Source organism: Hemiscyllium ocellatum, chromosome 6 (assembly GCF_020745735.1).
Source record: "Hemiscyllium ocellatum isolate sHemOce1 chromosome 6, sHemOce1.pat.X.cur, whole genome shotgun sequence".
Lineage (NCBI taxonomy): Eukaryota > Metazoa > Chordata > Chondrichthyes > Orectolobiformes > Hemiscylliidae > Hemiscyllium > Hemiscyllium ocellatum.
Genome location: NC_083406.1, coordinates 104,790,014 through 104,934,192, shown reverse-complemented (window position 1 = coordinate 104,934,192; position 144,179 = coordinate 104,790,014). Strand labels below are relative to the sequence as shown.

The 144,179-nt window shown below is 40.7% G+C and overlaps 1 protein-coding gene across 2 annotated transcripts; it reads left to right on the top strand.

Annotated features, from left to right (window-relative positions):
* Positions 1-56,836: 56,836 nt before the first annotated feature.
* Positions 56,837-124,096, top strand: ube3a (ubiquitin protein ligase E3A). Of its 2 annotated transcripts, XM_060826242.1 has the most exons (12): positions 56,837-57,334; positions 59,701-59,814; positions 75,954-75,998; positions 86,130-86,443; positions 97,234-98,480; positions 107,770-107,914; positions 110,317-110,522; positions 111,032-111,196; positions 112,367-112,522; positions 112,627-112,700; positions 120,751-120,894; positions 121,938-124,096. In XM_060826242.1, coding segments are annotated over exons 3-12 (2,574 nt in total). In that variant the 5' UTR covers positions 56,837-57,334; positions 59,701-59,814; positions 75,954-75,996; the 3' UTR covers positions 122,059-124,096. The 2 variants fall into 2 exon arrangements, with proteins under 2 accessions (XP_060682225.1, XP_060682224.1); XM_060826241.1 differs by lacking the exon at positions 59,701-59,814.
* The last annotated feature ends 20,083 nt before the right edge of the window (positions 124,097-144,179 follow it).

Here is a 144,179-nt window from a genome sequence, read left to right as displayed (position 1 = left end):
TTAAGAATCAATCACTGTGGCTGGGTAAGGATGATGCACTTCCTTCCAGAAAGAATGTTGAAGAATTACTTTCATTTTTAGAACAGCTCCTGGGTCAGGATTTTACAAACCACTCCCAATGTACACCCAGTCAAAAGTGGGCTGGGAAGTGTAAAAACAGGTGGGGTGATAACAGTGCTTGCTGCTTCCCCTGCACCATTGGCATATGATCAGCAAGGACTGATTTGATTTGATTTGATTCATTATTGCCACGTGTACTGAGATACAGTGAAAAGTATAGCTTTGCATGCTAACCAGACAAACCTTACCTTACATATAAACATCAGTGTAATAGAACAGGATGCAGAATATAGTGTTGCAGCTGCAAAGAAGATGCAGAGAAAGATCAACTCTAATATATGAGAGATCCATTCAAAAGTCTGATAACAGTGGAGAAGAAGCTGTTCTTAAATCTGTCAGTAAGTGTTTTCAAACTTTTGTATCATCTGCCTGAGGGATGAGGACACCTTCTAAGTGCAACTAGGGATGTGCAGTATGTGCTGGACCAGCCTGCAACACTCACATTCTGGGTGCATTGGAGACAGTGCAGAAGCGATTTACAAGAATGGCTCCAGGAATGAGCAATGTCAGTGATGAGGAATGACTGAAGAAGACAGGCATGTTCTCTGTTGGAGAGAAGAAGGGTAGAAGGAAATCTGATACCAGCTTTCAAAATCTTGAGTGAGCTGGATAGAGTAGATCAAGAGAAATTCTGTGAGAAATGAGTTCTGTCACACAGGCTTGTTCTTAGTCAGACTCCAGAGTAGGTCACTTGACCCTCTTCACCTTACCCTAAGTTAAAGACACAGTCCCAAAACATGACAATCATATAGAACCTCAAACATGAGCAAAATATATTCTACATACCTGAATCAAACACAGAACATGTGGGATGTGACTTTGCTTCAGAACTCAAAATGTTACCTCTATTTTTTTTTCCACAGATGCTGACAGACCTACAGAGTTTCTCCAGCATTTTCTGTGTTTGTTGAAGAGCTCCTGATTCCTGAAGAAGGGCTCATGCCCGAAACGTCAACTCTCCTGCTCCTTGGATGCTGCCTGACCTGCTGCACTTTTCCAGCAACACATTTTCAGCTCATAACTCTAACACTCAGCCTCAAAACCCTCCATATGATTGGTCAATCCACAGGAGGAAGCAGGATTGGAACATCAGAAAAGGTTTTACTGTCTTTGAATCTGCTGTGAATTGTATTTCAAGCAATTTGATTCATAGAATATGAAATGTAACAAAGATTTGGCCACACAATTTACTTCTCACACTGTCTTAGATCTTGCTGGGGAGCACATCATTCCCCAGTAACATAGAGCCAGCAAGTGAACTGGTTCTTGTTCAATTAACATATGTCATACATCTCACTTGTGTCATAAAATTCTTTTTTTCTCACAGAAATTCCTCAAAAGGTATTACCATCAAAATCAATTTGTTTGGGAAAAGAGGTGAGATAGAGGAAGAACACTGAGAAAAGTGAGACTATAACTTCAATGCATCACATGTTGAACAATTTTAAGAAGGAAATACTTTTTTTAATGCATTGCATTTGATTTTATATTTGCATTGGATGCAAGCTATGTCAGCATATTTAAGTCAACTTACAAACTTTTCTTCTTCAAAGTAAAATTAGTGTTTGTGTGTTTTTTTCAAAAAATAAAAGTGCAGCATCCGTTTTAATAGAAAAATCCGAATCCCAGATGTACTGTCTTTTATCATATATCCCGTTGGCACTCAAAGCAATCAGTGCAATCAAATCAAAGAAAATAATCCAGCGAATTACTTCCAGCTCATATACAAGATTGTCCTGACAGGAAAAATAATACCAGCCATGCAACAATTGACCAGATGAAAGAATCCTTAATTTCACAGGACATTATTAAGCACTTCCACCTCAGAAAGTATATTAAAAACATACTGTCCCTGGCAAGCTATCATAACATAAATCACTGATGAGCCTCAGTGAAATCACACCACAGAATAAAACAGATAATTTCTACTGCAAATTTTCTCCTGACTCTTTTCTTGCTTGAGTTTTCAGAAGCTGGGTAGACATCCCAAATGAAATACGAAGGGGAGAGAAATAATTTCTCAGAATCCCATTGTCGTGAATGTTATTGATTCTTATATGAAATGCTAGGATCACCAGAGCTTTCATGATTACTCAGCTTATGCTAGGGTACACGATAGTCATTAAAAATTCATCTTTCAAAAAGATCGATAAAAGGAAAGGAGCACTGAATGTAGAGCACCAGCATCTGGTTGACATAGTAACTAAGGACTGCTACTGATGAAGCTTTAGGTCCTTCAGTCTGACATTCCTGGAAAGAAATTTCCCTTTGTTAACAGCACCATCTGCTGCCCACTCACCTAACTAATTACTATTGCCTAATTGCAAATGAACACAAAAGGCTTACAGTATTTACAATTTGTTTTATGTTTGCTGTTGTGATGCCTTTGCTATCTGTATATCAAAGGGTTAGGATAATGTAGACCATAGCCAATTCACCAAAACTAGAATATTCAAAATAGCAGCACGCAATCTGGTGTTAAAATGTCATAAAGTTGATGCTACCTACCCATTCTAATCCACCTCCAACCCATTCACTTCCCGGTTCGAAGGGTGTGTCCATTGTTTAAATACATTACAAAGACTGGGTTCTTTAAATTTTATTAGGTTTTCATACTTAATACCTGAGGTCCAGGTTACCTAGGGTGGAAAGGAGGTGAAAGGCCTCAGGTGTTTCCACTGTAGCAAAGAGGGACACATAAAGTCACAATGCTGGTCATTAAAGAAAGGTACTGTGGGAAACGATGTGGTAAAAGAAGCTAAGCCAGTGGCATTAGTGAAGGTAGTAAAGGAGACCCCAAGAAGAGCCAAGGAGCTGCAGGAGAGTGCACAGCCTGAGCAGGGGCTGGGTATGGTGTTAGTACCTGATCTCTACAAAGAATTTACCTTTGTGGATAAAATTTACTCAGAAAGAACAGGGGGAGTAGGACAACAAGTTATAACTTTGGGAGATACAAGATCTAACCAGTCACTGATAATAAGGGATGAGCAAATACGCACTCTTTCTGATTTGTTACCCAAGTGTGGTATTCTGTGGGATAGATGGACAGAAATGTGCATTCCCCTATGTAAGGTCAGGTTGGAGTGCTAACTCAAGACTGAGGAAGTTACGGTGGGAGTGATTGACAGATTCTAGATTAGATTAGAGTGGTGCTGGAAAAGCACAGCAGGCCAAGCAGGCATCCGAGGAGTAGGAAAATCGATGTTTCGGGCAAAAGCCCTTCGTCAGGACTGAAGGCAGGGAGCCTCCAGGATGGAGAGATAAATGAAAGGGGGTGGAACTGGGGAGAAAGTAGCATAGAATACAATAGGTGGATGGGGGTGGGGATGAAGGTAATAGGTCAGGAGGGTGGGGGAAGGTAGCAGAGAGTACAATGAGTGAATGGGGGTGGGGATGAAGGTGATAGGTCAGATCTCTCCACCTTGGAGACTCACTGCCTTCAGTCTGATGAAGGGCTTTTGCCTAAAACATCAATTTTCCTGTTCCTCGGATGCTGCCTGACCTGCTGTGCTTTTCCAGCAGCACTCTAATCTAGACTCTGATTTCCAGCATCTGCAGTCCTCACCTTTGCCTAGTTGATTTTAACCTTACTGCGAATCCTCTTGCAAGGATGCCTACCTTGAAGAGTTCTCCTTCTCTTTCCACAAGAATCTCAGTGAGGTTCTCTCTCTCACTACGACCCCAGGCCATCTCCTCTGCCCTGAAGTTCTTCACACCATCCTCATGACCTGTCCTACCTACCAATCTTCCTTCCCACCTATCCAGTCCACCCACCTCTCTGAGCTATCACCTTCATTCCCACCCTTATCCGCCCACTGTACTCATTGCTACCTTTCCCCACCCACCTCTCTGAGCTATCACCTTCATCCCCACCCCCATCCACCTATTGTACTCTGTGCTACCTTCTCCCCAGCCCCAACCCCCTCCCATTTATCCCTCCACCCTGGAGGCTCCTGCCTTCATTCCTGATGAAGGGCTTTTGCCCAAAATGTCGATTTTCCTATTTCTCGGATGCTGCCTGACCTGCTGTGTTTTTCCAACACCACTCTAATCTAGACTCTGATTTCCAGCATCTGCAGTCCTCACTTTTGCTTAGTTGACTTTAACTTTACCGGGAGTGGCAGTTCTAGGAATTCAGTTTGTTCTTGGGAATGACTTGGCAGGATCCAAGGTGGGAGTGGCACTCCTTGTTGTTATCTCTCCACCCTGCAGGCACTCTGCCTCTATTCCTGATGAAGGGCTTTTGCCCAAAACGTCGATTTTCCTATTTCTCGGATGCTGCCTGACCTGCTGTGCTTTTCCAGCACCACTCTAATCTAGACTCTGGTTTCCAGCAGTCCTGTTTTTACCTTGTTGTGGAGAAGCCCAAAGAAGACCAAGAAATTGAGGATTTAAAACAGAAATATCCTGGTATTTTCCCAGACTGTGTAGTAACCAGATCCTACTGTCATAAGTCGCAGCATGAGATAAAAACCAAACTAGATCAGCAGGGGGATGGGAACCTGTGGTGTGGTTTCAGCACACAGGAGGATGAGTGTAGGGAGGGCATGGACAGGATTTCACAGTCATAAGAATGTGATGGCAAACAGCAAGTTAGCTTAAGTGTGTCTGCTTCAATGCCAGAAGTATCCGAAATAAGGTAGGTGACCTTGCAGCGTGGATGGGTACCTGGGGCTTCGATTTTTGGCCATTTCGGAGACATGGACAGAACAGGGTCAGGAATGGATGTTGCAGGTTCCAGGATTTAGATATTTCATTAAAAACAGGTAAAGTGGTAAAAGAGGGCATGCCCTTGTTAGTCAAGGACAGTATAATGGCGGCTGAAAGAACTTTTGATGAGAAGTCGTCTACTGAGGTAGTATGGGCTGAGATTAGTAACAGAGTGGTGCTGGAAAAGGCTATTCAATAGACAATAGACAATAGATGCAGGAGTAGGCCATTCAGCCCTTCGAGCCTGCACCACCATTCAATATGATCATGGCTGATCATTCCTAATTAGTATCCTCTTCCTGCCTTATCTCCATAACCCTTGATTCCACTATCTTTGAGAGCTCTATCCAACTCTTTCCTGATGAAGGGTTTTTACGTGCAACGTTGATTTTCCTGCTGCCTGACCTGCTGTGCTTTTCCAGCACCACTCTGATCTAAACTCTGGTTTCCAGCAACTGCAGTCCTCACTTTTGCCTGAGATTAGAAACAAGAGAGGAGAGGTCACACTGCTGGGAGGTTTTTATTGGCCTCCGCAGAGTTCCAGAGATGTGGAGGAGAGGATCGGCGAAACGTTTCTGGGTAGGAGTGAAAGGAACAGAGTGGTCATTATGGGAGACTTTAACTTCCCCAACATTGACTGGGAATCCTATAACTCTAGTACATCGGATGGATCTGTTTTTGTCCAATGTGTACAGGAGGATTTCCTGACACAGTATGTCGAAGGGCCGACAAGAGGGGAAGCCACAATGGATCTGGTGCTTGGTAATGAACCAGGCCAGGTGTTTGATTTAGTGGTAGATGAGCACTTTGGAGAGAGTGATCATAATTCGGTTACGTTTAGTTTAGCGATGAAAAGGGATAGGTACATGCCACAGGTCAAGAGTCATAGATGAGGGAACGGCAATTATAATGCGATTAGGCAAGACTTAGAATGCACATAATGGAGTAGTAAAATGCAGGGGATGGGAGCAATCAAAATGTGAAGCTGGTTTAAGGAACAGATATTGCGTGTCCTTAATAGGTATGTCCCTGTCAGGCAGGGAGGAAGTGATAAGGTAAGGGAGCCGTGATTAACTAAAGAAATTGCATCTCTTGTTAAGCGGAAGAAAGAGGCTTATGTGATGTTGAGATGAGATGATTCAGATGAGGTGATGGAGAATTATAGATTAGTTGGGAAGGATTTAAAGAGGTTATGAAGACCAAGGAGAGGACATGAGACATTTGCCCTGTCTGCCAATGTAGTTAACTCAGCCACATTAGGGACATTTAAACAATCCTTGGATAAGCACATGGATGATGACGGGATAGTATAGGGGGATGGGCTTAGGTTAGTTCACAGGTCGGCACAACATTGAGGGCTGAAAGACCTGTTCTGCGCTGTATTGTTCTATGTTCTATATTCAAAAGAGAAAGATGAAGGAGTTCAGGTTCAGTTAGCAGATACCCTGTTGGATGTAATGGTGCAGGAAAAACCTGAACAGGCAGAGGGTCAGACAGAAGTGTTTAGTCCTGAAAGGCTAACGGACTTGCAACAGCAATACAAAATGATAAAAGATACATATGTGGACGCAAACTACGAAAAGGAGGCAGAGAATATTCTGGAAGGTTATTATCTGAAATACAGAATCCTAAGATGGCAATGGAGACCACAGGTTAGTGCAGTGGAGAAATGGGCTGAAGTGCATCAGGTTTTGTTGCCGGTAGCACACAGACAGGAGCTGTTACGGGTAGCACATGAATTACTTGTAGGAGGTCACCTAGGGACATGAACGACTCAGGCTAAGTTACAAAAACATTTTTATTGGCCTGGAATGCACAAAGATGTGGTTAACTTTTGCCATATGTGTCATACATGTCAAATGGTAGGTAGGCCAGGGGTGGTAATAAAACCCACAATTCCCACATTTGAAGAATGTTTCAAGCAGATTATAATTGATTGTGTAGGTTCCATCCAAAGAACTAGGAGAGAGAAAGAACTGGAGAAACCAATGTCAGTTACTGCCCCACAGAGTGTGGAATCCAATCCAGATGGTGTGGATTTTGATGTACCTCAGCATAGATTAAAAAATGAAATGTTTGGGATAGGCTAGTAAGCTATCTGTCTCCGGAACAGAGGACGCTATTAAAAGATTTTTTACTGCAGTTTAACGACATATGTAAGAGTCAGATGGGGAGGCCTAATGCTATTGTACATGAAGTAGACGTAGGGAATACTGCTCTGATATCCCTATCAGCTTAATCCTTTCAAAGCCAGACAGCTCCAGATGGAGGTGGATGCCATGCTCAAAGAGGGTTTCATCGAACCAAGCAGGGCGAGTGGAACTAGCCAATCGTCTTAGTTCCTAATCTGGAAGGGTGTCAACAATTCTGTGTGGATTATCAGAAGATCAATGCCATTACAAAATCAGACTCATATCTAATTCCTAGATTGGAAGACTGTATCAAGAAAATTGGACAAGCCAGTTACATCAATAAGTTGGATTTACTGCATGGTTATTGGAAGGTACCTTTATCAGAGGCGGTGAAAGAAATTTCTGTGTTTGCAACCCCAGTTTTAAAGTGATGCTCTTTGGAATGAAGATGCAGGAAGGTCTCTAATGGAAGTCCACGCCCACTCATCCCCCACCCCCCCCCACCCCCCCCCCCCCCCCCCCCCCCCCACCCCATCAACCTATCTTCCACTCCCAGCACCTTCTCTTGCCACTGCAAGAAGTGTAAAACCTGCGCTCACACCTCCTCACCTCACCTCCATCCAAGGCCCCAAAGGATCCTTCCACATCTGGCAGAGATTTTCCTGCATCTCCAAACACCTGGTCTACTGTATCCATTCCTCGCGATGTAGTCTCCTTTACACTGGGGTGACAGGACGCCAACTCATGGAACATTTCAGAGAATATCTCCAGGACACATGCACCAAACAATCCCACCGCCCCGTGGTCGAACATTTCAATTCCCCCCCAACTCCGCCAAGGACATGCAAGTCCTGGGCCTCCTCCACTGCCGGATCATAGCCACCTGATGACTTGAGGAAGAAAACATCATCTTTCACCTTGGGGCCCTCCAAACACATGGAATCATTGTCAATTTCACCAGTATCCTCATCTTCCCTCCCCCTACTTTATCCCAGATCCAACTGTCCAACTCAGCATTGCCCTCGTGAATTTTTCTACCTGTCCATCGTCCTTCCCGCCTATCCACTCCTCCCTCCACTCTAACCTTTCACCATCACCTGCCACCTTCATCTACCTATCATATTGCCAACTACCTTCTCCCAAGCCCCATCCCCCTATCATTTATCTCTCAGTCCCCTTGAGCACCCCCCACATTCTTAATGAAGAGCTTATACATGAAAAGTCTACTCTCCTGCTCCTTGGATGCTGCCTGACCTGCTGTGCTTTCCAGCACCACACTTTTTGACTCAAATAGGAGATATGGTCTGCTCACCTCAGATGATTTTTCTGAAGGGATGTCTCTGTGCTATTGAATCCACTATGATGAAGGAGTATACTATTTATGATTTTGCTTGACCATTAAGTTCTTATTCCCATCCTTGGAATCTGACCAGAGGATTTTACCAGAATTGCTGATACCATTTGCCATTTGCCTATATAGTATATACCACAGATAGTTGGTTCTGTTGACTCGGATATCTTTAAGTTTATTTACAATGTTAACTATTAACAAGGCTATGGTATCACAAACATTGTGTGGGCCCTGTGCTTGCAGAACAATTACATAAACATAAATGACTGATCCCATTACACAGAGAAAGAGAGTGATTGAAGGCTTTATACTGGAAAGGCACATGTTGTGATGCCACGCAATTGTCTTAAAGGTACAGGCCTGTAGTTCTGTAATCTGTGTCATAACTCAATATCCCTCTTGTTCCCTTTTCTGATAATATATACAAGGATGCATACAGGTAACTTTTTTCTATACATTTGGTTAATGCCTTGATGGATGTACGACACAATCTGTTCTAGTGATTATACAGTTATCACTCCTTGGGTGTGTAATGTTGCAAGCGGCATGCTATCTGATCTGAATTATTTGCCATAGATATACGGTGGTTGTCTGGCATGATATCTTCAGTATTCATGTTGTCACCCTGTCTGACAGGGAGTCAATGATGCGCAGTTCAAGTATGTCATCTATTTATCAGCAGGACTTAACTGCTGCTCAGTACAATAACTAGAGAAATTCAATGTGCAGAGGAATTTAGGTGTTCAGGAGCGTGTGTCACAAATGTTGGCAGGCAGATGCAGCACTAACCGAAAAGACTAATTGAATAGCATCCTCTACTACAAGCGGAATTGAACATAAAAGTAAGACCTAGAAGCTGATTTAGGCCATTCAGCCCAAGCCTGCTCTGCTGTTCAATCATGACTGATAACCCTTTGCTTCTTGCCTTCTCCCTGTAACCCTTAATCACCTTACATAGAATCCCTACAATGTGGAAAGACATCATTCCGCCCATTGAGTTCACACTGACCCTCCAAACAGCATCCCACCCAGACCCACCTCCTATCCTAATCCTAATCCTCCATCACCCATGGACAATCCACCTGGCCCACACTGTGGACAATCTAGCATGGCTGATCCACCTAACCCGCACATCTTTGGGCAGTGGGAGGAAACCAGAGCACTCAGATGAAACCCATGCCAACACTGAGAATGTGCAATCTCCACACAGACAGTCACTCGAGAGTGGCACCAAATCTGGGTCACTGACACAATGAGGCAGCAGTCGAGAGTGTGGTGCTGGAAAAGCACAGCAGGTGAGGCAGCCTCCCAGGTGCAGGAGAATCGGCGTTTCGGGAAAGAGCCCTTCATCTGGAATGAGGCCGGTGAGCTGAGGGGGGAGAGATCTAAATGGGAGGGGTGTGCTGGGGGAAGGTAGCTGAGAGTGTAATAGGTAATTGGAGATGAGAGTAATGGTGATAGGTTGGATAGGAGGGTAGGACGGATCGATGGGAAGGAAGAGGGACAGGTGGGAGATAATAAGGGTGGTGCTGAGTTGGAAGTTGAAACTGGGATAAGGTGGGGGGAGAGGAAATGAGGAAACTAGTGAAGTCCACATTGATGTCATATGGTTGGAGGGTCCCAAGGCGGAAGATGAGGCATTCTTCCTCCAGGAGTTGGGTAGTTTGGTTGCGGCGATGGAGGAGGCCAAGGGCCTGCATGTCCTTGGCGGAGTGGGAGAGGGAGTTGAAGTGTTCAGCCACGGGGCGGTGGGGTTGGTTGGTGTAGGTGTCCTGGAGATGTTTTCTGAAGCACACTGCAAGTAGGCGTCCCGTCTCCCCAGTGTAGACGAGACCCCATTAGGAGCAACGGTTACAGTAAATGACATTGGTGGATGTGCATGTAAAACACTGATGGATGTGGAAGGCTCCTTTGGGTCCTTAGATAGAGGTGAGGACGGAGGTGTGGGCACAGGTTTTGCAATTCCTCTAGTGGCAGGGGAAGGCGCCGGAAGGACAGAGTGGGTTGATGGGGTGCTTGGACCTGACAAGGGAGTTGCAGGGGGAATGGTCTTTATGGAAAGCGGATAGGGGTGGGAGGGAAACATATCTCTGGTGTTGGGGTCTGTTTGTAGGCGGCAGAAGTGGCGTAGGATGATGCAAACTATGTGGAGATTTTGGGGTGGAAGGTGAGGACCAGGGGGTTCTGTCCTTGTTGCGATTGGAAGGATGGGGTTCAAGGGCGGTGGTGCAGGAAGTGGATGAGATGTGCTGGAGGGCATCATTGACCATGTGGGAGAGGAAATTGCGGTTTTTGAAGAAGGACGCCATCTTCCATCTTGGAACCCTCTAACCCCACGGCATTAATGTGAACTTCACAAGTTTCCTCATCTCCCCTCCCCCCACCTTATCCCGATCTGCTCTTCTAACTTGGCATTGCCCTCATGACCTGTCCTACCTGTCCATCTTCCTTCCCACCTATCTGTTCCACCCTCCTTTCTGACCTATCACATTCACCCCCACCTCTATCTACCTATCGCACTCGCAGCTACTTGCCCCCACCACCTCCCCCCTTCCCCACCACTCCCTCCCATTTATCTTTCTACTGCCTCGGCTCACAAACCTCATTCCTGATGAAGGCTCTTGCCCGAAACAACAATTCTCCTGCTTCTCAGATGCTGCCTGACCTGTTGTGCTTTTCCAGCACCACACTCTCGACTCTGATTTCCAGCATCTGCAGTCCTCACTTTCCACTGTGAGGCAGCAGTGCTAACCACTGATCCATTACACCACCTTTTCTAATCAAGAACCTATCTATCTCTACCTTAAGTGCATTCAATGATTTGACCTCCACAACCCTCTGCAGCAATGAATTCCACAGAATCACCACCCTCTGGCTGAAGAAATTCCTCCTCATTTCGGTTCTAAAGGGTTGTCCCTTCACTTGGATGCTATGCCCTTGGGTCCTGGTCTTTTCTACTAGTGAAAACATCTCCATGTCTACTCTATCCAGGTCTCTTAATATACCTAAGATAAATTTCAATTAGGTCCCCCTTTAACCTTCTAAACTCCATCAAGTACAGACCCAGAGTGCTCAACTACTCTTCTTATGCCAAACCCTTCATCCCCGCGATCATTCTTGTAAATCTTTGGACCCCCTTCCTTTGATATGGGGACCAAAATGGCTCACAATACTCCAAATGCAGTCGGACCAGAGCCTTATACAGCCTCAGCAGGCCACCTTTGCTTTTTTTTTCTAGCCCACTAAAACGAATGCTAAAATTTCATTTGCCTTCATAACTGCTAACTGCACCTGCAAATTAACTTGAAGAGAATCCTAACTGGAGGTTGAGAGGGAGAGGTTGGAAAGGCTGGGACAGTTTTCACTGGAGATTAAGAGGTTGAGAGGGGAGCTTATAGAAGTTTATCAAATAATGCAGGATATAGATAAAGTGAGTGGCAGATGTCTTTTCCATATGCTGGGGTATTTCAAGACTAGGGGGCACATTTTTAAGGTGAGAGGAGAAAGATTTAAAAGAGACATGAGGGGCAGTTTTGTTTACACAGAGAGTGACTCATGTGTGGAATGAACTTCCAGAGGAATGCAGGTCCAGTTAGAACATTTAAAAGTTATTTAGGTAGGTACATAAATAATTTTTTTAAAAGTGCAGGCAGGTGGGATTAGTTTAGTCTGGGAACATGTACAGCATGGACTGATTGGACTGAAGGGTCTGTTTCCATGCTGTATGACTCGATGACTCTCTAACTCCTAAGTTCCTTTGTGCTTCAGCTTTCCGAAACCTTTCCTGTTTTGAAAATGGTCTGTGCCTTTGTTGTTCCTACCAAAATGCATAACTCAATACTGTCCCAAATTGTATTCCACCTGCCATTTATTTGCCCAATCTCCTAGCCTGTCCAAATTCTTCAGCAGCCTCCCCACCTCCTCAATACTACCTACCCCTCCACCTATTTTGTGCAAGGAGGTTATACGTGACATTAGAGAGACATCTTGAATACTATTTTGGTCTCCTAATTTGAGGAAGGTTGTAAATTCATTGGAGGTCTACCAGATTGATGACTGGATTGGGCCGTTTGTATTGTGATAAATTGGTCTGGATGGACTTGTTTCTTGTAGAAGTTAGAAGAGTGAGGGATGATTTATTGTAGTCTATAAGATTCCGAATGGTCTTGACAAGTTGGACATGGAAAGGACAGTGTCTCTTGTGGGTCAACTCCAGAACTAGGGATTGCCTAGTTTTAAAATCAGGGTTGCCCTTTCAAGACAGACCTTTGGAGATGTTTTGTTCTCTCAGTACATTGTACAAATTTGAGATAGGACCATTGAATGTTTTTTTAAGACAGCGACAGAGGTGGATGGATTCTTGTTAGACATGGGAATTAAAGATTATTAGGGTAGATGAGAATGTGAAATTTGAAACATAAACAGATCAGCTGTGATTTTATTAAATGGCAAAGCGAGCTTAACGAGCTGAATTCTGCTCTTCTTATTTCATATGTTACATTTGACCTCGGCCGGACACATGCAAAGTAAATTTCCATGCGCTCATGCATTCACACAGAAACCTCAGTCTCCTATGTGCTGTTCTGGTTCAAGTTGGTATAGCTGCTTACGTGATTGTTGATAAAGCTCTTCTATCATTTTCTACCTTCTTTCCAAAATTGTGGCATGAGCATGTGGTTCAGTGATGAGTGTATTAGAAGGAGGAACGGTGTGGATCTGTTTCTCAATCATGAGGGCTTTGGGTGAGGCCATGCAATTGCTTACACAAGTAGCATGTAGACTTCACATAGCTATCTGGAGAGTCGTGATAAATCCCTTCACATTTAAAGCTCATCGATGGTACAATGTGTGTGCTATCAAGCCAGATCGAGTAAGGGTAGTGAGGAGAGGAGGTAATGTGTTGAACATCCTATTTCCTACACAACAGACTGATCATAGGCATTATTTGTTGAGGTTAACTGAATAAGCTGAATATGACAATCAACATGTCAATAACCGTTGCACTCATTATGTGTCATACAACAGGGAATTTAGTGAAATAGTCACTGGAACATAATTGTGCCCTATGGATGGTTAGACAGGAGGGGCAACTTGCAGTACAGCTGCGAAAGAGTTTGAAGGGGCAGGAAAGTTTCGCTGGAGACAAAGATTGCACAGTCATAAAGAGCTAGTGAATGGGGGTCAAGGGGGTCAGAGGCAAAGGTAAGAATGGTCAACCCCCAGCCACAAATTGTTCTCACACCGGGGCAAATGGAAGTTATCTCACCCCAATCTCATTTTCACCCTGGATTCTGCTGCCAGGAAGTCAGGTAGATACTGGAGAGCTGGTGAGTTGAAGCCCCATAGTGGCCATTAAATGACCACTTGTGAGGGGTGGGTTATTGATGGTGGGTTAAGAACTTAATTGCTAAGGGGTGAGGAGGGGCGATATCTCTCCAGGGTTATCCTTAGGCCACCCTCCCCTAGCTTATCTCTCCATGCTTCCAGCTCACTGCCTTTATTCCTGATGAAGGGCTTTTGCTCGAAACGTCGATTTCGCTGCTCGTTGGATGCTGCCTGAACTGCTGTGCTCTTCCAGCACCACTAATCCAGAATTAGGATTCGCTCTTCCTACTCCCTTCCTTTTGAAAAGGAAAATTGAATTCATATGTCCCAAACCATGCACTCAAATCCAGCAATAGCACTCAACACCCAACCCCTGGTTGGTGCAGACCCTTCACCCCCTGAACCCTTCCCAGTCCAATCTACACAAATATATCTTGATCTGACTGCACCATTACCAGCTCAACCTGACCTGACTATCCTCCTGAAGGAGAAAGTGAGGATTGCAAATGCTGGAGATCAGAGCTGAAAATGTGTTGCTGGAAAAGCACAGCAGGTCAGGCAGCATCCAAGGAGCAGGAGAATCAACGTTTCGGGCATAAGCCCTTCATCAGGAATAAGGAAAGTCAGTATCCTCCTGACACAGCTACCTCTACCCAATTATCCCAAGAAAAAACTGCACATCACAACAGACAACAAGTAACCCTACTCCAACTTGATTAACCCCAGTCAATCATGCCTTCTGGCTCTAGTAGCCCTCAATAAAATCATCCCAACCCTACCGGACTACTTCTCCACAATGATGACCTCCCTGCATGAGCCAGTAACCCCTGGACCTAACCTGACTAAACTCCTGACCATCCACTTTACCCAACAACCAACCCCACTACCAGGCTATCTCTCCACCCAGCCTGCTGACTGAACTAATACTTGAACTGACTTACTCCCAACCAACCCAAATAGGAGAGGTCATGGGGACGCAATGGCAGAGTAGTATTATCACTAGACGATTAATCCAGAAACTTAGATGGTGTTCTGGGGACCTGGATTCGAATCCCACTGGAACAATTGGTGGAATTTGAAGTCAATTTTTAAAAAAATCTGGAATTCAAACTCTATTGATGACAGGAAAACATTGTTGATTGTCAGAAAAACACTTCTGGTTCACTCATATCTCTCAGGAAGAAAATCTGTCAGTCTCACCTGGTCCGGCCTACATGAGATTCCAGACTCTCAGCAATGTGGTTGACTTTCAACTGCCCTCTGAAATAGCCTAGCATACCACTCAGTTATATCAATTACTACAAAATCTCAACAAAGAAATGAAACCAGGTGGATCACATGGCATCAACCTAGGTGCCCGGAAAAGACAATGGCAGAAGCAGCATCCTGACATAGTCATACTCACAGAATCAGACCTGACAGACAATGTCCTCGACATCACCATCACCACTCCTGGATATATCCTGGCCCCGCCAGCACAATAGGATGCAGTTGGGAGGGAGTCACCTTGGGAGACCTCAACATTGACTCTTGACCCCATGAAGTCTCATGGCATCAGTTTAAACATGGGCAAGGAAATGTGTATCACATATTATCATGTAACGTCTGCACTGAGCTGATGAATCAGTACTCCTCCATGTTGAAAAACACTTGGAAGCACTGAAGGTGGAAAGGGTGCAAAATGTACTCTGGGTGGATGATTTAAAGCCTCACTAGCAACTTGGTCGTAGTATGACTGTTCGAGCTGGTCGGGTTCTGAAGGACATAGCTGCTAGATTGGGTCTGCTGCTGGCGGTGAGCAAACCAACAAGAGGGGAAAACATGCTTGACTTCAACCTTACCAATCTGCCAGCCACAGATGATCTGTTCATACAGATGGGCGGCACGGTGGCACAGTGGGCGGCACGGTGGCACAGTGGTTAGCACTGCTGCCTCACAGCACCTGAGACCCGGGTTCAATTCCCGACTCAGGCGACTGACTGTGTGGAGTTTGCACATTCTCCCCGTGTCAGCGTGGGTTTCCTCCGGGTGCTCCAGTTTCCTCCCACAGTCCAAAGATGTGCGGGTCAGGTGAATTGGCCATGTTAAATTGCCCGTAGTGTTAGGTAAGGGGTAAATGTAGGGGTATGGGTGGGTTTCGCTTCGGTGGGTCGGTGTGGACTTGTTGGGCCGAAGGGCCTGTTTCCACACTGTAAGTCTAATCTAGTCTAATCTAGTCTACATCGGTGTGAGTGACCACTGCATAGTCCTTGTGGAGATGAAGTCCTGTCTTCACATTGAGAGTACCCTCCATTATATTGTGCATCACTATCACCGTGCTAAATGGGACAGACTTCAAACAGTTCTAGCAAGGTTGGGCATCCATCAACAGCAACAGAATTGTACTCCAACACAACATGCAGCCTCATGGTCTGGTGTATCCCTCACTCAACTGTAACCATCAAGCCAAGGGATCAACCCTGATTCAATGGAGAGTTCAGAGGCCATTCCAGGATCAGCTCCAGACATACCTAAAAATGAGGTGCCATTCTGGTTAAGCTACCAAACAGGACTACTTGCATGTCAAACAGCACAAGTGACAGACATAGCTCAGTGATCCCACAGTCAGCGGATCAGACTTGAGCTCTGCAGTCCTTTGGCATCCAGTGTTGAATGATGGTAAATAATTAAACTCACTGGAAGAGGAAACTCCATAAATATTTCCACCCTCAGTGATAGCAGAGCCCAATACATCCATGCAAATAATAAGGCTGAAGCGTTTGCAGCAAACGTCAGCCAAAAGTGCCAAATGGATGATCCATCTTGGCCTCCTCCAGTGGTCCCCTGCATCACAGATACCAGGCTTCAACCAATTTGATTCACTCCACATGATATCAAGAAATGATTGGAGCCACTGTATACTGCATAGCCTATGTGCTGTGTACCTATTCCAGCAATAGTACAGATGACCTGTGCTCCAGAACTTATTACTCCCCTCACCAATTAAGTAACAACACTGGCAACTACCCAACACTGTGGGAAATTGACCACATATGTCCTGTACCAAAATAGAAAAACAAATCCAACTTGGACAATTGCCACCCCCATCAGTCAGTAAAGTAATGGAAGGTGTCATCAACAGTGCCATCAAGCAGCACCTGCTCAGCAATAACCTGCTCAGTATCACCCAGTTTGTATTCCACCAAGGCCACGCAGCTCCAGACCTCATTAGAGCATTGGTTCAAACATGAACAAAAGAGCTGAATTACAGAGGTGATGTGTGAGTGACAGCCCTTGACATCAAGACCACGTTTGAGCAAGTGCGTGGCATCAAGGAACCCTAGCACAGCTGGAATCAATGGGCATTAGGCAGCAAACTCTCCATTGGTTGGAGTTATATCTGGCACACAGGAAGATGGTTGGGTTTTTTGAAGGTCAGTCATCTCAGTACACCAAGTCTGCAGGCGTTCCTCAGGATAGTATCCTTAGCCCAACCATCTTCAGCCTTCCTTCCATCACAAGGTCAGAAGTGGGTAAGTTCTCCAATGATAGCATAATATTGAGAAGCATTCACAACTCCTCAGATATGAAGCAGTCCATGTTCAAATCCAACAAGACCTGGATGACATTCCGGCTTGGGCTGACAAGTGGCAAGTAACATTCATGCAACACACATGCCAGGTAATTTAGGGTGGTATAGTGGCTCAGTGGTTCGCACTGCTGCCTCACAGTGCCAGGGACCCGAGTTCAATTCCAACCTCAGGTGACTGTCTATGCGGAGTTTGCAAATTCTCCCCGTGTCTGTGTGGTTTCCTCTGGGTGCTCCGGTTTCCTCCCACAGTCCAAAGATGTGCAAGTCACGTGAATTGGCCATGCTAAATTGCACATAGTTGTGAGGTATATTAGTGGGGGTAAATATGGGGAATGGTCTGGGTCGGTTACTCTTCAGAGGGTAAGTATGGACTTGTTGGGTCGAAGGGTCTGTTCCCATGCTGTAGGAAATCTAATCTGATGTTCATCTCCAATAAGAAACAATCTAATCAACGCACCTTTACATTCAATGATGTTACCATCACTGAACCTCCAAATCTCAACATTCTGGGGATTATCATTGACCAGAAACTCAATTGGACTGGCCACATAAACACAGTAGCTACAATAGCAGGTCAGAGGTTAGGAATACTGCAGTGAGTAACTTGCTTCCTGACTCCCCAATGCCTGTCCACCATCTACAAGGCACAAGTCAGGTGTGTGATGGAATACTCTCCACTTGCCTGAATGGGTGCAGCTGGACAATGTTCAGGAAGCTTGACACCATCAAGGGCAAAGCAACTTGCTTGATTGGCACTACATCCTAATGCATCCACTCCCTCCACCACCAACATTCAGTAGCAGCAAAGTATACTGTCTACAAGATCCAACAAGAAGTTCATCAAAGATCCTTAGACAGCATATTCCAAACCCACAACTACTTCCACCTAGAAAGACAGGGGCAGCAGGTACATGGGAAGACCACCACCTTCAAGTTCCTCTCCAAGCCACTCACCATCCTGACTTGGAAATATATTGCCATTCCTTCATTGTTGCTGGGTTAAAATCCTAGAATTCCCTTCCTAAGGGCATTGTGGGTCAACCTACAGCACATGGACTGCAACAGTTCAAGAAGGCAGCTCAACACTAACTTCTCAAGGGCAACTAGGTCTATGTAATAAATGCTGGTCCAGCCCTTGTCCTGTGAGTGAACATATTAAAAGATTCCCCACTCCGGCACCTACCGCCACCCCCTAACATGATTACATCCTGACCTAACTTAGCTACTCTCCCAAGCACCTAATACCACCAACCAAATAACTCGCTGATTTCTTCCTGATCCAAACATCCTTCTACCAACCTGATCCATCTCCTTCCTTCAGCCCGACCCAACTACTCCACCGACCACTAATATGACAGCCCCGGTCCAACTACCCACTAAGTTGACCAATCCTCTATGCAACTAAACCCCTCCCAACTAGACTACACTCTACCAAACAAGCAGACAAACAAGAATCAGAAGTGGACCACTCAGCCCTTCAAGATGGTTTCGGCTAATACCATCGTAAACTCAAATCTACATTCCCACCTGTCAACCATTTACCCTGTTACTGAACAATGCCTTAAAAATCTTCAAAGATTTAGCTTCCACAAGGTTTGAGGAAGAAAAGTCCAAAGACTCTGGATACTATGTGCAAAAAAAGCTTCATCTTTGGTTTAAATAGGCAACTCCTTATTTGTGCTGAAAATGTGTCATTGGAAAAGTGCAGCAGGTCAGGCAGCATCCAAGGAATAGGAAATTCGACGTTTCCTGAAGAAGGGCTTATGCCCGAAACGCCGAATTTCCTGTTCCTTGGATGCTGCCTGACCTGCTGCGCTTTTCCAGCAACACATTTTCAGGTCTGATCTCCAGCATCTGCAGACCTCACTAACTCCTTATTTGTGAACTGTAAGCTCTAGATCTTTAATCTCCCATAAAAGGAAATATTGTCTCCACATCTAACCTCGCAAGACCCCTTGTGTTTCAAGCAAGTCACCTCTTAACACTTTTAAACTTCAGCAGATGTCAGCTTAGCTTATCCAATTTTTGGTCATAAGACAACCAGCCCATTTGAGGTGCTAGTCAAATGAACATTCCTTAAATGGCTTCCTATGCATTTATATTCTTTCTTAAATAAGGTGACCAATATTGTGCACAATATTCTAGATGTGGTCTCGCCAGTGCCCTGGATAATTGAAGCATAAACTCCTCATATTTGTACATAATTCCCCCTACAATAAATAACAACATTTTATTAGTTTTCCTAATAACTTGCTGTACCTGTATATGAGCCTTTTGAGATTTATGCACAAGGACACTGCATCTTATCTCAGAGCTCTATTGCCATTTATCATATGATTTACATAGAACATAGAACATAGAAAAACACAGCGCAGTACAGGCCCTTCGGCCCGCGATGTTGCGCCGACCAAAGCCTACCTAACCTACACTAGCCCAATAACCTCCATATGCTTATCCAATGCCCGCTTAAATGACCATAAAGAGGGAGAGTCCACCACTGCTACTGGCAGGGCATCCCATGAACTCACAACCCGCTGAGTAAAGAATCTACCCCTAACATCTGTCCTATACCTACCACCCCTTAATTTAAAGCTGTGTCCCCTAGTAACACCTGACTCCATTAGCGGAAAAAGGTTCTCACTGTCAACCCTATCTTAACCCCTAATCATCTTGTATACCTCTATCAAATCTCCCCTAAACCTTCTTTTCTCCAATGAGAACAGCCCCAAGTGCCTCAGCCTTTCCTCATACGATCTTCCTACCATGCCAGGCAACATCCTGGTAAACCTCCTCTGCACTCGTTCCAATGCCTCCACGTCCTTCCTATAGTATGGCGACCAAAACTGCACACAATACTCCAGATGAGGCCGCACCAGAGTCTTATACGACTGCAACATGACCTCAGGACTCCGGAACTCAATTCCTCTACCAATAAAGCCCAGTACACCATATGCCTTCTTCACAGCACTATTTATCTGGGTGGCAACTTTCAGAGATCTGTGTACATGGACACCAAGATCCCTCTGCTCATCCACACTACCAAGTAGCCTACCATTAGCCCAGTAATCTATCTTCTTGTTACTCCTACCAAAGTGAATGACTTCACACTTAGCTACATTGAACTCCATTTGCCACCTTTCTGCCCAGCTCTGCAACGTATCTATATCCCGCTGTAACCTGCCACATCATTCTTCGCTGTCCACAACTCCACCGACTTTCGTGTCATCCGCAAACTTGCTCACCCAGCTTTCAAGCCCCTCCTCTAGGTCATTTATAAAAATGACAAACAGCAATGGCCCCAAAACAGATCCTTGTGGAACACCGCTAGTAACTGCATATTTTTATTCTTCCAGCCAATCAGGACAATTTTCATAATATTTTGTTTGTCAAATCTTTGCCCACATATTTCGTCAATCTATTTTTTTTCCTTATGTCCTTTTAACAACTTACTCTCAGACATGTCATTGCCTATTCAGCCAATGGTAACCAAACCTCTGTTCCTTCATCCAATCATTTAGAGAGGTCATGGTTGAGAACATAGCACTGATCCTTGAGACATTCCATTTGTTACATCTTCCCAACCTTAAAATTATCTATTTATGCCTGCTCTCCATTTCCTGTGAGGCAGGCAATCTTCTCCCCATGCCAATATGCTACACACTACACCAGGAGCTTTAATTCTTCACAACAACCTATATTCTGGTGCTTGATTGAATGCCTTCTAGAAAGCTAAGCACAGGACATCCACAGGTCCTCCTTTTTCCATAGCATTTTAAGAACTTCAATAAACTAGTTAAACATGATTTTCCCTCTTACAAACCCATGTTGACTCTGCCTGATAACACCCTGGGCTTCTCTAAGTGTCTTTCTGTAACTCGTTTAATAACAACTTCCAACATGTTCCCTCTGACAGATGTTAAACTAATGTGCCTGTGATATCTTGCTTTCAGTCTACCTTTTCAAATAAAGGGGTGATATTTATTATCTTCAAATCCAATGGGTCCTTCCCCAAATCCAGGGAATTTTAGAAAATTAAAATCAACAATGTCACGAGCCACGTCTTTTCCAATTTTGGGATAAAGTCCATCAGGACCCAGGACCCTTATACAAGAGGGTGGTTTGTGTGTGGAATGAACCTCCTAAGGAAGTGGTAGATGTGGGTACAATCACAACATTTAAAAGACATTTGGATAAGTGCATGCATAGGAACGGTTTGGAAGGATATGGACCTGGGAAGGCAAATGGGACTAGTTTAGTTTGGGATTATGCTCGGCATGGACTGGTTGGACCAAAAGGTCTGTTTCTGTGCTGTATGACTCAATGACTCAATGACTCTACAACTCAACCAATTTTGCTCAGTATCACATCTCTGTTGATTGGATTTTTCTGAATTCCTTCCTCTCTTCCATTTCCTCCTTTATTGCTGCTTCAAAGATGTTACTTATATTCTCTTATAGACAAAGAAGAAAGTAGAAAGAAAATTTACAGCCCAGCAACAGGCCTGAGCCAATCCAAATCCACTGTCTAAACCTGTCGCCCAATTTCTGAGCATCTGTATCCCTCTGCTCTCCACCTACTCATGCATCTGTACAGACGCATCTTAAATGAATCTACCGTGCCTGCCTCTACCACCTCTGCTGGCAACATGTTCCAGATGCCCACCACCCTCTGTGTGAAGTACTTGCTGTGTGTATCCCCTTTAAACTTTCCACCTCTCACCTTGAAACTGTGACCTCTCGTTATTGAATCCTTCACCCTGGGAAAAAGCTTGTCTCTATCCACCCTGTCTATACCCTTCATGATTTTGTAGACCTCAGTCAGGTCCCAAATCAATCTCCTTTTTTCTAATGAAAACAAACCTAACCTACTCAACCTCTCTTCATAGCTAGCACCTTCCATACCAGGCAACATCCTCGTAAACCTTCTCTGCACCGTCTCCAAAGCGTCCACATACTTTTGATAATGTGGCGACCAGAACTGTACACAGTATTCTAAACGCGGTTGAACCAATGCCTTGTATAATTTTAACATAACTTGCCAGCTCTTATACTCAATACCCCATCCGATGAAAGCAAGCATACTATATGCCTTCTTGACCACTCTATCCACCTGTGCAGCAAACTTCAGGGTACAATGGACCTGCACTCCCAGATCTCTCTGCCCATCAACTTTTCCCAAGGCTCTTCCCTTCACTGGATAATTTGCTCTAGAATTAAACTTGCCTAAATGCATTACCTTACATTTGTCTGGATTGAAATCCATCTGCCACTTTTCTGCCCAACTCTCCAGTCTATCTATGTTCTCATGTATTCTCTGACAGTCCCTTATGTTTTCTGCTACTCCACCAATCTTTGTGTCATCTGTAAACTTGCTGAAGATACCAACAGTGCCTTCCTCCAGATCATTTATAAATAACAGTGGCCCCAACACTGACCCTTGTGGAACACCAATGGTCACCTTTCTCTATTTCAGCAACCTGCAATAGATCCCATCTGGTCCTGGGGATTTGTCCACCTTAATAACCTCGAGCCTACCCAACACATCTTCCCTACTCATGTCAACGTGATCCAGACTAATCTCAAGCTTCATCATGCCCCTCTCCTCAGTGAACACTGATGCAAAGTAATCATTCAGAATCTCACCCATTCTCTCAGGTTTGACACACAGCCTTCCTTCAATCTCCTTTAGTGGACCAATCCTTTCCCTAGTTACCCGCTTGCTTCTTATATAAGAATAAAATGCTTTGGGATTCTCCTTAATTCTACTCACTAAAGCTATTTCATTACCCTTTTTAGCCCACTTGATTCCTCATTTAAGACTTGTCCTCCTCTTCCGATATTCCTCCAGGGACCGTTTTTACGCTTCCCTTTGCCTGTTGGCTAGTACTACAATTTCACCTGTCATCCATGGTTCATGGATCTTGCCCTTCCTATTTTTTGCCTTCAATGGGACATGCCTATCCTGCACTATCTTTAGTCTATCTTTGAAAGCCTCCCCACAAATAGCTGTACCCAATCCACATTTCTGAGCTCCTGCCTAATTTTCATATAATTGGCCCAGTTTAGCACGCTTCCCTTAGGACCACTCTCATCTTTATCCAAGAGTATTTTAATACTTACAAAATTGTGGTCACTGTTGCCAAAGAAATCCCCCGTTGCAATTTTTACCACCTGTCCTGGCTCGTTCCTCAGTACCAGGTCTAATATGGCCCCTTCCCCCATTGGACTATTGATGTATACTCTAGAAAACTCATCTGGACGCTTCTTACAAATTCTACCCCGTCCATATCTTTAACACTAAGTATATCCTTGTCAATGTTGGGAAAATTAAAATCTCCCATCACCAATACCCGATTGCCTCTACATCTTTCCATAATCTATTTACCTATTTGATCTTCTAACTCACGCTCACTGTTGGGAGGCCTGTAATACACAACAATGTAACTGCACCCTTTTTATTTCTCAGCTCCACCCATAATGCCTCACTGCCCAAGACATCCATAGTGTTCTCCTTTAGCACAGCTGTGATATCATCCCTGACCAGCAATGCAACTCCACCCCCCCTTTTACCTCCCACCCTGTCCTGTCTGAAGTGTGTATACCCTGGAACATTTAGTTGTCAGTCATCATACCCTTCCTTCAACCAAGTCTCTATGATTGCAATAACATCATACTCCCAGGCACCAATCCAAGCCCGAAGTTCTTCTGCCTTACACACTATACTCCTTGCATTAAAGTAGATGCATTTCAGGCCACCAGTTCTTTTGCGCTCACCTGCTCTCTGCCTACTCTTCCCTTTATTAATGCTACCTTCATAATTCTTACAGTCTCCAGTCTCCACCTTGCTGCCTACTTGTTTTCTCTTCTTGTTCCCAGTCCCCTGCCACATTAGTTTAAAACCTCCCCAACAGCAAGTGGGCGGCACGGTGGCACAGTGGTTAGCACTGCTGTCTCACAGCGCCTGAGACCCGGGTTCAATTCCCGACTCAGGCGACTGACTGTGTGGAGTTTGCACGTTCTCCCCGTGTCTGCGTGGGTTTCCTCCGGGTGCTCCGGTTTCCTCCCACAGTCCAAAGATGTGCGGGTCAGGTGAATTGGCCATGCTAAATTGCCCGTAGTGTTAGGTAAGGGGTAAATGTAGGGGTATGGGTGGGTTGCGCTTCGGCAGGTCGGTGTGGACTTGTTGGGCCGAAGGGCCTGTTTCCACACTGTAAGTAATCTAATCTAAGAGCAAAAACTCCCCCAAGGACATTGGTTCCCGTCTGGTTCAGATGTAGACCTTCCATTTTGCAATAGTCCCACCTTCCCCAGAACCAGTCCTAATGTCCAATCCCTCTCTGCTACACCATCCCTCAAGCCACATATTCATCCTGCCTACTTTTTCACTTCTACGCTGGTTAGCACATGGCATTGATAGTAATCCCAAGATCACTACCTTTGAGGTCCTCCTCTTTAACTTCTCTCCTAGCTCCCTGAATTCTTCTTTCAGGACCTCATCTCATTTTCTACTTATATCATTAGTACCTGTATGCACCAAGACAACTGGCTGTTCACCCTCCCCTTTTAGAATGCTCTGCAGCCGATCGGTGACATCCCTGACCTGAGCACCTGGGATGTAACATACCATCCGGGCATCCCATGTTTGGCCACAGAACCACCTATCTACTCCCCACACAATAGAATCCCCTATGACTATGGCCCTATGAGTCTTTTTCCTGCCCTTCTGAACAGCAGTGCCCGCCACGGTGCCATGATCTTGACAACTGCTGCCCTCCCCTGGTGAGCCATCTCCCCCTACAGTATCCAAAATGGTATACCTGTTTTGGAGGGAGATGACCACAGAGGACACCTGCACTGCCTTCCTACTCTTTTTCTGTCTTTTGGTCACCTATTCACTGTCTCCCTCAGCAATCCTAACCTGCAGTGTGACTAATTCACTAATCATGCTATCCACCACCTCCTCAGTATCGCAGATGCTGCACAATGAGTCCATCCGTAGCTCCAGAGCTGTCATGTGGTCAAACAACAGCTGTAACTGGACACACTTCTTGCAAATGTAAGAGACAGGAACATCAGACACATTCCTGAGCTCCCACATCAAGCAAGAGGCACATGCCATGGGTCTGAGGTCCCTGACATTGTAAGCTTAGCTTTATATGAACTAACTAAAACCAAACAATGCACTTGAATAAATGAGAAAGAAAGATAAAGAAAAAAAAAGCCTTTCTTCTGGTTATAGGTGAGGAGGGAGGAGGGGTGGCAGGAGAGAGATGCTACACGTGTAGTATCTCGGGTTTAGCGACTGCCCAAATATAAATTAAGCCCTTGCCTTCCCAGCAGCCCTTGCTTCACCTCACCTTCTCTCCTCAACGCCCTGTCAAAATGGAGACTTTTGTAGAATATTTTTCAACTTTTCATTTTTGTTATTAATTTTCCAGATTTTTTTTCTGTAGGAGTAATGTTCACTTTGTTACATTTTATTTTTCAAGTTTTTTAATAGAAATCTTTATTTTTATTTCTGGCTCACTTTCCTTCATCCTCTTATTTTCCTGTTATTAACTCGTTAGTCACATTTTGCTTTTTTTTATATTTTGTTCAATCTTCTGACCTGCTACCTGTCTTTGCAAAGATGTATGCTATTTCTTTAATTTTGATACTATGTTTAACATTTCTATTTCATCACAAATGGCAGATCTTTACTTTGGAATTTTTCTTACTCATTAAAATGTATCTATTCTGTGCATTCTGAAATATCATTTAAACTGTCTGCCTGTGCAAATCTATTGACTTATTCATTAGCATAGTTTACAAATGCTGCTTTCATGCCCTCACATTTGTCCTTATCTAAGTTTTAAAAAATAGTCTCAATCATATGATGATCACCACTGCCTAAGGGTGCCTTCACTGTGAGATCATTACTTAATCCTATATCATTGCATAGTGCCACATCTAATAGAACCTACAGTCTAGTCTGCCCCAGAAAAGTTATCCAATAAGCTGTTCATCTGAGCTACATTTGCACATCTACCTTTTCCTGTCTCTAACTAGATTAAAATTTCCTATGATTAACTCCATCCTTTTCTGACAAGCTTCCATTTTCCTTTCTTTACTCTCCATACATCTGTCTGAGTACTGTTAGGGTGCCTGGATACCTTTCCCACAAGTGACTTTTTTGCCTTTAATATTCATCTCTACCCAAAAAGTTTCCACATCCTGGTTTTCTGAACCTAGGTTATTCCTTTCTATTGTTCTGCTGCCATCACCAATACCTTTTCCCAGCTTCCGGTCTTTTCTAAGTATCCTGTGCCATTCAATACTCCTTCACAGAATGTTCAGTTTTATTCTTTTGTTTTTTTCAGAACCTTTAGTCTTACTTGTTGATTTACTCTCAGATTTGTACCCTCCATCCCTATCATGGTCCATATTGATACCTTCCCCTTTAACCTTGGCCATACTCTTTGATTTACTGCATCTTTCCAAGTTTGAATCCTTGTCCCCACAATTTTGATCAAGATCCTTTGTCCTTCTGAGTTATATATTCTAAAAAACCTCAGCTTCAGTGCATTTCAAATAAAGTTTGTCCCAACAGTACTGAACCCACTTTCCGCAGTACGATACTAGTGATCCATGCAGTTGAACTGACTTCTCTTCCATCAGTCTTTGAGCCAGGCATTCATCTCTCTGAAGAAGGATCACTGAGCTCTGTTTCTCTCTCCACAAATAATGCCAAACCTATTGAGTTTCTCCAGCCAGTTCTGTTTTTGATTTGTCTCTCTAATCTGATATGCCGCTTGCCAGTTTGCACGTGGCCCAAGTAGTAATCCAGAGATTATGATCTTTGAGAACTTGCTTCTTAATTTGGTGCCTTGCTCCTCATACACACTATTCAGAGTTTTTCTTTTATCCTGCTTCTGTCATTGGAACCTACACAGATCGTGATGACCTGATCCTCTTCCTCGAATTGCAAGCTCCTCTACAGCCCTTGGTACATGTACTGATATCTGACACCAGGCAGGCAACAATGGCTTCATAGTCATAGAGTCATAGAGATGTACAGCATGGAAACAGACCCTTCGGTCCAACCCGTTCATGCCAACCAGATATCCCAACCCAATCTAGTCCCACCTGCCAGCTCTTGGCTCATATCCTTCCAAACCCTTCCTATTCATCTACCCATCCAAATGCCTTTTAAATGTTACAATTGTATAAGCCTCCACCACTTCCTCTGGCAACTCATTCCATACACGTACCATCCTCTGTGAAAAAGTTGCCCCTTAGGTCTAATTTATATCTTTCCCCTCTCACCCTAAACCTATACCCTCTAGTTCTGGACTCTTCCAACCCAGGGAAGAGACCTTGTCTATTTATCCTATCCATGCCCCTTGTGATTTTATAAACCTCTATAAGGCCACCACTCAGCCTTTGACGCTCCAGGGAAAACAGTCCTAGCGTATTCAACCTCTCCCCTAGCTCAAAACCTCCAACCCTGGCAACATCCTTGTAAATCCTTTCTGAACTCTTTCAAGTTTCACAACATCGTTCCGATAGAAAGGAGACGAGAATTGCATGCAATATTCCAAAAGTGGCCTAACCAATGTCTTGTACAGCCACAATTATGACCTCCCAACTCCTGTACTCAATAAAAGCAAATTACTGCGGATGCTGGAATGGGTTAGTTAGACTCGAAACATTAGCTCTTTTCTCTCCTTACAGATGCTGCCAGACCTGCTGAGATTTTCCTGCATTTTCTCTTTTGGTTCTTATACTCAATACTCTGACCAATAAAAGTAAGCATACCAAATGTCTTCTTCACTATCCTATCTACCTGCAACTCCTCTTTCAAGGAGCTATGAATATGTACTCCATGGTCTCTTTCTTCAGCAACACTCCGAGGACCATACCATTAAGTGTGTAATTAATTCCAGATTTTAATGAAACTCAAAATCCCCCATCCGCCTGGATATTATTCAAACCTGGGTCCCCAAAGTTTTCCTGGTTCCTAGACTACAAGTCAAATTTAAGTACAGTGTGGGATCATGTTCAAATAACAACTGAGATCAGTGAGAGACGAAAATAGCCTCTTCATTCTGCAACTGCAATAGCTCACTTGAGGCGGCAATAGAATCCCAAAATACAGTTCTTATATATATTAAAATTCTATACTATGAAGTGGCATTTATTTTATCTACAGTATACAAATGTCTGAGGGGCTTCCGCTCTGGGAGACAGGAGATGGGTTAAAACATGTGCTAAGTGCTGGCTGCCACTTTTGATAAGATTAAGAATATCTGTCCAGTCTGCTTGCTTAATTAAGAGTTGTTAGTCCTTTTTGTGTTTAAGTTAGCAAATACTTGTAAAATATACTTGGCCTATATGCTCTAAATAAGTTAGAAATTGTACCTGTACTTTAAAAAAAGAATAAAGGATACTAAGCTGATTACCGCCTGTGGTATTTGTTTGTTGTGAGTTGTGAGGTTTGTTTACTATTTGCTGGTGTGAGTTTCATTCATTCATGCAATTTCACATAAGTGCTATTTTGACAGTTAGTTTAGTCTATCTTGCAATAGTAAAATTGCAACTGCTATTGAACTGCAGTTTTATGAATAAATGAATGTTATATTATATTAAATAATAGGCTAGTAAAGGGTTATGAATGAATGAACAGAAAGCTGGTATTAATGAATATAATGAGCTAGTGAGTGAGTTAATAAAAAAAACTTATTACACAATATCTCACAACAGCCAGCCTTTCTGGTATCTCCACTTTATCAATTTTAATCCAAGAAATGTCTCAACTATGCCCTCATTGACTATGACTCGAGCACAAACTTGTTCATACAGATGATGGTTTGTGTATGGAATGAGCTGCCAGGGGAAGTGGTGGAGGCTGGTACAATTACAACATTTAAAAGGAATCTGGATGGGTGTATAAATAGGAAGTGTTCAGAGGGATATGGACCAAGTGCTGGCAAATAGGACTATTTTAATTTAGGATATCTGGTCGGCATGGATGAGTTGGACAAAAGGGTCTGTTTCCGTCCTGTACACTTCTATGACACTATGACTATATAAGTGCAACAGGTAACCAGGAAGGCTGGAAAACCATTAATGAAATGTTGGCCCTTATTTTAAGAGGATTGGAGTGTAAGAGTACGGCAGTCCTACTGTAACCACACCTGTAATGAGACCACACCTAGAGTATTGTGAGACGTTTTGGTCTCCTTACTTAAGGAAAGATATTATATAAAGGGGCACCAAGCTAAGACTGAGATGAGGAAGAATTTCTTTTCTGAGGGTTTTGTGTCTTTCGAACTCCTTGCCACAAAGCGCTGTGGGAGTAGGGTCCTTGTGTGTATTTAAGGCAGAGATGGATAGGTAGTTGGATTGGAGAATCAGAGGTAATGGGCAAAGGGCAGGAAATTGGCTGTGAGGTGTGTTGGATCATCCATGATCCTTTTGAATGGCGGAGCAGGCTGAGGGGGCCAAATGGCCTACTTCTGTTCCTATTTCTTATCATCCAAATGTTCATATGGTGCTCAGATAATAACTGGATTTGAGTTTCTTAAGGATTCGGCTGATCTTTTTCACTGTGATATATTTCAAATAACTCAGTGATTACACAAATCACTATCTTTCTCAAGTTTGAAACTACATGTCCGTTTTTTTTATCGCATTCATTTCACTTAGCATGAATGAAAACTACCACAAAGATTGTGAGGGAAAAAAGTCTGTAAAACTCCTTTCATTGCATCTTGAGATCTGTGGTCTGTAGCTGAACATGAATAACTTTTTGCTGCCCTCAGTTTAAAGCAATGTGTTCATACATTTAGCACAATAAAGAATGTAGTCGATTAGACCCATTTTAAAACATGAATGTTCAAGCCTATAACCTTTAGTCTGTGTTTCCTTAAATAAACTAAAGAAATAGCAGGAAATACAAGTAAACACAAACCAATCTTTCTGAAAGTGAAATCAAGGGGAGAAATTATAGGTTAGTTTTTTGACTTCTTTGTGTCGTCTACTGGCTGGAACAAGACTTAGTCACTTTTGACATTCAGACCTTATTAAAATATTGCCGGTTGGCTGCAGGTAAAAATGAAGGCAGTTTGTTGGCTATAGCTCTCTGTAAATTCAACTGGCTGAGTCAGTCATTTTCAAGGGAGAAGATGTTATTGAGGCCATGGGGAATAAGGAGCAAATTAGAAGGGTTTAAAATTGATAATTGGAGGAGGTTTTACATAGCTTGTCATTACAGAGCTCGTCTGGTGAATATTCATTGCACTTTCTCAATGGCAATAATATCTTTCATGAGGTAAAAAACTGCACACTTTGCACCAGATGCTCTGTAACCAAGCTTGCACATTGGGAGGAAGAAAACAGAGAGAGAATATAAAGAATTACACTCTAAAGAATTCATAGAATTTATGGGTCCCAGATACATGTGCATAATCATCAAAGATTGAGAGCACAGTTAATAAAGCATACGGTATATCCTGGTCTTGATCAATAGTGACATGGAGGAGAACAGCAAAGAGGGCACGCTGCACTTATGTAAGACACTAGTCAGCCTCAACTGTAAAATGGTATCTAGTTCTGGGCACCTCCCTTTTGGGAAGGATGTGAAGGTATTGAAGACTGTGCAGAAGATGTTTACAAGAACAATTCCATGGATGAGGAATGTTGTTCTTCTTGGAGAAGAGATGGCTGACAAGAGATCTGATTGAAGTAATCAGAATCATGAGAGGTCTAAACAAAATAAATAGGTGTACCCACTCATGAAAGGACTGAGCATAGATGTTGGCATCTAATTCTATTAACATGATCCTAACCACCTAGCAGTTAAAAGTAACAATAACATCAAACAAGTGAACTACTTAGTTAACTATATTGAAATGTTTATGAAATTAATCAGCCAGAATGTTGTTGGGTATTATGTTCTGGAAATGGTAGAAATAAAACTCTAACTAAAAAGTGTGCAGCTGGACTCTGTCGAAAAGCATTTAATTACCAGAGTATGACAACAAATTTAAAGTAATGGAATCCAGGAGATGGGGGAGATATTAAGTGAGTATTTTATGTCAGTGTTTACTGTGGAGAAGGGTATGGAAGATCGAGAACATGGGTAAATAAATAGCGACATCTTTAAAAATATCTATATTACAGAAGAGGAGGTGCTGGACGTCTTAAAACGCACAAAGGTGCTTAAATTCCCCAGGACATGATCAGATGTGTCCTAGAACTCTGTGGGATGCTAAGAAAGTGATTTGTGGGCCATTTGTTAGATATTTGTATCATCGATAGTCACAGGTAAGGTACCAGATGACTGGAGGTTGGCTAAATTGGTACCAGTATTTAAGAAAGGTGGTAAAGAAGAGATAGGCGACTCTGGATTGGTGAGCCTGACATCTGTGGTGGGCAAGTTGTTGGAGGGAATCCTGAGGAACAGGAATTACATATATTTGGAAAGGCAAGGATTGATTAGGGATAGTCAACATGGCGTTGTTCTTTGAAACTGTGTCTCACTAACTTGATTGAGTTTTTTTAAGAAGTAATGACAAGGATTGAAAAGGGCAGAGCGTTGGACTGATCTATATGGAATACAGTAAGGCATTTGACAAAGTTCCTCATGGTAGATTGGTTAGCCAGGTTAGCTCACATGGAATCCAGGGACAACTAGCCATTTGGATAAGGAACTGGTTCAAAGGTAGAAGACAGAGGGTGGTGGTGCAGGGTTGCTTTTCAGACTGGAGGCCAATGGTGTGCCACAGGAATCAGTGCCAGGTCCACTGCTTTTCATCATTTATATAAATGATTTGGATGTGAATGTAGGAGGTATAGTTAGTAAGTTTGCAGATGACACCAAAATTGGAGGTGTAGTAGACAGCAAAGAAGATTACCTCTGAGTACAATAGGATCTTGATCAGATGGGCCAATAGGCTGAGAAGTGGCAGATGAAGTTTAATTTAGATAAATGTGAGTTGCTGTATTTTGGCAAGATAAATCAGGGCAGGACTTATACTCTTAAAGGGACGGTCCTGAGAAGTGTTGTTTAACAATCTTGGAGTGCAGATTCATTGTTCCTTGAATGTAGAGTCCCAGATAGACAGGATTGTGAAGAAGACACTTGATATGCTTTCCTTTATTGGTCAGAGCATTGAATATAGGAGCTGAGAGGTCATGTTGCAACTGTATACGAGATTAGTTAGGCCACTTTTGGAATTCTGTGTGCAAATCTGGTCATCCTGCTATAAGAGGCATGTTGTGAAACTTGAAAGGGTTCAGAAATGATTTACAAGGATCTGGCCATGGTTTGAGTGTTTGAGCTACAGGTAGAGGCTGAATAGGCTGAGGCTATTTTCTATGGAGCATCGGAGGCTGAGGGGTGACCTTATCGAAGTTTATAAAATCATGAGGGGCATGGATAGGATAAATAGGCAAAGTATTTTCCCCGGGGTGGGGAGTACAGGACTAGAGGTCATAGGTTTAGGGTGAGAGGAGAAAGATATAAAAGAGACCTAAGGGGCAATTTTTTCATGCAGAGGGTGGTATGTATATGGAATGAGCTGCCAGAGGAAGTGGTGGAGGAAAGTATAATTGCAACATTTAAAAGGCATCTGAATGGGTACATGAATAGGAAGGGTTTAGAGGGATATGGGCCAAATGCTTGCAAATAGGTCCAAATTTAATTAGGGTGTCTGGTCGGCATGCTGGACAGAAGGATCTGTTTCTCTGCTGTGCATCTCCATGACTCTAATTAGTAAAAAAAAAGATATATGAGGAGATACTTTTTCACTCAACAAGTTTTCAGGGTCTGGAATGTACTGCATGAGAGAACAGTAGAGGCATGCATAACCGTGGTATGCTGAAGAGGATGAGATGGTTATCTGAACTGAAGAATGTGCAGAATCATGGACAGGAAGCAGGAGAATAGTGCTAGATGAGATGTACATTTGGAGAGGTAGCACAGTCACAAAGGGAAGAATGGCCTCCTTCTACACTGAAAGAATTCCCTGACCCTGATAGTCAGGCTCAACACCCTAGATAAGATGGATCTGGCTGATGAAGGTGGCTAGTTTGTGATGCAACGTGGTGCCAACAGCATGGGTTCAATTCTCCCCCAACTTAGACTCCCACGAAAACCCTGACTTCTCAACCCTGTCCCTTGCCTGGCACGTGGTGACTCCTCACCACCAGGTATCTCTCTGTAATGAGAAAGCAACCCTCTGGGATGATGACGACCACTTTAACTTCTGTGAAGGAGCAAACTCTGCTTGATTATTTCTTAGATTAGATTACTTACAGGCCCTTCGGCCCAACAAGTCCACACCGACCCGCCAAAGCACAAACCACACAGACCTATTCCCCTACATTTACCCCTTCACCTAACACTACGGGCAATTTAGCATAGCCAATTCACCTAACCTGCACATTTTTGGACTGTGGGAGGAAACCGGAGCACCCGGAGGAAACCCACACAGACACAGGGAGAATGTGCAAACTCCACACAGGCAGTCGCTTGAGGCGGGAATTGAACCTGGGTCTCTGGTGCTGTGAGGCAACAGTGCTAACCACTGAGCCACAGTGCCACCCAATCCATTGAAATTCTTCATATAATATTGTTTCAAAATTTCAGCAGCTTGAAATATATCCAAATTTTCTTTTACATGGGTGTGGGTATTTATTGCCTATCTATAATTACCTGTGAACTGAAGGCATTTAGTGTGCGTGCCATTATTGTATTGAGTATAGGAGTTAGGAAGTCATGCTGCAGCTGTGCAAGACACTTTTTCAATACTGCATGCAATTCTGGTCTTCCTCCTATCGGAAGGATGTGTGAAATTTAGAAAGGGTTCAGAAAGGATTTACAAAGGGGGTTGGACCTATAGGGAGAGGCTGAACAGGCTGGGGCTAGTTTTTCTGAAGAGTTGGAGGCTGAGGGGTGACATTATAGAAGTTTATAAAATCATGATTGGCATGGATAGGGTAAATAGACAAGGTCCTTTCCCCAGGTGCGGGAGTCCAAAACGAGAGGACATAAGCTTAAGGTGAGAGGGAAAAAATATAAAAGAGACGTAAGGGGCAATTTATTTCATGCAGAGGGTGGTGCGTCGATGGAATAAGCTGCCAGAGGAAATGGTGAAGTTTGGTACGATTACAATATTTGAAAGGCATCTGGATAGGCATATGAATAGAAAGGATTTAGATTGATAAGAGCCAAATGCTGGCAGATGGAACTAGATTTAAATAAGATATCTGGTCGGCATGGACTAGTTGGACCGAAGGGTCTATTTCTGTGCTATGCACCTCTGTAACTCTATGGACACAAAATACTCATTTAGTACCACAACCTGCACCTTTGGCTTGATCTCCTTTTTAGTACCTGATCAACCCTGCCCTTCATACTTGCCTCTTATGACTTCTATGCTTAGAGAAGAGTTTGGATTTTTTTTAATCTGCCATTTCTTCTCATACACTCTCTTTGACTCTCATTTTTGTTTCACATTTATCCTGAAGTATATATACTCCTCCTGGCTCTCTCTTCTAGTATCAACTTGATATGTGACTTAGATATGTTAATAAAGGTCTTTAAGGTCAAAAGATGTTTGATGTGATGAATGTACTAAAATGTTTCATTTGTTGAGGAGATCAGATCTCGGAGCTATAAATGTAAGGTTGCTGCTAATAAACCTCATGGGACATTCAGGAGAAGCTTCTAACATTTCAACAGTGGACAGACATCAAGAAGTATTTCATTGGCTGCAGAGCACATTGACTTATCCAGTATTTGCGAAAAGTGCTATTAAATGCAAGTCTTTCTTCTAAGCCAAAAACAAGGGAGAATGAGGCATAAGTGACGAGAACGAAGAGTTGAGATCACTGGTATAAGTGCAGTTACAAGGAAACTCCATAAACAAATCAAGAAGAAAAGAACAAAACAATTAGGGATACATTGATAGGGCAAGATGAATAAGGCTGAAGGGAGGCTCTTGTGCAGAATAAGCACAAGTGTGGACGTGTTGAGTTGAATGGTTTATTTTTCTGTTGTAAATACTCCATTATTTGTGTCAATGCCAAACCGCTGTGACAAAATCTAATTTGAGATGCCTCATGCTTTTCATTACTGGGATGAAAATATTACTTTGCATCAAATAAGGGAACAAAACTGAAAGGCATTTGGATATAAACCGAAATCAGTCACTTCAAATTAATACAAGCATGTTTGGAATGTTGGGCAACATTTGAGGAAGGCTTTTATTCTTTGATTCTCTTACAATTTCTGGGAACACATATCAGGAAATTGCATGCTCCGTCCATGATTAAAATAAAATTTCAAGGAACACAATGACACCATTCTTTTTGTTGCATTTTTTCCCAGGGTGTGGTCAATGTTGGCACAACCACCTTTACTGCTCACCCCAAGTGGGCAAAACAACTAATGGGTTTGATAGCAGAATCTAGTAATAATCAACTACACAATGTAAAACTGGAGTCACACTTCTAGCCAGAGCAGATCAGGGAAGCAAATTCTTAACTTAAAATGCCTGGCTTTATTAGGACTATTTTTTTGTGCTAAATGATGATTAACTGTACTGAATTCAGTTTCAAAATTTCCCAGAGGTGGAATTTATATTAAAAAATTCTAGATTGTTAATTGAACATTTATCACTTCACTACTATTCCCAATATGTGTTGCTGGGATATTTTGGAAGTGGAAAAATGGCCTTGCAGTAAATGAGAGAAGGTTTAGGAATTAGCATTGAACTGATTACAATGCTTAAGTTTCTAAATGACTGACATTTACTCATGAATTGGAACTATTTTACCAGTGTTAACACACTCTGAGAGTTATGCTCCTGAAAAAATGTTAATTTGCTCCCTCATCTCCACACAATGTTCTTTTCACAAATCCATGTTGGACCTGCCTGCTTGCATTAAGATTTTTTCAGCACCCTGTTACAACCTCCTTCATGTTAGAATCTATTGTTTTCCCTGTGACAAATGATGAGTAATTGGGCTATTGTTTTCTGCTTTCATTTCCACCCTTTGTTAAATAAAATAGTTACATTCACTAGTTCTTAATCTGATGGGATTTTTTTTCAGAATCTATAGAATTTTGGAAAATGATGGCAATTGCATCTACAACATCCATAGCCACCTTATTAGAGATTCTAAAATGCAGGCCTATCAGGTCCTGAGGATCTAATAGTTTCTTCAGTACTCTTTCCCTGCTAATTCTACTTGTTTCGAGTTCCTCCCTTTGTTTCATTGCTTCATTTTCAAGTATCTCTGGGAGGTTTTCTACATTTCTTATATTGAAGACAGACATAAAATGCCTCCTTAATTCCTTCACCATTTCCACACTGTAAGGAATCTAATCTAATCTAATTTATTTGTTTTCCATTAGCAATTCTGTGGAATTTATCTGTAGAAGACAATCGATGGTTTTAGTTACTCGTTTCTAACTTAAATACTTGCAGAAACACTTTCTGTCTGTTTTTACAAGTTATCTTTGTCACATACTCTATTTGTTGATTTTTTTTTTAGTTATTATTTACTGGTTCTTATAATCTGATCAACTTCCTGACCTAACACTCATCTTTGCAGATTTGTACCATGTTTCCCATTTTTAGCCACGGGTGATGCATCGTTCTCAAAATATATTTCTTTTTCACTGGGATAAATCTTTGCTGAGTGTGATTTTTCAGAAATTGACATGTTTAATGGAGAAATTGAAGTGCTAAGCACACTGTAAATGTTTGCTATAAACTCTATGCCTTAGAATTGTGTCCTCCACTATCACCTGATGAAGGAGCGGCGCTCCAAAAGCTAGTATGCTTCCAATTAAACCTGTTGGACTATAACCTGGTGTTGTGTGATTTTTAACTAATTACATTAAATGACATTTGGTTAATAATTTGAAACGTCTAATGCAGATTTGAATCTTTGCCAAGAAATCTTGAAGAATTGCAAAGCAAACATGAGAACAATTGGAGATGTCCTGAAGGTCTTAACTGGTGTCAGACAAACACCTGTAAGAATTGCAGGCAGAAAACATGTTGAGACTCAAAGAAATCAATAAAGAAAGCTAAGACACACATCATAAGGTTCATTAAAAATAAATGTGTTTTTTTAATTGAGAAAGACGTTTCACAATAATCATTGGAAGCCTGTTGTCTTGAGTTACACGCAGCAGTAGAACATCATTACAGCTGAATAATAAGTACATATTTTTGTCATTCGGAAGCAAATCAGCTGTCATTGACATAAACAAAGAGAGTTGAGTTCTCTCAAAAGAGAATTCCTCTTAGCCACAAGACACAGAAGTCAGTCAGTCTTCAATCATCTATCAATTAACTCATTAATTAAATTAAATATTCTTAGATTATGGTTACAATAGCATATCATTTAATAATAAATTAAATTATCTTTTCTTAGATAATTTAATTTGTTTTCAAATGATGTGTTATTGTAACCACTATTATAACACAATCTGGGATTGATTCTTATAATAACATGTCATTAAATAATCATTAAAAAGTTGGGGGCTCACACTTAATGGCTCAACAATCCAACCCATAAACCAATTAAATAAAAATACTTTTGAAATCTTAAATTAGAATTCTATATACTATACAGGATAACTTCAGTGAGTTTATTCTGCTATATAAAATATCTATATAAATATATTTTAGCCTGATGTGAATTTAGTCAATTGAAGAGAGAGAATATTACATTTTAGGATCAAGTATGGCCGGTAAAGACCAAGTTTCCATTGTGATATAAAATGTCACCTAGCCAACTGGATAAATTTACCAATCTATGAGTTCAAAACAGTAGAATAAATCACATTATGGAACATTTCCTTAAAGGCCTGCCACTGTATCTTTACTGTCATAGTTTCTAACCCAGGTTCCTAGTTTATTTAGCTAGCTTAACCTTTATACTTTTACAATTACTTTTGCTGTTCCTTAACAAGATTGTGTTGTCTTTTTCAAAAGGGCCATGCGAGACAGAGTTACGGAAATGTCTGCGTTTATCTACTTGAAAAGGCTCTCAAGTTTAAATAAAACACTTGTACAATGAAAGGGGAGTGGCTAGTTCTCCCAGCTCAGCTTTTCTCTGGTTTGATATGGTTTTAGCTGTCTGGCTATTCAGAGCAAGCAGTCAGTTTTGAGGCTGCTGGTCAAAGAAACAGCTATATAGAAGAAAGTGTTCCATGCTGAATCTCTCTGCCATTTCTCTTTCTCATAAGACCCTGTGTTTGATTTTACCTTTTATGCCAAAGGGTGTTTGTGGAGACTGTTGCAGGAATTTGGAACAGCATCGTTCATTTGGGATAATCTGTTGGATTTTCAGATAGATTAAGTTATTCTATATTCTGTTCTCTTTTGTTTGTGTTTCACTTGGTAATCTTGCAAATAAATTGTGTTTTATTTAAAACTAAATGGTTGGGCCAGCTGCTTAAAACAACTACCAAAGTTTTGGACCAGGCTACTTTCTTGAAAGGGATCTGATCTAGTCCAAGACACCTTTATTTATGGTTAAAGCACAAGTCTTAAGCCCACACTTCACCCCTTTAAAATTAATGTGATATTATATCACATTACGATCACCACCTTCTTTCTGATAACTGACACTTACTCTATCACTGCTAATATACCTACCTTCCACCACGGTCCATACCATAACACTCTCATCATTACCTGCAACATTTTCACTCACTCATTGCTAACCATTCAAACCACTAAACCTGTACACTCTCCCTGAATACACTTCCCCACCTACACAAAATGTGAAAGTTATGCATCGCCCTTAAAAATACATTGATCACATTCCAGATGCAAGACAGACTCCTATATGGTATAAAGAGTCAAGAGAGGTGGTGGGCTGCCCAACATTTAGCTCTTCACTGCTGATGTTGAAAATATCCTGAATGCGACGAACCATATTCAAGCCACTGGACTGATATTGAAGGCTGCCCTTGACTTACTGTGTAAGCCTCCTGAATGAAGGCTATACCCTTGACCTGACTGAGACCTGCTGACAACTATGGAAAGCATCCCGGTTTTCTGTTTGTGCTAACTGACATACCTATTTCTGTGATCCAGGATTTTCCGACAGACAGAACAAAAGCACAAAAAGGAAAGGGAAAGCAATTCGAAACAGGAATGTTCTGAGCATCCTGGTAGGCTCAGCACAAGCAAGCACTATGACAGCAAGTGAACAGACCAGAGGTGTAGTCTAGTCCATCCACTATGACTCTAACTGTTTGGCTGAGACAGGTCTTTCTTTATTTCGTCCTGTTTTTGAGAGTGTCACTGGTTAGATGGATTTGTTTAGTCCATGAGATTGGTACATGTCCCTGAGCACACAGTGTCCTTGCAGCAACATTATAATGAGAGCCACTGGTACAAGCCAAAGTGTAGCATTGTCATGCAGAAGTGTGCTATAAATGGATCAGTGGTTTGTATTGATCTCTAGACATTGTGAGTGGAGTTTCCCATAGACTGTGCCCTGAGATGTTGGTGACTGCTATTCAATATGGAGGTCCTTTAGAGCAAGTCCATGATCTGAAGTTGCCAGGTATCCACTCAGACTTCCAGGTTGAGAATTCTCCATGTCTAGCTTGTTGGACATGTTTGGTAAGATTCAAAGCTGAATATTAATGATGCAAGTTATGGCTTTAAGAAAGCATGTAAAAAGCTATAGTCCCACTTAATTGGCATCCCACCTCTTTCTAACAAGAAACATACATTTTTTATTCATTCACAGGATGTGAACATCAATGGCTAGGCCAGCATTTATTGCCCATCCCTGAATTGCTCATAGGGTCTGGAGTCACATGTAAACTCAGATCAGATAAAGGCAGCAGTTTCCTTCTCTAAAGGAAATTAGTAAATCACATTGCTTTTTCCAACATTCAGCAATGGTTTCACGGTCATCATTAGAATCTTAATTCCACATTTTTTTTAAAAACTGTATTTAAGTTCCCCAATCTGCCCTTGCATGATTTGAACCCAGATTCCGCAGAGCTTTATCTGGGTCTCTGGATCATTATTTTAGTAATTATGCCTATAGGCCATCACCACCCAACAACAAACATCGAACATGAGGTAGGTCTTGTCAGATGTTTTAAGTGATGCTTCCACAAATACTGCTATGACCCATGTTGTTCACACCCCTGTAAGACTCTGCCCCATCATTTTGTTCAGACAAATCATTCTTCTAGCTAAGACTCACCAGTGTTTTATCCTACACCACAGCAAACATGGTATGCTTTCGACTTAGCATAGAAAGGAGAATACTGACCCTACATCGAGGCTAGAAGGCCAGCCCAGGAGTTAAGTCACAACATGTCTGTAGGAGTCGATTAAATTAATTTACTGGATCTTGTAGAAAAGTGGTAGTGTCCCTACCTCCAGACCAGAAGGTGCAGGTTCAAGTGCCATCTACCCCAGAAATCAGTCATAACAAGTCTGAAGAAGTTGATTAAACATAATTAGTAAGGGCTTTCAAACCCAACTACCAGTGAATGTTACCACAATATGTAACAGCTTCCGGCTGCATGTTTCCCTCCAGGTCGCACACCATTCTAAATTTTTTTCCCTGTAATTTATTCATGGCTTGAGAGCTTCACCAACATTAAATGCCTATCCTTAGATAGGCCTGTGACCCGTGGAGTGCCACAAGGATCAGTGCTGGGCCCTCTACTTTTTGTCATTTACATAATTGATTTGGATGCGAGCATAAGAGGTACAGTTAGTAAGTTTGCAGATGACACCAAAATTGGAGGTGTAGTGGACAGCGAAGAGGGTTACCTCAGATTACAGCAGGATCTGTACCAGATGGGCCAATGGGCTGAGAAGTGGCAGATGGAGTTTAATTCAGATAAATGCGAGGTGCTGCATTTTGGGAAAGCAAATCTTTGCAGGGCTTGTACACTTAATGGTAAGGTCCTAAGGACTGTTGCTGAACAAAGAGACCTGGGAGTGCAGGTTCATAGCTCCTTGAAAGTGGGTCACAGGTAGATAGGATAGTGAAGAAGACATTTGGTATGCTTTCCTTTATTGGTCAGAGTATTGAGTACAGGAGTTGGGAGGTCATGTTACGGTTCAGGACATTGGTGCGGCCACTGTTGGAATATTGCGTGCAATTTTGGTCTCCTTCCTCTCAGAAAGATGTTGCGAAACTTGAAAGGGTTCAGAAAAGATTTACAAGGATGTTGCCAGGGTTGGAGGATTTGAGCTGCAGTGAGAGGCTGAACAGGCTGGGGCTGTTTTCCCTGGAGCATCAGAGGCTGAGGGGTGACCTTATAGAGGATTACAAGATTATGAGGGGCGTGGATAGGATAAATAGACAAAGTCTTTTCCCTGGAATCGGGGAGTCCAGAACTAGACGGCATAGGTTTATGGTGAGAGGAGAAAGATATAAAAGACACCTAAGGGGCAACTTTTTCATGCAGAGGGTGGTACATGCATGGAATGAGCTGCCAGAGTTTGTGATGAAGGCTGGTACAATTGCAACATTTAAGAGGCATTTGGATGGGTATATGAATAGGAAGGGTTTGGAGGAATATGGGCTGGGTGCTGGCAGGTGGGACTAGATTGGGCTGGGATATCTGGTCGGCGTGGACAGGTTGGACCGAAGGGTCTGTTTCCATGCTGTACATCTCTATGACTCTATGACTCTATATCCTTCAGAAGGAGATGGTTAGTTGCCTTCATGAATGTCTGCAATCCATTTAGTAATGGAACACCCACAGTGGTATCAGGGTTCCACCATATTGACCCAAAAACACTAAGGAAATGGTGATACATTGCATACAGGATGATGAGTGGTTTGGAGGGGAATTTGCAGGTGGTAGTGTTCTAGTGTATCTCTTACCTTTGTTCTCCTGAAGATGGTGACCATGGGCAAGGAAGGAGCTGTTGAAGGAATTTTCTGCAGTGTAGCTTGTGCATGGTACAATCTGCAGCTACTGTGATGGATCGTGAAGGAGCAAATATTTGTGACTGTGGTGCCAATCAAGTGGGCTGCTTTGTCCTGGAAGATGTCAAGCTTGTTGAATGTTGTTGGAGCTGCACTCACCCAGACAAGTGGAGACATTGTAGCACACTCCTGACTTGAGGCATGTGGATGGTGCAAAGCTCAGTGAGCTACTCACGGCAGCATTCTTAGCCTCTAGTCTTCTAGTCACAGTATTTTTATGATTAATATTGTTCAGTTTCTGCTCAATGGTAGGATCCAGAATGCTGCTAGTGGGTGTTTCAGTGACAGTAATTCCATTAAATGTCATTAGGTTACATTTTCTTTTGTTGTTGATGGTTACTAACGAATGTTACTTTTCACTTGTCAGCAGAAGCTAGATATTGATCAGATCTTAGGAGCAAGCTACTGCATATGCTGAAATCTATACTAAAAACAAAATTTGCAGAAAATCTCAGCAGTAGCCATGGAGAGAGAGCAAGCTAACATTTCGAGTCTATTTGACTCATCATCAGAACATTCATGAAGAGTCATCTATACTCGAAACATTCGCTTGCTATGGCTCCACGGATGGTGCCTGACATGCTGTGATTTCCAGCTTTTTTATTGTTTTCAGTATTGATTAGGTCTTGCTGCATTTGGACATGGACTGCTTCAGTATCTGAGGAATCACGAATGGCACTAAACGTTGTGCAATCATCAGGAAGCATCCCAGTTCTGACCTTATGATGGAATGAAGGTCACTGATGAAGCGGTTGAACCTGTTTGGGCCTAGGACACTATCCTGAAGAACTCCTGCAGAGATGTCTTGGAGCTGAGATGACTGACCTGCAACAACAATGAGTCTTCTTGTGTACAGGATATGATTCCAATAGCAAAATTTTTTTTAACGTTGATTCCTGTTGACTCCAGTTTTGCCAGGGCTCCTTGATCTTATGTGACCTTGATGTCAAGGGCTGTTGTTCACACCTCATGACTGGAGTTCAGCTCTTTTGTCCATACTTGAACCAATGTTGTAATTGAGGTCAGACCGTGGCTGAACCCAAACTAGATATCAGTGACCAAGTTATTGTTGGACAAATTCTGCTAGATAGCATCTTCCATTACTTTACTGATGACCGGGAGTAGACTGATGGGTTGTATTTGGTGAGTTGGATTTGTCCTGTTTTTTATGTACAGGGCAAACTTGTACAATTTTCCACATTTGAGAGTGGACTGCTGGAAAAGCACAGCAGATCACACAGCATCCAAAGGGCAGGAGAATCAACGCTTCGGGCAAGAGCCTTTCATCAGGAAGATTCCTAATGAAGGGCGTATGCCCAAAACGTCGATTCTCCTGCTCCTCGTATGCTGCCCAACCTGCTGTGCTTTATCGGCACCCCACGGTCAACTCTGATCTCCAGCATCTGCAGTGCTCACTTTTTCCCAATTTTCCACATTGTCCAGATGACTTATTGTACCTGTCCTACAGCAGCTTAGCCCCTGTGCGACAGGTCTGGCGAACACATCTTCAGTGCTATTGCTGGAGTATCGTCAGGGCCCACAGCCTTTGCAATATGCATTACTGTCATTGTTTCTTGATATCCTATGGAGTGAATCAAATTGGCTGAAGACTGGCATCTGTAATGCTGAGGACTTCTGAGGAGGTCAAGATGGATCATTTCAGTATTTCCAGCTGAACATTATTGCAGAAGCTTCAACCTTATTTTTTGCACTGATGTGTTGAACCCCCTCATTGTTGAGGATGAGGATATTTGTGGAGCCTCCTCCTCCAGGTAGTTGCTTAATTGTTCATTATCACTCATGACTGGATGTGGTGGGACTGCAACACTTAGATCTGATCTACTGTTTGTGGAATTGTTTGCTCTGTCTATCACCTGCTGCTAGGTTCATTGAGTCAGGTTTGATCCCCTGACTTGATGGTAATGGTAGAGTGGGAGATATATAACCCATGAGTTCACAAATTGCATTGCAGTATAAGCTGATAGCCCACAGCACTTCTGAGGATGCCCATTCTTCAACTGCTAGATCTGTTCTTAGTCTATTCCCATTCAGCAAGTTGCTACAATGCTACACAAAATGATGTTTGGTATTCTTAATGTGAAAAGGGGACTTCATCCCCACAAGGACTGTGCAGTGGTCACTCTTACTGATACTGGCATGCACAGATGGATATGAGCAGGTAGATTGGTGAGGACAAGGTCAAGTATATTTATCCCTTTTGTTGGTTCCTTCCCCAACTGCTGTAGACACAGTTTGCAGCTCTGTCCTTTAGGTCTTGACCAATTCAGTTGGTAATACTGCTGCTGAGTCACTCTGGGTAATGGTATTGACGTTGCCTGCCTTCAGCATGACCACCAAGGGTGTTGAAGGTAAACTGTAACTTTTGTTGCATCCCATGCACTCAGATGTTCCTTGCTAACATGTGGGGTGGATCAAATTATTTGTAAACTGGCAATTCGGGTCTTGAAGAAGAGAGTGGGGTGGATCAGACTCTCAGCACTCCTGGTGAAACAGTTCGCAAAGGTGGCAGGCATCTCTTTGCACCAATGTGTGGAGTTCTTCCATCATTAAGAATACAGAGGTCTGTGCATTCTCCTCTTTGCTTGTTGTTTAATTGTCCATCACCTACTCATGACAGAATACAGCAGATTGCAAAGATCTATTTATTATGAAATTACTTTGCCATGACTCTCATGTGCTGCTTCTGTTGTTTAAAATTCATGTAATCTTGTGTTCTCACTCCACAAGTTCGAGACGTCATTTTAAGCAACATTTGGTTCTTCTCCTTGCACGTTCTCTTCAATCTTCGTTGAGTAAGTGTTGATCCCCAAGCCTGTTGGTCATGGTAGGGTGAAGGATATGCCGTGCCTTGAGGGTATTGCTTATGGCAGATTTGTAATTTTACTGCTGGTGATGGTTTGCAGTGTATCAAATAGCGTTAATCTGCTTTACAACACATTAGAGGATGTCTTTAGTTGTATTGTAAAAGATACTGGTTCTGAAGAAGTTAATGGTCATGTTGCATTGTTCTACTGATGTCACACACAGTCTAAGAGTGGAACTTCACCTCCAAAAAGGAGTTGTTGGTTGTTTCACTGAGCTAGCTAATTTTTTTGCAAATGCTTTATCCCCTTACTGGGTGACATCTTCTGTGCTGTGTACCCTCCATATGAAGTGCTGTGGTTGTGATTTGTCCCAAATCCCTGCAGATCTGTCTGTTAGGGCAAATGGTTCTATTTCCAGTTTTGTGCTATAGTGGTCTGTAAATGGGGTCTATTTCAACGTGTTTGTTTATGGCACCTGGGGATAATACCAGGCCTTCGGGAATTCCTGAGCTTCTCATTATGTTGCCTGTCCCAGTATCGTGACAATGTCCCAGTTGAATTGGTGCCCTTCATTATCAGTGTGTATTGACTGAAAGAAGACTGGTCATGTCATTTTGTTGCAAGCTGATGCTCATGTATTCTGGTGATGAGTTTCCTGCCTGTTTGTCCTATATAATGTTTCTCACTGTTGCTGCATGATATTTTGTATGTCACATTGGTCCTGCAAGTTGTAGGTATTGGGTCTTTTGTCTTGGATAGTAGCTGGTAAAGTGTGACTGTTGGTTTATGTGCTGCCATTATTCCCAGAGAACATTAGAGTCTTGCAGTCAGTTCTGAGACATTTCCAATTTAGGGTAAGGTGGTCATGTGTTGGGTCATACAGATGCTGAAAGCGCTGAAAATGTGTTGCTGGAAAAGTGCAGCAGGTCAGGCAGCGTCCAAGGAACAGGAGATTCTACGTTTCGGGCATAAGCCCTTCTTCAGGAATGCAGAATCTGAAACCCAGTTTCTGGATTAGTGGTGCTGGAAGAGCACAGCAGTTCAGGCAGCATTCAAGGAGCAGCGAAATCAACGTTTCGAGCAAAAGCCCTTCATCAGGAATATTCCTGATGAAGGGATTTTGCCCGAAACGTCGATTTTGCTGCTTCTTGGATGCTGCCTGAACTGCTGTGCTCTTCCAGCACCACTAATTCAGTGTCTTCTTGGTATTGTTTGTATGCCAGACATCAGCACATGAAGCTGTTAGAGTAACCATTATTAGCTAGGACTTTGTATAAGTGTTCCTTTTTTTTGCAGAGCTCTGGGTGCTGCAGTGTGTTATAGGTCATTTAAACAGAGTCTTGACACAGCTCTGTTTGTGGATATTGGGGTGGTTCCTGTTGTAAATAAGAATCTAGTCTGTATGTGTAGCCTTTCTTTATACTCTGCTAAGGAATTCATCATTGTTTGTTCGTTCTACCGTACATCTAACAAGAGTTATGCAATGGTCAGATGTATCAATGACACATAGATTGGCGAGGGGACAGCCAATTACATTTTTCCTTCTCCTTTTACTCACCACCAACTGTGGCCAGTCCCTTGGTGCTCCAGGTGAAGGAATCTCACAGCAATACAGTGTATGTGTGTCTCAGTCTTTCAAAAGTTTAGTATTTAATTTGTCTTCTGGTAAGTACAGGGAGTTCAGAGAGTGAGTAAGTTGGAGTGGGGCTATGTGTTATAAAGTAATAACTGTAATTTTCAGCTAGTTAATTAAAATTTAACTTGTAAATTAACAGCCAGTAGAGGGTTAGTCGTGTTTGTTGGTGGGGTTTTGTGTTCTGCCTGCAAATGTGGTCAATCATGGATGTTGAGACCGTCCCTGATAATTACATCTACAGGATGTGTATCTAGCTTCAACTGCTCACTGAACTAATGGATCAGCTTGCGCATCAATTGGAGATATAAAGGAGCACAAAAATGGCAGAGAGCGTCATAGATAAAAGTTTTAGAAACGTGGTCACACCCAAGGTACAGGAAGACAGATGGGTGACCGCTGGATGGACAGTCCCCTGCAGCTGTCCCCCTATCAAACAAGTATTTTGTTTTGGATACTGATGAAGGGGAATATAGTTGAACACATGGCAAAGGAACTGGTGTATGGGGACGGCTTCAGATATTTGGATCATTGGGATGTCTTCCAGGGAATTTGAAACCTGTACAAGAAGGATGAGTTACATCTAAACTGGAGGGGCACTAGTTTAAACTAGTTTTGTTGGCGGGTGGGAACTGAAGCAGTAAGTCAGCAAGTAGAGGTCACAGAAATTGGGGAAGAGATTGAGGTTAGGCAAATATAGCTAAGAGGAAGAGCAGTCTGGGAGAGGTTGTTGAGTTCAACAGAACTGGAGGCTTGGACTATATTTGCTTCAATGCAAGAAGTATAACGATGGATGAACTTAGAAAAATGGATGCAGTTATGATGTTGTTGCTATCACAGAGAAATGGTTGAAAGAGGGACAGGATTGGCACCTTAATGTTCCGGGATATCGATGTTTTAGATGAGACAGAGAAGGAAGCAAAAGGGTAGGAGAGTTGCATTACTGTGTAAGGAACATATCACAACTGTGTTGAGGGAGAACACTCTGAAGGGATCTTGCAATGAGGCATAATGGGTTGAGCTCAGGAATTGTAAGGGATTGTACTACACATCTCCCAGCTGCTGGTGGGAGATAGAGGAAGGGATATGTAGTCAGATTTTGGAAATATGTAAAAATAACTGGGTTGTTGTAGATGATTTTAGCTTCACCCATACTGACTGGGACTCTCATAGTGCCAGAGGTTTGGATGGGGAGCAATTTGTTAGGTGTACCCAGAATTTTTTTTTGAAACAATATGAGGACAGCCCAACGAGGGAGGGGCTATACTTGACTTTGTATTGGGAAATGAGCCTGGCTAGGTTTTTATGGGGGTGGGCAGAATTTGGGAATAGTGACCATAATTCCATAAGTTTTCACGCACTTATGGATCAAGACAAGTTAGATCAAGGTGTTAAATTGGGATGAAGGTGTTAACTTGGGGGAAGACCAATTCCAAACAAATTAGGCAAGAATTGGAAAATGTGGATTAGCAGCAGCTGTTTGAGGGTAAGTCCACATCTGACATCTAGGAGTCTTTTAAGGACCAGTTGATTAGAGTGCAGGACAGACATGTTCCTAATAAAATGAAAGAGAGGACAGCCAGGCTTTGGAAAACTTGGATGACAGGGGATATTATAATCTTAGTCAAAAAAAAACACCCAAGGTCCAATGCTGTACATCTCTATGACTCTAGACTACTAAAAACAGACAAAGTCCTTGAAGAATATGGAGAAAGTCGGTACGTGTAAAAAAACTTGTAGTTAGGAAGGTTAAAAAGGGTTATGAAACATCCTTGGCTAGCTGAGTTAAGGAGAATCCCAAGATATTGCATTTGTATATAGGAGCAAAAAGGTTGCTAGGGAAAGATTAGGCTCACTCAAGGATAAAAGAGGGAGGTTATGTGTAGAGCCAGAGCATATAAGTGAGATCCTTAATGAGTACGTTACATTGGTATTCACAGAAGAGTGGGATGTAAGGGATGTTGAGGTTAGGAAAAGTTGTGTGGATAGTCTTGGGCAGGTCAATGGAATGAAGGAGAAAGTGTTGGGTATCTTGAAATGCAGTAAGGTAGACAAGTCCCCAGGATTAAATTGGATCTATTCCAGGAGGCAAGGGAGAAAATAGCTGGGGTCTTAACAGATATCTTTGAATCCTCTTTGGCCTCAGGTAATGTTCCAGAAGACTGGAAAATGGCCAATGTTGTTCCTTTGTTTAAGAAGGGGATCAGAGATAATCAGGTAATTGCAGGCCAGTGAGCCTGATGTCGATCAGGTAATTGCAAGCCAGTGAGCCTGACGTCAATGGTGGGAAGGCTATTGGAGAAGATACTGAGAGACAGGATTTATTCATATCTGGAAGCCAATGGACTTGTTAGTGATAGGCAGCATGAGTTTGTGCAGGAAGAGCATGTCTCACTAACTTGATTGCGTTTTTTGAGGAGTTGACAAGAATGATTGATGAGGGAAGGGCAGTAGATGTTGTCTACATGGACTTTAATTAGGCATTTGATAAGATATCTCATGGCAAAAGGTATATTCTCATGGGATCCAAGGCAAGTTGGCTAGATGGATGTATAAATGGCTTGGTCATAGAAGACAGAGAGTAGTGTGGAAAGGTGTTTTTCAGAATGGAGATCAGTAACTAGTGGTGTTCTGCAGGAATCATTGCTGGGACCTTTGTTATTTGTAATGTATATGAATGACATGAAGGAAAATGTAGGTGGTCTGATTAGTAAGTTTGTGCATGACACCAAACTGATGGAGTTGCAGTTAGTGGGGAGGATTGTCAAATGTTACAATGGGCTATAGATAGATTACAGATTCGGGCAGAGATATAGCAGATGGAGTTTAATCCAGACAAAGGCATGGTGATGCAATTTGGAAGATAAAATTCAGGTGTGAATTATACAATACATGGCAGAACCCTTAGGAGTACTGACATACAGAGGGATCTGGTTGTACAGGTCGACAGATCTCTGAAGGTGGCAACACAGGTGGACAAGGTGGTCAAGAAGTCATACAGCACACTTGCATTCATCAGCAATGTACTGAATATAGAAGTTGGCAAGTTATGTTACAGCTGTATAAAACTTTATTGAGGCCACATTTGGAAAATTGCATACATTTCTGGTCACCACACTGCCAGAAGGATATAGATACTTTGCATTGGTTTCAGAGAAGGTCTGCCTAGTTTGGAAGGTTTTATTTTGTGAGGAGAGGTTGGATAAACTCGGATTGTTTTCACTGGAAAGACAGAGGTTGAGGGGCAACCTGTTAGAGGTCTACAAAATTATGAGAGGCAGAGAGAGGGTGGGATAATCTGAGGCTTTTTCCTAGGGTGGAAATGTCAGCGACAAGAGGGTACAGGATTAAGGTGAGAGTGGAAGGTTTTGGGGAAAGGTGCATGGAAAATATTTTCACAGAGCGTGGTGGCTGCTTGGAACACACTTCCAGTGGGGGTGGTGGAAGCAAGCATGTTTGCAATGTTTAAGGCATATCTTGATAGGCATATGAATGGGAGGTGAACAGAGAGGTAGAAACCATGTATAGGCAATAATTATTGAGTCTAAATAAGGATTAGAAATCGACCCAGGCTTAGTGGGCTATTCCTGTGCTGTGTTGTATTGTATATACGTCCACACACTCATTAAAAGATTGGACCATTAAAAACTTAAATCAATAAGATGGCTACTGCTGTAAAACGTGGGTGCGCCATCTCCTTCACCCAACTCTACTATATTTGCTGGATTTATCCATAAGATGTTGTGTTGCCCTTTTCTGCTGCAAGTGAGAGAGAGAGAAGAATTGGGCACTATCAGCAGATTGGAAACAGTTTTGCAGGCACCAGCAATCTGCCCAACTACTGCAAGATCTTGGCTGTTGTCCAGCAGAAATGGTGTTAAATTGTCAGCCTAATTATCCGAATTTTCACGCAGATGAAAAAGATTTCAATATTTGAAGAAGCATCAGAGAACTTTCCCAGTAAGACCATAAGAAACAGCCCCTTGAGCCAGCTCCACTGTTCAGTAGGATCGTGACTGACCTGACATTCCTCACATCCACAATCCTGCTGTTTCCGCATAACTCTTTCTTCCCCTACTGATCAAGGATCTATCTATCTCAACTTTAAATATACATAAGGACTCTAAGTGGCAAAACTTATAATCCTGAGAGAATAATGTGTTCTGTCCAATCTTCCCCTCTCCTCCCACCCACCCCAGGAATAACAACTAAAGCAAACAATCAAACATTTATTCAATTGTTATGTACAAGTTGGTTGTTGCCTTTCCTACATCAGTGTCAGTGGCAATCATTCAAAAATAGTTCATTGGGAATATTAAGCATTTTGGAAATTTCTAAGGACCTGAAAGTAATCATATAAATGCAAGTACTTCCTAAAGAGATTTCAATTATAATTTTGGACAGCAAGATTTATGATGAGTGAAGGGTGACAGAACATAGAGGGTTCTAAGATGAATGGGATCAATGTTGAGAAGAGAGAGTGGTAATTGCACATTAATTACCCACTGACCATAAATTTCCAATATCTCTTAGGCTTAGTAATGGTGCCAGGAACTGGAGAATTGCAAATGTTAACTTCTCTTCTAAAGAGGGTGTAAAGCTAAGTCCAGGAACAACAGTCTAGTCAGGTTACCTTGGTAGTAGGGATGCTTGTAGAAATGATGATTCAGGCAAATATTGCTGAAATAAGGAATGTCTGTTAAGGAAGTTTGTTAAGGAAAAATCATATTGAACTAACTGAGACTTTTGATCAACATAAGGTTGTTAATGTGGTGTACAGTGACTTCCAAAAGGCATTTGAGTACTACTCATGAAATCTAACTGTAAAATATGGATACCAAAATGGCTGAGTGACAGAGCAATTGTAAATGGTTGCAGAGTTAATGTTGTGATGTCACTTTAAGAGAATATGCAAATAATAAAGGAAAAAGGATATAAAACTGCATGTGACCAGCAACCCATCATTAGGAATGCAACTATAGTTTATTGTTTGAGTAGTGTCGTATTGTTGAACCTGTCAAGTCTATCTGTCTTTTGAGATACACTCCTGTATGAGGAGGTGTCATCAAGTTAATTTAACGTACTCGCAGCTTACTAATCCTCTGTAGTTGACTGTTGAGTTCACATTAAGGAACCCAGAAACACAAGAGGAAGGTACATGGTAGAGTTCCCCTGTTCTTTCTGAAATATATTAATGATTTAGCCCTTGTTGTGCAAGACACCATTTCAATCTTTGTAGTTATGGAATTGTGAGGAGGATAACATACAATTTCAAAAGAATATAGACAGATTGATGAAAGGAGGAGAAAGTGAGGGCTGCAGATGCTGGAGATCAGAGTCGAGAGTGTGGTGCTGGAAAAGCACAGCCGGTCGGGCAGCATCCAAGGAGCAGGAAAGTTGATGTTTCGGGTGTAAGCCTGAAAGGGCTTATGCATAAAATGTCGATTCTCCTGCTCCTCGAATACTGCCTGACCAGTTGTGCTTTTCCAGCACCACACTCTCAAGATTAGTGGAAGGGGCAGACTAATGACAGATGGAAATTTAATATAGAGAATTTTGAAATGATTAAAAGTGGGAGAAAAACTCCAGAGATAACATAAAACAAAGACTCCAATCCAACAGGGGATGACAGCAACAGAGGGATCGGTGTGTATTTTCTTCCAAAAAGGGATCTGGATCATTATCTGAAATGGGAAGATTTTCAGACTATGAGGACATGGAAAGGAATTTCCACAAGGTGTATTGCTCTTTCTGAGGGCTAGCACAGTAAGACAGGCCAAATAGTCTCCTTCTGTACTATAACCATTCATTGTAAGGATTGATTTTTAGGTTTTTTTTAAATCTGTGGACTGAAATGTGAAAGAACTGTTTTAAATTAGAGTTTGAAACGGTGGTTGCAATTTTGAAAATCAGGTAACCTCACAACTATAACAAGCATTGTAAACGACTGTTTGAAAATGCAAGTAATTGAAGTCTGAGTTGCAGACATTTTGGAGCTGAGGGGATACAGCTTTGGCTGACAACTGGATGTTGATTGGTCTATGGGCCAGTGACTAGTTATCAATGACAGAGACCTTTTTGCTTCAATCTTTTGCACAATTGTAAGTACTGAGGCACTTGCAGTTCTGCCTCAAGCCAATTATTAAGCTCACTCACAGTCACATCCTCCTGTCTCTGGGCACTGACCAACTCAGAAGATTATAGCTCAAAACGTGTCATTGACAATTGCAATGAAATGCCCAGGTAACCTTCACCCTCCCTGATGCATCACAGTGCCTGTAGCTTGGCCTCCAGTTTACTGATTCTGAACCAGTGAGGACACTATGGGCTGAATGACCTTCTTCTGCACTGTAACAATTCTGTGATTCTGAGTCTCCTCAAGCCATAGGCCCTCACTGAAGTTCTCCTTGAGCCATAGGCCCTCACTGAAGATGTGGTTGCTATGGATGACACGAGTGTCCATGAGTCCCACAATCTCCCATACTGCAGCTGTGAGACATCAGCTGTCCTGTTATCCCTGTTACAAAAATGAACTAATTTTTTATTTTCCGAATGATTATTCAAATTCAAAAACATTACCCCTCGATATCAAATATTTGACTTTGATGTGGCTCATTCTTCCAGTTCTTCCCTGTGAACTGTAAAATCTTCTTATACGAAAGCAGAGTTTAGATCTTTCAGCTCTTTTCAAAACTGTGAAGTGTAAACCAAGTAGAGTTATAGAGATATATAGCATGGAAACAAACCCTTTGGTTGTCCATGCTAACCAGATATCCCAACCTAATCTGGTCCCATTTGCCAGCACTTAGCCCATATCCCTCTAAACCCTTCCTGTTCATATACCCATCCAGATGCCTTTTAAATGTTGCAATTGTACTAGCCTCCATCACTTCCTCTGGCAGCTCATTCCATACACAACCACCCTCTGCATGAAAGAGTTGCCCCTTAAGTCTCTTTTATATCTTGGCCCTCTCACCCTAAACCTATGCCCTCTAGTTCTGGACTCCCCCACCTCAGGGAAAAGATTTTGTCTATTTATCCTATCCATGCCCCTCATGCTTTTGTAAACCTCTTTTAGGTCACCCCTCAGCCTCCGACTCCTGGTCTGGAAGTTGTGCAAACTAAACTTTTCAACTGAGATAAGTTTGCTTCCCTGATTTTTTTTTTATTTGTTTTATAGGAGATAAACTAGTTTTAGTTTTTGATTCCAGGCAGATCTGCTCCAAACTGCCAAAGTTATTTGATCCCAGGTTCCTTAGCTAAAATCAGCCTTTAATTATCCTGAACCAATGTTCTCAATGTTTAACCCACCTGCTGTAAACTCTACAGTAGAAATAATTTTCCATTAACACTCAACAAGTCCCTACTATCTGATAATACTGGATCAGGTTCATTAAAAAACTGTGTAATCTTGTTATATTGCTTTCAGAAAAGTGATCAACCCCATGTGCCACTATATTTGAATTCAAATTCGGAAATGATATTTATTTATAGATACCCTTCATCACAAATATGGTTTTGATCAAAGAACCATTGTTATAACGCAAATATAGAACAACCTACAGAGCAGGTTCTTGGTTTTGAACTCCCAACTTGTCCCCATGCTAGTTCCCTATTGTCGTAGAACTTAATAGAAACCTGGATGTGTCCCACCTGTTGGGGGGCTGGAGGTGTGGAATTTGGCAGAGTAAGGCACAATTTGCTTTGGGCACGGAGAGAAGATTGAGGAAATGTGGAACGACATAAGTGGAGTCCCATTTTTGAATCACTCCAGCCCCTCACCAGACTAAGCCCCAAGTCCCAGCAACCTCCACCCCCTTGCCACACCCCTTGTCCTTAACACCTGCCTTTCACATCAGGCCTCTCCAGATCAGTCTTCTCCCATGCAGATCCATTCAATGCATTTCCATTTGGCTGCTTCCAGATTCTGACACACCCTTTCAGGCCTTTCTGGATTTCTCCTCTGCCTATCAGGGCCTTTCTTGACCTCCTTTCTCCCACCCACTTACATAGTTCAATGCGACCCCCAACTCGACAAAAACATGTTTTCTGCTGAGCACTGGATTTCATGGACATTGAAACACCAGCATTCAAGTTAAAAAAAAATCAAAAATGGAATGGAGAAATCAGAAATGATTTTAAAAGAAAAGAATAGAACTTTTACAGCACAAACAAAATGTCCTTTGGCATGTCAGATCTGTGCTGGTCATAAAGCATCTTTCTATTCTGTAACAGTAACAGAAAGTGTTGGAGAAACTCAGCAACATTGGAGAGAAAAACAGAGTTAATGTTTCAATTCCAGTGTGACTCTTCTTCCAAAACAGTTCTCAGTTTTGAATAAGAACCGTATCAGACTCGAAATCCGTATGAGTGGAGAAGGAAATACTGAACTCTCTTTAAGTTATTTTTAAAAGTTTTACTTTAAGTTAACGTGTATGGTGCCATGCATAGCAATGGTACACACATTCTAATGTGTTGATATTGAATACATGTGACAATGATTCAAATGGATAGAAATCTTGACTCTGTTTTTTTTCTTCACAGATGTTGCCAGGCCTGCTGAGTTCTTCACTAAACAAAAAAAAACCCAGATCAAAAACAAAAACAGAAACTGCTGCAAAAATTCAGCAGGTCAGGCAGCATCTGTGGAGAAGGGTCACCAGACCTGAAACATTAACTCCTACAGCCCAGAAAACTCAACATTGAGTCCTCCAATGTCAAATAACCTCCCCTTCCCATCTCCCGACTCCTTTTCCAGCCCCTCCCCATCCCTTCCATTCCTCTCAGCTATCCACCCAGTGGATTCATCCCAATCAGGTTGCACCCTCTACCTGTCTTCACCTATCTTTACTTCATCACCCTGCAACCCCACCACCGCCTTCTTTATCTGCAGCTCCCCTTACACCCACCCCCAGTCCTGGAGAAAGGGTTACACCCGAAATGTCGACTTCCTCACCTCTTGGTGCTACTTGGATTGCTGTGTTCTCCCAGCCTCCTACTTGTCTACCTTGGATTCCAGCATCTGCTGTTATTTTTGTGTCTGCTGAGATTTTTCAGCAGCTTCTGTTTTTGTTACTGATTTGGGCTTTTTTTAGTTTAGAGAGGAAAGCAGCAGGCCTGGCGACATCAATGGAGAAGGGTCACTGAACCTGAAGCTTTAATTCTGTTTTCTATTCACAGATGCTGCCAGGCCTGCGGAGTTTTTCCAGCTATTTCTACATTTATTTCTGTTGAGTGCATCAATCTGTTTAACCTTTGCTTATAAGGCATCCTCTGCCAATACAAACTAAGGCTGTGTGCTGATTAGTTCACAGTTGAAAATGTGTTGCTGGTTAAAGCACAGCAGGTCAGGCAGCATCCAAGGAACAGGAAATTCGACGTTTCGGGCATAAGCCCTTCATCAGGTTCAGTTAGTTAGGCAGCTAGCTTATAATGTAGTGAAACACTAATAGCTTGGGTTCAATTCCTGCTTCTGGCTGCAATTACCATGAAGGACTCTTCTTTGCAATACCACCTGAAGTATAGTGCCCTTCAGGTTAAGGTCTGTGGTGACTACTTTATAGTGTAAAGTTGTTTTTTTTATTTCAAAAGTATACTTTATTCGTAAAATAATTTGATGGTCTGTACAGTTGGTCATGCCATACATATGTAAACAATTACATACAGAGATCAGAATTTATCATTGTTATATACAGGTCTGTACATTTTTCAATCACATGCCCATATAATTAGCTGAGGGGTCAGGAGAGCCCAAATGACTGCATGGGCTCCCTGTTCTTCGTTAGGCAGGCAGATGTTACACGGTGGTCTTTCCCCACCGCGGCTTGGCGGCAGTTGCCCCAAGCTTCAGCGCGTCCCTCAACACGTAGTCCTAGACATTGGAATGTGCCAGTCTGCAACACTCAGTCAGGGTCAACTCCTTCAGCTGGAAGATCAACAGGTTTCGGACCACCCAGAGAGGGTCCTTCACCGAGTTGATGATCCTCCAGAGAAGGCAAGTTCATGGCCTTTGCCACCTTACGCCTTATAGTGTAAAAGTTGTTGCACAATAGTGACTGGGGGAGAGGCACTGGTGAGTCTAACAGGGAGGGCGCTGTTCCTTTAAGAGCCCAGATGTGCGGAGGGGGGCGGGGCGAAGAGGAATGGCAGTTGCCATGCGCGGCGCGGTGCAGTCTGGGGAAGCGCCAGCGAGAGAGTCGCCCTCACACCAAGATGGCGGAGCGGGGAGGCCAGGAGGAGTGGCGGCTGCAGGAGCAGCAACAGCAGCAGCAACAAGAGCGAGGTCCGGGCCAGCGGTGGTGTTAGAGCGGTCGGGCGCCGACACGACAGGGGCGGGGGGAAAAGCGAGCAGTGTTCTTCGCCGCCCCTTTTTTTTCACTGCAGCGTCAGTCTTAACCGGCGGGAGACCGTGGAGGGGGGGGAGGAAGGGGAGTGAGCCGGACGCTCAGCCGCCGCCGCAGGAGGAGGAGGAGGAGGAGGCTCGAGGGCGGGGAGGGAACCCCGACCACCAACACGTACATCTCCCTCCTTCCCTCCCACCTTGGAGACCTGTCCGCACGCCGGCCCCTGGGAAAGGAGCGAAACATAAAAAGAAAAGCCCAGGCTGGAAGGCAACCCGCTTTCGTATGAATTCCGCCAAGGCCAGCTCGGAGTGTGCGCCACCAGAGGCGAACGCAAGGTCGGTGTTAGTTTAAACCCAACACCCCCCACCCCCCCTTCCCCTGGTGACCAGCACTCGGGGCCTAGTCTCTCTCGAGCTTTCCTTCACATCTATGAATTCGGTCTGATTACTCTTGGCATTTCGAATGTTCTTTCTTCCAATTAGTGATTTTTTTTTAAAAAAAAAGGCAGTTTACTGTTTTGATTTGTTTTCTTTTGTTTTGGTCAGCAAGTTGTTTGTTATTTCCTAGTTTCTCCAATTTACCCCGCGATAATGTAATCTTGTGCCGTATGAGATCCAGGGTCACTTCTGCTAGGGCTCTCGCTGAAGAAGGCTCGCAAAGGTCGGTTGGTTGTTCTTTGGGAGTCTGTTGGAAACACAGAATTTTGAAAGTACCTACTGTGTCTGTCAGTATCTATGCAAAGAAAACACAAGTTAGTGACCCTTTATCAGAGCTTGTGTAGATCAAGTACCTGATTGCTGTTTCCCCCCTCTGTTGATGTTGCCTGACCTGGGAAGTATTTTCCTCATTTTCTGTTCACCTTTCAATTTCTTCAGTATCTTAGTACATTGCCTATTAGGTAGATGTTTCACACTAGGTGTTTGTAAGTGGTCAGTTTCAATTTGAAGTGAAAAATATTAATTCATTGGGTACTTTTTAGCATGTTGCAGCTAATTTGGTTGGTACTAACTTAGTGAAAGCTTTACCATGTTTAATTGGAAAATAAACTGAGCCATGTGCCAATAAAATATGGCACAGTGCAAGATATTCTGATTTGTACATGGTATTTTTTAAGGTTGAACTGTTTTGTAATAGTTTGTTAAAATGCTGGACAAACTCAGGTCAGGCAGTCTCTGCGGAGAAGGAACAGTTAATGTTGTAAAGTTTGAGCCCAATAGAGCTACCATTCAGAACTTGAATCATGTTGATCATAAAATTTTAATTCTGTTTTGTTTACAGATGCTGGCAGATCACTGAATTTCTTCCGCACTTTTTGTTTATCTTGAAGGTCTCTTACATCCACAATACTTTGCTTTTATTGAAGTTGGTTGCATTTTGCTGACAAGTAGTGCATAGGACCAGTTTAAAGGAGCAGAGATGATTGTGTAAAGTATGAATTATTACGTTGTAATTTGACAAGGTTGTAAGTTGTAAAGTCTGTCATACTGAAACCTGACCATTTAATGGGCTACATAAGTAGGGACATAAACAAACAAAAATGTTATTAGTTCCAGGGGTGTGGGAACTGGAATTGAGTAGCTTTTAAGAGTCAATCATGTTGCTATGAGTCTGAAATCGTGCAGGTCAGACCAAGTAAGGACAGCAGATTTCCCAAAGGAGATTTGTGAATCAGATAGGATTTTACAACAAGTGACAGTGGTTACATGATTACCATTAGACTAGCTGTTAATTTCATGTTTTTAACTTCAAATGTCAATATTTACCGAGATGTGATTTGACGCCATGTTCGCAGAGCATTAGCACCTGTGGATTCTGGATTGCTTATTCCATTGGCATTGCTGCCATGCCACTGCTTCCCTGAAAGCTAAATTTGCCAAACCAATACATGATATTTCACCTCTGGTTATTTATGATATTATGGTGTGTGGTAGAACTGACTGGATTTCCCTTAGAGGTAGCACAGATTCAATGGGTTGAATAGCCTCTTGTGATGCAGTGTTCTGATTTCAGCTGAAAGTATTGAAAAATTGCCGAGTGTGCTTTGTGTTACCCAGAGCCACTTCTAATATCTGTTAGCTGGCTTCTATTTTGTAAATTGATTTATTGTCTTTGAAATCATTTTTGCTTATAGTGACTGCAGTAGTGTAAAATACATGTGACATAAAGTTCCTATTATCCAGTCAGTTCTACCTGGTTCTTGGATTTTTACAATTTTTCCTGTCTAGGAGCATCAGTTGTAGCTCTCAGTCCTGTGACAAAGTAAAATTGTGTTGGTGTACAGGCACATGTCATCCTGAATATTGGATTGCCCCAGACAGCCTCAGGATTTAGTAAATCAATAATTTTAATAAAAGTTGATTGAGAGCAGTGGTATGTCAGTTGGGTTTTAATGATCAAATGTGCGTATTGACCTGTATCATCTGCTCAGTGATGAAAAATCTTCAGTGTTACATATAACACCAATGGCATAATTATCTTCACAAATAGCAAATATTTCAAATTTGGATTTAATGTACTACGTAGAAAAATCTCATCCTCAACAGGGATTTCTACCTAGATATGAAAATAATTTATTTCTGTTGAAACAGTGGGTATTATCTAACTAACTTATTGCAAGGAAGTAAACTTATCTCTGAATTGGCCATAATGGTTATTCTGCTTGTCTTCAAAATAACTTTGCTATAAATTGTTCTGTATTTAGGTCGTAAACACGGTAGAGTTGCCACAATTAGTTGGACTAGGGAGTTCTGATCACATACGTTTGCACAGACAAGACCAGAATACCTCAGATCGGCTCTCCAGATGGTGAAGTTATGTAAGTGTATCTCTTCCTTGGCTTAGCATCCCACAGACCAGGAATGTCCAGAATTGTAAGCTGGCTCTGCTGGTTAGTGCTAGTGGGACCACATTCTTGTGTGCCCAGGGTGACTTTAAGAAATTACTAAAGAGTTGCTAGAGAGAATAACCGGGGGTGGGTAAGGGAATCAAACCAGAGTGAGATTAACATTGTCTGATGCTTCTGATTAAAGTGTTTACATGTAATGCTGCAACAGATTCTCAGGTGGTATGCTGATTATAGACAGCATTCTACCCATGGTTCTTAACTTTCAGTTCTCTAATATGCTAGCACTACAACTCTCTTCATCGTGAGAAAAGTATTCATTATATAGCACTTTCTGTGGTAAAATTGTCAATGGAACTACAGTGCACAAAATTATTTATACTAGTGCTTATCATTTTGGACAATTGGTTTGATTTCATTTTGTTAAATTTGAATTATTTGCTATCCATGGATGTATAACCTCACTTGAAGGTTGCATTGAAATAGATTAGGCAACTTTTTTGGTATTTGAAAGCTGAAAATTCAAGAACCTAAAAATAATTGAATGTGTTTTTGTTCCATGTTAATGGTCAACTAATGTGGAGCAGTTTCAAACCTAGTATTCTGTTCAGGAATGTTTAATATGCCACCTGACAAGACATTTGGAAGCATTTTTCACATGAACTGCTCAGAGAATCTGAAACAATCCCCTCAAAATGTTAGTTTGGAAACACCATTTCAAAACTGGTGTGTGAATCTTAATTTTCACTAGTTTGTGCTGGGATCTGGTTGTAAAATTGGCCAAGTCATTGTAGAGGATTGTGGAATTTAAAAAGAAAGCTACATCTTGCAAACACTTGAGCTTGTTTTTTCATGATCTTTTTCTGCTTGTTGAAGATGCAGCACTCCCAAATTGGGCTCTGCTTACAAACCCAGGTTGTAATTGATTGACACTGCTGCCTGTGCTAGTTCTGGAAGGCTCTTTAGATTGCATCTGTGTTTTTTTTAGGTACGCAGGCACTAATTGGCACACTTATAAAGAATATTTATTTAAAAAGCTGATTGGTAGATACAGATTAATCTACTCATCAATTTTGCGTCTTTTTTGGCCACTTTCAGTAAATTTTAACTTGAAGTGAGGATGCTTATCTTTGATAAATCCGTTTTCATAAATAAAATTGCATAGATATGCCATGGGATACATTTTCATAGGTCAGAGAAGTGCATAGGTTCTATTACAATATGCAATTGTGTGGGTTTTTTTGGAATTTCATGATTACTTGGGTGCATTCTAGTAAGAATTTGAACTGTATTGTGACTAATACAATTTCTCGATTGCACCCAAAGTTAAGAATATTCCCTCTTAAACTTGAAATATTCTTCTATAACTGTCCATATTAGGATGTTATATTAAAGGACTTTGGAATTGGGATCCTGAAATAAAACAGTTTAACTCTTGAGAACTGAATAGGTTTTGGAATAAGCAAGTTTAGAATCATGGAATCCTTACAGTGCGGAAGGAGACCATTTAGCCCATCTAGTCTGCATCAACCTCCAAAAAGCATCCCACCCAGACTGTGTTTTTAGTTAGGTGAGTCTCTTTGGGGTAGTAACAAGGAAAAGATGAGAACGTGACGAGATGGTAGAAGTCAGTGTAAAACATTGTGGGGTTCTGGAAAAGCACAGCTGGTCAGGCAGCGTCCGAGGAGAAGGGGAGATGACATTTTGATGCTGCTTCATCATGAAGAGCTTATACTCGCAGCATCGACTCTCCTGCTCCTCAGATGCTGCCTGACCGGCTGTGCTTTTCTAGTACCCCACAGTTTGATACTAACAAGCATCTAAGCCATTTGATTTAATTTTGTCTTGGGGGTGAATGAATGTTTAAAGTGGTATTTGAGTGTTCCTCAATTGAGTTGGAGCATTATTATATAAAGCAATTTAACAGATGCAAGAGAAAACAAGACCAAGATGATTCAGAGGCTTTCTTAGAATGTTGCTGGTGAATATACTTTGTAGGTACTGATTCACTTCAGAGTTTTTTTCATGCTTAATGATCACTAACAATGATCTGAAATATTCAAACATTGTCAGTCAGGATTCCCTCTTTCAATTTATTTGGCAATGGCGCTTTAAGATACAAAGGAGCAACGCTCCTTCATCAGGTGATTGTGGAGAGCTCGATCGTAACACAGAATTTATAGCAAAAATTTGCAGTGTGATGTAAATTTTTGCTATAAATTCTGTTACGATTGAGCCCTCCACAATCACCTAATGAAGGAGCGTCACTCTGAAAGCTAGTGTGCTTCCAATTAAACCTGTTGGACTCTCACCTGGTGTTGTGATTTTTAACTTTATACACCCCAGTCCAACACCATCTCCAAATCATTTTTAAGATAGTTGTTTTATGCTGTTCTTACCAGTGGCAACGGAGTTTAAATTATTACCTACACAAAGGGAATTCCACAAATAATGGTGGAAAGCACACAACTTGCACCACAATTCTTTGTGGGAAATTCTGGTTTGAAGCTTCAATCCATTTGCGCATATATGGCTCAGCATATTTTAAAATGTAGTTCAATTTTAATTGTAATGCATTCAGAATGCCGTGAAATCAATTCTGAAGCACAGAATGTGCTAAGCTGGCCTTAATAAAGAAAAAAATATATCACCCAGGAATTTGATTCCTGGTGTGGTTAAAATTTTGGGTGCAAATTGACAGTCGACTCAGAATCCATATACTACTGAAAAGGAGAATTGCTAGGTATGTTAATGGTGGACACCAGGTACTGACAGAAGTTCATCTGAATTGCTACAGAAGTTCAAATACTCCGGCGGTGTAAAACAGCGGACATGATGTAGAAGAGAATTTCCTCTGTTTTTCACCGAACGTTTGTATCGTAATGGTATTCTGGCAGAGAGCTTCAAAAATTTCCTGATTTGTAACTAACTAAATAATGGGAGGAAAAATTAATTTTATTTAGTAGTGCCTCAATAAAATGTCGCTTGCATCTGAAATAAAGTGCTGAAATGCTTAATACCTTGCACCTTCAAGTCAGGCCCCATTATTCCCTTGAAGTTAGTTCCCTTTCATTGCAGTTTTTTCTGCTTGTCTGGTAGAGTTACTAGATTATGCTTTGGTTTATTTCTCATTTCGTTGCTCATTTAGTCAGATATAATTATAAGGGATGAACTGCTACAAAAAAATGTTAAATAGGGAATGTTTAGTTTTTAACTTGAACTACAGTAGGTCACCTTGATTCTGAAATTTACAGGAAATTACAGCTGCTGTCTGACATCATTGAGGTAGAGTTACTCTTAACTTACTTGGATTTAGCCATTTATGGCAATGTGGCTATTGACTCAACATAGGCTAGAACTTACAATTTCTGGAATACTGATATTTATGATACTTGGCTCCAGATATTATACGAGCCTCCCTGTAGGAAATCTGTCAGGAACTTCCTGAATTAAAATTTTATTTAATGTTTAGACACAGTTAAGTCCTGCTTATGTTTGCATTCTAAGTCTTTCAAAGTAAACATCTACAGTTTTTGAAGTCTTATAACTGAACTAGGAGTGGGCACTTCAAATAGTGGAATGTAATTTGGCTTAGCTTGGTGAGTATTGTTGTTTCAGATATGCAAAATGGGGTTTACACAGACCCTGAATGGTCACTAAGCACCCCATTACTGGCCAGCTAGCAGGACTTCCAGCCTCATCTCCCAAACCCTTTAAGGGAGGTCATGCACTCCTAAGGACGAAAGGAAATAATTATTTTTAAAGGTGACTTTATGAAATTAAAACTGTATTATTCCTGGTATTATCCTGATGAAGGGCTTATGCTCGAAACGTCGAATTCTCTATTCCTGAGATGCTGCCTAACCTGCTGTGCTTTGACCAGCAACACATTTGCTGCCTTGAAATATCGCACACTTTGTTTAATTTAAATATGTTTTGGCTATTAATCTACCTTTACTAGTACTAAGTATAAATAGCGTGAATTTATGAAGCTACAACATTAACTGGTATGCGTTCTCAACAGATTCATAGCTGACCTGCTAAGTCTTGTAGGAATTTCTTTTCTTCAGTTGCAATTGCTGGCATACTGATTCACACCTATTAGGTTGAAATACTCCCTAAAAGAAACCCCAGCACCCATGCTTCATGTAAGAGCAGAACTGGAATATAAATGAGAGTATGACTTAATATAGGTAGAGTCAGTATATTTGGTATCTTGTGCATCTTAATTATAAACTCTATCTGTAAACTGGACTCCATGTCTTTTTCCCAATAGTTGTGTTAATTCATTGAACCGTGGTGAAGGTAGGGAGACTCAAAAGGAATTTAATCTGCATCCTTGTGATGGAATTCATAATTTTATTGCTACTTGTAAAATCTCCCTATCCTTGTACATGGTTCTTCTCTACGCCTTGTATTTTAAGATGTTTCAAAACCTATTTCTTTGGTAGATTCATTTGAAATCCTGTCACGAACAAATGTGGGTTATGCAGCATGTTATGAAGTGATGTTATTTGCACCTTAAAATTATGAGCAGTGTTTTCAGTTTGACCAAAAATGTGCAATTTGGAGTGCACTCAATTATAAATTGAATCCCTGGCATGGAAGAGAACAGAAAGTTAAGTAAATTGAACAGCTAGCCCCAAATCAGGAAACCTGTTAGTGATTCCTACATAGTACCGGTTGACTATCCATCACCTCAGCCAGGAGCTATACAAAGAATACTGGTTTCAAAATGTATGGGAGCACGATCAGTGGGATTGTTGAGAGAAACAGCCAAGCAGGGCTGTTGGCACTTTTAGAATAGACAGTGGCTGCACTGAAGCTTAAAGAAGAGACATGAGAATTAAGAGCTGGAGAAATGCATTTGCAGTTCACCTTTATGTTAATCCTTTTGTTTAACAGAGGTAGATAACTCGCTGGTAGCAATTACTTTGAGTAAGCATGTTGATTTCGAGACCAATTTCTCCAGTGTGCTTTGCATTGATCCTTGGGGCTGTCATTGCATCTCCTTCCAAAATCCCCACCAATCAAGGCATCACCTGATCACTTGGCTGAAAGAAAAGCAAGAGTTTTCTCCTTGTGCATGGCCAGTTTTTAGGTTTACCGGTAGGTTGAAATATGATTCACAGCTGTTTGAGACTGCCATATGAAAGTTTCTTGATGAATTTTATTGCTTGTAAAGCACTGGTGTGTCCTGAGCATGTGAATGCTCTTTTTTTCTGCACTCTTTTTTAAGCACAGGTGGCTGAGTCCAAGAAAGGTCTGCCTCCATGCTGTATGACTCTCTCACTTCCTTGCTGACTGGGACTTGGTGCAAAAGCCATCTATATTTTGTCTCCCCTTTCCACCATTCTGTTTTTACCAGTTGTTCTCCTTGTGCTACAGGGAACAAACTTTGCTGTTTTTCTATCTCTGAAGGCCAGGATTTGGTTATAGAGTTGACTGACTGCCGTTGAGGCTACGAGACACTAAAACCTAGGTCAAAGGCCAAAAATGTCAAAACAATACTAATGTTGGGAATAAATCTGTTGACCAAATAGCACCATTGTAAAAATGTAGAAACTGCAACTGTATTGTTAAATCTAGCTTGGTGTTTAAATTGGTGATTTGGTATAATGGGAACAATATCATTATAATGTCTTGTATTTACAATCAGGTTTGCCAGATGGCAAGCTGACTCTTCCATCAAAAAAACTGCATCAAAACCATGAATTCCCATCTTTGTAAATTTGTTTTGCAAACTTCCCTTTTTGCAATATATCATCTGTTAAAAATCACCCTGAAGAAAATTAGGCTCTTTTAAAGGGAGGCAACTGAATGGCATCCTGATCATTATTATTGATGAAGAACCTCTCTAGCCCTGGAACAATAATTTGTGAAATGTCCATTATTTTCTGTATTTTTTTAATATGAAATTATTTTAATATTTGCAATTTTAGAATGATTTGTATGCTGCAATCCGATTTCGCTAGAAAATTTATGGAAGAGAGAGGCTGATCAGTATGTTTGCTTCTGATTTGCAGTCAGTGGGAATACTCAAGTGTGATTGACTGCTTTAACTTACATGGTGACGTCAGTGCTGTCAAAGAATGTGAAATCCATACAGAATAATTCTAGATCTTTATGGCCAACTTTCTTTGAAATCCATAACAAATGCCATTCCTTTGCCTCTGACTCCAAAGTTCATGATATTGATTTAACGTTTATCACTAGGAAATGTTGGGGTGTAATCTAGTCACTTGAATTCTGAATTTTTAGTCATTAGCTTCCCATTTTTATGTTTAATCATGTTGTAGGTTGCCATTTGCTGAACGAATTCAACCATGAAGTGAGGCACAGACTGTATATCTTCAATGTGTTAACCTGCAGTGGATAGCATAATTCATTAAAATTTTTGAATGCAGTGAACAAAGTGGTTTTAAATTATGAAATTAAATCATACAATCATGAATGACAGAATTTGGAAAATATTAGTTTGCTGCTATATGGTAGTTTTGTTTTGTTTCTGCAACAAAGTGTGTTAAACACAAGTCTTGCATCTCCTGGAACCTAGGTTCACATACAATCAAGAAGGGACGATAATCTTTTATAATTATAAATGTCTTATGTGGAACACTTCAGACTGGGCTGTTATCTTTCAGTGATGGAAGTTGAGCAACAGGAATTTGGAGTAATCTGGAAACCAGACAGTGTACTGAGTCCACTTGAATTTATGGTCAGTTGTAACCTCCAGATGTTGCTAGTGGGCATTTAAGTGATTGTAACACCATTGAATGTCAAGGGGTGGTGATTAGATTGTCTCTTATTGGAGATGAACATTGCCCTGCATTTGTGGTGTGAATGTTATTCATCACTTATCAACCCAAACCTGGACATCGTTCAGATATTGTTGCATTTGAAGATGGACTGCTCTATTATCTGAGGAATTGCAAATGGTTCTGAACATTATGCAGACATTGGTGAATATCCCCACTTCTCACCTTATGAAACAGCTGACGATAGTTGGTCATAGGACACGAAGGAACTGCTGCAGATGTCCTGGAGTTGAAATGACTGACCTCCAACAACCATGACCATCTTCCTATGTGTCAGGTCTGACTCCAACCAGTGCAGAGATTGCCCCTGATACTTGGTGATCCTTGATGCCGCATTACTCAAATACGGTCTTAATGTCAATGGCTGGCACACTCACTGCACCTCTGGAATTCAGTTTGAACCCAGGCTGTAATGACGTCAGGGGCTGAGTGGCCCTGGTGGTACCCAAACTGGGTGTCACTGAGCAGGTTATCGCTGAGCAGGTGCTGCTCGATAACGCTGTTTATCACTCCTTCCATCACTTCACTGATGATTGAGAGTAGACTGCTGAATCAGTAATTGACTGGGTTTGGATTTATTCTGCTTATCTACGGGATGTACCTGACCTGTTTTGCACATTGTCGGATAGATGCTGGCGTTGTAATTGAGCTTGATGGGAGTAGCAAGTTCTGGAGCACAAGTTTTCAGTACAACTGTCAGAATGTTTTCAGGGCCCATACCCTTTACAGTATCCAGTGCTCTCACATGGGTGAATCAAATTTATTGTAGACTAGTATCTTTTCATGCTGGGGACCAATGGATGAGGCCAAGATGGACTGTCCTCCTGGCAATTCTGGCTGAAGATTGGTGCAAATGCTTCAGCCTTATCTTTTGCACTGATGTATTGGGCTCTTTCATCATTGGGAATGAAGCCTTCTCCAATGCATTGTTTAATTGTCCATCACTGTTCCTAGCTGGATGTGGCAGGATAGCAGAGCTTAGATCTGAACTCCTCGTTGTTTGATTGCTTAGCTTTACCTGTCACTTGTATGCCATGCAGGTAGTCCTGTTTTCTAACTTCACCTCAGGTTGACACCTCATTTGTAGCATGACGACAAGTATTCTCCATTTGAACTAGCTTGACCCCTGCGTTGAGTAAGGATTTGGTTCGTCATGAGATTACACATTATGCTGGAATACAATTCTGCTGTTGATGGCCCACAGGGCCTCATGGATGCCCAGCCTTAATACTGTGATGGCACTGCATGATGCGATGGAGAAACTGCATTGTGGTCAGTCTACCTAAAAGTATCATGGACGGATACATCTGCACCAGATACATTGGTAAGGAAAATATTGAGTATGTTTATCTCCTTGGTTTTCTCACCAGCTGCTGCAGACCCAGTCTAGTAGTTGTGCCCTTTTAGGATCTGACCAACTTGATCTGCTGTGCTGCCATCAAGCTGCTTTTAGCAATCAACATTTAAGTCCCTCACCCAGAGTACATTTCTGCTCTTGCCACCCATTGTGCTTCCAGCAAGTGTTGCTCAACGTAGAGGAATCCTGATTCATCAGCTGAGGGAGAACAGGTACATGATGATCAAGAAGTTTCTTTCCCATATTTAACCTGAAGCTGTGAGACTTCTTGGAGTCAAGTGTCAATGTTGAGGGCTGTCTTATTTCATTTCTTTAAGAATTTTTGTAGTGATTGACACAACTGAGTGGTTTACTAGTCCAATTCACAGGGCAGTTGAGAGTGAACTATATTGCTGTGGTTCTGGAATCAAATGTAGGCAAGACCAAATAGATTTCCTTCCCTGAGAGACATGAGTGAGCCAGGTGAACTTTTCAGGCAATTGACAATGGTTTCATGGTCATTACTAGATTCCAGATATTGTATATTAAATTCAAATTCCACCATCTGCCATGACTAATTCGAACCCAGATTCCCAAATAATTAGATCATAGAATCCTTACAGTGTGGATGGAGGCCATTCGGCTCAAAGTTCAATATGTCCCTTCAAGCAGCATCCCATCCAGACCCACTCCCTTATTCTCTCCCTCTAACCCTGCATTTCCCATGGCTAATTTATCTAGCTAGCACATCCCTGGACACTATGGGATATTTAGCATGGCCATTCCACCAAACCGGCACAGCTTTGGACTGTGGGAGGCAATCCATACAGACACGGTGAGAATGTGTGGAGTTTGCACAACAAGTTGCCTGAGGGTGAAATCAAACATGGGTCCCTAGTGCTGTGAGGCAGCTGTGCTAACCACTGAGCCATCATGCCACCCTGTTTGATATCATTCAGGTCATCGAACTAACTGAGCAAACTGACAATCTCTCCAGCCTTAAGTGTATCTCAAATAAAGACATCCACAAACCACCTACCTGATATCTATCCAGTCAGCAACTTGTTTTCTGATTTGTTTGTGGGCAGCCCGGTGGCTGTGGTTAGCACTGCTTCCTCACAGTACCAGGTCCCAGGTTCGATTCCAACCTAGGGCAACTGTCTGTGTGTTTGCACATTCTCCCCAGGACTGCCTGGGTTTCCTCTGGGTGCTCCGGATTCCTCCTACAGTCCAAAGCTGTGCACGTCAGGTGAATTGGCCATGCTAAATTGCCCATGATGTTAGGTGCATTAGTCAGAGGGTTACTCTTTCTAGGGTCGGTGTGGACTTGTTGGGCAGAAGGGCCTGTTTCCACATGTAGGGAATCAAATCTAATCTAAAGTGACTATCTGGTAATGCCAGTACTTACAGCCCATACCTAATTCACCTGGAGAGGTGTTGGGTGACACTTTATTGAACTGCTCAATTGAACATCTCAAAAACAAACCCCAGACTTTCTGATCATCATATTGCTGTTTATGCCCTTGGCGTGTGCGAGCTCGCGATATTTGCCATGTTTCTTACATTACAACTATGATTGCACTTCAGAAGTACTTTATTGGTCCTTACATTGCTCCTGAGGCATCCAGACTTTCTTTTTTGCAACTGATATTTTTGATTTTTTTTAAAATCACTCATGGGCCCTGGGCATTGCTGGCTGGACAGCATTTATTGCTCAGTCCTAGTTGCCCTTGAGAAGGTGGTGGTGGTGGGTAACTACCTTGAACCTCTGCAGTTGTCATGCTGTATGTTGATTTCTGGATTAATGTTCTCACGGTAATACTGTTAGACAGTCACCTCCCCCATTGATTTGGACCAATGAGGTCACAGTATCAGGTCAAACATTAACAAAGAAAACTGCTGATTACCATGTACCCCCAATACTCTGATCCTATGTGATGAACCAGTTGAACACCACTTGGAGGAAACACTGAGTATGGCAACAGTGCAAATGTTGGAGAGTTTAATGTCCATTACAGTTAGTGATGCTGCCAAGCCACTGTTCACTGAGCTGGTCACGTCCTAAATGGCATAGCTGCTACTTTGCATCTGTGACATGTACTAAGAGAACCAATAAAGAAAGACATTTGGCGTCATCCTGTCATATCTGCCTGCTGTAGATGGTTCTGTTATTGACTGTATCAGAGTGACGACTGCACTGTCTTTGTCAACTCGAAGACCTGCCTTCCCACTGAGGAATGTTTTTATTATGTTGTGCGGCATTATCACCATACAAAGATGACTTGGAACAGATTGAGCAACTTAAAATTGCATATCATTGTGCAACACAATCTGCAGTCTCACTTTCCAGCATATCCCCTACTGTACCATTTATATCAAGCCAGAATATCAACTTGACCATGTCCATACTGTTCTGCAATCTGAGGTATTCCTCTTCATTGTTTAGCACACTGGTTTTCTTGACAGAGTTGGAACAGCTCAAGAGGACTGGATTAGAGGGAGCTAATGTAATCCCACTATTTCTATTAAAAGGTAGAGAGAAAAAGAAATTACAAACTAGTTAGCTTGACATTGATTGTGGAGAAAATGTTAATGCCCATCATAAATGATTTAGTCGCAGAGCGTTTGTAAAATACTGACAGGATCAAACAGATTTAACAAAGATTTATAAGAGGGAAATCATGCTTGACAAATCTACTGGAATTTTCTGAGGATGTAATTATTAGTGTTAACAAGGGGAAACCAAAAGAACTGGGTGACTTGGACTTTGAACAGGCTTTTGATATTACTTTAAATGCATAGTACTCATGAAAAAATAGAAATGGGCTGTGACTCACTAGGTGGTTGTTAGCTCAGCATATTTTCCTAATACCTAAAATACTAAAATTCTTAGGTCAGGATTACATAAAGATGTCGTCAAAGTTTGCATGTATGTCATGTACTAGGAAGCTCCACCTCCAGCTTAATCTCTGTATTTTCTTCTAATGCCAACTGCTAAACTTAATCTCTCAACACCAGGTTAAAGTCCACTAGGTTTACTTGGTAGCACTAGTTTACAGAGAGCTGCTCCTTCAGATAGCTGTGAACCAGGATCTTAAGACACAGAATTTATAGCAAAAGATTAGTGTCTTGCAATTGAAATTATATTTGAACAAACCAAGACAGTGCTCTGAAAGCTCGTGCTTCCAAATAAACATGTTGGGCTATAACCTGGTGTTGTGTAATTTTTAACTTCATCCACGCTGGCACCTCCACATCATAATTGCTAAACTAGCAGGGTCCTATGAGATTGTGTATAATACATACCTTAAACTGGGAATGGGACTCTTTTAAGGGTTATAAATTCTTCAAGATTTTCTGAATGGTGCCTAATTTTACTGCAAAATGGTAGTGGAGGAGCTTAATTTTTATTTGCAAGGTTTGGTTTGCCTAATGAAGTGCAATCAGATCAAGGTTCAAATTTTACTTCACAAATGTTTAAGAAATTAGGACTAGTTTGGGGAGGAAGCAAGTTAAGCCTTTTGCTTATAACCCACAATCTAAAGGTGGTAAGAGAATATTTTTTCTTTTGGATAATAGATTAGAAAATGAAGATTGGGCATTTTGTATACAGTTAAAACGTACCAAGAGATTTTTTTTCTGCAAAACTGTAATGTCAAGAGGGACTGTGTGTTGCATATGTTGGCAACACGAGCTGTTATTTTTCAGTCTGTTTTTACACCCATAATATTTGTGTTAAACTGTTTTTGTCTCTCTTGCTCATAAGTGTAGGTACATGTTTTGTAGTTAAAAGATAATAGCTTGGGTTGCATAGTAAGTTGTTAACCTTTTTTTCATTTGTTAGAGTAGGTTTATGTAAAATAGTTTTCCTTTTAATGGACTGCTGTGAAGTACATTTTCCTAGTCACTTCTCCTCATATGCATATCATTGACTCAAAACATGGTTGCAGCGTTTATCTACAGCACAACAGGTTCGTTGGAGTTGTACCTGGCACACACAAAGATTGGTGGTAGTTGTTGGAGTTCACTCATCTCAGCAAGACTTCCTGAGGATAGTGACTTAGCTCCAATCATTTTCAGCTGCTTTATTAATAAACTTCCCCTCCATCATGTGGTCAAAAGTGGGCATATTTGCTGATGAAACCATTCACGACAAATCAGACGCTAAGGGAGTCCCCAGACCGAATGAGATAAGACCTGGACAATCTCCTGACTTAGGCTGATAAGTGGCAAGTTACATTCACACCTCTCAAATGACTAGCAATGATCATCTCCAATAACAAATAATCTGAACAATGCTCCCTGACATTTACTGATGTTGCCATAACTCAATACAATGTCCTAGAGGTTACCATTGACCAGAAACTGAACTGGACTAGTCACAAATACAATAGCTACAAGACCAAGCTAGGCAATAAGAATGCGGCAGAGCCTGCTCACCATCTCCAAGGCACAAGTCCGGAATGTGATGGAATGCTGCTCACATGCCTGATGGTGTACAGCTTGAACAACACTCAAGAAGCTTGACATCATCCAGAACAAAGCAGCCAACTTGGTAGGCACCACAAACATCCAATCCCTCCATTACTGTTACAGTAGTGTGTCCCATCTACACGATGCACTGCAAAAATTCACCAAAGATCCTTGCACAGCACCGTCCACACTCTCAGCCTTTACCTTCTAGAAGGAGGAGAGCAAGAGATACATAGGAACCCCACCAGCTGCAAGTTCCCCTCCAAACCACTCACTGTCCTGACTTGGAAGTATATCACCATATCTTGTGTGTCGTTGGGTCCAAATCCTGGAATTCCCACTCTAATGTTTTGTGAATCTACCTGCACCGCGAGGACTATGGCTGTTCAAGAAAGTGGCTCACCACTACCACTACCACCTTTTCAAGGCCATTGAGAAATGGACAATATATGCTGGCATGGCCAGTGATTTCCACGTCCCACAAACTAATTACTTTTATAAAGTGACTGCACTTTAATAACTACAGAGGGATACTGGTTGTGAATCACTTTAAAGCGTAGTCGTGTTGCAAATGGAGTCACAAAATTGCAAAAATCCATCAAATAATCAGCTAAATAAAAGATTAGTTTTTAGAATAGGTGTCAAGATAGAACAAGCTGCTTTTTGTGGCGAGGCCAGCATTTGTTGCCTATTCCTGAAAGTAGTTAGTGATGCAATTAAATTTTAGGTAATGCATGCAAAGTGAGATTTTGATCCAGAGATAAATAGTAGAGTTTCTGTATAAAAGACAAAGGCAAATCATTAAGTCATAACAATCTGGCACCAGATACCATTAATCCTCTATCCCAGCAAATAATGCAATTTGATGTCCTTCTTTTGTTCTGGTTACAACTGCTTTGTAAATATGTATTGTAATTATAAGTGTCAGAGCAAAAGTTAATGTGTCAGTTTAAATCATGAAAGTTTTGCAGTTGCTTTGTAGTAAAAGTTTAAACATACAGTTTTATTTTTAAAATCAGCATCTTTTCTTTTGTATTAAATATTCTAAATAGGCAAGTTTCACAGGATTTGTCACAAGATTTGTGCCAGCAATTCAAGATTGGTTTGGCAGTATAGATACATGGTTCAATTCTTTTGAAATCCAAGTTGGTTACCTCTTCTTGGGCAATTGTTTTCTCAGCCCCACCAGCACAGCTATTTCGTTTGGTAAAGCTTTTGCATCTGATGACAGGCTCACTCGTTTGCTCTCCCTTGCTCCACTTGCTTGCTATCCCTCCTTTCTCACTCGCCCTCCCTCCTCACTCGCCCTCCCTCCAAACTTGTGCTCTCGCTCTCCGTCCCTCTGTCCCACAATCGTTCCTCTGCTAGTTCTTTCTTTCCGCCTACCCACTTCTTTTTCGTCTTTGTTTGTGCACCCAGTTGTTTGAATTCTGCTTCAGCCATGAGGCTCAGGTTGAAATTCCATCTCCTGCCGGAGATATGTGAAGCCATCACTGAACAGGTTGAGTAGAAAATATCTAGTGTTGTCTCCAAAAACGTGCTGCTTGATCTGTTCATTTCTCCATTGGGGTTCTTTTGATCCCACTTCCAACCAGGCTTTTCATCACTTTTGGTTCTGTTTTTCTATTGTTTAGGAGCTAAGTACAGTGGGGCATTTTTCTATGATAGTGGTTTTATCGTGAAATGCAATTCACATTTCATTCACTTGGTTTTGGCTTTTCAGTATTAGTGCTTGATCAAGTCATCTCTTTGTTTTGATTTTTACCATCTTTTCAAAAACTTTGTAAAATCCATTATTTTCTCTACATTATTTCTGCCATGCACTTCAATTTTTGTTTCCTTTCATTACCTATACAAACCTTTAGCATTATCATGGTGCATACTTCTAGGCAGCAATACCCATCCCTTGGCCCTTACTGTTGACTGAAGAGAGGAAGAATTTAGAGGCAGACGTAACACTGAGCCAAGACTGATATATGGGACAACGTGACATACAGTCATGACAGACTGGAAAGTTAGGACAGAACAGGACAGCTGGGCCTGGGACAAATTGAGAACTAGGATAGAGTGAAATATAGCAAGGTCAGAGACGGGGTAAAGGAGACAAATATGTATTTGTTTTGCAAATGTTCTATAAGTAGCTCTTGAAATAGTTAAGTTACTTTTGGTGTTTAAAACTGTGTAAAGTTATAAACTTGTATGTAGAAATAGTTGCAAATTGCTTTCATTTGGTATACATTGTACTGTGACACTGAGCATTACGTTTTAACATTGCATTATGGATGCAGGGTAACTAGGATTTAACCTCGTTGCCATTCGACAGCTCTTTCAGTACGAAGGCCATTGCTAAGACCCTGGGGTCAACCTAACAATGTTTGATTATTGAGTCAAACATTGCTTTAATATTGTCTTCTGAGGAAAACTTTTTATTCTGAAGGATTGACTGCTATAAAAGACATGGTTTAGATTTTTCACATTGTACTGAAGGGCTTTGTATTTTTAAAGATTTGGATTAGGCAGATGGTTCATTCAATACCTGAAACAGTCTGCAGTCAGGTATTCGAAAAGTAGTATAGTACTGTCACTTTCAAATTTGGAATAATCCACATTTTGCATCCCATTGCAATTCAGTTGTACAGCTATACAAAAATCATTGGAGCATTAACAGGTCTTTGTCATCAAGTGCTTTTTGGCAACTGTCAGAGTTAAATAAAACAAAAATCTGCAACTTGGACCATACCAGAATGCAGAAAATTAATGGTAAGATGCTTTGAAAAGGACATGTAAAAGCCTGAATAGCTAATGGGTAAGCTGTATTAAAATAGCTCTTAACCAGACTGAATGATTGCCTCTGACAATGGCCTGAATATGATGTCAGTGCTTTACCACAAGTTGCTGCTGTTCAGTACTGGAGGAGTTGACAACCACTCATATCATTTTGCTTGCACTGGTAAATTCAGCTGAAGGGTTAAGGACTGTATCACAACAGAGAGAAAAAAATGATGGGTTATATTTACAGGCTGGTGTCTTCTTGAAATAATATCAGCAAAATTGATCTATTTTGATTGAGAACTCATTTCAGCAACACATCTAGGTACCACGGAGAATTCTCGCCATCTGCTGATTTGTTGCCCTTAGATCCATGTACTTACAAAGTTGGTCCCTGACTCCTCGTATATTTCTCATTGTCTCATCTGGTTTGTCTTGGTAAACCAATTTCACGGACCTTAACAGTACATTGGAATGGTTTTTCTGAATTTTGTTTTGTTATCTACAAGAAGTCTGAGCCCCTAACCTTATGTGGATAATTAAACTGTTTTTTAATCTGCATTTCCAGTGATCGTGGATGTTAAGTATTCTGAAATTCGACTATAGTTATACTATACCCTAAAGTGATCTTCTTTAACAAAGCAACCTGTCTGTGGATGATAGTTATTCTCAGGACGTAACTCAACTAGTAATGACATTGTCTCTTCTAATTGCAGTGCACAGGGAGAACCTCTAGCAAAAAACCACACAGCAAGCCGAATGTGAGTTACTTTTGTTTTTAATATATTGTAAGCTTCATCAAATATCACGCTTGAAATTGATTTGATAAGCACAGTGCCTTGATAGAACAGAACTTGAATACTGCTGAAGAGAGACTTTGTGAAATGTTTTGTCTTTGGGTCCTCAGGACAAATGCAAGAATGCCAAATTTCAAACAATCTCAATAACTTACGCTACATGAGAAAAGAATGCCAATTGCTTTTCAAATTGACTTTTGCTGAAGCATTGCCATGGTGCAAGTATTAGGAAACTATCTCCCCAGTTCACTGGTAAATCAAAAGCAAGTACGAGGTTTGAACATATTCCTTTAGTTTGTTTAAATGAGTCCCTACACGTCACTCTTCTTTTAACAAGTGTAAATAAGGTGCATTGTAAGCTTGAATGAGTATCTTAAATAGATGGTTAGTATAGCTATTCAGATACTGAGGAGGATTGTTCAAAGTCTGGTTGAATCTGGTTGGAGGATTGTTCACCAAGTATTGTCCATTGAAAAATCAGATCTAGCGGTAGCCGATTCAGTGTGGGTCTGCACTCTTGCCTCCTATGAGCAATTGAGGGAGTGTGTTATTTGATTCAGTTGTCTAATCTGAAACTTGTGGTCTATGTAACTGGCATCACTAGCCCTGCAATTCATTATACTGTTGCTCAGTTGTGTGGGTATGTAGAATGACGTTTAAAAAGAAAATTTTAAATAGCTTGTAACTTTTAAAATACATACAGCCAGATAGCTTGTTGGTAATTTAGCACTTCTAGGTGCCAACCAGGGCAGCAAAATACTGGAAATGATGTATATTTACCAGGATATAGTGATTTTCCTTTGGCTTTTGTGATTAAACTTATTGCATGTGTTCAATGAAAAAGTCCAGTTTTTGCTTAATGCTCCATCTGGGTCAAACTGAAATAGGCATTGTTTTAGTTAAAAACATTGGTAGCATCACAGTGACAAGACAATATTGAGATGTATTTCTTGAGTTATAATAAATTTTGTCTCTTCTCTTAAACATTGTTGAATAAGTATTCCGTGGCCTTGCTTTTAGCAAGGCTTTGGCATGGTAGACTGGCTAGTAAAGTTAGGTCACATGGAATTTAGGGAGAGCTAGCTAATTGGGCACAAAATTGGCTGGACAGGAGGAGGCACAAGATTGCTTTTCAGGCTGGAGTTCTGTGATTAGCATTCCCTAGGGATTGGTGCTGAACCCACTTTATGTTTTCATTTATATGGCTTGTTATTTACATTTGTGAGACAAACCAGGGCAGGACAGTTAATAGAGTCCTGGGGAGGAATGTTGTCAAACACAGAGGCCCAGGGGTTTTGGTGCATAGTTCCTTGAAAGTTGCATTGCAGGCAGACAAGGTGGTGAAGGTGTTTGCTGCACTTGCCCACGTTGAGTTTAGGAGTTGGCATAAGTTGTGGCTGTACAGGACGTTGGTGAGGCCACCTTTGGAGTACTGCATACAGTTCTGCTCACCCATAATAGGAATGAAAAATATTAAGTTGATAAAGTGTGCAGAAAGGGTTTACAATGATATTACCGAGACTGGAAGGTTGAGTTATATAGATAGGCTGGCACTTTTTTCCCTGGAGCATAGGAAGTTGTGGGGTTAACTTTTGAAATCTATAAAATCATGAGGGGTATTGATAAGTGAGTAGCAATGGTCTTTTCTCAAGGCTGGGCAAATTGAAAACTTGAGGTTATAGATTTAAAGTGAGAAAAGGAAGAACTAAAAAGGACTGGAGTGGCAACGTTTTCTCACACCGGATCATTCGTGTGTGGAGTGAACCGCCAGAGGAAATGGTAAATGCAGGTACAGTTACAACATTTAAAAGACATTTCAACAAGTACATGAATAGGAAAGGCTTAGCAGGATATGGACTGAAAGCGAGCAAAAAGTGAGCAGTTTAGTTGGGAAAACTGGTCGATTTTGTCCATGCCAATGGATAAGTTTCTATGTTACATGATATGACGACTCTAGAGTTTCAGTGCTGCATTTTTTTTTAATATTTGGTCGCATTTTTGGTGAATGGGTGGAGTTAAAACTTTATTTCTCTAAAGAACATTGAAAATGGTAGCGTCCAAACGGATCTCTCTTTGGAATGTTTATCAGGACACAGGAAACATGCTAATGCAGCAGTTTCATGGCATCATCTCACCATTTTAAAGCTTTCTGTTGTAACAGCTGAGTATTTCCAGAAGAGATGAATGTAATAATTTCTCCTTGATATCGTGATTCATCAGCTGCTCCGGTCTCACCACAAAGGCTAATTATGTTGTTTTCCATTACCACTCAATGCCTTAGTAGGTAATGGTTTACTTTCAGATTGAAAGAACGCAAGATAACTCAACCCATGGAGGAAATGACTGTTATCTTTACTCCTTAAGCAACATAAGCTTGCTGACATTTTGCAAGTAATCCAACTGAATTACTTGGTTGCAGTTATAATAAAATGGTGTTGTTGTTGGATAGGCATGCATTTGTAGTCCGTCTGTTGTCGAGAATGTAGTGGTGAGATTTCCCTTGAACTGCTGGCATCCTATCTGATGTAGGTTCACCCATTATGATTTGGGGGAGGGTATTCCAAGGTTTTGATCCTGCAATAGTGAGAATCAATGTTTCCAAGTTGGGACTGTGTATGGTTCAGGAATGATTCTGCAGGTGGTGGCGACGTCCCCATGAGGATACTGACCTTGTACTTCTAGTGTTAGAAGTTGCAGATTTGGAATTTGATTTCAAAAGAGTCTTGAAAAGTTGGTGCATTGCTTTTGTATTTTGCACATGCTGCTGCCAGTGTATATTAATGATGGAGGGAGTGAATGTTGAAGGTGATGGATAGGATGCTGATTTAAGCAGACTGCTTTGCCCTTTCCTAATGAAGTCCATCTTGTGTTGTCACAACTGTACACATCCAGGCAAGTGAAGAGTATTTCATTGCACATTCGTGTGTTGTAGATGGGGGACAGACTTGAGATGTTAGTAGAGTTGCCCACTGCAAAATTCCAAGCCTGTGACCTGCTCATGTAGCTGCAGTATTTATACCATTACTGCTATTCAGTTTCTAGTCCATGATATTCACCCAGGATGTTTATAGTGGGGAATCAGTAGTGTAATTGCAATTAGACATCAAGTTGAGATTTTTTGGATTTTCTCTTTGTGATGTAATCATTTACTCGCTACTTGTGTGATATGAATATTACCTGCTACGTATCAGCCAAAGCCTGAACTTTGTTTATATTTTGAAGGCAAGGAGTCATTCAGTATTCAGAGTCATTCAGACAGTACGGAGCGTTTTGCAAACATCAAAGAACATCCCACTTATGAACCTATTGTGGAAGGAATGACATTAAAGTAACTGAAGCTAGTTGGAAGTAGCACATTACCCTGAGGAATGCATACAGCCATATCCTGGGTTTGGAATTATTGACCTGTTGCTTGAATGGTCTGTGGCACTATTTTGTAACAATCCCTCAGGTAGGACTTTGCTGATATGGCCATTATTTCTAGTGCCTAAATTGATGTTAGGCAGTCTGAGCGGTTTTATTGCTGTAGACATTTTCTTGATTTTTTGGTGCTGCTGAGTTGTGGTTCTCAAGCCTGTAGAGTGGTTTGATGGACCATTTCAGAGACATTTAAGAGTCACTAAAATTGAGAGTCTGATCATGTGAGCCAGAGCAGATAAGGAGAGCACCGTGCCTTATCTAAAGTACAATTAAGTGAAGCAGATGACTTTTTGTAGCAAACAATAGATTTTTGGTACTGTTACAGGTGACTACTTTACATTCCAGATAGTTTTGTTAATAAAGTGAATTTAAATCCTAATAGTTATTCTAGTGGGAGTTGAGTCCATGTCCCAAGGACTCTAGGTTATTAGTCCAGTGACATTGCCACTAACCATTGAGATCCTTGTTATTAGGCAGATTTTGTTTAGATTTGTACAGTGAAGCAGTAGAGAGGAACAGGTGATCAGATGTTTTTGCAGTTGTTGAACCTGTATTAGAATAGGGTTCCATGTATTTTGGGACTGAGATCAAGCACACTCTGTCTCACGATGTGATCAAGATGTCAAGATGTCTTAAACAGGGGTGTTTAGAAAGAAAAATGTAAGTGATTCTGACCCAAAAAGACAAAATGCTGAGCAGCTTAAAGGAAGCCAAGAGTAGCAATAAATTAACTTTTCCTTGGTTTGGCAAGCTGTAACAAGTGGGATGCCATAGCAATCAGTGCTGAGGTTTCACATGTTAACAATCTTTATTAACATTTGCGTGAATTGTATGTGTGGTAGCTAAACTTGTTGAAGACACCAAGAAATGTAGGAAAGTAAGTTGCCAAGACAACATGGAGAGGCTTCAAAGGAATAGATTTGTTAAGAGGGCGAGATGGCATATAATGAGGCAAAATATCAAACTTATCCATTTTTTACAGGAGCAAAGGTAAAGTGGTATGTTATTTAAATGGAAGAGATAGTAAAGCCCAGCATTACAAAGGGAACTGGTTGTTCTGGTGTATGAATCATTACTTGCTTTACTGCGTATTAACTATATCAGGAAGGCAAGTGTAACGAGGTTTATTTTACTGCAGCTATATAGGGCCTTGGTGAGACCACACCTGGAGTATTGTATACAGTTTCGATATTAATTGAAAAATATATAATTAGAAGTAGATAAAATATTTGCTTCACTCTCTCTACTGCTACGTTAAAAATATTCAACAACTCAGCTCCCACTGCCTTCTGAGGCAAAGTTCCAATGTTTTACAAACGTTATCCAATTTTGTACTAAAAAGCCAACCCCATTTTTTAAAGTGACCCTGCCCCCTCTCCTATGAGAGGAAATATCCTTGTCTGCACGCACCTTGCCAAGACCATTCAGGATCATCTATAATTCAGTTGTCACCTCTCATTCTGTTCTAAACTCCAATTTAAAAAAAACTCAATTTGTTGTCATGCAAAAATCAATGCATTCTGTGTAACAATGTAGTACATCACCTCTGGAGCACGTCCATAGTATTGTCCTCCTTCCTTAAACAAGGATATCAAAACTGCACAAATTAGAGATTTGGCCTGACTAATGCCCAATTATATATAAATCCATAACTTTTTTTTAGTTTAAATTTCTCTCAAAATAAACACAAGTGTGCAATTTCCTGTAATTACAGTCAGTTCTTCTATTGTGCTGATTGCATTCTTGCGTAACCCTGCATTATGGGAAAATTGTGCTTTCGAAGCAGCGCTTGGTGTTGGCGTTGTACTAGTATTACACCAACATGGTTTCAAAAGTTCCCTCTTTAGAAACGGTGCCCCCAATTGTCAATCACGTTACAGCAAATTTGCATGGATAAAACACACATTATAACAGAACAATCTGTACTTGCAGTACCCACATTGACTCGTGTTCTCGAACAATAGATCTTTCTGATCCTCTGAATTCCACAGCATTTTTCCATTTAAGTAATATACTTGTTTTTAATTTGTGCCTGGGTTCATGAGTTGAACATGTGTTCAACACAGCAGCAAAACTTCTGAACATCTTTGTCTCTATTCTGCTCAATTGAATGACATTTTCACACATTTTACTCCATCTGTCAGGGTTTTGTTCACTCACTTAACATGTCTATCCATCTGCACCCTCTTTATGCTATCATTATAATATTTTCCTCCCCATGTTTATGTCAACTGCAACTTTAACCACTGTGTTTGCTCCCCTCATCTGAGTCATACATGTAAATTGTAAAAGGCTGAAACACCAGAACAGGTCACTGTAGGAATCCACTCGTCACCTCTTGCCAATCAGAAAAAGATTTATTTATGCATACATTTTTTTGCCAGCCATTTATGCTTATGTTACTCCTTGCATCATGCACTCCTACTTTGTATAATAATCTTCTATGTGGCAATTTATCAAATAACTTCCAGGAATTCGAGCACAATATGTCTGTTGGCATCCTGTCATTCACAGTGCATGCTGTTCCTTCAAAGAACTGCAGTAAATTGATTTAATGTGATTTCCCATGCAGGCAATGTGCTGATTCTTCCCTTCTATTTTTCTCTATATCTGGCTACAGTCTCCTTCATGATCTTTTCTAACACCTTCCCTGTAACAGATATCGAGCTAGTTGGCCTGTAGTTTCCTGCTTTCTGCCTCTTCCTTCTTGAACTGAAGAGTTTCATTGATTCACCAATATGTACTGTACAGAAGGAGGCCATTCAACCAATCCAGTTTTGCTGGTCAACCAAGATCTGCTTACATTTCTGTTTTTTTCCCCCCATGTTTGGCACATTGCCCTGGAAGATATGGCAATGCAAGTGAATATCTAAATATTGCTTAAATATTTCTGACTGAACCACTCTTCGAATTCCATATTCCCACCATCCTCTGAAAAATCTCAACTCTCCTCTGAGCATTCTATCTCTTAACTTAAATCTGTGCCCCCTGGTAATTGGCCTATTGATGTGCCACATTGTCTTAGATCCCATTGGCTCTTATTTTCTTGACCAGGCTTCCAAAAGCTTAGCCAAAGTCCATGTAGACCACACCAGATGTATTATTCTCAACCTCCTGGTTACCTCTGCATAACGTTCGATGAAATTTGTCATATGTGGTCTTCTCTTAACAAATCCATTCTGACTATGTCTGATTAATCCATGTTTCTCCAAAAGCATAAATGTTGTGTTGATCAGAATTCTTTCTAATTGCTTCTCCACTTCTGAGCTGAGATTGACTGACTGTAATTTTTTGATTTATTTCTTCCTTTTTTTTCATAATGAAACAATATTAGTAGTCCTCCATTCCTGCAGTGTCTAGCCTATCCTCAACAGAGGATTTCAGTTACTGCCAGGACTCCTGATTCCTTGCTTCCCTCAGCAGTTTGTGATGAATCACATTCAGCCTTTGGATTTATTCATTTTTAAACTACTGGTATGCCCTCTCTTTTAACTCTTCATAACCCTCCACGCTGATGTTTATATCTGTGCCATCCTTTACCATTTTGAAGGCAAATACAGACTAATTATTGAGGACTGTGTCCTCCTATTCCAAGTATAATTACAGATAACTTCTATGATTCTTAATGGGCCCTAATCTTTCACTAATTCTCTTATTCTTTAAATTTTTAAAGAACTTTCAGTTTTGATTTATTTCATTTGTCAACCATTTCTCATGCTTTGCTTTTAATAATTTCCTTTTTAAGTTTTGTTATGTAGGCTTGTTCTACTCCTCCAGGGATGACCTAATTGAGCCCTTTGTACCTGCCACAACTTTTTTTGCGTTAATCCTGAACTTTTTGTCCCTTGACATACAAGGTTCTCTGGTCTTAGTCACATCCATTGTCTTTGCGAGAATAAATATGACTTGTTGTCCATTTCTTCCATAAATGCCTCCCATGGCTCTGACATAGATATATCTGCAAGTATCTGCTTTTGGCCAAATCATGTGTTGGTAAAATTAGTATTCCCCAGTTTAGAAATTCTATTCTTGGCCCATCTTTTTCATTTTCCATAATTATCTTAAATTTAATTGCGATAGTTGTGATTCACAAATTGCTCCCATACTAATATGCCTTCAACCTGCCTGGGCTAATTTCAAATATTAGGAACCGCCAGAAACTGCCCCCTCCTGTTGAGCTTTCTGCATCCTAGCTAAAAAATTCTCCTGAATGCAATTTGAGTTTTGTTTGTTCGTTCCCTAGTAAATATTTGGCGAGTTGAAGTCCCTGACTATTATTGCGTATTCTTACACTTCTGAGATTTCATTACCCATCTGATCTTCTATCTTTCCCTGATTGTTTTTGGTTTGAGTCTGTAGTACACATCCAATTTTTTACCACTTGTGTGTTTTTTTAACTTCTACTCATAAGGCCTGATTTGATGAAAATTCCAATGTACTATCCCTCCACACTGTTATAATTGAAATGATAATCTGAGTACTTGAGGTATCTCTATTCTAGAATATCGGTCCATTTCCAGAATTGGTGACCAGTCTACTTTAGCTGTTTGCTAATGTTAGAGGTGTTAAGTCTGCAGGTAAATGATCAATGGTAACAGATTTTGTGTTATGTAGGGTTAGTTGTCTGCTTCTCTTAGCTGTAGGAGGTGAGTTGATCAGTTAACTCAGTTAGCTGGACAACTGGTTACCAACGAAGAGTGATGCCAACAGTGTGGGTTATATTCCTGCACTGCCTGTGGTTACTATGAAGGCTTCACCTTCTCAACCTCTTTCCCTTGCCTGAGGTGACCTTAGGTCCACCGTCAGTGCTCCCCCTTTCCTCCTGAGGGAGAACAGCCTTATGCTGTGGTGACTTTACCTTTGTTGTAATTTATATTAATATAATTGAATGCTCCATCAAGTAGTTCATGAGTACAGACCTGAATGTATGTTGATCTTTTTATGTTGAAGTGCTCTTTATTGAATAGGAATCCGAATGTTTGACATTTCTGTATGCAATCTGTCGTATTAGAGGTGATCAGTTTTATTAAAATGTACTTACCAACCAAGTGGACAAAGGGAATAATAGAACATTTGTTGGATGTGCTGGAAATATTTGAAATTTCACAATTTTATTTCCAGAAATTAATCAAGGGTAAGCATAAAGGAGGCATGCACGATTTTTGGTACTTGAAATTGATTTTTATTGACCATGGCCAATTGATTTTTTGGTGAAAGCATGTCGTGCAAGGATTGTGCCTGCTAAAATGTCATCACAAGAACAGCAAGTTTTAAAGAGACCACTTTTTTTAAACGAGGAGATGGAAGAGAAGTAAGCTATCCAAACAACGTAAAGGAATTTACAATAATTCCCAGATTTAATACTGATTTCATTGAAGGTTCTAAAGTCAGTTGATCAAAATAAAATTTGTAGGATTTTCTGTTTGAAAGATTAAAAGTGAATTGAATAGGCCTTTGTTATTACTTTGTTTAATACAAAGTTAAAAAATCACACAACACCAGGTTATAGTTCAGCAGGCTTTCAGAGCGCTGCTCCTTCATCAGGTGGTGCAACTATCTGATGAAGGAGCAGCGCTCCAAAAGCTAGTGCTTCCAAATACACCTGTTGACTGTAACCTGGTGTTGTGATTTTTAACTTTGTACAACCTAGTCGAACGCCGGCATCTCCAAGTCTTGTTTAATAGAGTAAGCCTTCCTACCTATTAGCGGAAAAGCATGAATAAAGAATGCTTATGCATTCTCTGCATTTGGGTAGTGGGTCACTTTTAAATGCGTAGCACCTTATGTATGCATTTTCATTCTGAGCTTTCAAAAGTTGAGCTCTTCAAAACTTTACATTGCTGCTTGATGTAAAAAACTTTTTTGTTTGAGATTTGGCATTTTTAGACTCTGCACATATAGATTCTTCTAGATTCTCTATATGCATGGTGGTGTTGTGTGCCATTGAATGCACTTGGCATCTGATACATGCAAGTGAAATTTTGAGAATCTGAGAACAAAATAATGCCATATTTAACCCCTAGGAAATAATTTCAGCTATCTGACCTTAGAACTGCTTTTAGAAGAATGCTTTGTTCTCTACCTAGTAGAAATTTATAATCACAATGCATGATTTAAGAAATCTATTTTTCCTTTTGCCTGTGATCCCCAAGAAAACCTGTTTGAATCCCTGTTTGTGTCTGTGCAATGTTTCATTTAAGGAGCTCATGCTAGTATCAAATTGGGAAAGTGGGTAAACTAGGACAAATTGTCATACTTTTCTGATTTAAAATATTGCTCTTTGTAACAAATTCATAATGGAACAAACTGTTGTTGTACATGATTATCATTGTACACGTGAATTAGATTCTATGAACCATTGTATTCTGAAGTAATCTTAATTATACTTCAAAGGGATGCTAACTCAATTTTTGTCAACTCTAGGGAACAATAGCTTCCCTATTGTTCGTTATATTTCTCCTCAGTTCTTGTATCTACTAAGAACCTTATTTTCTCTTAGAAATAATCTGCAGGTAGCACATATTGTGGGAAAGAGTGGAGTTGAATGTTGACTCTCGGCAATATGTTATTGTGCAAGTAATTTAAATGAAACATTGCCGTGCTCGTGCAGCACTGAGCATGGAATTTGAAGGCTGTACTAATCCCTTTGCCCACTGTTTTGAATGTTTGCCACAGGAAGCGAGCAGCTGCAAAGCATCTAATAGAACGCTACTACCACCAGTTAACTGAGGGCTGTGGAAATGAGGCCTGCACGAATGAATTTTGTGCTTCCTGTTCAAGTTTCCTTCGTATGGATAACAATGCAGCGGCCATAAAGGCCCTTGAGCTTTTTAAGATTAATGCAAAACTCTGTGATCCTCATCCTTCCAAGAAAGGAACCAGCACTGCCTATGTGGAAAACAGCACGAAGAGCTCCCACAGTATCATTTGTTGTTCAGAAACAAAAGTGAATAAGCAAGAGATGCAGGCCCAAAGAGAAGATTTTAAAGGTGAGTCTTAATACATATTAGGTGACCATTTGTGACCATTTATGACCACACATTTTGACTTCATAGAGTTTTACTATGGTTTACAAGGTGGATATGTATGTTTCTCCTTGTGGGGAAGAGCAAAACCAGAGGCCATTTCTATAAGACAGTCATTGAGACAAGTGGGAAATTCAGTAGCAATATCTATAAACAAATTGACTGAGAATGTGTAAGTTATGTTATAGAAGGTGGTTGAAGCAAATAGTACATGGATGCATTAAGAGGAGGCTAGATAAATAGAGGGGCAAGAAAATAGGAGGTAATGCTGATTAAGCTAGGTGGGAATGGATAAAAGAGGCTCAAGAGAAGCATGAATACTAGCATTGGTTGGCCAGACAGTTCCTCACCCACACTTTCTCTGTATCCTTTGATTCCTCTGCTGATCCCGAATCTTTCTATGTTAGCCTTAAATATTCGCAAGGAGTCTGCCCCACAGCTTTTTGGTAAGGAGCTCCAAAGGCACTCAGAGCTTTGAGGGAAGATATTCCTCCTCATTTTGGTTTTAAATTGGTGCTCCTTTATCCTGAGACAATGCCCTCTGATGCTAGGCTTGATCATTAGAGGAAATAGTCTCAATATGTACGCTGTCAAACCCTTTATGAATCTTGTATGTTTCAGTGACATCGTCTGTCATTCATCCCATGTTTAGATTTTGTTCGTAAAACAGTCATAGAGTCATAAAGATGTACAGCTTGGCAACGGACCAACTCGTCCATGCCAACCAGATATCCCAACCCAATCTAGTCCCACCTGCCAGCACCCCATATCCCTATTCGTACAACCATCCAAATCTCTGTGAAAATGTTGCCCCTTGGGTGTCTCATATCTTTCCCCCCTCACCCTAAACCTATCCCCTCTAGTTCTGGACTCCCTGACCCCAGGGAAAAGACTTTGTCTATTTATCCTATCCATGCCCCTCATGATTTTATAAACCTCTGTAAGGTCACCCCTCAGCCTCCGGCACTCCAAGGAAAACAGCACCAGCCTATTCAGCCTCTCCCTATAGCTCAAGTCCTCCAGCCCTGGAAACAACCTTGTAAATTTTTTCTGAACCCTTTCAGGTTTCCTAACATCTTTCCGATAGGAAGGAGACCAGAATTGCATGCAATATTTCAACAGTGGCCTAACCAATGACCTGTACAGCCGCAACATGATCTCCCAACTCCTGTACTCAGTACTCTGGCCAATGAAAGAAAGCATACCAAATGCCACCTTCACTATCCTATCTACCTGTGACTCCACTTTCAAGGAGCTATGAACCTGCACTCCAAGGTCTCTTTGTTCAGAAACATTCCCTAGGACCTTACCATTAAGTGTATAAGCCCTGCTAAGATTTGCTTTCCCAAAATGCAGCACCTCACATTTATCTGAATTAAACTCCATCTGTCATTTCTCAGCTTATTGTCCCATCTGATCAAGATCCTGTTGCAATCTGAGGTAATCTTCTTTGCTGTCCACTACACCTCCAAATTTGGTGTCATCTGCAAACTTATTAACTGTACCTCTTAAGCTCACGTCCTTCCATATCAAGGGCCATCCTAGTGAATCTCCTCTGAACTGTCTCCAGTGTAATACCTTCCCTTAGCTCAGAGGACCAAAACTGCACTCAATACTCCAGATGTGGTCTCACCAGCACCTTGTATAGTTAACATCAGACTTCCTTACTCTTATAGTCTAATCCCCTTGAAAAAAATATTATATTACCCTTTCTGGTTATCTGCTACAACAGTTTGCCTGTTTTGTGCATATGCCCAAGTCCCTTTGTGTCGCAACCTTCTGCGTATTTTCTCCATTTAAGTAATACTACTTTTGTTCTCCCTTCCAAAATGAGTAATTTCATATTTTCTCATGTTTCTACCCCATTTGTCAACTTTGTTTTGTCCACTTATTTTACCTGTTAGTATCTGTTTCTAAACTGGATTATGGTCCTACAGGTTGATTTGGAAACACCAGCTTTCAGAGTGCTGGTCCTTCATCAGGTGACAAAGGAGTAGCACTCTGAAAACTAGAGCTTCCAAATAAACCTGTTGAACCTTAACCTGATGTTTTGTATGATTTTTCGCTTTGTCCACCTCAATCCAACACCGGCTCCTCCACATTATCTCTTAACTGTCGGTATTCATCTTTCATCTTGCAACTTGGCTTTATGCCTAATTTTGTCATTTGCAAATTTAGCTGCAATACATTTGTTTGCTTCCTCTCTCCAGGTCATTGATATTGCAAACATTTGCAATCGCTGTGGAATCCCATTTGTTACAGATTTAAAGTTAAAAATCTCTCAGCACCAGGTTATAGTCCAACAGGTTTAATTGGAAGCACACTAGCTTTCGGAGCGTCACTCCTTCATCAGTTGGTAGTGGAGGGCTCAGTCCTAACACAATTTATAGCAAAAATTTACAGTGTGATGTAACTGAAATTATACATTGAAAAATTGATTTGTCTGTTAAGCCTTTCTTCTGTTAGAATACCATGATAATTTCACTTCTTTCATGTGTAAATCACAAAATGTTTTTTTTAAAAAGTTGCATTCACCTGATGAAGGAGCAACGCTCCGAAAGCTAGTGTGCTTCCAATTAAACCTGTTGGACTATAACCTGGTATTGAGATTTTTAACTTTGTACACCCCAGCTCAACACCGGCATCTCCAAATCATTGTTACAGATTGTCAGCCTGGAAAAGAACACTTTATCCCCACCTGTATCCTATCCAAGTGCCAATTCTCTATCCATGCCTGTATACCGCTCCCAAATCATGGGCTCTTATGACTTAACCTTTTTTGAGTTACCTTGTTGAATACATTCTGCAAGTCTATATACAGCACTTGTTTCCCTCTATCCATCTGGTTGATATTTCCTAAAGAAACTCTGATCAGTTAATTAGTCATGGTTTCCCTTTCGTGAAACCATGCTGACCTTGCTTGATTGGATTGATTATCCAAATATGCTGTTATTATTTCCTTATTAATTGGTTCTAACATTTTCCCAAAAGAAGATGTTAGGCTGTTTGTCATGGCTTGTAGTTACCCACTTGTTGCCGCCCTTTTTGAATAGAAATGTCACATTGGTAGTTTTCCAATCCTCTGATCCTTCCTCAGATATCAATTTTTTTTGGAAAATTAAAAACAATGTATCCACTTTCTCTGCAGCTACTTTGTTTAAGATCCTATGATACGAGATAGGGTATTTATCTGGCTTGGGTCCCATATGTTTCTCTAATACTAATCCTCTAGTGATAATGATGGTTCTTAAATCTTCCCCTTTAGTACTAATAGGGTATTCAAAGTATCTTTCATTGTAAAGACTGATGCAAAATATCTGTTTAACATCTGTCATAATAGGTTGGAGATGGAAAGATATGATTTATTTGAGGTGTGTTGATTTCAGACTCTCAGTTTTGTGTAATAATGTTTTAAACTTAGCAGAAATGGCAACAAAATAAATAATGGTGAGTTTAGGAACAACATTAAGACAAAAGGCACTTGAGACACAATGGCAACGTCGGGCATGGATTCAGTGACTGTATAATGAATGTGCAATAACATTTCTGAGTAGGTTGATTAGAGAATATTTATAACAAAATTCTCAGAATTGTCATAACTATCAAATATATATAGAACGTAATTTGATAAAAATGTTTTAACCTTGTGTGGTTCTGAAAATAAGTTATGCACTTGGAAGCTGTAATATATTGAGGCTGGGAACTTAACATAACCACAACATATTAATATCAGCAAAGAATCCAGGATGGCCAGTTAAAGCCTTTGCTTCACATCGTGAGTGTGAAGGCTTACCTGCCTTCCAACTGTTTAGAAAGAATGAGTTCCCAGTCATTCCTCCTTTGTGCGATAGTGGCATTCCTGGGCAACCCCACGCTATACAAGATTCGCGCAATACCAGTAACACTTAGTGTTGGCAATGTGATCGCACTGTAGCCAACACACGTTTTAAAAGTTCACGCTTTAGAAACAGCATCCCCTATTAGTTGTAACACCGCAAATTCACGTTGATGCAATGCACACTATCGCAGGATGACCTATATTTGCAATCCTGAGGTGTAACACCTGAGTATATTTGGGAAAGCAGTTAAGTTAAATCTGATCAGAATAATCAAACCAGATTTTATGGTAGTCTTGAGCCACAATGGCAGTGTCCTTACCTCTGAGCCAGGAAGCCTGCTTCAAGTCCCACCTGCTCCTGAGGAGTGTAAAATAATCTGTTAGCCTGTATTTGTCTTTATGTATAAAACTGCATACATTAATTGTTCCACCATTGGTGGCCATACCTTTAGGTGCTAAGGTCTCAAATTCAGAATCACACTCAACCTCAAAGTGCCTCTTTCTCAATGTCTCTTTCTTACATACTTTCCTAAAGATGTTTCTGAGAAATTGCCTTTTTGACTGTTTTTGGATATTTATGCTAATAACTCTCTATGTATTTGGAGTCAATATCTGCTTGTGCACGCTTTGATAAATGTGGGATTGTTTTACTGTTAAACCCATTTTCTAACTGCTAGTCATTCGTTACTTGTTCACAAGGTAATATGGGGCTGAGACAATCTTTAATTTGTCTGATTCCTTTACTGAAAGTGAACTGACTGTATCATTATATCGATCATTGAGGTAATGAGAGCAGTTACCTCCTGTTTTTCTCTGTCCATGTTTTCATAATGCAAAATGCATCTCAGTATTTGGATGTTTTATACAGTCGCCATTGAATTTTAGCAAGGTTCATTGGCTATTAGCCTTAGAATTCAGAATGTAACTATGTACAGGTATCCTCCGCTTTTCAAAAGTTCACTTTATGCCACTTCATTTTTACAAAGATCTACATTAGTGCCTGTTTTCGCTACCCAAAAGAAATCCAAAGAAGATTTTCGCATTTACGAATAAAGGTGAAATGTTTCTCATTTAAGTTAATATTTCTTCACTATACGCCATTTCAGCTTACAAAAGGTCCCATAGCAGGGGATACTTGCATATGCAATTACACGTAAACAACTGATGGCTCACTTTGGCTGTATTTTCTTCTGTGTGTAGAATTGCCATTAAAATTGTACTTGAATCAGGGAAGAATGAATGGGGAAGTGGGTTCATGGCATTGGATGATAATGTGAGATCTGATCCAAATATGTCACTATTATCTGCCATGTATTACAGGATTTTTTACATCACACAAGATATCAGCATGTATATGATATGACTTTTCATCTGACGTTGTATACAGCAATACTCAATATTACAAGAATGATGAACTTTGTATTTGAACTCAATTTGTCAGCCTTTTTAGATTACGTTGCATTAGATTTAGTCATAGAAATGTATAGCATGGAAACAGAGCCTTCGGCCCAACCTGCGCATGCTGACCAGATATCCCAACCCAATCTAGTCTCACCTGCCATCGCCCGACCCATACCCCTCCAAACCCTTCCTATTCATATACCCATCCAAATGCCTCTTAAATGTTGCAATTGTACCAACCTCCACCACTTCCTCTGGCAGCTCATTCCATACACGTACCACCCTCTGCGTGAAAAGGTTGTCCCTTAGGTCTCTTTTATATCTTTCCCCTCTCGCCCTAAACTTATGCCCTCTAGTTCTGGACTCCCCGATCCCAGAGAAAAGACTTTGTCTATTTATGCTATCCATGCCCCTCATAATTTTGTAATCCTCTATAAGGTCACCCATTAGCCTCCGATGCTCCAGGGAAAACAGCCCCAGCCTGTTCAGCCTCTCCCTGTAGCTCAAATCCTCCAACCCTGGCAACATCTTTGTAAATCTTTTCTGAACCCTTTCAAGTTTCACAGCATCTTTCCGATAGGAAGGAGACCAGAACTGCACGCAGTACTCCAACAGTGGCCTCACCAATGTCCTGTACAGCTGCAACATGACCTCCCAACTCCTGTACTCAATGCTCTGACCAATAAAGGAAAGCATACCAAACACCTCCTTCACTATCCTGTCTACCTGTGGCTCCACTTTCAAGGAGTTATTAACCTGCATTCCAAGGTCTCTGTTCAGCAATACTCCCTAGGACCTTATACACTCAACGATAAGTTCTGTAAAGATTTGCTTTCCCAAAATGCAGCACCTCACATTTATCTGAATTAAACTCCATCTGCCACTTCTCAGCCCATTGTCCCGTCTGGTCCAGATCCTGTTGCAATCTGAGGTAAACCTCTTCGCTGTCCGCTACACCTTCAATTTTGGCATCCTTTGCAAACTTACTAACTGTACCTCTTATGCTCGCATCCAAATCATTCATGTAAACGACAAAAAATAGCGGACCCAGCACCGATCTTTCTGGCACTCCACTGGTCACAGGCCTCCAGTCTGAAAAACAACCCTCCGCCACCAGCTTCTGTCTTCTACCTTTTGATCCAGTTCTGTATCCAAATGGCTAGTTCTCCCTGTATTCTATGAGATCTAACCTTGCTCATCAGTCTCCCATGGAGAACCTTGTCGAATGCATTACTGAAGTCCATATAGATCACATTTTCTGCTCTGCCCTCATCAATCCTCTTTGTTACTTCATCATGATTTCCCATGCACAAAGCCATGTTGAATATCCCTAATCAGTTCCTTGCCTTTCCAAGTACATGTACATCCTGTCCCTCAGGATTCCCTCCAACAACTTGCCCACCATTGAGGTCAGGCTCACTGGTCTATAGTTCCCTGGCTTGTCTTTACCGCTCCTCTTTAACAGTGGCACCACGTTTGGCAACCTCTGTCTTCTGGCACCCCTCCTGTGACTATCGATGATACACATATCTCAGCAAGAGGCCCAGCAATCACTTCTCTAGCTTCCCACAGAGTCCTCGGGTACACCTGATCAGGTCCTGGGGATTTATCCACCTTTACCCGTTTCAAGACATCCAGCACTTCCTCCTCTGTAATCTGGACATTTTGCAAGATGTCACCATCTATCTCCCTATATCATCTATATGTTCCATATCCTTTTCCATAGTAAATACTGATGTAAAATATTCATTTAGTATCTTCCCCATTTTCTGTGGCTCCACACAAAGGCTGCCTTGCTGATCTTTGAGGGGCCCTATTCTTTCCCTAGTTACCCTTTTGTCCTTAATATATTTGTAAAAGCCCTTTGGATTCTCCTTAATATCTATTTGCCAAAGCTATCTCATGTCCCCGTTTTTGCCCTCCAGATTTCCCTTTTAAGTATACTCCTACTTTCTTTATACTCTAAGGATTCACTCGATCTATCCTGTCTATACCTGACATATGCTTCCTCCTTTTTCTTAACCAAACCCTCAATTTCTTTAGTCATCCAGTATTCCCTATACCTACCAGCCTTCCCTTTCACCCTGACAGGAATTTGTTTCAAAATCATGTCCATAAATGCACCCATGGAAAGTGAATGGCTGAGTTAAATGAAAAGTTACTTCAGTTTTGTTGCATTGAGAGCAGGTTGGCCATAGGAAAACCACGATGATTCCCAGGTGCATTAGTGAATAGATCCACAATATTGACTGCATTCCCATCTCTATAAAAAAAATATCGATTTCCATGAGCTAAAGGACACTTTAGTATCCTTTAAATACCTCCTATGTATATCTACATGCCTTTTTTTCTAATTCAATTGCTGTAATTCTAATGAAGGTAATTCTTTTGAATAAATCATTGAAAATCTGACTTAATTTCATTCCCTTTCTCATGCTAAAAATGCATTAACTGACATGTGGAAACTTATCCTGTTGATTCTCCTTCATAGACATTATTTTATGCAGTTGGCTTTGATCGCTTCAACATGTTTGTTGTACTGTCTTTGTTATAAACTACCCAGTACATACACTGTACCTATTCTTCAATCTTGGATTTTGGGTCTGCGTTTAAAAATGTGGTACGTACACAACTAGTAGACTTTTCAGTGTAGTATTCCCTTGAGAATTGAATTATGTTTTGTACTTAGAAATTATTTTTGCTGATAGAAATGTTCATAATAAGGTGGTAGGTTGGTGTCAATGTGCTTGTATAGTAGAGTAGAACTCCTTAGTCTACCTCTACAGCAATATAATTGGCATTTTGGCAGATGAAGCATTGAGTGAATAAATGTGAACTTTCCACTTTCACAGTAAAACTAAGTCAGGATGTTATTTAGCAATGGATTTGGAAAGGGGAAGGTACAAAGAGACCTGTGTATCTTTGTACACCAGTCGCTGATGGTAAGCATGCAGGAACAGCAGGTGGTGAAGAAGGCCGATGTTATAGTGGCCTTCATTGCAAGAAGTTTTGAATACAGAAGCAGAGATGTCTTGCTGCAGTAATGCAGGGCTTTCGTGAGACCACATCCCTCTGAGGAAAGATGTTCATGTTATAGAGTGAGTACAACAGAGGTTTACCAGACTGATTCCTGGGTTGCAGGTCTGATATGGAGAGACTGGATGGGTTAGTACTATATTCAGGTAAAAACAATGACTGCAGATGCTGGGAACCAGATTCAGGATTAGTGGTGCTGGAAGAGCACAGCAGTTCAGGCAGCGTCTGAGGAGCAGTAAACTCGACGTTTCGGGCAAAAACCCTTCATCAGGAATACAGGCAGAGTCTGAAGGGTGGAGAGATAAATGAGAGGAGAGTGGGGGAGGGGAGAAAGTAGCATAGAGTACAATAGGTGAGTGGGGGAGGAGATGTAGGTGATAGGTCGGGGGGAGGGTGGAGTGGATAGGTAGCAAAGAAGATAGGCAGGTAGGACAAGTCATGGGGACAGTGCTGAGCTGGAAGTTTGGAACTGGGGTGAGGTGGGGGAAGGGGAAATGAGGAAACTGTTGAAGTCCACATTGACGCTCTGCAGATACGGCAGAGGTCTGTTCCCAGAAGGACCAGTTCCACCACAGAACACACCAGATGGCGGCCTCATTTAGAGACCGCAATTTCCCTTCCCATGTGGTTAAAGATGCCCTTCAATGCATCTCATCCACATCCCGCATCTCTGCCATCAGGCCCCACCCCTCCAACCATAACAAGGACAGAACGCCCCTGGTGCTAACCTTCCCTACCAACCATCCCATAAACCAAATCATCTGCCAACATATCTGCCACCTCCAAACAGACCCCACCACCAACAGTTTCCTCATTTCCCCTTCCCCCACCTCACCCCAGTTCCAAACTTCCAGCTCAGCACTGTCCCCTTGACTTGTCCTCCCTGCCTATCTTCTTTTCCACCATAGTACTATATTCAGTCTAGTTTAGAAGAAAAAGGAATCTTGTAGAAACCTATCAAATTCTAATAGGATTAAACAAGGTAATCGCAGAAAGGACTTGGCTGATACAGGGAGATTCCAGGACCAGGTTTCATAGTGATCAGCCATTTGGGACTGAAATGAGAGATTTCTTCACTGAGGCAACCTGTGAAACATTCTACCACAGAACACAGTTGAGGCCAAAACATTGACTCTGTAGTTCTTGGGGCAAACGGGATCAAAGTATCTGGAGCCAGAAAAAGGAGCAGGGATAAGTTGAATGATCAGCAATGAACATATTGAATGGCAAAGCAGACTCAAAGGGCTAATCTTGTTCCTGTTCTTTGTTTTGTAAAGATTCCTATAATTAAGTGGCTAAAGTAGTTCCTGCCAGTTAACTTGCATTGGACAGTTGGCTTAATTCTAATCCTGTAAGTTTTTCTTGACATGACCGTGTTGGGCTTTTTTTTTGTCAGAAAGTCTCTGCTACCAAATCACAGTATTGACATGAGGTGTTTTGAAACGAAAAACTAGCATTAATTTGGCAAATACCAAAAACGAATAATGAAGACAGAATGAAGAAGCAAATATAAGGCATGATGTGTTCATTTTTTCTCCCAGTTCCAAGTTGGATTCATTCACTGCTTTCCGACTAGTATTGAATTGCTACCTTGGAGTCCAAGTGGCACACTTCATGATTGACTTTGACTTTTTCAAAGAATTGAGAGCACAAATGCTCACAGAAACTTATTGTTACTCCATCAGTATCTCTGAAAGAAGGTTCACATTTCAGGTATCAACCTGTTGACAGAGTACTAACTGTGGTTTCGCAAATGTTAAGCTAACTTGTTTCTTCAGATACTGATGGATCTTCCATATTCTTCCAGTATTTTCTGTTTTGAATTTCTGGTGTTGGCTTAATTTTTCTCTCTAAAGTTTTGCAGGTAATCTTTTTAAGCAAGACTTCTTATTCTTCAATATTGTTATGTGATTTTACACTGAAATGAAGTGCTAGATTTATTTTTCTCCTAGCTATTTAATGCCTAATTGTCCAGTTAGGAAGGTATGTCTGTTGATAATTTGGACTGTACATCAGGAATGTTTTGCATTATTTAATGCTTGCTTTTGGGAAATCATCTGATAACCAAGATCAGATGAATGCTATGTATACCAATCGTGAGAGAAATTTTTTTTGTTCATTTGTGGAACATGGGTGTTGCTAGTTGGCCAACATTTATTTTCCATCCCTAGCTGCCCTTGTGGTTGTGAGCTGGCTTGGAGGAGAACTTGCAGGGTGATGTTCCCATGTATCTGCTGCCCTGTCTGAGATGGATGTGGTTGTGGATTTGATCATAATTATACCATCTGTGTTGATTCCATTCTATCTAACTATCTATAAATCATGTTATTTAATACAGCAATGCTGCCATTAGAATGCAGATTTCTGAATATTCTGGTATAAAGATCAAAATGATGTAGGGAATGACATTGTTTCAGCTTGCTCTCCTAATTATTATAATAAGAATCATAACCATCTGCTCATTGTGTTTTTAATGTAGATGTGAACTATCTAACTGAGGAAAAGGTATATGAAATCCTGGATTTGTGTGGAGAGCGAGAAGACTATTCACCATTGATACGTGTTATTGGTAGAGTTTTCTCTAGTGCAGATGCTTTGGTGCAGAGCTTCCGAAAGGCCAAACAGCATACTAAGGAAGAGCTGAAATCCCTTCAAGGAAAGGATGAGGATAAAGATGAAGATGAGGAAGAAAAAGCTGCTTCTGCAGGGTCCATGGATGATGCAGAGGCATCTTCATCAAGGAGTTCTTTTGGGAGCTCACAGACAAGAGACAACAATGTTCATAAATTAGGACCTGATGAAATATCTATTGATGTTGATGCAGTCAGACGGGTCTATAATAAATTGCTTTCCAATGAGAAGGTAGAAACAGCTTTTCTTAATGCATTAGTGTACTTGTCACCAAACGTGGAATGTGATTTGACTTATCATAATGTTTATTCGAGGGATCCAAACTATCTAAACTTATTCATTATAGTCATGGAGAACAGCAACCTTCATAGCCCTGAATATTTGGAAATGGCTCTTCCACTGTTTTGCAAAGCAATGAGCAAGTTACCCCTCCCAGCTCAAGCCAAATTGATTCGACTATGGTCAAAGTACACTGCTGACCAAATTCGTCGAATGGTGGAAACCTTTCAGCAGCTCATTACATACAGGGTCATAAGTAATGAATTCAATAGTCGAAATCTGGTAAATGATGACGATGCTGTTGTTGCTGCTACAAAATGCTTAAAAATAGTGCACTATGCAAACATTATTGCAGGCGATGTGGACACGGGGCACAATGAGGAGGAGGAAGATGAGCCAGTTGCAGAATCCAGTGAAATTACTTTACAAGAACTACTGGGTGAAGAACGGAGAAATAAAAAAGGACCCCGGGTGGATCCCCTTGAAGTAGAGTTGGGAGTGAAAACAATTGATTGCCGAAAGCCACTTGTCTCTTTTGAAGAATTTATTAATGAACCACTAAATGATGTACTAGAAATGGATAAAGACTATACTTTCTTCAAAGTTGAGACAGAAAATAAATTTTCCTTTATGACTTGCCCCTTCATTCTGAATGCTGTAACCAAGAACCTGGGACTTTACTATGACAACAGGATACGCATGTACAGTGAACGCCGAATCACTGTCCTCTACAGCCTCGTACAGGGGCAACAGCTGAACCCTTATCTTAGACTTAAAGTCAGACGTGACCACATCATTGATGATGCACTTGTTCGGGTAAGTTTATTTTTACTGTGATTTGTGTACCAAATTATGCTGCAATTTGTGGATTAATAAAAGAAAATAGTTAAATGTTTTGCTACAGTTAACAAGGTAAACAATATTCAATTTAGAGAAGAAGAATATTTCCCACTTTTTGAAGGGTGCTTCAAGTCAAACTCTGTTCCAGCAGTGAAGGTGAAAGGTTTCCCACGGTTCTGTTCTACCTATTCTTGTGTCTACAATTTAATTTGACTAAAATCAAAACCAGTTTCATGAATTTTTTTTTATAAGTGCTGAGTTCTTTACAATAAGGTGCATTCCAAATTAAATATAGGCTTGTGATTCGAAGAAATACATCAACATAGTTTTTGGTTTGACTTTTACTAACATGGCCTGTAATTTTAGTTTTGAAATGTGTATGCAACATTGAATTTGAATTTGGGTCATATTACCATAAAGGTTAGGAACACTCCATTTTATTATAGCTGAGTTCTGTTTCAGTTTCAAGCCAGCGTACATTTATTGATGTCTTTTGATCAAGTATGAAGCTCTCTTCCTCCTGCCTTCCTTGAAGAAGCTCTCTTCCTCCTGCCTTCCTTGAAGAAGCTCTCTTCCTCCTGCCTTCCTTGAAGAAGCTCTCTTCCTCCTGCCTTCCTTGAAGAAGCTCTCTTCCTCCAATCCTCTTACAAGGATGCCTTCCTTGAAGAAGCTCTCTTCCTCCCTCTACAAACAATCCTCTTACAAGGATGCCTTCCTTGAAGAAGCTCTCTTCCTCCCTCTACAAGGATTTCAGTGAGTCCCTCTCTCACTGCACCCCCCAGGTCATCTCCTCTGACCTCTCCGCCCCCACCCCACTCCGGCCTATCACCCTCACCTTGACCTCCTTCCACCTATCCCACCTCCATCGCCCCTCCCCCTAGTCCCTCCTCCCTACCTTTTATCTCAGCCGGCTTGGCTCTCTCTCTCTTATTCCTGATGAAGGGCTTATGCTCGAAACGTCGAATTCTCTATTCCTGAGATGCTGCCTAACCTGCTGTGCTTTGACCAGCAACACATTTGCAGCTGTGATCTCCAGCATCTGCAGACCTCATTTTTTACTTTGATCAAGTATTGTAATGTATCACTTTTTTTTTGGAAATTGCACCTATAAGCAAGATCTGACTTTACAACTGTGACCCGTAGCAACAAGTAGCCTTTCGAAAGTCTTAATCTACGTTCACATGTAAAGTTGCTGACTCTTGTAAATTCCCACTGGGATGTGATATATAGAACATCACCGAAGTCTAACTCCGGCTGAGGTTATCTGGTTCAGATTGTTGTGTTTTAAGCGCATGCTCTCAATTCCTCTGGAACAATAAATTACCAATTAAGTGGTTCTGCTCTCAAGTCCTTTGTTCTGATGGAATCCAAATACACAGAAGATTCAAGTATGACTAACCATAATCATTGCAATTTCTGTTTACAAAATAATAGAAATGTCAAAAGCATGCATTCCTCTAGGAGAAAGTGAGGACTGCTGATTCTGGAGACCAGAGTTGAAAAATGTGGTGCTGGAAAAACACAGCAGGCAGGCAGTATCCGAGGAACAGGAGAATCGATGTTTCGGGCATAAGCCCTTCATGCATTCCTCTAACCTATTTATGGAAGTATTAATGTAAATTAATGCACTGGCATTGGCTTACACTCATTTCATTTCTTATGTGTGATCTTAATCTACCAGCGCACTGTCATGCACTTGCATTCCCCGAAGCATTCCCAGCATGTTCAGGACCTCTGGCATGTGCACAACCCTCAATGGTGTTTGAACTATCAGCTGAGGATGCATGGCATCTTTGTGATGTTCATGCCGCTCCTTTCACTGAGTTCTGTTAGTGTTGGATTTTTTAAAAAATTCTCTGAAAGATGGGAGCCACCTTTGTACCCACATCATTTGGACTCCAGTTCACCACAAGAGATTTGAGAAAGGGGTGTCTATGACACCTTTGCTCTAACAAGGAATGAAAAAAAAATCACAATTTGTCAACACCAAAATGCTGAAATTTCCTGATTAATCACAGACCTTTCCATGGAGTGGGCCATTGTTTGGACTTATTTATTCAATCCAACCCGTCCTTCATCTCGCACATTTTTAATTGCCATGGGATTATTGAGTTCGAAACCGTCTGTGTCATATTTCCGTCATTCCTCTCCAATCACATTTAAAATGGTTAATACTGTGTCCTATTGGTTGGGTGGCATGCAGTGTGACAAATCAAAATAGTCGAAGTGTCAAATGGAGATGTTGGTCAAGGTTTGTAATATTGGTATTAATGCATATTATTAACTCATAACTGTTGACCACAATTTATTAGTTGCATCTTATGATACTTTGAAATTAAGTGACATATTTCTAACTAATTGTTTTGAGTACTGTTCATGTGCTTTTCAGTTGTAATATGTTTTCAAAACGTTACATTCCCAGATTAACTATTTTAAATTATTTTCCTTCATTTATGAAATACACATGCTACTGGCATGGCAAACATTTTTAGCGTTTTCTTAGTTGCCCTTGAGAAGTTCATGGTGGACCACTTTACATTGAATGTAACATTAAATTCCTGGAACTACCTCGAGTGATAAAGGCCTACGTCAGGGAGGCATATGACTTGCAGAGAAACCTGGTCATGATGGTGTTCGCCTGTGCTTGTTGCTGTTTTCCTTTGAAATGGATGAAGCCTTAGCTAGTTACTGCATTACGTCTTTTATGGTAGTAGTCACTTTGTACCATTTGGCAGAGGAACCACATGCTTTACATGCTGAAAATGGTAGTGTTTGAGCAAATTGCTTTCTTTGTTTAAAAAATAGAATAAAGATGATGCAAAGCATTTTACAATTCAGCAAAGGATAAAGAAACGGATAAAGTGAAAAAGTATGAAAGTAAATTGAGGTACACAAAAATGCATTTTAAAAGCTTCTCTCCGTATGTGGATAAGTGAACAGACAAATAGTCAGAAAAGACCAGACAGTTTTTAATGGAACATGAGGAAATGACAGGCTAAATATAGGGGAAGATAGTAAGCCTCCCAGAAAACCAAGGGATTTGCTAGAATGAGGAAATGAAATAAATTAGTATTTGTAAAAGAGTAATGCTGGAGAAATTATTTGGATTAAAAATCAATGACTTATCTAAACTCTTGTCTATATCGGAGACTGAGAGGTGACTATAAAAGTCAAATTTCAAAATTCTATAGGTTCTGGAATCATTCTGCAGATGGAAGGTACGAAATGTGACACCACTGTTTAAGAAAGAAAATATATGCAAGTGTTCTATTAGTCTGACGTCAGTGCTAGGGAAATGCTAGAATCTCTTAAAAGGATGTGAAAAGTGAACCCTTAGAAATAATGCGGTTAGAGGTGGATTTATGAAAAGGAAATTATCTTTGACAAATGTATTGGAGCTTTTTTGAGGGTACAGTAAAGAGAATGGGTAGTTATAAAGTGCATGAAGTAGGGGAGAATATACTGGCATGGATCGAGAATTGGTTAATGGACAGAGCATGGAATAATTCATACCCAAGTTCGCTGGTTGTGGTGAGGGTACTATATTGATTGGAATTGGACCCATGTCAGTGATTTGGACGTTGAGATCAAACATCGTATTTCTACTTTGACATAAAATCAGATGGTAAAATCAGTTGTGAGGAGGATGCAAAGAGGCTTCAAGGGAATTTATGTAGCCTTAAGAATAAACAGGGGAGGTGTTAGGCTAGTGTTATTGCAAAACTGTTAATCCAGAAATCCAGATGATAATTTGAGGACCTAAGTTGAAATCCTTGGTAAACGGTGGAATTTGAATTCGGTAGAAAACTAGACTTGAGTCTAATGTGTGTTGTCGGGAAAAACCCATCTGGTTCACTAATGCTGTTTTTAGGCAAGGGAGCTGCCATCTTTGCCTAGTCTGGCCCACATGTGACTCCAGACCCACAGCAATGCAATTGATTCTTAACTGGCCTCTGGGTAATTGTGGGTGGGCAATAAATGCTGCAGCAATACTTCTGATGATGGACCTTGAAGTCCCCTACTCAAATTAAATCCTTTGTCCTTGCTTCCAAGTGGTATTTAACATAGATCAATAGTCTATCAGTGGAGGGATGGTGATAGATGGTAGTCAGAAGGAATCATCTTCACCCATATTTGGCCTAATGTTATCAGATGTCATGGGGTTAGGAGTTAAAAATTGAGGGCACTCAATGGCATTCCCTCTTCACGATAGGAAAGTGCTGCTATCTGTAGGTGGTCTGCCCTGCCAATGGGACAGGACATGCCCAAGAATTGTAATGGAGGGTTGGGGAATATTGCCAGTAAGGTATGACTCTTAGGCTGTTGCATGGTAAGTCTGTGCAGCAGCTGTCCCACCTTTGCCCCAAGTTCCCAGGTGTTAGCGTGATTCGCTGATCTGGATGTGCCTTTATTATATCTGACTCAAACCCTGGGTTTTTGCGAGGTGGGCTACTTAACATTAGTGCATGTGAACTTGTACATCTGTGTCATCTAGAAATATTTGCAATTTATCTCAATTAGATAAATTATTTGCAAGCTGTTATCTCATCTCTTTGTAATACTATTGTTTCTTATAGTTACATATTCATGAATTTCTTGGGGATTTTTTGATCCATTCCTAAAGTTTGATTACAGGTGACAAACAATATTGTCTTTTAGTTAAGATTTAACATAAGTTCTCCAGCAGCCTTTACTACTTAATAGCTGCTAATTATCTGCTTTGAACTGAAAGGAGAATTTGGGAAATTAAACAGCACATTTGCTAATTTGGGTGCAGGATTCATGTGATTATGCTACATAGAAAGTAGGAACAGGAGTAGACCGTTTTGAGCCTGTTCTGCTATTCAGTGTGATCGTAGCTGATCATCCAACTCACTACCTGCTTCTCTTTTCTCCCCATACCCATTCATCCCTTTAGCTCTCGAACTGTATCTAACGTCTTTTTGAAGACATTTGTGTTTTGGCTTCTCTGCTTTCTATGGTTCAGGCCTCCATAAGCTTACCTCTCTCTGAAGAAATATCTCATCTCCGTCTTCAGTGGTCTACCATGTACTCTTAGACTGTGACCACTGGTTTTTGACTCCCCACTCATTGGTACCATCGTTCCTGTTTATCCTGTCCAATCCTGTTAGAATGTCCGAGGTATGTGAGCTCTCCCTCCATATTCTTCTAAACTCCAGTGAACATAGTCTTAACTGATCCAGGCTGTCTTCATAAGTCAGTCCTGTTGTCACAGAAATCAGTCCATGAACCTTTGTTGCACTCCCTCCATAGCCAGATAATGAATAAATAGTTTTATCACCAGACTTCTCAAGCATTACTTCACAGTCCTTGGGATACTTTTGAAGTTCTCACATGGGAAACACAGCAGGCAATTTGTACGTAGTACACGTTTATGCACAACACTGTGATAATTAGATAATGGCTTTGTGATATTCCGGGATAAATATTGACCGAGGCATCAGGGATAATTCCCCATTTGTGTCCAAAACCAGTCACCTGATGTCTTAAAGTCCACTTGAGGGAGTGGATTGGTTTAATGTCTCAACTGAAAGATACTGCCTCCAAAGATACAGTGCTTCCAACTCCTGCTGTGGAGTTGTCTGCCTTGATCTTTCTGCTCAAGGCCTGGGGTAGAATATGAGCTCACACCTTGTCAATCAGAGGTAAAGCTGCCATCTCATGACCCATAGTAACTTTCCTTTGGGTAAGAGAACCAAACTCTAGCATGAGTTTTGAAACACATTGGTTCTTACTGCCTGCAGTTAAGGCCCTGGAGTTGCCCGTACTGTGAAAACAAAGAGGAACAACTGGGACACGTGAATTCTGGTTTTCTTTTTTTTGCTGATGCATGAATCTATTTTGAATGGGTCTTTGATCAATGCTAACTGTATCATTTATCTAATAACATTGTTGGCAAACATAGAAATTACGTAAATGTGTTAACTTTGGACAAGAGATTATACCTTTTGAGTTATATGGATGAATGCTAAACCATCTGAATGATGCAATTACTCTCTTTACAGCTATGATGAAATCTGGGTTAAAGATTTCAAGACAGCAACTGATGTGTGCGTTTCACAAACCAGGCAGGGGAGGGGATGACTATTCTAATGTAATCTGCCGATCCCGAAGTCATTCAAGTATGATCAGATCTCAAGATTCCTCCACTCTTTCTTTTGAGCCCAGCCCCAGTTTAAATTGCTTTCCCCCAGTTCAGCACAGCAAGATGGTTATCTGATTATTGGATGATTGCATGGAGTTCACACATTTTCCCCTTATCGGTGTGGGTTTCCTCCCATAATCCAAAGATGTGCAGGTTAAGTGGTTGGGCGTGCTAAATTTCCCATCGTGTCCAGGGATGTGTAGGTTAGGTGAATTAACCATGGGATGTACAGGGGATAGGGTTAGGAGTGGGTGGTTCTGCAGGGATTCTTTGATTCTGTTGGGTTGCTGGTACTACTTAATCAATTAGAAATTCAGCTATACCACAAATCTTCAAATGTATTGTCTGAATAAACTCTCAATAAGCATTTTCATTTCCACCAGTTCTACGTTTACTTTGCTTGTAATTCTGAACAGAACCTAAATTGCTTTTCTTTTTGCCAATCTGGTTCCAATTTACATCTATACGTCAAAAGTGAGGTTTGCTTCAGTGATGGACCTGAAAATGAGAATACATTTTATAACTGTAAGTGAGCAGCTCACACTGGTGTTTCCATAAGACATAGGAGTGGAAGTAAGGTCATTCGGCCCATCAAGTCCACTGTGCCATTCAATTACTTACCCGCACCCTTCCCATGTCCCTTAATTCCTTGCGAGATCAAGAATTTATCAATCTCTGCCTTGAAGACATTTACCATCCTGGCCTCCATTGTGCCCTGTGGCAATGAATTGCACAGGCCCACCACACTCTGGCTGAAGAAATGTCTCCTCATCTCCATTCTGAATTTACCACCTCTAATTCTGAGGCTGTGCCCACCCCACCCCCCTCGTATCCTGGTGGCTAGTTTTCTGCCTGTTTATCCAACGTAGTGTTACAGTCCTTGCACAGTATTTTGTAAATTACATTAGTTTTGCTTGTTGTCTGGAGGGTCTTTCAAGCTCATTAGCCGCTGTTTTAGTGTGTTGATGGGTTTGTGGGCTACCATGATGCCAAGGGATCTGAGTAGTCTGGCAGTCATTTCCAAGATGTCTTTGATGTGTGTGTGGGTGTGGGGAGGGTGGTGGCTAGGACTTCTGGACGTGTTTTGTCTGCTTGTTTGGGTTTGTTGCTGAGAAATTGGCAGAATGTGTTCATTAGTATATCCAAAAAGAATGGGTACCCATAGGTGATTTTCCTCTGTGCTGCAGTCTTTGGGGGCACATTGAAATAATGTTCTGATGCAGCTTCGTTTGTGGGTGTTGGGATGATTACTTCTGCAGTTCAATATTTGATCGTATGTGTTGTTTTCCTGTAGACGCTGGTTTGAAGTTCCCCATTGGCTGTTTGCTCTATTGTGACATCTAGGAATTGCAGTTTGATGTTGTTTTCCTCCTCTTTAGTGAATTTTATGCCAGTCAGGGTATTATTGATGGTTTTACCCTTTCTGGCATTTAAAAAAAAATCTCCCTGCAGTTCCAAGAATTTAGAAATCTCATCCTTAAAGATGGAGTCTAGCATTTTACCAACAACCAAGGTTAGGCTAGACCTATAATTTTCCATCTTTTGTCTTGATCCTTTCTTGAACAAGGGGATTACAACAGCAATTTTCCAATCATCTGGGACTTAACCTGACTCTAGTGACTTTTGAAAGATCACCACCAACGCCTCCGCTGTTTCCTCAGACACCTCCCTCAGAATTCTGGGATGTAGCCCATTGGGGCCAGAAGATTTATCAATTTTTAGACCCTTCAGCTTTTCTCGCACTTTGTTTTGTAATGGCTGCCTTACTCCACTCCGGCCCCGACTCTCTTTAATTGTTGGGATATTACTCATGTCTTCCATTGTGAAGATTGACACAAAGTACTTATTACGTTATTCAGCTATTTCCTTATCTCCCTTCACTAGCCTTCCTGTATCAATTTGGAGCGGCTCAGTGTCTACTTTTGCCTCTTGTTTGCTGCTTATGTATTGAAAGAAACTATCATTTCTAATATTACTGGCTAGCTTACCTTCGTATTTGGTCCTCTCCTTCCTTATTTTTCTCTTTGTTATCCTCTTGTTTTTTTTAGCCTTCCCAGTCTTCTGATTTCCCAGTGCTTTTGGCCACTTTATAGGCTCTTTTTCTTTGATACATTTCCTGACTTCCTTTGTCAGCCGAGGCTGTCTAATCGCTCTTCGGATAATCCTTTTTTTTCCTTTGGGATGAACCTCTTGTAATGTATCCTCAATTACACCCAAAAGCTCCTGCCATTGTTGCTCTACTGTCTTCCCCGGTAAGCTCTGCTTCCAGCCGATTTTTGTCAGTTCCTCTCTTGTGCCCCTGTAACTACCTTTATTGAACTGTAACACCATTCCATCGAATTTTGCCTTCTCTTTTTCAAACTGCAAACTGAACTCTACCCTATTATGATCGCTCCCTCCTAAGTGTTCCCTTACTTTAAAATCTTTTATAAAGTCTGGCTCGTTACATTGCGCTAAGTCCAGATTAGCCTGCTGTCTTGTGGCTCCATCATAAGCTGTTCCAAAATTCCATCCTGTAGGGAATTCATGGAATGCTTTTCTTTGGATCCACCGGCAGCATTATTCACCCAGTCCACCTGCATATTGAAGTCCCCCATGATCACTGTGACCTTGCCTTTCTGATGTGTCCTGTCTATTTCCTGGTACATCTTGCGCCTCTGGTCCTGACCACTGTTAGGAGGTCTGTATATAACTCGCATTTGTTTTTTTTTTGCCTTTTATGGTTCCTCAACTCCACCCATGTCATTCAGTGCCATAGATTTAATTTCATTCTTAACTAACAAGGCAACCCTGCCCACCTCCCTGTCTTTTTGATAAGTTGTAAATCCTTGGATGTTTTAACTGCCAGTCCTGACCCCCTGCAACCTCATTTGTGTGATGCCTATCACATCATCATTCACGATGATTTGTGCCGTTAATTCATCTACTTTGTTCCGAAAAGATCTGGCTCATTACATAGCACTAAGTCCGGAATAGCCTGCTCCTTTGTGGGTTTTTTCCCCAGTGTGCATGAATGAATTAGTCTGAAGTATTTTGGGATGGTTTATTTTTAAAGATCAGTAAAATACTAATCCATCAATATTAAACTGTTGTTAACAGCTGGAAATGATTGCCATGGAAAATCCCGCAGACCTGAAGAAACAGCTGTATGTGGAGTTTGAAGGTGAACAAGGTGTGGACGAAGGAGGTGTATCCAAAGAGTTTTTTCAGCTTGTTGTGGAAGAAATCTTCAACCCTGATATTGGTATGGACTTCTATTCTGTAGTATTCCAATTTTGGCATGTTGCTGCTTAAAGAATTGCCATATGGATTTAGTGGCTAATGATGGTGTAACACTGAGTCATATCGACCAGGAAAGTCCTATATTGAATCCGTCTGTTCTGTAGTGGCAGACAGCAGCACAATTAGCCTTTGTAATCAGGAAAAAAAATGCCCCATGATCAAAAAAAAGTGATAGTCCCTACTCCACTTTCTTATTTAGTGACTGCGGATGCAAGTATCTATACTTGGGCATCAGATGAGGAAATAATTGTGTTCCGCTGGAATGGGCTTCATGGATGAATGTCCCTTGAATCTCTGTTAATCATGTATAAATAATTATTTGTGCAGTGACCAGTGCTCATGAGCTTGAACCAATTATCGTTAATGTCTTCAGGAGAGAAAACCAAACTTGCAGGGATGAGAGAAATGTGTTCATCCAGCAATTTTTTTCCATGAACAGCAATCTCAGCTCATTGCACCTGAAAGCAAGGTGCTAAAGAACCAGTTCTGGTGGGGGCTTTTTCACCTGACCAATTGCAGACACATCATACATAGCTTGTTAAAGTCAGTAAATTCCTTACGTATAATTAAATCAAATGGCCTTCTTTAAATATGACCATAATATGCTGACAAACCAATTAAAGTTCTGAAAATGTTTTAAGTGATTTGCTGGCCATCTCTTTTCCCCCCTCCAGTAACTGATCATTACCTCAACTGTAAAGTGTTTGAATCCAACTGTTCGTAGTGAGGAACCTGAGATGAATGTAGGAAAAAGTTGTATTTGTAGATTCTTCTGAGAATGTGTGTGTATGTGTGTATTGAAGGGGCCAAAGACTCCTGGGGAAAAAAGACCAAGTTACATTAAATATTACAGGCTATTTCATGCAACATTTATGGGAGAGAAACTTTGATCTTAAGTTTGAAATAATTTTGAGTAAAGCTAATTGATTTAAAAAGTTGCCAAAATGGATGTGAAACAGATTGGAACGAATGTTTAAGCACCATGGTTACCTATCTGAAGAATAGAAGTGGGTAATGTCCCATGAGGAAATTGCGACACCTTTTCTGTTCACGGAGTATGCGGGATTTGAACTAAAGAAACGTCCTGAATTTGTGGTTGAGATGGAAGGAGCAAGTATGTATCTCAGGGAGACCAAAGGAGATCCAATAGGATGCTCATCTTTTGTAATTGGCCAAAATAAAGGAACACATCGGAATTTTTTTTAAGTGAAACTAACACCATACTTATTTCTTATTACAATTAATGTGAGAGATAATAAATAATAGAATGTAATTATATAATAAATAAGAGGTAAACAGATGATGAGGGAGCAGTGAATTTGGGAGTTCTCAAAGTTCACAAGACCTTAAAAACAACTACGTTTGCTTGGTAAGTTGATAAGTTATTGAACATTAGTTCTGTGTTTTAGCCATAAAATGTACAGATTTAGTTGTAATCGTAAAACAAGTCCCTGGTTATTCAGCCCACTGTGTCTGTGCTGGCACTTTACTGGAGCTGCCCAATTCATCGCATCCCTATCTCCTCCCCATTTTTCTTACATCGGTCCCAATTTTTTTCCCCCTTTAAATTGGGTAACGACTTAAAAGTTGTTAGGAAGGCAGAAACCTCACCATTCAGGTATGTGTTGCAGGTTGCAGGAACGTATTGTGTTTTTTAATCATGTCACTTCTGGTTCTTTTTGCAACCACCTTTCAACTGTTTTATCTCAATGCTGGCCTGCAGCTTTGAAAGCAGATCCTCCTTTCTGCACTTACCAAAACCAGTCATGATTGCAGGTATTTCTTATGAGTTGCCTATTGATCTATTCCCCAAGGAAACAACTTTAGCTTCTCCATTCTCTAGGCATAACTGAAGTTCATTTTCCCTGATACTATTCTAGTAAGTCTCTTTAAATTGATAAAAGTATTAATCGCATATTTCAGAACTTAACCTTTACTGTTCAAGTTTTTAACCATGTGTTGCCCAAAATTAAACACAGTAGCAGAACTTCATTGTTTTTGTTCTCTTTGCTTCTGTTGATAAATCTAAGGATCCCAAATGTGTTTGAACAGTCTTATCAACTCAACTTCTCTCTCATCTATATCCTGCAATCCCTTTTAAAATTGCCATAATTAGTTTACTTTGTCTCCTCTCATTCTTCATTGCCAAAATGATTCTATATGCAATTTTAGTTCGGTCTTGGACCAATCTCAGTTGATTGATTACCTAGTTAACTTCCTCGCTTCTAGTAGAGATTTCTCTACACAATTTAGTTTTCTCCTAGAATTTGCAGAAAATCCCACATCTCACCATTCAATGGCTCATTAAACCTTTCGAACTGTTTTTAAAAAAAAAATGTTTGTGCTTTTTTTCCCCTTCTCCAGGAATGTTCACATATGACGAATCTACAAAATTGTTCTGGTTCAACACTTCCTCATTTGAAACTGAGGGACAGTTTACTCTAATTGGCATAGTTCTTGGCCTAGCCATTTACAACAACTGTATACTGGATGTGCATTTTCCTATGGTCGTTTACAGAAAGCTGTTGGGCAAAAAGGGAACCTTCCGAGACCTAGAAGACTCTCACCCGGTAAAGTACATGCATTAAAACATTTTACAAGCTATTTAACTAACAAACCCCATCTCTTTAACCAGTGCATTTTATAGGGAATCCTTCTTCCTGGCAACACAACTAATTTTCTTAGTTTTGCATCTTATTCCCTTAATCTGCAGAGTTCTGTGAATTGACAGCTAAGTGGTCAAGTTGATGTAAAAGGGAAATGAAGCAGGTGGTAAAATGCAAATCAAAAAGAGAAACCTATGCTATCCTTGTAATTCTAAGTTAACTTTTGCTCAGTTAGGCATCTTCTAATCTGCATTGAGGAATTTGTATAAAAAAGAAAGATCTTTTTACATTTGATTCAAATTAGCAAGTCATTAGTTTAAGCAACTTCAAGTGGCAAGTTATGTACTTCAGGTGCTGTTTAATCAGCAATGTGTACGTTACATCTGAATACTATACATGTTGCTTTAGGTTTTTAAGTAGGTGCTATCAAAAATACCATAAAATATTATAACAAATAAATAACTCTTTCCCAGGTCCTGCATCAGAGTTTAAAAGAACTTGTTGAGTACGATGGCAGCGTAGAGGATGACATGATGATTACTTTCCAAATATCTCAAACTGACTTGTTTGGAACTCCAATGATGTGTAACTTGAGGGAGAATGGGGATCAGATTCCAGTGACAAATGAAAACAGAAAGGTAAAGTTAGAATAAATCTCAGCTTGAAATTATAGGGATTAATGCTGTTATATTTGCTACAGCATAAATGTGGCCGGACAGTTCTGAATCCTGATGCAACATGGTGTGAAATAAAGGTAGTTTATTTCCTTCTCCAGGTGGTCTAACAGCATTGTGATCTGGAATGAGGTAACCTCCCTCCTCTTGGTCTTCATAAGGCTGTTTTTTTTTTTAAAAAGCTTTTGACATATTTACCAACTCTTGAATACCCATTCCCATAACTCACCTTTGAACTGATGTATGGAGGCTACCACTTTGCTAACTGCCTAGATGTTTTTTTAAAAAAAAGGAACATTTAAATGGATAAATGAGAAAAATGATAAGTGAGAGCAGAAACAGGAGAGATGTAGAGAAAGGATGACCAAAATAAAACCAGAAAGAAGATTGGGGAACGTGATAGTATACAGAGGAACCTCAATCATCCGGCATTCGATTATCCGAACGTCGGATAATCCAGCAAGATCGTAAGGTCCTGATGCTCGGCTAAACTGTTATCCAGCATTCGATTATCCGGAATTCAATTAACCAAACGAAATGCTCCCCGCTTATGACCTTCGAATAATCGAGGTTCCTCTGTAATGAACAAAAGAAAGGTCAAGCACAATGTAAGACAAGTAATGAAATAAAGGAAGAAAAGCACAGAACTTGAGAGTCTAAAATAGATGGGGCTCAGCTTAATGTTTCTTCGATAATTGAGCAATATCATGTGAGTGTAATGAATAATTTTTTTATTATTTCGTTGTCCTCCATCAGCTATACATGGAATTTTGTGACAATTCCAGTATTGTCTGTTTTTGGATAAGCCAAGCTTTCTAGTTAAGTTAATACAAGCTCAGTGTACTGTTCTGGTTCCAAATACAAACTCTTCCTCGTGAATTTGGGCATGATTCCAACAATGCTCATCTTGAACAGTCCCAAAAAGTGGATATGAATTTCATGCACTGAAGATAAGTGCTGAAGTCACAGTAAAAAGATCAGAGATCAAAAATTTTTGAGTTGCTTAAAAGAGCCAAAGGATGAACATTTATGATTTTAGCAGAACTGAATGTTAAATTTATATTGCTGTATATACTGACTGTTTATGCTATTATGCTGTGTGGATCTAATGTGATGTTGTTTTACACCAAACAGGAATTTGTTGACCTTTATACAGATTATATTCTCAACAAATCAGTAGAAAAGCAATTTAGAGCCTTTAGAAGAGGTTTCCATATGGTAACCAACGAGTCACCACTAAAGTATTTATTCCGACCGGAGGAGATCGAGCTACTAGTCTGTGGAAGTCCGGTAAATCAGTATTAAAATCCTTACACACTCAACTTTCTGGATTAGACACCATGAACTTTTTATATTATTTAAGTTGATTGTAAAGAGAGATCTCTCAAATTTAGAACCTAGATTTTCAAGCACTTGAAGATACTACAGAGTATGATGGTGGATATGCCAAGGACTCCCGTATTATAAGGTATAACTTGACGTTTATTCTTAAGTTATATGTGTGCAATTTTTTAAGCATAGCTAACATTGTAACTGTTCTCATCTTTGAATCATTCCTCCAGTTTTTGGTTCTCCTGGCAGGTTTCTGGCCCCCTATGTTTTAATGCCACTGATCACATTTTGCATGCTGCCCTAAGGCTGTGACACTAATATAGTTCTCCTAACTCAATTCAGGAATCAAATCATTGCAGGTGTTTCATTACAGATTCCTGACATTGGAAAGTGAAGTGGTAACTACTGTTAACAAAATACAAACCAACTGACTTTATTCTGAGCCAATCATTTTCAGATATTTGAATGTGGGACGTGTGTCCAAATATTGAGGCACTCCCAGTGACTCAAGCTAAAAACATAGGGAAGAAAGGGACCCAGAGAAATAGTGAGGAAAGAAATCAATCTGAGACTGGTACAGTTGGGAAAAGGAGCGAGTCAAACAGTTATGGCAGGCAGGAGCAGAGCAGAAAACAAAGTAGGCCTGATGCATTAAACTGCATTTATTTCCATGCAAGAGGCCTAACCGGGAAGACAGATGAACTTGGGGCAAGGTTAGCAACATGGGACTGGAATATCAGCAATTACAGAAACATAGCTCAGGGATAGATAGGGCTGGCAGCTTAATACATGTGCTGCATCAAGGATAGAGAGTGGGGGAGGCAAGAGAGGAGGGGGAGTGGCATTGTCGATAAGGGATAGCATATTACTGCTGTATTTAGGGAGGGTATTCCTGGGAATACATTCAGGGAAGTCATTTGGGTGGAACTAAGAAAATAAGAAAGGGATGATCATCTTATTGGGCTTGTATTATAGACACCCTAATAATCAGAGGGAAATTGAGAAACAAACTTGGAAGGAGGTCTCAGTTATCAGTAAGAGTAATAGGGTGATTATGGTAGGGGATTTTAACTTTCCGAACATAGAGTGGGACTGCCATAGTGTTAAGGGTTTAGATGGAGAGGAATTTAAGTTTGTACAAGACAATTTTCTGATTCAGTATGTGGATGTACCTACTAGAGAAGGTGCCAAACATGACCTGCTCTTGGGAAATAAGGCAGGGCAGGTGACTGAGGTATCAATGGGGGAGCACTTTGGGGCCAGCGACCATAATTCTATTAGTTTTAAAATAGTGATGGAAAAGAATAGACTAGATCGGAGAGTTGAAGTTCGAAATTGGAAGAAGACTAATTTTGACAGTATTAGGCAAAAACTTCCTAAAGCTGATTGGGAGCAGATGCTCACAGGTAAATGGATGGCTGGAAAATGGGAAGCCTTCAAAAATGAGGTGAAAGTCCAGAGACAGTATATTCCGGTTCGGGTGAAAGGAAAGGCTGTAGGTATAGGGAATGCAGGATGACTAGAGAAATTGAAGTTTTGTTTAAGGAAAGAAAGGAAGCATATGTCAGGTATTGACAGAATAGATCGAGTGAATTCTTAGAGTATAAAGGCAGTAGGCATATACCGGATAGGGAAATCAGGAGGGCAAAAAGGGGACATGAGATAGCTTTGGCAAATAGGGTTAAGGAGAATCCAAAGGTTTTTACAAATACATGAAGGACAAAGGGGTAACTAGGGAGATAGTAGGGACCCTCAAAGATCAACAAGGCAGCCTATGTGTGGAGCCGCAGGAGATGGGGAGATACTAAACCAGTATTTTGCATCGGTGTTTACTGTGGAGGAGGACATGGAAGATGTAGAATTTGAAAAAATAGATGGTGACATCTTGAAAAAATGTCTATATTACAGAGGAGGAAGTGATGGATGTCTTGAAATGCATAAACGTGGATAAATTCCCAGGACCTAAACAGGTGTACCTAAAATTCTATGGGAAGCTAGGGAAGTGATTATTGGGTCCCTTACTAAGATATTTGCATCATTGATACTCACAGGTGAGGTGCCGCCAGAATGGAGGTTGGCTAATGTGGTGCAACTATTTAAGAAGGGTGATAAGGACAAGCCAGGGAACTATAGACCTGTGAGCCTGACGTTGGTGGAGGGAATCCTGAAGGACAGGGTTTCCATATATTTGGAAAGGCAAGGACTGGTTAAAGATTCAACATGGGTTTTGTGAGTGGGAAATTATGTCTTACGAAATTGATTGTGTTTTATTGAAGTACCAAAGAGGATTGAGGGCAAAGCCATCAATGTGATTTGTATGGACTTTGATAAGGCGTTCAACAAGGTTCCCTATGGGAGAGTGGTTAACAAGGTTAGACCTCATGGAATACAGCCATATGGGTACAGAACTGGCTCCAAGGTAGAAGACAGAGGATGGTGGTGAAGGATTGCTTTTCAGACTGTAGGCTTGTGACCGGTGCTGTGTCCACTGTGTATCGTTTATATAAATGATTTAGATGTGAACATAAGAAATATAGTTAGTAAGTTTGCAGATGACACCAAAATTAGAGGTGCAGTGACAGCGAAGAAGGTTAACTCAGATCTTGATCAGATGGGTCAGTGGGCTAAGGAGTGGCAGATCGAATTTAATTTTGATAAATGCGAGGTGGTGCATTTTGGAAAAGCAAATCTTAGCAGGACTTAAAGGTTCTGGACAACACTCCTGGGGAGTGCAGGTTCATAGTTCCTTGAAATTCGAGTCACAGCTAGATAGGATAGTGAAGAAGGCATTTGGTATGCTTTCCTTTATTGGTCAGTGCATTGAGAATGAGTTGGGAGGTCATGTTGCCTCTGTTCAGGACATTGATTAGGCCACATTTGGAATATTGTGTCCAGTTCTGTTCTCCTTCCTATCGGAAAGGTTTAGTGAAACTTGAAAGGGTTTAGAAAAGATTTACAAGGACATTGCCAGGGTTGGAAGATTTGAGCTATAGGGAGAGGCTGAGTAGGTTGAGGCTGTTTTCCCTGGAGTGTCGGAGGCTGAGGGGCGACCTTATAGACGTTTATAAAATCATGAGGCGTGTGAATAAGATAAATAGACAAGATCCAGAACTAGAGGACGTAGGTTTAGGGTGAGAAGGGAAAGATATAAAAGGGACTTAAGGGACAACATTTTCACGCAGAGGGTGGTGTGCATATGGAATGAGCTGCCAGAGAAAGTGTTGGGAGACTGGCCCAATTGCAGCATTTAAAAGGCATCTGGATCAGTATATGAATAGAAAGGGTTTAGAGAGATTTGGTCCAACTTCTGGCAAATGGGACTGTCCTAATTTAAGATATCTGGTCAGCATGGACGAGTTGGAGTGAAGGGCCTGTTTCCATGCTCTACATCTCTCTGACTTTAATTGACAAAGCTTCTTTGACTGTGTTTTCTAAATTATACCACCTAAAACAAGGGTATCATGGGCTTGGTGATGTCACCGCCAGCAAGATACCCACTAAATTACACGTTGTCCTGGCTTGGAACTATGTCACTGTTCGTTCACTGTTGGTGGGTCAAAATCCTAAACTCCTTCTCTGATGAGACTGGGAGATTGTATCTATGTCACGTAGACAGCAACAATTCAAGCAGGCGACTCGATACCTTCTCAAGCAATTAGAGATTGACAACAAATGCTCTAAATTGTGTTTTGTTTGAGGCAGTTATAAAGAGTCAAATTTCTCTCCCTGTGCACCACACCAGGCCTTTTATCCCCACCTGATTCCAGTCTTCTGTAGCATTTTATTTATTTCTTTCAGTACCTGATTTGAATTAGACTTCTCCCCCTCTGATTTTTACCAACTCTTTCAATCCTTATTCTTTCCACTCATTAATATAATGCGATACCTGGTTAATTTTGTTCACTGAGGTCACAGATGTTGTTTTGGCTTTGCTGTGCCATTTATAGTAGCATCATGGAGAAATAATTCAAAAACTTAAGTGGAGAATAAGTATGCTGTAAGATGCCCTGTTCCATCAGACTCCTAACTTGTGGTTGTGTACTCTAAGAAAGAATGTTCAGTTAAATAGGAATATCCTGGCATGGTGGCACAGTGATTAGCACTGCTGCCTCACAGTACAAGAGACCCAGGTTCAATTCCAGACTTGGGCGACTGTTTGTGTGGAGTTTACACATTCACCCCATGTCTGCGTGGGTTTCCTCCAGGTGCTCCAGTTTCCTCCCACAGTTCAAAAATGTGCAGGTTAGCTGAATTGGCCGATGCTAAATTGCCCACAGTGTTGGGTGCATTAGTCAGAGGGGAAATGGGTCTGGGTGGTTTATTCTTCGGAGCGTCAGTGTGGACTAGTTGGGCCGAAGCGCCTGTTTCCACACTGTAGGTAATCTAATCTAATCTTTATTCTTATACAGCAAGCGAAATAACTGCCAATTGACCAACTAATATAGAAATCGCACTCGATGGGAAGAAATTTGACCTTGTGATTTTCTGCATGGCTTTGCACCCAAGTTTCAAATGTTATATTTGACATGAATGTTTTTAATCAGTTTATTTTGTTTTCTAATATTTGCAGACAAAAGAAACACCATTTTATGCATATAAAAACTTGACAAATTTAACACAGAGAAAAAATTATCACAGCATATATTTAAAAATTGGTCATAGGATACCCTCTCAAGTTGTAAAATTAAACAAGTTTTATTATTTGAGTATTTGTTTTTTAAAGCAGCTGAAATAAGAGAAATTGCCTGTAAGAATTTGAATTCAGTCAGTTCTTCTCACATATTGTTGTAGATGCTTCAATAATTTAGAAACATCGTATTCAAGTTTACAATGTACGAAACACTCCATTTAGCTCAGTGTGGAAATGAACATAAAGCAGTTTGTGAATTGGAATATAATGTTGTATTTGTTACCTGTGGATATGTTGCAGGTGTTTTTTTTTGTATTGGGGACAGATATTTCACAGTTATTGAAGGATTAACAATCTTGACACAAACACTTATTTAACAGATCAGAAGCAAGGAATCCTACAGCATGTAACTTGCCTCCTACTCCAAAAGCCTGTCCACTGTCTTCAAGGGCCAAGTCAGGAGGGTGATGCTTCCCACTTGCCTGAATGAGTGTCACTTCACTAATGCTCAAAAGCTTGACACCATCCAAAACAAAGCTTAGAATCATGTTCACAAACAGGCACTCCTCCCACCACCAATGCACAGTAACAACAGTGTACAATCTGCAAAATGCACTATAGAAAGCAACCAAAGCCCCAGACACAGCACCTTCCAAATCCATGGCCACTTCCATTTGTAAGGACAAGGATTCATGAGAATGCTTGTAAGCTTTCCTGCAAGCCACTCACTATCCTGAATTAAAAATAATCACTTCCTTTACTGGATCAAAGTCTGGATCTCTCTCGCATGGCATTGTGGGTCTATCTACAGCACATGGACTACAATGGTTCAAAATGTCAGCTCACCACTACCTTCTCAAAGGTAATTGGAGCTGGGCAATAAAAGCTGGTCCAACCAGCATTACTCACATTCCATGAATGAATAAACAAAAAGGTGTCTAGAGTGTTTTTTAGTTAAGGATCTATGTTGAAGGGTCATAGTGCAGCAAAACACCAAAATTGAAGTTAAACACTAGATCAGTGATCCAAATTTGGATTTCAGAATGAAAGAAGAGATCTGATGTTTAGGATAATGTCTCTAAGAAGTAATGCCAGAGGAGTACATGGGAACAGGAGGGTCTCTGACAGTTCACACACTACCCCGATTTGGAACAACGTCACCACCTCTTTGAATTTGTTAGAGCTCATTCCATAGCAGCACTGTGGCTGTCCCTGTGCCAGTGAATTGCAGTGGTCAAGGAAGGTAGCTTGCACCACCTTTTCAACAATAACCAGGAATAGGCAATAAATGTGGCATTGCCCCATGTATTGAACCCCCAAACCAGTATCACAATGCCACTGATACCACCTTGATGAAGTGAGCTTGGAGCCTGACACGCAATAGCAAAGGACTACAGAGCAAGGTACAGTCTAGCATAGGAGTGGGGCTGAGTGGATAGGGACAGACAGGTATGTCTTTTATCATCATGAGTTATTGTATGATTCCTTCTGACTGCTAAGGAGCATACAGAACATTTTCTGGTGGGACTGAAGAATCAGACCTTGTGATTCAGGTCAGAATTAATGACTTGAGAAAAAGGTGGAGATCCTGCAGTCAAGAGTTAAGAATATGGGAAGTTAAAAACAGGCCCTTGATCTCTCAATTTATGTCCAGTATTAAGCAGTAGAAATAGACTATTCTAAGTCAGAAGTTTTGGATGTGGTGAGTGAAGGGCAAGTTTTGAATTCCAAAGATATTGGTATGAGTTCCTTGGTAGGTGAGACCTGTTTAAGATGAACAAGTGGAGGTGGGTTCAGTATCCTTTTGGGCAAGTTATGGAGTGCTCTGGATGTAGATTTAAACTGTTTTGGTAGAGAATTGGACACAAAGTTGCAACTAAAGAGTAAAACAAATTCATAGGCCTGCGCAAGACAGTTATGAATAAAACAAAATTAGGTGGGATCCATAGCCAGTGCAAAGACACCCAAGTTAGGTTTAGCATGCTAGTATGCAAATGCATGAAATGCAGTTAATCATGTTGGTGAGCTCTAGGTCTTGTAGGTTTATGATGTAAAGAGAACTGGTTTTGTTCAAAAAGAATGGGGTGGGGTTGAATGTTTATACTGGGGGGGGGGTCAGTTATTCTTGCTTCACAAAAATGTTGAAGTACTAGAAAGTGTGAATGGTTTGATGTGCAATTCAGTTTTTTGCCCTACTTGGGTGCAGTAAACAAACAGACTTTCGCACTACGAGATATTTTATAAGCCATCAAATAGTTGGCGAGAGATTTTCAAATGAATTACTGGATTCAAGAACAAATGTGATGTTAGGATACTTTAATTTATCCATTATTGAGATGGACAGAGAAGGGGAGCAATTTCTGAATCACAAAACAAATTTTCTAAATTGGTTAAAAAGAGGAGACAGGAGGATATTTCTGCCCAAGCCACTGAAGGTGACAGGTAAGCTTAAAAAAAATCAGTTTAAAACATGGAATTTTGGGTTTCATAAATAGAGGGGGCACAAAAGTTGTCCTGAACCTATGTATAATATTACTTTGGCCCCAGCTCCAGTGTCTGTTGCAGTTCTGTGCATCGTACCTAGGAAGGACATGAATGTCATGGAGAGGGTGCAGAGGAGATTCACTGGAATAGTCCCTGAGATGAGCACAATGGATTGAGTCAAAAATGTGTTTTTCCCTCGAGCAGAAACAGCTCCTAGATTTGATAAGTGTTTAAAAAGTAATTTGGTTTAGATTGTGGAAATGGGGAGAAACTCTTCCACTGGCTGAAGGGATAACCTGAGGGTATCAGTTTATAAAGATTTATTTAAGTATTGGAAGCAACTTGAGGCAAAACCTTTATCCAGCAAAGAGTTTGACATGTACTGACTGATAGTGATGGTTACACATTGCAAAGGACCATGAAAGGTGTATTCATGTACTTGATGAAAATTTGCAGCGATATAGAGAACAAATAGGGATTGGTCTTTGGGTTGGAGCAGACTTGAGTGATCTTTCATGATGCACTGTTCTATAATTTATGAAAGTAGAAAACTGATTTCTATTCGATAATAATTTAAAAGATAGATCGAGAAGAGTGGTGTAACAAATTTCATACAGAACAACTCAATCCAATAAAGCATCCATTTCTCATCCGATGAATTAATTTCACAGATCCAACATCTGAACTTTGGACCACAAAAACACGCTGCTATAATAATTCCCTGGTTTAGTTTCCAAATAGGATCACCTTTGCTTTTGGAGTTGAGTTAATGCACTAAAGTGGTACCTTTCTAGCTTTTATTTTAAGAAAAAGTAAAATAATATTTCCATTTTGTTGTTATAAATTTATAAATAATGTCCTCCCGACATTCGCCCAGGTGATTGTAATAATGCTATTACAAACCTCATTATTTCACAAATGGCAAGTTCCAAGATAAATTATTAAAAGTATTTAAAACAAAATATAGCCAGAATTTGAGAGTGCTGTAAGCTTGTTAAAGAATTAAATTATTTATATTTTAATAAATGTAGAGATTAATCCACAAAGGAGTTAACAAAACACATTTTATCAGGGAATTCTGGGAAATTGTCCACGCATTTACAGACGAGCAGAAACGACTCTTCCTGCAGTTTACAACAGGCACAGATCGAGCACCAGTTGGTGGCCTTGGAAAACTCAAGATGATTATCGCAAAGAACGGACCAGATTCTGACAGGTAATGCATCCCTTTGTGAATTAGGTTTATTCCATGAAGGGACATAGTTTCTAAATGAAGAGATGCCGATTAGTTATATGGCAGCTGTCATACATCAGCAAAGCTGGTACAGATTTGAACCCACCCTTTTTGGAGTTATTCATTTAACTCTAGCCAGCTATGCTGCTCTCAGTTATCATTCCAAAATGCATTTGTATTCCAAAGAAATCTCTTCACTAAAGTTCACAGGTTCCAGCTTTGAACATCTTTGCATTTCACTTTTGGTATTGATAGCTGTTAAGATTCTAGCTGTGTTAGAATTTGTTAATTTAATGTAATTGTAAACATTTCCAGTGGGGCCCTGCAGGGGTGTGAACTAAATGCATTCAACTTGTCACCATACATACTGAGCTTATAATATAAAACCTATACAAAGGTGGCTTCCTCCAAAGGTCACTGTATATAACTGTACGAAGTGGCATTGAACCAAAACAAAAAGGAAGATTTGGTTCGACCTCTAATTGTTTAATTTTATAGTACGTCCTGCTTATCCATTTGCATTAGCTCTGAAAAACCATTTAGGCCTGCTCTACTTCTGAAACCTTTTTCAAATCTTTATCTTCGAATAATTATCCAAATCGATCAAAAACTTGAGGATCTTGTTTTCATGGAATTTTTCTTGTAGAACACCCCATGCCATTAATAAAGGTAAATCTTTTTTTGCGAGTCATAACTTTAGATCCTCTTGTTGCTGAGCCATTGTCCAGTAATAGTACATTTTCCCTGATTTGTCTCACTAAAGCTCTTTAGAGTTTTGAATACCTCCATCAGTATGCTTGAAAGCAGTAGATTTCCATTCCATTGACTTAGAACTTGATCCATGGCGGTTGCATGCAAACAACTCCCTTTATCTCAAATATTTTAACTTCAAACTTAGTCTTCAAATTAACTCTACATTTATAAATAAATATTGATTACTTATAATGAGCAATCCTCGTGAACTATCAGCATGGCTTGTTCTGTTTTGCTGTTATTGTATCTAATGTATCACTTTTCTCTTACAGGTTGCCAACATCTCACACGTGTTTTAATGTCCTCCTACTTCCTGAGTATTGCAGCAAGGAAAAGCTCAATGAGAGACTACTAAAGGCCATTACCTATGCCAAAGGATTTGGCATGCTGTAAAAGATATGAATGTAAAGCGTGTGATGAAAAGTAAAATTATGGGTGTCAGTGCCCCTTTTTTTTATATAAAGGCCATATGACAGTCATCTATAATAGTCACCCATGTCTGTGCCTCTCCTCCAGCAGACACTGGGCTGGAACAGCAGATTTCAGCAACTTGTACGAACAAATTTTTTTTGGTTAGTGTGACTTTCATATCATTTGCTTGTATGTATAGTAAACTTTTTTTCTGAATATTTATTTTAAAAGTTCAAGAAAAAAAATTACTCAATCATACGTTTGTTACATTACTGAAATGAGCCTTTTTTGAATTTATAAAGGAAAATCAAATTCTCCCAAATAATGTTCCTAAGATCAATGTATTTTTAAAATATGTTCTATTATTTCCTTGTAGCCACTCAGTTCTGGATGCACTCTTTTTACTTCTTTCAATCCCTAGTCCCCGCATTGCTTTGGAACTTAATTTTTGAAGTGGTTTGGTGCAAGTGCTGCTGTTCTAGTCCCAGAGAGCAAATTTTTACTTACCTGTAAATCGAATAAAAATGGAAGGGAGAACCTGGAATGTTAACTGCGTTCTTGAAATCTTGCTTTAGTTACAGCACAACAATGCTTTGAAGGTTTTAGAGAGAAAAAAAAATAAAAGAAAAACTTCACTGTTGGTAGTTCTCTCAAGTCTGGAAATATATTTTCTGTTCAAACTTTTAAACTACCGTGCTGGATCGCTAACCCACTGGGTTTGACTGTATTTTTTAAACTTCCGCTGCTTGTTTGATGTTTTCGGAGAACAAACCCACATGCAATGCTCGACACATTGCCAACGTTATTGCAAAATTAGTTGGAAAAATTACATGGAATTAATAGATGAAAATGTCCTTGCAAGAATTGGAGCAGAAGTTTCAACTTTTGATTCTCCCAACAAATTTCCGGAATTTTCTAACTTTTTTTTTCTCATGTGCTGTACCTAACTAAACAATTTACTGGGGCAACACTGTGTTTAATCCTATAGGCATTGCATTAATTCTAAAGGAGAAAAGGCTGATTGCATTCAAAATAGTATATGATATTCAAAGCGTGGGTTGCTGACGAAATAAGGTTAACAGCACTATTTAAACAATTTTTACTCATTGACAAATGAACAAAGGATGTTAACATGAATGATACTAAATAAAACAGACTAAAACAATTTCTTTACTGTTTACTGGCACAATAAATGACTCAAATTAGCTACAGTTTAAAATATTTGATAAAGTATCTTTCTATATGTAAAATAGAATTAAAAGTTAACATAGTGTTGATTGCAAGTAAATCATGGTGTAGAAAAGCAATTAAGAATTTGGAGGTTAATTTCCAGTGAAGGATTGACAGAAACCATTACTGCCCCCTTACAATTTAAAAACCTGTTATTTTATACTGAAAGATTTGTTGTACCCTGCACTGAACTTTTAACTTACATCCCCCACCATCTTTTTTTCTCCCATGTTAGAAATAACTAGACCTCCTTGGAGTTCTCTTCGATTCTTAAAACACTTCGGAACTGCTAATACGAGGTGTTTTATCACTCTGCTCAGGCTTGATTTGAAATCTAGGTTTCAGTGATGTTCAGTCATATGGTAGCGATCTGTGCTAGTAAAATCTTAATGGCTTTGTGTGCATTAGTTTGCTGTCTAATTTTTTTTTCCCCCTGTGGTGTTTAATGGATAATTCTTGCAAGCATTTTTTTTAATGTTGATCATAGACTGAACTATATTTGCTGAATTTTTGTTCATCTGCTTTGAACTTCTCATAAGGTTAATATGTTGCATTTCTTCTTGCTTTTACACATAAATGAACACTTCATGAAGCATTCTGGTAAACAATTGCAACCAAAGTTGATAAGGTCTGATTGCAAACTTGAAACTTGCTCAGTCAGACATTTTTTTGCCGACTAAGGTTAATGTGGTCTGACTTTTTATTTTAAGTATTTTCCACATAATCCAAGGAAGCTTAAAGAAATGCATGTAAAAATAAACTATGCAAGTTACATCTTTCTGTTGGTCAACCCCACGTCTGACACTTTGTTAACACCTCAGTCTGTCACATACCTAATTTATCATGAAATTACAGTAAACTGAGTAGGCCATCTGGCCTATTGCATCTGATCAACCATTTTATTAGTCATGGCAGCTCTATCATCTTATAGATGACGTAAAACACACAAGAACATCTTTTTGTCCATTGAGTCTTTGCTGGTAACTCTGGTTGTGTGCCTTTTCTCAATATTCTTTAAAATCTTAATTGTCTACACACCATTCTGTTTTCTTGCAACTATTTGATGGAAATATTTTCTGGAATAGCTTTATTCAGTTTAATTTCAGTTTTTAAGATAGTTAAGGATTCCATTACTAGATTCAGTGTTTGACTGTTTTCAGTTACCCATGGCCAGTTTGCCCCCTCCTGGCTCCATTAATCTACTAGGTGGTTAATCAGTTACTGAAATATTGAAGATTTGTTAGATGTGTATTAGATTACAAAATTTGCCATGTGACATGGTTTTGGAATTTCTAATGCTGGTGTACACTGCAAATATAGAATACAGACACAGCAATGTTAAAATTAGTGAAAGCTTAAAATAAATTGAGTACTAAAATAAATGCAACCTCAGTTGATGGCAGTATATTCAGGGTTCAGCATAAAGCTTTAAATATGTAAAATTTTTCCCATAATGTGAACTTCACAGACCAGGCTGGCATCTGTTGCCTCCTATTTGCCATTAAATGTGGTTATGTAGCAGTGCTGTCTTGAATTACTGCATTCCATATGATGTTGGTGGAGAGGCAGTTCCAGATGTTGACCCAATGACTGTTAGGGACCAGTGTTATTGATCCAACTTGGGCTGCTACATGGCTTTGAAAGGAGCTTGCTGATGATGTGTTCACTGACCTTGTCCTTCTAGGTAGTAGAGGTGGTGACTTTGGAAGCTGCTGATGCAGTAGCTCACTAATTCAGTACATTCTGTTAATACCCACTGCTGCAATATGTGCTGCGATGGAGTCAGTAAACAGTTCAGACGATGGGTGGGATACTGGTCAAGAGGTCCGCTTTGTCCTGAAGGATATCAAACTGATTAAGGGATGGAGTTGCACTCAGAAAAGAAAAGGGTATTCCAGCACACTACTAACTTGCTCCTTGTTGATAATGGCTAAACTTCTATGGAGATGTAGGGGGATATACCCTGTTACTCAGCATTGAAATTCTAACCTCTGACCCATGCTTGTAGCTACAGTGTTTATATGGTTGGTCCTGTTATGGTCTGAGTCATGAGAATGTTGATGGGGGATTCAGTGATAACAATGCTGTTGAATTTTATTTCTTGAGGGAACAGTTCGATTTTTTTTCCTGTTGGAGATGAAGAGTCATTCCCTAAAATAGAATAAAATCTGTGATGTGAATGTTACTTATCACTTAAACAGCTCAAGACTGAATGTTGACCTGGTCTTGCTGCATTCAGGTATGGTATGCTTCATCTACGGAGATGTGAATTGTACTGATCAATCAGATGGTAGACCTCTGCAGCAACATGCTGGGACAGATGTTTGCCCTTGCACACAACAAAAACCATTTTACTTCGGTGCTGCAAGCTGACTCCAACTGGTGGAACAACTCCAGTTCCTACAATTTTAATTTTACCAGGACTCATCAATTGACCAAGTGCAGCATTAATATTGTTTTGCTGTTTAATTTGCCCCCATTTATATATAATGAATTACCATTATTAAATGTTTTAGTCTATGCAGATACAATATTTTGTCAAATTTAACAAGGCTAAAAATTAGTGACTGATTTGCATGCAGTTATTTTGGTATAATTGTTTTACTCAAATTATATTTTTTAGATTACTGTCTGTGTGGAAATTTAAATATGTCTGCTCTTAACCTTGTTTTATTTGTAAACTTAATTGCACAATGATCGATGAACTTTTCCATGCTTAATTTAATTTATTCAGTAGTTATGTGATGTCTGTCTAGAATTGCCCTCCATTGCATGGTTTGTATGACCATCTATAGGGAGCTCGAGATTGTCTTAACTTTACTGTTAGGCAAAATGGGATACTTTATACTTTGGGTTGACATAACATTTCTTCAAATTCAGCTGTCTCATCCTGAGCGTCTAATTTAAATTTTTGCAAATCTAATATGCAAAATACCCTTACGTGGGTGTGGTTTGCAGAAACGATAGTGCACTTTTCACAAGTTACCACCTTTTTTTCTCTATTAAATTGGGCCAGCCAATCCTGCAAAATTGTTAAAGCTTGTACTCTTTGTGATACCAGACATTGAAACAGAGCATTAAAAATACTGTTGGATTGATCATTTTGAAAAATTGCAGACGAATAGAGGTTTCAGGCTAAAGAGAATGGAATATTCTCTCAATAATAAAATCCTTGGGTTTTAAAAGTGGTATCATTTATTCAGTTCTTACAGCAATAGTTCAGTCTACTAATGTACGTGAACATTCAGTGAATTTTGGGCTTTCTAGATTTTGTTGCAAAAAATTTAATCTAGCTTTTATTCCAACCGTTGTCCCATTTGCAACAATATGAGCAATTCGAACTTAATATGTATTGGGAATATTTTTGGCATAGAAACTGTGCAAGCATTGTTTGAATTAGAAGGGGTGGTAGTAGGCTAGGCCAGTCTTAAGTCATAAAGTTGAAACCCACATTGTATATTTCCAAATGAAAATGCCTTAAATCACTGATTATTTTCCTTTGCATTATCTTCATAATTGCAAGTAAACTTACTTCAGTTGTGCCTGTAATGTGTTTGTGTGTTAATCAATTATCTGACACATTGAGTCTACTTTTTGGTCTTTTGCTGATCAAAATTCACCCATTAAAATCATTGGGTTTAGCGATGACAGTCTATTTCTTAATACTCCATGCAGATAACTAAGTGACCAAACATTCTAAAGAATGCCCTGAAGACATGCATCAGGACCATTGAGTTGGATTTGGCCAAGGTTGTTATCAATGAGTACATTAATTGCCCCATTAACCTGTTTGACTGAACCAACCAAGCAGTTTATATATCCATATTAACGCAAACATTACAATTATTTAGAGCATCTTGTGCAATGATCTTTAGATTCTGATTACCCATGACAGCAAATCTACACTCAGTTGTTGGTTGAATCCAATATCTAACATAAGTAAAGAACATAAAGATGAGTGGACCTCCTGCATTTCTGAAATAATTCCTTTACTTTATTAAAGCTGTAGAAATTGGTTCAAATGTACAGCCAGATTTCCTAACCTGATTGCCCCTCCACTTTTGTCCTTGAAGCTGTTGAAAATTAGGCTTCCTGGTAAGTCCGTGATTGCTGACAGCAGACCCCTGGAGAAACCTGAGCTGCTTTGAAAATACATGGACTTGTCTGATAACCCTGTTTATTTGTCAGTTTTTCCCCTCAACTTGGGTTGGGGGGGGTGGGGGAGAGATGTTGGAGGTTGGAATTTAATAGCCTGAGGTCTGCATTTTGACTTTCATGCATCTGCTAATTAATTCCAATAATGTGTCTCGGACTTGAATATACATTGAGCGATAAGAGCTTTTGTGGTGCAGTGGTAGTGTCCCTATCTGAACCAAAAGGCTGAAATTGATTAAATTGACTTAACCATCACACTTCAGGTGTTGCTATCCAGGCATAGCTAGGTTGTTCTACCAGTTGACTCAGTATTTTCAATCTGAATCAGTTTTGTAATTTAAGGAATTCCATTATTGGCTCTCACGAACTGTCTTAGGCTAATCAAAGGGTGAAGCTGGAAAATGCAGTTAGGCTTAAGGTCTCTTTTTGTATAGCCACAGATAAAATGGGTCAAATAGCCTTCTGTACTGTAAATTTCTATATTTCAAAATTATTTAACTTGGACCGTTCTTATTCATCATCTCTAATTCTGACTTGACATATCAACAACTCTTGAGTGCTTACAGATAAGTTGATATGAATTAGGTAAAAAAACAGTGACTCACTTGATAGAGTTATATTGATGAGGAATAAGTAGAGTTAAACAGATTGCAAGACATTTGTTCCTCTGTAACTGTGACTATGAAAATTGACTTTGAAAAGGCTTGTTGGACCTGAATAATAAACTTTATGGAGGTTTGACGATCCATCATTCGGGAGACTTTTTTCAGGACTCGGGTGAGATGTGAATTCTATGATGTGGTAAATTCTGGAAAAAACAGAGGCTGGGACAAGGAGCCTTATCATTCCATCCTGATAGTTGCTTTCAAGGTCTAAATCTTGAAAGAAAGGTAGTGCTGCTGTAGGATGATTTGAGTCAACAGATGGATACCTCCTTAAGGTCTGCAAATACAAGTTTGACTTATGAGCAATGCAAACTGCAAGTAGAAAGTCCAGTTGAGCTGATTGTCTGTATCAAGAAGTGTTCTCCCTTTTGAGGTAAAGCAAAGTTTAGAGGAATAAAAAGGTGAAGTCACCAAAGTCCTCCCAGATCATAGGGCTGCTCTGGTAATTAGAGAAAGACGACTGATGTTGGTTTAACCTGAGGATCACCAAGCCTCTAGCAAGGTTCAGAAGGTGGGACCATCATGGTAATCTCAGCTGCTACAGGAATTGAATGCATGCTTTTGGTGTTAACCTGCAGTGTAAACCAGCAGTCAATCAACTCAATTAACAATTCACATGAGGAATCATCTGTAAGGGACTATTTGAGACCAGAACGAGGTTTCTGCCATTTAACAGAGCATATTTATTTCTGATGTAGTGTTGCCCAAGTGTCTTCTTTCTAGAAGTTTTCTACAGAAAGTGAGTAGGTCGTCTGTTATTCAACACTAATCCCATTTACTCAGCTTTTGGCCCATCACCTTGGAGGCACATTCCTATCTAAATACTGTTTAAATGACCATTTTTTCGAGCAGGAGTGTTCCATATTCCTACTACCCACTGAGTGAAAAACCTCAACTGACCTCTTAGCCTTCTACCGCTTACCTTAAATATATGCCTGGTTATTGACCCATCAAAGAAAAGTGTTTACCTATCAACCCTTCCTTTACACTACATAGTCCTACATTTCTTTCAGGCCCCTCCCAACCTATCCAGTCTTTGTACACTGTTCAGATTCTCCAACCCAGGCAGCATTCTGGTAAATTTCCTCTGGCCCCACTCTAATGAAACGATATCTTTTCTACAGTGTGACCAGACTTGCACAAAGTACCTATGGCCTAACTAGTGTTTTGCGCTGTCCCACCATAACCCTAATATTGCCTTTATTTACTAGGTGTAGAATACAAGCATTCTATGTGCTGCCTTAACCATATTATTTATTTGGTCCGCTGCCTTTAACAATCTGGATATGCACACAAAGGACCCTCTACTTGCTATTGTGCCCTCCAATACTTAACACTTTTCAGGATTGAATTTCACTTGCAACTACCCTGTCCAGTTGTTCACTCTGATATCCTATTTCTCTGCTTACCAATTTTAATATCATTTACAGATGACTTGATCATATTAATTTTAACCTTCCAGTTGTCCCTGTCAGGGCCAGCAGTTTGTGAACGCCGCCTTGTGGCATGGTTTTATATGGTGTAATTTTTTTCTAGGGATTTAAGTTTGCCTTTGAACAAGTTGATGGTGGATACCATTTTGTTTTATTTTAAAACATTACTAGACTCATTCTGTAGGGATAGCAAAATTATGTTATGAATAGTTTGCTAGATTGTGTTGCCAATTTTCTTGTCATCAGTCCTGGAATGAGTGTTCACTTCCAGTTTCTTCCATCATCAAAAATGTTACAGTAATTGTTGTTTTGTTTTGGAATAATGCCTTATGGCCAGTGACTTCACCAAACTCCTGGCCTTGGGAAATTGCATGACTTCAATCTAATTTTGCAATTGAATAAAGAAAAATCACAACTACTTTAATTGTTTTCTTTACATAGTTCTAATGTTCCCATTTGAAACATCAAACAGTTCTGCTTTATTACATGAATATTTTTAAAGCAAAACGTACAGTTGGAATACATTGATAGAATGGAATTATCTCCTTCAGTATAAAGGATTGTAAATGTCTATATTGTCGTAAATTTTCTGAACAAAACAATATTACACTTTGAAGAATTTGTGATTTTGAAGTACATGTTCTTTGGACTTCGAACTTTTTTTTTTAGTTTTGAAATTTTATGAAGTTTTTATGTACTGACCTTACACTGTACATAATGTAGTAAAGTGAATCCAGTATACAATAACAAGGTAAGTAAACGACAGAAGACATAAATTCACTTTCACCAGTTTACAATTTGGAGTCTGTAGATATGTCAGCACAGGGAGATTTGGGATGGTGGTTGGTTATGTTAAAGGATCGGAACAAAAGCGGTTCATCAGTCTTACCTGTCCAAATTAAAGTTGATGACATTGTTTAGCTGGAGGCTTGGTGGGCCAAAGTATTAGACAAATCTCAATGGATTAGGAGAGGATAAGATCAAACTTACTGTGCTCGCTGTCTCTCATACAAAAAAGACCATTTTGAAGAGGCAATAGGCTGAAATGAAGCTGTAGTCCCTTTCACAGATGAAACAGTACAGCAAAGGCAATTGTCTCATTCAAAGGTATCAAAATAATTTCGAAGAATGTTTAAAACGTTTTCAGGGTTTTAAATTTGTACAGGAATTAATTAACTTATTTGGTGATCAATACTAGTACTTGACTTTGATTTGGAGATGCCGGTGTTGGACTGGGGTGTACAAAGTTAAAAATCACAAACCAGGTTATAGTCCAACAGGTTTAATTGGAAGCACACTAGCTTTCAGAGCGATGCTCTTTCATCAGGTGATTGTGGAGGGCTCGATCGTAACAGAATTTATAACAAAAATTTGCAGTGTGATGTAACTGAAATTCTGCATTGAAAAATTGATTGTCTGTTAAGCCTTTCATCTGTTAGAATACAGTGATAGTTTCACTTCTTTCACGTATAAATCACAAAACCCTTCTTTTTAAAGTTGCATTCTCGGGTTGGCTGTTAACAATGGTGATAGCTAGACAATATGTTGAAGGTGTTAGCCCCCTGTATTCTCTGTCTATGACCTGATGTTTAGATTGATTCTAATCTAATAAGTGAGATAATTGTGTTTTACATAAATTCCTGCAGTTTTTGAGCTCAGAGTTCTACATGAATATATGCAGTTTTTGAGCAACGTGCAATACAAATTCACCACACAAAATGTGTGTGCGCATGTGGGTCTTTGTCGGTGTGTGTCTGTCTGAGGTGGGGGTTGAGTGTGAGAAAATGTGTGTGTGTGTGTGTGTGTGTGTGTAGTGAGTGCAGTGTCTTAAGTCTGCGAGGGGGTGCACGTGGGAGTGTCTCTCTCTCTAAGGGTGTGTGTGGGTGTCCGTGTGTGTGTGTGTGTGTGTGCAGGAATATTTGTGTGTGTGTGGGTGTATTGCAGTGGTGATCACCTGTAATATGACATGCACCCCCTCGCAGACTTAAGACACTGCACTCACTATACACACACACACACACATTTTCTCACACTCAACCCCCACCTCAGACAGACACACACCGACAAAGACCCACATGCGCGCACACATTTTGTGTGGTGAATTTGTTTTGCACGGTGCTCAAAAACTGCATACATTCATGTAGAACTCTGAGCTCAAAAACTCCAGGAATTTATGTAAAACACTGTTATCTCACTTATTAAATTAGAATCAATCTAAACATCAGGTCATAGACAGAGAACACAGGGGGCTAACACCTTCAACATATTGTCTAGCTATCACCATTGTTAGCAGCTAACCCGAGACTGCAACTTTTTTTAAAAAAAGGGTTTTGTGATTTACAAGTGAAAGAAGTGAAACTATCACTGTATTCTAACAGATGAAAGGCTTAACAGACAATCAGTTTTTCAATGTATAATTTCAGTTACATCACACTGCAAATTTTTGCTATACGTTGTTACGATCGAGCCCTCCACAACCACCTGATGAAGGAGCGTCGCTCCGAAAGCTAGTGTGCTTCCAATTAAACCTGTAGTACTTGACTTTGCAACCATTAATCTGGAAGCAGTACCACTAGTTAAGATACACAGTCATGTGGCAAGACCCAAAAGCACAATTACAGGTATTTTTGAACGTTCCCGTTAGGCCAAATCACTTTTATGAAAGACTTACTTTAGTACCTGTTTTCGCTAACAGAAAGAGGGTTTTCACTTTTACGAAAAAGTTCAGGCGCCTTCCCCGAGAACTACACTCAGCATCAAGCCGTGATAGCTTTGTCTGTGTGACCCTGATGGATCCAGACAACAATGAGATGTTAATAGATTACCCTCTTCCTCCCTCTCTCCTATACCCCAGTCTTCTGTACCCCCCAACCTCCAACAGCCTTTACTACATAGTTAAAAATCACACAACACCAGGTTACAGTCCAACAGGCTTAATTGGAAGCACTAGCTTTTGGAGCCCGCTCCTTCTTCAGGTGATCACTTTTACGACATGTTAGTGTTTAGGTTTTGTTTTTTTTAAGGAGGTGGTCTAGAAATGCTCAAATTTTTCCCTTGATAAATTAATGGTAATTGCTTTGCTTTACACCATTTTGGCTTAAGGACTGTTTCATAGGAACGCTCTACGTTTGGATAGTGAGGGGATACCTGTACTGCTGTAAAAACTCAAGAGCTGCAACAGAATGGTGAACTGAGAAGGCATGTTTACAAGGAGCTGTTTGTGTAATGCAGCTAAAAGGAACTTAAAAGATTGGGTTGGAGCAAAGATTGTGAATTGGATAATTCAATGGTTTTTGTTGTACTAAACCATTTAATGAATTTGTTCAAGGAATCTGTGCCATGAAAAATTGTGAACCTGAGTGTATTCTTCAGGAGTGTGCCATTTGAATGCTGATTATCTCCAGGAACTTTTGGTCTAATGTTCCTGCTAACAAAAGGAACTTGAGGGACAAATCAACCGAATGACAAAATGAGAAGTCGTATGCAGTAGAAACTGAATGAAAAAGCTGTGAAACTGATGGCATGTGACTGGGAAATGATGGGGATGTTTCTGGTTGGTTAATATTTTTGTATGACTGATTATTTCAAGAGAGATTTATCAATTTTGAATATTATTTTGCTTGTATAATTTGCATTTGGTTCTTTGTTAAAATATATAAAAGGTGAAACGCAGTTTGTAACCTCTTTGGGAGTCTGTTTAGTTCAATGGTCTACACAGAAATTATAACACTATATTACAACATGAATCTTTCTAATTATAAACTGATCACTGTCCTGAAGATCAGGTGAGTCAGGTCATTTTAAGGCCAGAATGCTTGAACATTACACTTTTGGTCTATAGTTCTGTTAGTTAACTATCGTAATGGATTTCAACGATTGAGACTCTAAGCTAGTAAGAAATGCACAGGTTATATTTTTGTTTCCGTAAAATGGACTGCAGGATACTGCCCTTGGGACACTATTTTTAACCTATATCAGAGAGCTGGTTTAAGAAGAATGGTCTTTCTTCCAGTCCTGCATTGTATCTAAATAATCTATTATGCACCCATTAGTCTTATTGAATTAAAGTTAATTTACTGGTGTGTTCACATCTGCACAGCAGGGACACTGGTGACCAGTCAACCAGTCAGAGCAAATGTTTTCATGTGATAAACTCCCCGAGCATAAGAATCAAGTGCCAATAATTGTGCTCAGCTGTTCCCAATGATTCAGAATGGTACAAGACTAGGAATTAGTGCAGCCGGGCTCGGATAGCACGATAGAGCTGTACATTCTTGGAAATCTTAGATACTTGATATTAATGAAGCACACTCTTCAAAGATTTGGCTAGATATTAGAATAAGAACAGAAGCATTTAGCCAAGATCATTCTCCCCGTCTATCAGGATCTACAGCTAGTGCTGTTTACTTGTGGGCAGAAAGTATGGTCACTTTATTGCTGAGGAGACGTGGATGCATTTTATTTTGCATGCATCAGGGCAGATGCAAGAATACCAGATTTCAAAAGGAGCAGTTTGTCCTGATGGTTGCCAAGCAAAAAGCGTCAAGGTTTATTTAACCACTTTTGTCTTTTAAACCAGAAGTTGCAGCCTTTGTATCATGTTACAAAACACATTTTTCAACAACCATGACTGATAGTTTATTTCTTTCACATCAACTTTATCATGAATATTGGTTATGCACATTGTTTTGGTCATGTGCTGTACTTGGGTGTTGGCAAGTCCTTGGTCAGTCAATATGAAATGGTCTTTGATAATCTATTTATGATTCTTGTTATCTACAATTATTTTGACAGGTTTGTTATTCTGCTACAAATTGATACAATAATTCAATTGAATTCTGACCCCCCAAAAAATTTGATTTTAAAGAAGAAACATTTCCAAGATTGAAGTCATTTCAAAACCTTTGTCATTAGTACTTTATAAATATCACATCTATACAGTGTAGTGGTGAGCAATTGCACCCCAAGTTGAATTGAGGACTGTTGATTTTGTTGCTCAGTGGCAGCATCCTTGTCTGAGAGTCAGAGGCTTATGGGCACCCCACTCACTAGTCCTACTATGACTGAGGTGCCAGCTTTCCAATGAGACAATATTGTCTGCATTTCCAGGTAAAGAATTGTAATGTTTTTAAAAAAAAACAGGAGAATTCTCCCTCACATCCTGCTCGATGCTTATCCTTCACTCATTGTGAAAGGTACAAGATAAACTTCAGTAAATACATTAATTTTTTACATTTTGGAGATGTTTATTGAACTTTCTAATGCTATCTTCCTTTATTGATCACAATTCTCAGCAAGGGGTGAAAGGCTATCAAGGGTAGATAAGAATATGGAATTGAGCATACAATCAGATGTGCCATTCATTAAATGGAAGAATAGACTCTTGATGAGCAGAGATCTCGGTGTCCAGGTACACAGATCCTTGAAAGTTGCCACCCAGGTTGACAGGGTTGTTAAGAAGGCATACAGTGTTTTAGTTATTAATAGAGGGATCGAGTTCCAGAAACATAAGGTTATGCTACAGCTGTACAAAATTCTGGTGTGGCTGCACTTGGAGTACTGTGTACAGTTCTGGTCACCGCATTATAAGAAGGATGTGGAAGCTTTGGAAAGGGCGCAGAGGAGATTTACTAGGATGTTGCCTGGTATGGAGATAAGGCCTTACAAGGAAAGGCTGAGGGACTTGAGGCTGTTTTCCTTAGACAGAAGAAGGTTGAGAGGTGACTTAATAGAGACGTATAAGATAATCAGAGGGTTAGATAGGGTGGACGGGGAGAGCCTTTTTCCAAGTATGGTGACGGCGAGCACGAGGGGGGCATAGCTTTAAATTGAGGGGTGATCGATTATAGGAGAAAGTGAGGACTGCAGATGTGGAGACCAGAGTTGAGAAGTGTGGTGATGGAAAAACACAGCAAGCCTGGCAGCATCCGAGGAGGAGAATCGACATTTCTGGCATAAGCCCTTCTTCAGGAATGAAGCTGGTGTGCCAAACGGGCTGAGATAAAAGGTGGGGGTGGTGGGGGGGGGGAAGGCAATTTGGCACTGGGAATATGATAGGTGGAAGGAGGTGAGGGTGAAGGTGATAGGCCGGAGAGGGGTGGGGGCAGAGAGGTTGGGAAGATGATTGCAGGTCAAGAGGGCGGTGCTGAATCCGGGGGTTGGGACTGAGATAAGGTGGGGGGAGGGGAAATGAGGAAGCTGGAGAAATCTACATTCATCCCGTGTGGTTGGAGAGTTCCTAGGGGGATGATGAGGCGCTCTTACTCCAAGTGTCGTGTGGCCAGGGTCTGGTGATGGAGGAGGCCAAGGAACTGCATATCCTCGGCACAGTGGGAGGGGGAGTTAGTGTTCAGCCGCAGGGTGGTTGGGTTGGTTGGTGCTGGTGTCCCAGAGGTGTTCCCTGAAACGTTCCGCAAGTAGGCGGCCTGTCTCCCCAATGTAGAGGAGACTACATCGGGTGCAGTGGATACAGAAAATGGTGTGTGTGGAGGTGCAGGTGCATTTGCGACCAATATGGAAGGATCCATTGGGGCCTTGCGGGGAGGTGTGGGCGCAAGTTTCGCACTACTTGCGGTTGCAGAGGAAGGTGCTGGGAGTGGAGGTTGGGTTGGTGGGGGGTGTGGACCTGACGAGGGAGATTTGCCAATATTAAGTATATTTAAGTCATTATTGGACAAGCATATGGATGTACATGGAACAGTGTAGGTTAGTTGGGCTTCAGATTGGTATGACAGGCCGGCGCAACATCAAGGGCCGAAGGACCTGTACTGCGCTGTTATGTTCCGTGTTAATATATGTTTGGATGTACCTTTCTATCTGTGTAGGTTGAAAACCATTTACAGTTTCAAGTAACCACTCATTCAAGCCTTCCTCCATGAAGTGTGATAAAACCTGTATAATACTTACAACTCCCCATTTTGATCATGTTCTCACTTTTAAAAACAGCAAAAACCAGCAAATAATCCCAAAGTTGCAAACTGCTTGATTATAGACTCAGCTCAACCCATTTACTCCCAAGTTCCACTCCAGTATCTGTTTGTTTTCATTATTCGATGTTGACCAGTCATTTTCTGAGAGATTCCAGTTTTATGCCCCCAACTAGTCAGGAGAATCGTGTTCTATATTGGTTTTGATGATTTCTATTCATGCTGAATGATTATAATTACATTTCCAAATGTAAATTCCAGTTAAGCGATGTATGAATATCTATGAATTGCCACAATATTAACTATTCAACAGCTTTAAAAAGTTCAATAAACATCTCAAATGTAAAAATGAATGCATTTGCTGAAGTAGATTAGTAAATTTCTCGTACCTTTCACAACTATTAACTATAAGGTTTGGGGGGAATCTCCTGTTGGATTTGTTTTTAAATTAACTACCTGACATCATTAGATTAGATTAGACTTACAGTATGGAAACAGGCCCTTCGGCCCAACAAGTCCACACCGACCCGCCGAAGCGCAACCCACCCATACCCCTACGTTTACCCCTTACCTAACACTATGGGCAATTTAGCATGGCCAATTCACCTGACCCGCACATCTTTGTGACTGTGGGAGGAAACTGGAGCACCCGGAGGAAACCCACGCAGACACTGGGAGAACGTGCAAACTCCACACAGTCAGTCGCCTGAGTCGGGAATTGAACCCGGGTCTACAGGCGCTGTGAGGCAGCAGTGCTAACCACTGTGCCACCGTGCCGCCCACAAATGTTTTAAAGGTTCAGCCCAGTTCAATGTAAACAGACTTGGTTCAACAGGGTGTTCTCCATTCTGTAAGAATTCCAAAGTTATTCTCAGCCCTGTCAGAAACTTCTCTAATGGATTATGATTTCATGAATATTTGAATTTGTACAAATTTCAGATGTCTGACCCCTTTAAAATAAATGCTGTCTTGCAGAAGACCATCTCTTCTCACTCGTCATTTATAGTGTTCGCTGAAGATTAGAGAGCTGGTTGGTTGTTTATATTGGACACAGGTGCATGTTTATGACTACAGATTCTGGACATCTGAAACCATTCTGAAGAAACTCAGCAGGTCTGGCAGCACCAATTCAGAAGGAAAGTCCTACTGCATGTGAATTAACTTTTTTTTCCCCCTCTCTGCTGCCAGATCTGTTGTTTCCTCAGCATTCTGTGTTGGTTGCCATGTTTACAAATGTTTTAATTAATTAAGCCCGGTAGTCTCAGCTCTGAAATGATCTGAACTCAATATTAACATGCTGTCTGTCCATTGATACTGCCTGACCTGCTGTGATCTCCAGCATTTTTTGTTTCCAATAATCTCTAACTGGGAACCAATTTTCTGATGTTTTATTGCCATCGTGTTTAGTTGCTGTGCTGCTTTTGTTTTTGCAAACACTGATTTGTGGCTACTTATGTAAAGAGGGATTTAATCATATGGAATCGTGTTACAGGAAGAGGTTCTTTCTCCTATTTAGTCTGCACTGATTTTTGTGCTAAATTGGAGAACCATCAGTGAAAAGATTGTTGTGCTGTCATGGGACAGTCTAACCATCTTAAAATTATGCTCAGGAACACAAAAAAAGTAACTACGTTGACTTCTAGCTTATAAAACAGATGTAATGTTCTCCGTGCTAGCCTATGGTGGAGCAAGCCACTGTACAGAGTCAAAGTTGTAAGTTGTACGATATGTCTTTAGTTTCTTTAAATACATTACCATCATCTATGGACAAACTGAAATTCCCTAATTAGAAACAAAAACAGAAATTTCTAGAAAATCTCAGCAGGTGTGACAACATCTGTGGAGCGAAATCAGAGTTAACATTTCGGGCCAAGTGACACTTCTCTGGACTTTAATTAAAGGGGAGAGAGGCACTTTGCCAATGAAAGTCTGTGTGTAATCGAGACAACCAACTGAGCTGAAGTAGGATACAACATCCTCCTGTCCTGGGGTGGAAAAACAGCCTTAACTCTGACCAGCAAGCGTGCAGAACATCAACAAGCACACCCCAAAGAGCAAAACCTATCATCTAGTTTTTTAAAGGTCATGCTGCGGTGATGCAGCTCCTTGCCAGCAAAATGCCAGGGAATGGGCTCCAGGTCCAGATCAGGCAGGAGCTGTAGCTTCTTGCTGCTCTGTGCTCCCGTTGTCTGTAGTCTCTTGGAATAATAATCCCCCGCTGTGGGGCTGTGCTGGTGCAGGAGGCTTAGTATTTCCTGCAGGAAACGTTCCACCTTCTCCTCCAGTTGCAGGAGCCCGCTCAGGTAGGCGTGCAGCTCCAGCAGGGGGCACTTCTCTTCGTCCTCCCCCAGCTTCAGGAAGATGTGGAGGGGCGATGCCCTGGTGGTTGTGGCAGCACTCTGGTTGTTGCTACTCCTCCGCCGCTCGGGCTCAGAGTCTGGGGTCTGCCCGGTACATGAGTCGGCTGGGGTGAGAGCCCTGAGCCGCCCGCCCCTGCTGGCCTTCTGCCTGGGGACAGGTTGGCTGCTGGTCCTCGCTGCGGTGTATGGTCTCCGGGCGGGCGGCGCCACCTCAGGATCGGGAGCAGCGGCCGAGGTGTGCGGTCTCACCGCGGGGTGCCTGGCACCCTTCCTGCCGCAGCTGCTCCCCCGTGCTGCCCCACCAGGCACGCTCCCTCCCCCGGGAGGCGGCGGAGGGGAGCCCGCTGCCGCTTGGCTCCTGGCGAGCCCCTGCAGGATTCCCCTGACCGCCGCCTGGCTGCCGTCGCTGACCGTGGTGTGGAAGCCGGACTGGCCGCTGAGCCGGCGGAGCTGTGCGAGCAGCTCCCTCCTGCCCATCAGCCGGGCGTGGGCCAGCTCCGAGCGCCAGAGTTTGTTCCGAAAGCGGCGGTAGAGAACCCTCTGGTCAAGCGAGTACGAGTCCACCACCTGCCTCTTCAGGGAGTCCAGGAGGCTCAGTCTCTTCTGGAGTAACTGCTCCTCTTTCCAGTTCATGGACAGAATCATCTTGAACTGCTCGACTTCCCTCGATCCCTTGGGGGCCATCCCTTCTACCGAGGTGTCTGGCACAAACGCTGTGAAATACACACACAGGTACACTCCCTTGTAAATCCGAGGCAGCTTCTGAAAGGTGTGATTCCAGCGAGGAACCGCATCCTGCCCTGGTGATTCAATCGCCTTGATGAAGGTAATTAACACGGTTTACAACATACCAAGCCAGTCATGCACCCTGTGCGTTGTCAGGGCGTTTAGGGATCTCGCGTCTCCGCCTGGCCACTTACAAACACTCCCTACCTACCCCTCAGAAGCAGGGGCTGGTTTGTGGCCAGGGTGACTTCGAAGCCGAGTCACAGAGAGTTCACAGAACGGGAACCCCCTCCCAATCCTTGGCACACGCTCTCAAAAGCGTAACCAAGATTTTTACTGTCACAAGATAGCTCTGTGAAATATGATGCCTGCTCTTTTTACTGCTGTATTTAAACATCAATGGACCTATATAGCCTGGCTGAGGCTAATCACATGGATACACTTTGCTGGAACGCTGCAGACAGGTGGGAGCGGGGTGAGTTCATGAAATGACAGAAAAGAGGGTCTGGCCATGGGGTAGAAGTGAAAATGATAAGGTGGGATTGCTGGTCAGGACCCTTTCTCATTTGCCTCTAAAGGAGGTGTTTCTCTGTAGTTTTAGATATTTTCTAGTCAATCTGTTCAGAGTTGTCATCACATGCCTCCTGTTGAAGGTAGAATTTGTCTCCGTGCCTCCTGGTCCAGAGTTTGGGATATTACCATTGCACTACCACAACCACACCCCCAATATGGAAAAGATGTTTTTTTTGCTTCTACCATTCATGAAATCTGTTGAATTATGAGAGGTTCTTCTCAAAATCCCTTACTTGGTTGCATTAATTTAAAACTATTTTAGACATAATTACATTCTATTCACAGGAATTCATTGTTATTGGTTTACACAGTAAATGCTAAAACAAAACAATGATTTGCTTGATGGAGGATGTAGAAATTTTATGAAAATATACAAACACAGCAACAGTTTTATTGACAGTATATACTGTAATGTACCAGTCTAACTTGTATTTACTAAATACTATTCACAAACAGCACTAACTCTATTAAAATATAAACTAACTTTATTTAGATTTGTACATTATGGAAGCCAATTTTCAGATTTTTTTTGTGAATTTCCACTTTTGCTGCAAGATGCTATAACCCAGCTTTCCCTTTGCTCAACATTTCATCACCTGAGAGCGAGTCAAAATGCGTGGTGCTGGAAAAGCACAGCCAGTCAGGCAACAATTGAGCAGGAGAGTCAATGTTGCGAGCATAAGCTCTTCATCAGGAATGGCACCTGAGAATGAGCAAGGAACCAATAGTGTTTCATGGTTGAGTTAAGAGCAATCTTGTTTTTAAATCATCTGCAAAATCTTCCATAAAGAGCTGAAACAAGTACCTCAAACATCAAGGTGGTTCCTGAGCCGATCAATGGCTTACTGGGAAGAATAATTCCCATGCCTGGCCTTTATAGTGAACCTAAAGGAGAACTGTCTACATTTAAAACTGGCTGCTTGCAGTTTGCAGCAATCACTTAGAAGTTATCTGTAATCCTTTCCATGGCCTGAGTAGGAGAGTTTTGCATTGTGAAAATAAAATAACTTATTTAACCCTTCCAAATGGGTTTATCATACATTAGTGTTCTTTTTGAAATTAACCGGTCTCTGTCACTTACCTGACATCACTTTACCTGATAACACTCAGCCTTGTGTTCTCTTCTTTCTGTGTCTGTTTGCAAACTCCATTGCTGCAATAGATAGACTAGGATAGCCGGAAATACACAGGTCAGCCAACATCAGGAGCAAAGAAGGACATTTTAATGGTTGAAGTATGTACCCTCTATCAGATTTCTTGTAATGTTCAGCCTTACTTTTGTAAAGTTCCAATTGTAGTTTGCCCTTCTGACCAAGATGTAATAAACTGTATGAATTACATAAGCCTTCATGCCTGATCGAGAAAGCTCCAGTGTATGATGCAATGCAATTGCAGGGTTTTATTTAAAATCTTTCCTTCTTTAATAAGAGAAGTAAACAAGATAAGACTGAAGTATTGAGAAACAGTTTGGACACTATTCCATTATAATCGGGAAGTCCAGTGTTCAGCACTGAATATCTTCACTATTTGCAGAGCCATCCATCATCTATTGACTCTGTTAGTTACACAGCATTACAAACAGTCTACACCCAACAGACATGTTCACACTTGCCAAATTATTTTGGTACTACAGTAAATGCACCACTTCATCAAACAGTAATAAATATGAGCAGATATTTTAAATCAAGTTTTAAATTAATTATTCTTTCTACCAATTACAGACGCATAAATCATCTGTTGACACTGCTTTGCAAAAGAATTGGGAAAAGGCTATATCCAAGTTTGATATTTAGATGAGTCATCTTAGTGTTCAAGCACTCCGGAATACAGGTTGTAATCAAAATTCTCACTCAGAACTTTCACTTTTCTTTCCATATGTTGACTGACATACTGTAAACTCCCAAGAGTTCCTGCTTGAGGAGCTTTATGATATTAAAGGCACTATGTCAATTTTTGGTGAGTTCTTTCATTGTTTATACCATTTCCTGATTCTCATTTATACTCAGGAACTTTCTTTTTGAACTGCAGTATGTTCCCAATAATTGTCGTGGAGAATTGAATAATCGTCACTTGCCAGGTGGAAAGATGGCAAAATGATACATTAAATTGTGAGAAGTTTGACACATAACTTACTCCATTAGAACAAAAAATACCTGATAACATACTTCCATCCAAACAAAAATTTACAACCGGTTGTAAGACTTAATTTAGGATTACATTTCCAACAGCCATAAAGCCAACATACAGAAAGGTTAGCTAAAGTAGTCACGATGAGTCTATTTTACTTGATACACTTTTTAGTAAACACTTTAATCTGGACAGGTGAAATGGTAAGGTGCATATTTTCAGTCCACTTATTTTTTACTTTTCTGAAGTAAACTTGCCCAGTTAGTTCATCTTCCAATTAAAATCGACAATCCCCCAAAGCAATCTTCTGCAAGTTTCCAATGCATTTGCCCCATTGTTTAGTCCCATTGGTTAATCTTCAGTTACCAAATTTTATTTAGTCACAGAGTCATCGAGATGTACAATATGGAAACAGACGCTTTGGTCCAAATCATCAGTGCCAACCAGATAGCTTAAATTTATCTGGTCCCATTTTACCAACACTTAGCACATACCCCCCTGAACCCTTCCTATTCATATAACCATCCAAATGCCTTGTAAATGTAATTATATCAGCCGCCAACACTTCTTCTGGCAGCTCATTCCATACACGCACCACCCTCAGCGTGAAAAAGTTTCCTTTTAGGTCCCTTTTAAATCTTTCCCCTCTCACCCTAAACCTATGCCCTCTAGTTTTGAACTCTCTCAACCTAGGGAAAGACCTTGTCTATTCACCCGATCCATGCCCCTCATGATTTTATAAACCTCTATAAGGTCACCCCTGAACCTCCGACACTCCAGGGAAAACAGCCCCAGTCTATTCAACCTCTCCAGCTCAAATCCTCCAACCCTGCAACATCCTTGTAAATCCTTTCTGAACCCTTTCAGGTTTCACAACATCCTTCCAATGGAAGGGAGACCAGAATTGCATGCAATATTCCAAAAGTGGCCAAACCAATGTCCTGTACAGCTGCAACATGACCTCCCAACTCCTGTACTCAATGCTCTGACCAATAGAGCAAAACATATGAAACGCCTTCTACACTATCCAAAACTTTTTTTTTAATAATATTTGATATTAACATGAGGCACTTTTCGGATAATAGTAATGCTAGCAACTGTTTGGGCATGGTATCAACTTCAAGACTAATGTGATTTATTATAATGTTATCATTGACAATCACATACGTCATAGTGGAGGTGGGGAAGTTAGGATGGTCAGAAACATTAAGTGATATCTAAGTATGCAGGCTTTTATTAGTTTTAATTCTGTGCTTAACATTCATGCATAAACATTTTAGTGAGATGGAATTTAATGTCTTTACCTCAAGTTGAGTTTGGAAAATGGGACAGCAGTTAATCTGGGGGGTGGGGGAGGGGGGTGGCAAGTTAGGATGCAAATGAAGGGGACCCTGCTGTTTTTTCACCCCAACAACAATTATATCCAGTCTTAAAGGTGCTTAAAGGTGTCATTCACCCACTGTTGTATTCTTTTGAGGGAGGTGGGAGCAGTTGCTACTGCCTGAGAAACAAACCCTGTCACATTTACTGTGGGTTCCTGGGAAGGGCACTGATTGAGACATCAGCCTTTGCTGTCGATCCCTGTCTTCCAATGTCCTGTGCTGTCACCCCACCCCACCTCACCAATCTGATTTTGCCTTCACTCCCTGTGGCCGGGTGCATTGCCCAATGGCACCACCTGAAATGGACAACTGGCTACCTGTGACTGCCCTTACATCCTTCGACCTGGCTAAATCTGTTGCAAGCCACTTACCATGTCTCCACCCTGGTATGTGGTGGAATTTGAATTTATAATAATCTGGAATTAAGAGTTTAATGATGACCGTGATTGTCAAGGGAAAGACCCATCTAGTTCACTAATGTCCTTCAGGGAAGGAAATCTGCCATCCTTACCTGATCTGGCCTACA

What these genes read in the sequence shown, in the direction of transcription:
- ube3a (XM_060826241.1), top strand. Translation starts at nt 57,282, where the DNA reads ATGAATTCCGCCAAGGCCAGCTCGGAGTGTGCGCCACCAGAGGCGAAC. An exon ending in ACCTAGAAGACTCTCACCCG is followed by an intron (nt 110,523 to 111,031) that starts GTAAAGTACATG and finishes ACTCTTTCCCAG; the next exon opens with GTCCTGCATCAGAGTTTAAA. An exon ending in TGACAAATGAAAACAGAAAG is followed by an intron (nt 111,197 to 112,366) that starts GTAAAGTTAGAA and finishes TACACCAAACAG; the next exon opens with GAATTTGTTGACCTTTATAC.